Consider the following 144,179-nt stretch of genomic DNA (forward strand, 5'->3'; position numbering starts at 1 on the left):
TTGTGACAAATGGCAAAGATGAGATACTTAGTTTCACTATGAAGACAAATCTGAAAATGCAGAGGGAGTGAACATTTGGATCAGTTGAAGAGCATAAGCTCTCCTCGTCTCTTTTACATGTGGACAAGCTGGCTTTCCCCTCTAAGCCTCCTGAGAGACACCACGGGAAAGTGAAGAGAGAAGGGAGTCCCACAGACTAGGAAGGATCAATAAACAAACTGCTGGACCTAGAGCAGGTTGTTTAACCTCCCATATCTCCTTAGTTTCCTTATCTGTAAAACAAAAGAGGTTGTTGCAGGAGATAAAGATGAGAGGCACAAGGCTCCAAGCAGAGCGCTGAACAAAGGGAAAGCAATTAACAAATGGTTATCATCATCTTCATTATCAAACTCCAAACCAAATGACACAGAGAGGTCTTTCTATAGCCGATGAAAATCTCACCCGATTCTCCCTGTAACAGGGCCCTCAAATGCTACAGGGGCCGCATGGATGGTTGGATAAACCTCATAAGCTTCATTCCTCCAACTGTACGAAGACAAAAAACGCAGTGGTTCTATCTATGGCCTATGACAATCACATGCTTAGCTAATTATTATTAATTAGTTCATCTTTTACAGTAGGAACATTATGTACCCTATCTCCCACCCCCACCCCAAGATCCAGAAGTGAGGTTTTTTGGGGGGGGTTTTCCCAACTGTGTTAAACAGCCGGTTCATTCCCAGGGAGGTGGCCCAACTCAAGACTCTGGGATCACCAATGTATACTTAGCCCAAATCATTTCTAGTATGGAGACTCAACTGACAACAGTAACACAGTTTTACAATTGAATGACTCCAAAGCCAGATGAGATGAGCAAAAACAATTCTTGACCCTGTGGCTGCCTTTTTATTATGACCACCAACCCAAGAGAGAAGGGTCTTTTCATCATTGGCTTTGAAGGATTAGAAGAGACTAATGCTTGGGGCTAATGAAAGAGTAAGGCAAACATTTACAAATCATTTAAGTGTACATACTCCCACCAACATATGAGAGAAGTACTCACAAAACCTCTCTTGGTGGCAATATATCTTTTCTGAAAGGGGGATTGTGGTCTCATGAAATGCCTCACTAACGCTTCTGCTCAAGTGGCTTGATACTCTGGCTAAGCAACAGAAGAGAAGAAAAACACTGGTTTTTGAGGGGGTTTTGTTTGTGTTCTACTTTTTTTTTTTTTTGGCGGTACGCGGGCCTCTCACTGTTGTGGCCTCTCCCGTCGCAGAGCAGAGGCTCTGGACGCGCAGGCTCAGCGGCCACGGCTCACGGGCCCAGCCGCTCCGCGGCACGTGGGATCCTCCCGGACCGGGGCATGAACCCGTGTCCCCTGCATCGGCAGGCGGACTCTCAACCACTGCGCCACCAGGGAAGCCCTGTGTTTTACTTTTTGCAACCTCTAGTACAGAAGCAGGGATTCCTGATAGAACATGTCACTCATCAGCCCCTTGTCTTACACAACAGGCCTCTTTGAGACGGCTCCACGTCTTCCTCCCATGTCGCTGAATGCAGACAAAAAGACCCAGGACTGGTATCGTACCAATTGATCACATTCGCTGCTTTTCCACGTGTATATTCACAGAGTTATGTCATAAAGAATTTTTCACAAACAGAACTGTCATCCTTTAGGTTTTGGTTTTGTATTTATATGTTATTTAAACTTGCCAAGTATTTCCATTTGATTGGCAAATTCCTCAGCTTTATCTAGAGGGCTGGTATTATCCCCATTAACAGAGGGGGAACCTAGAAGTGCAAAACACTCTCCTAAAGTTCAACTAGGTTTGTGCTCCCAATCTCAAGTTTAATTTTGAGACTAAGTGAGAACACCTGCATTTTATGCAAAAGTGGCCTGTTAATAAATTCTTAACTAGCTGACAGAACAGTTTTTTAAAACTTTTTTCTAATGTTAGTAGCGCAGAAGAAAGTTCTGCTTTGACCTCTTTGGCACTATAAATATCCAAACTCTGCCAAACTGATGGGTGAGTGGCATTCTGACACAAGGCATGTAAAATATACTTAATAAGGTTGCTTAACTTTCTTAGGGGATTTTCATATTGTACACGTAACTGTTTATATATTGCTCAGAGAGTCATAGAAGGCAACAGATGCGGAAACTGAGGACAGGGATATGAGTCCTGCTTATGGGCTTGTGGCTAGGTGCCCGCCCCATCCCTGAAAGAGGAATGCAGAGAAGAACGCAAGGAAGAGCTGAGATGAGGGGCAGGAACCCAGGCCCAGGTCACCCCGCTCCTGTAACCTTGCATACCGTAGTGCTAGTGTCCAAGACTTGCCATTTTCAAGACTGCTATTCACCCTATGAGCGTCTCACCTTAATCATATAGTGGTTTTGACACTTGTATTGATGCATTACAAAAATGGGACATTTATTGTTAACATTTCTGAAACAGACTGGTTTACCAATAAATGCTATTCTTTTTCTACACAACTTTGTTATTCCTAAATAAAAGAGTACAAATGTGAAAAACTAACTTCCTTATCATAGCTAAAAGCTTATACTAATGTGTCATAAGGACTGCCTGTGATTGCGTAAGTGATAATCACGACAGGCATGCCTTCTTCAAATCTACTCACAGTCTTCTAAGTTACATGGGATACACTATAAACTTACATGCTTTTAACGTCTAATGACGTTAAGACTCACTATACCATGTAATCCCACATCACAAGAAAGGGAAGACTTCCGGTGGAAGAAACCACTGTCTTTTTACTTAAAAGAAGTTACCTACTGTATACTTATACTTAAAATGCAATAATTCTTATGGACTTATATATACTACCAAATGTAAAATAGATAGCTAGTGGGAAGCAGCCACATAGCACAGGGAGATCAGCTCGGTGCTTTGTGACCACCTAGAGGGGTGGGATAGGGAGGGTGGGAGGGAGACACAAGAGGGAGGAGATATGGGGATATATGTATATGTATAGCTGATTCACTTTGTTATAAAGCAGAAACTAACACACCATTGTAAAGCAATTATACTCCAATAAAGATGTTTAAAAAAATGCAATAATTCTGTATCCAAGAAAGAAAAATAAAGGATTTAAACCATAAACTTATCCTACCAAAGAAAGCAAGCAGTAAACCACAAAATCACACAAAAAATAAGGCAGACTATAAAATAAAATGCTGTGTCTGGTATCTCACTGATAAAAATACAATTTATGAAAGTGTTTTTATTACGTGACAGAATGCATGTAAGTTTAGTTATGATTTTATTGATACATACGCATTTTTACTAATCAGAAATATACTGACCAAAGGTAAACACATGAATGTTCAACAGCTGCACAAGTTATTGACTTAAAAATTCTTCTTTGCACACATCCCTGTAATTTCTTAATGTAGAAAAAGGAGATTTCTGCACCTACTTCCACCGGAAGATGCTACAGGCCAAGGAAGGGTGTTTCATTGGCTCTTCCTCCCTGCCAGAGGCCCCAGCACTGATCATCTCAGAGCACTAAGCCCACACCTCCCCTAGAGCCACTGCACACGTTGCAAGGGCAGCCTGCATGACACACCTCATCAGGGGCTGCAGCAAACTTTCCACATCTCTCATATTGCTTTGTATAGCACCTTGCTTATAACAGAGCCCAATATTTTATTTCCCTAACTTGTTTTATCTCAAGGTACCTCAAGGTCATTGTAAAAAATTGTGTTCAACTGCATATGTACACAGAAAATAAAAACTCCCTCTAATCTCTCCATAGATGACTGAACAATATTTCATGCACGTCTGGCCTTAGGCCAGGTCTGTCAACAGACACGTCTTAACACCTACTTAGCTAAATTTTACACGCTGGAGACAAGCAGATCTGCTCACCAGACAGAGTCATCCTGGCTGGACATCAGTCTTCAAAAAAGCTACTCATTCCCTCTTCCTTGTAATAAGCCTTAACTTCAATACAAACAAAAGTGCAGCAGCTACTCTAAAGAAGGAAAACAAGGAAAAGAAACTATGAAAGTATCAGTAGGGAAATCAACCACATATTTGGAATTCTATGGGAATAAGTTAACAGAAGAAAACAGGCACCTGGCAGGAAAAAATTTTAAGGAAATTATTGAGACGTGATACATTTCCTGTCAAAACAACACATGAGGTGGTGATTCATTTGATTAGTATCTTTTAAGCGCTATGCGACTTTAAATGCTCCATAAACTTAGTGATATTCAATTGTGGCAACAAAGGATTTTATTTTTTAAGTACTAAGCTGTTCAAATGATCCTGTGCCCAAGAATAAAAACAAGCATGTACTCAATGTATTCACAACAGTTTTCTTTAATGTCACTAAGGCAAGATAAGGAACGACTGTTTGCCTTCCCTAGTTTAGTTTTGGCCAAACTGGTGGCCGTGGACGTAATTCAAGTTGTGGAGTCTTTAGTCCTGGACTGGAGAGCTGTCCGCCAACAACAGAAACATTAGAATCAGTTCGCACTTAACTTAAGCAGACACCAAAGCCTTGATCAAACATTCAGAATTCTGTAAAATTGCTTCCATTCTCAAGTGTCTGTAGTTAGAAAAATATATATATATATATGGCTGGGTTTTTCCATACAAATTTAAAATGTAAACTCATTACCAAACTAATGCCAAAATAAATTGAAATAAAAAATAGACATTACTGTTTGATAATATCCAAGTTTCTCCCCTGCTCCCCACCAAATAGTTATCATAAGCCCAAATCTGAAAGGGATTTTTTTAAATTAGCAACAATTATGTAGGTGCATTAAGAGTTTCAAGGCAAGTGCAGGAGTTTCTAGCTGAGTTATGACACCTGAAAGATACTCCGATTATATTTATGAACTAAGTACACAGATTTTCATGAAAATTTCTATTTCTTCACTTCACTTCTGTTTTTATAACATCGCTGATACAGATTTACTATTTAGATTATGCTTAGGAAACTATAGCAAACAACAACAACAACAGTAACACAAAGACTAGACAATACGTTGATTCCCATTATACCAGGTACGGCTGCCAGGCTGCTGAGAGCACCCTGCCCTCGCCACCTCCACATCACAACATACGCGTGTGCTTTCATGGCTGCTGATTTGGCAGCACTGAGATTTCCTGAAAAGCTACCTCTAAGCCTCTTCTCTCTAAGCCTTCAGCACCCATACAGGCCTGCCTCTTAGTAATTACTCGCCAAACTCAACTCAATGATGGCTCAAAACTCTAACAGAACTCTCAAACTCCGAGGTAGAAAAGCTTTGGAAAGAACTCCTGGATAAAGGTTTAGAGCCCCTACACCCAGCAAGTAGAATCCCAAACACCAGTACAATAAGATATCTTTATCTTGAGGTGTCACGCCTTAAAATGCCACCTTTTTATGGGCACAAGTTTATGTTCTGTAATATGACTAGTCAGGAGCTACATTAAATACTAGAGGTTTTAGAAATTTGCTGTACCTTTTGAAAAAAAAGGAGGATTTCACTTGTTCGATTTTACAAGTTTAAAACAAAGTGGAGCGAGGTGGGGAAGGAGGGGGGAGAAAGAGAAAGAACCATTTTAAGTGTTATTTTAGCTAAAAATTGGCATTTATCAAAAATGCCATGAATTTCAGTGCATATTCTCCACCCAGCCTCAATGGAGTTAGGGACATAAAGTCCATCTGCTAAAATGAAATTAATACCTATTTTCAGTCATCTTTGAATTCAATTAAAAATAATTACTAGATTATTACTGGCTGAGTCCACCTCACTGCTCGTGAAGTATTCAGACAACAATAACATGAGCTGCCATCACAGGGAAATCTCAGGGTATAAGCAACCATTTCTCCCTGTAAAGATGCAACCCTGAAGTAGCTTCTTCAAACCCAACTTCCTCAACAGTTCAGATGCTGCCAGTCAAATGTCTGAAAGTGCTCTGAAAACCAAACATTGGCTAGTAATCCAAGGGAGGCTTAAGACACCATCCTTACCTCCAGAGAAACACAGAACTCGAGTTAGGATGTACCATGGAGAAGGGGTTGGCCCAACCCCTCAGGTTTCAAATGAGGTCACTAGGGGGACTTCCCTGGCAGTCCAGTAGTTAATAAGACTCCACGCTTCCACTGCAGGGGGCACGGGTTCAAACCCTGGTCGGGGAACTAATATCCCGCATGCCACATGGCATGGCCAAAAAAAAAAAGAAGCAACCTAAAAATTAAAGGACATGAGAATTTTGCCTCATAATTCCTGTCCCATGGAAACTTGTTTTTCTTTTTTGTTATTATTTTATTTTTTGATTGAAGTATAGTTGATTTATAATGCTGTGCCAATCTCTGCTGTACTGCAAAGTGACTCAGTTATACACATATAGACAGTCTCTTTTTTATATTCTTTTCCATTATGGCTTATCACAGGATACTGAATATAGTTCCCTGTGCTGTACATTAGGACCCTGTTGTTTATCCAGTCTGTATGTAATAGTTTGTATCTACCAACCCCAAACTCCCAGTCCATTCCTCTCCCTCCCCCCTTCCCCTTGGCAATCACAAGTCTGTTCTCTATGTCCATGAGTCTGTTTCTGTGTTGTAGATAGGTTCATTTGTGTCATATTTTAGATTCCACATATAAGTGATATCATATGGTATTTGTCTTTCTCTTTCTGACTTACTTCACTTTGTATGATAATCTCCAGTTGCATCCATGTTGCTATAAATGGCATTATTCGTTCATTTTTATGGCTGAGTAGTATTCCATTGTATATATGTACCACATCTTCTTTATCCATTCATCTGTCAATCGACGGTGAGGTTGTTTCCATGTTTTGGCTATTGTGAACAGTGCTGCTGTGAACATTGGGGTGCATGTATCTGTTTGAATTATAGTTTTCTCTGGGTATATACCCAGGAGTGGGATTCCTGGAGCATATGGTAGTTCTATTTTTAGTTTTCTGAGGAACCTCCATACTGTTTTCCATAGTGGCTGCACCAACTTACATTCCCACCAACAGTATAGTAGGGTTCCGTGGAACCTTTCTAAGTAAAGAACAAGGAACAATTCGAATTCCCACGGCTGACTTTAAAGATTTTAAAGATTCTTGACACTATGTTTTATATTCAATAAGCAAGCTATCAACATTTCTGGTTATTAAATAGGAGAAGAAAAAACACATAAGCGTTTTATATGACAACTTAGTGTAACATGAAACATAACAATTTAAGAGAAATGCTTCTATTTCATTCCCCCTAAGAATCCATCCATTTAAAACTTAATAAAACATTAATAATAGGTTTTGTGTATTGCCCCTGACCACCAAGAATGGTGAGTGGCCAGCAGGAGACTAGCTAAGTCTCTAAGGGCTGTGATAACCGGTATAAAAGCAACTTCCAGAAATTCATCCCTGAGAACTTCTGAGGGAAGTTGCAAAGCTAGCAATTTCACAAAAGGCAACGCTGAAGAGTTAGATGAGCTGTTTCTTATACATAAATATATGTAGTGATACATAGTGGGTGTTCTGTCACTCCATCCCATCCAAATTCCACCTCCAAACGTTATTATCAATCAATGAAATCACTACCTAAAGAAATCATCATGATTCATAGAACTAATAGAAGACCTCCCATCTGGAAAGGATACGGATTCTGTGGAGATGTGGACAGATCATTATATTCAAGGAGCTCCCAATTCCTATAGGTTTGTGCTCTTTTCTACTCAAATGATAAAAAGAATTGTTTTGTTTTTATCCTCTTTCCTGCCTCTTTTCCAGAACAAATAATGAGGATGTCATGCTTTAAGAACTGTGTCAGACATACTAAAGCCCCAAAAAACATGAGGCTGCCAAAAAACTAAGGATAATCAGAAGGTTTTTTTAAATTTTATTTATTTATTTATTTTCGGCCGTGTTGGGTCTTCGTTTCTGTGCGAGGGCTTTCTCTAGTTGTGGCGAGCGGGGGCTACTCTTCATGGTGGCGCGCGGGCCTTTCACTGTCGCGGCCTCTCGTTGCGGAGCACAAGCTCCAGACGCGCAGGCTCAGTAGTTGTGGCTCACGGGCCTAGTTGCTCCGCGGCATGTGGGATCCTCCTAGACCAGGGCTCGAACCCGTGTCCCCTGCATTGGCAGGCAGATTCTCAACCACTGTGCCACCAGGGAAGCCTGATAATCAGATTTTTATTTCAATTTATTTTTTAAGCCAGAACATCAAGGAAGGGATAGATAGGTCTGCTTAGGACTGGTGATGTAGTGTAGATGAATGATAAGGAGAACCCCTCTACAGCGATTGAGATGTTGTCTCCTCTTGGAGAGAGATAACCTTCCAATTGAAAAGGACAGAAAGAACATCTGTAAGTGGGAAAGTCGATCATAAGAGGGCACCTAGAGGCTCTGAATAAGTTACAGGCTGCTGGACATGCCAAGATAGGAAAGAATCCAATGAGATTTTCCAACCATAATCAGTCAGGAACTGTGGACAATGACAGGATTCAAATATAGGAGACACGAACGTATCATGTCAATTTTCAAAAAAGCCAATTCTAAACTATAGACAGAAGGAGCTTCATGTTGATCGTAAGCAAGATTCTAGAACAGATTAAAGGGCTGATGTCTGAGTACCTCAGAGGAAGCAGTGACTACTTGAAGCCAGTGTGGGTTCCCCAAGAATAAGTCACGTCACAATAACCCCATTCCATTATGTGGTTACCAAACTGGTAACTCTATATAGTAGAGGTACAGTAGATTTGGTTGACAAAGCATATATCCTTATGACAGGAGGGAGGACTAAGAATCCGATGCTAGTGCCAATAGGAGTAATTCGCTGAACAACTCTACCCGAAATTGATAAACATCAATCTGAAGTGAAGTTTGTATAGACACATCAAATCGTTCTGCCCTAGACCTCAGCCTAGGCAATAATTTGATTATTTCCTTAAGACATTAAAGAAATGCATGTCAAATCTGTGGACAACTTGGAACAAAAGAGGGTAGTGAATGCTAAATGTATAGATAAACAATCTAAAAGACTTTGAAAGGCTAGAACAGATGGTCATTTACAGGAAAATTCAGATAAATATTAAGTTTTATTTATAGGACTAAGGAGCCAATTGCACACATCCATGAATGAGGAGATGGGGCTCAGCAGCAACAGGTGTAAAAACAAACTGGTTATTTTGAGATGACTGAACATCAAGAGCCAATGGCCTTGTTTAGAAGGACCGTAGTTGGAAAGCCATTGTTTGAGAAATTATTCTGTCCTAGGTTCTGTGCTAAGCATTTTACATAGACTATCTTATTGTGTCCTTTTAACCCTATAAGAGAAATAGGTAAAAACTGAGACTAAAAGTTTAGATGACTTGCCCAACACAAGGTAGAGAGTAGCAGAGCTGAGAGTCCCCCCAACTTTCTAACCTGTAACTGGTAATCTTAACTATGAGGTTTCAGTGCTTCCCTGGGGGACGAGGCGGGTCTCAGCAAGGGTGGGAATGGTTCTACTATACTCTGCACCTTCGGTCAGCATCCAGAAGTACTACACTTTAAGAAGAATATAGCAAATTGGTATATGTTCAGTATTCAGGGTAGTGAGAGGATTCAAAATCATGTCACTTAACAAGAGCTGAAAGAGATTTACCAACTTAAATAAGGCTTAAAGGTAGGGTATGCAATTAATTTTCAAAAATGTAGGGGGCAGGGCTTCCCTGGTGGTGCAGTGGTTGAGAGTTCGCCTGCCGATGCAGGGGGCGTGGGTTCGTGCCCCGGTCCAGGAAGATTCTACATGCCGCAGAGCGGCTGGGCCCGTGAGCCATGGCCGCTGAGCCTGCGCATCCGGAGCCTGTGCTCCGCAACGGGAGAGGCCACAACAGTGAGAGGCCCGCGTACCGTTAAAAAAAAAAAAAAAAAAATGTAGGGGGCTGTCATGTAAAATAACTTGTTCATAATGGCCCCCAAGCAGCAGAACTATCAAATTTAATACAGGGGAGATGGTTTTTTAACAGCCTAAAGGTTTCCAAAGATAGACCACCTACAAACCAATGAAAATAGCCCTGGGAAAGCTCTAAACTACAACAAAGCAGCAGCAGAAACCCTGTGGAGCTCAAAAACTGAGGATGACAGCAGAGAGAAGCATAGGAAGCATTTTACTTGCATCCCTCTAACCCTCAGTCCAGAGCAGCTTGGTGCCAAGAAGGATCCCCATGGAGGGATTTCAGGCCACAAGGAGAAGGACAGTAGTAGAACTCTGGTAGGCCACCTCAACAATTCACAAAGGACAACCGCAAGAGGGGAAGAACAAAGGAACTACAAAACAATCAGAAAGCAATTAACAAAATGTCAATAGTATGTCCTTACCTATCAATAACTAAATTACTCTAAATGTAAATGGTTTAAATTAAAAGACAAAGAGTTGGGGCTCCCCTGGTGGCACAGTGGTTGAGAGTCCACCTGCCGATGCAGGGGACATGGGTTCGTGCCCTGGTCCGGGAAGATCCCACATGCCACAAAGCGGCTGGGCCTGTGAGCCATGGCCGCTGGGCCTGCGTGTCCGGAGCCTGTGCTCCGCAACAGGAGAGGCCACAACAGAGACAGGCCTGCATACTGCAAAAAAAAAAAAAAAAAAAAAAAAAGACAAAGAGTGGCTGAATGGACAAAGATACAAGACCCAAGTATATGCTTCCTACAAGACACTCAACTTTAAGGACACTCATAGGCTAAAAGTGAAAGGATAGGAAAAGATACTCCATACAAATGGAAACTAAAAGAACAGGGATAGCTATACTTATGAGACAAAATAAACTTTAAGTGAAAACTTATAAGAAGACACAAGGTCATTATATAATAATGAGGTCAATTCATCAAGAGGATATAACAATTGTAATTATATGCATGCCAATACTGGAGCACCTAAATATATTGAACAATTATTAACAAATCTGAAGGCAGAAACAGACAGCAATGCAAGAGTAGGGGACTTCAATAACCTACTTTCAACAATGGATAGATCATCCAGACAGAAAATCAATAAGGAAATAATGGACTTGAAGTATACTTTAAGCCAAATGTACCTAACAAACGTACAAAACATTCCACCCAACAGCAGCAGAAAACACATTCTTCTCAAGCACACACAGAACATCCTCCAGGACAGATCATATGCTAGGTCACAAAATTAGTCTTAACAAATTTAAGAAGATGAAAGTCATATAAAATATCTATTTTCAACCACAATGGTATGAAACTAGAAATCAATAACAGAAGGAACACCAGGAAAAAAAAAAACAGATGTGTGTAATTTAAAACACACTCTGAAAAACCAACTGGTCAAAGAAGAAATCAAAAGAGTAATTCAAAAATCTTGAGACAAGAATAGAAACACAACATACCAAAACTTATGGGATGCAGCAAAGGCAGTTCTAAGAGGGAAGTTTTTAGTGATTAACATTTAAATTAATGAAAAAAGAAACATACACAAATCAATAAATGTGTTAATAAATGCAGAAAAAGCATTTAACAAAAATTCAACATCCTTTAATAAGAACTCAACAAATTGGGTACAGAAGGAACACACCTCAACAAAATAAAGGCCATATATGACAAACCCACAGATAATACTATACTCAACAGTGAAAGGTTGAAAGCTTTCCCTCTAAGATCAGGAGCAAGACAAGGATGTCCCCTCTTACCACTCCTATTCAACATAGTACTGGAAGTTCTAGCCACAGCAATTAGGCAAGAAGAATTAAAAGGCATTCAAATAGGAAAAGAAGTAAAAATGTCTGTTTGCAGATGACATGATCTTGTATAGAAAATCCTCAGTACTCCACAAAAAAACTGTTAGACCTAATAAATGAATTCAGTAAAGCTGCAGGATACAGAATCAACATACAAAAATCTGTTGCATTTCTGTACACTAATTAACTATCTGGAGAATAAAGAAAATAATGCCGTTTACAATAGCATCAAAACCAGTAAGATACTTAGGAATAAGTCTAACCCAGGAAGTGAAAGATCTACACACCAAAAACTGTAAGACACTGAAGAAACTGAAGACAAACAAATGGAAAAATATCCGTGTTCATGAATCAGTGGAGTTAATATTGTTTAAATGTCCACACTACCCAAAGCCATTTACAGATTCAAAGTAATCCCTATCAAAATTCCAATGACTTTTCAGAAAAATAGAAAAAAATTGTCCTAAAATCTATATGGAACCACAAAAGTCCCTGAATAACCAAAGCAATATTAAGAACAAGATTGGAGGCATCATACTTCCTGACTTCAGACTATATTACAAAGCTACAATATAACAGTCAAAACAATATGGTACTGGCAGAAAAACAGACATAGCGACCAATGGAACAGAACTGAAAGCCCAGAATAAACCCATGCATATATGGTCAATATTTAACAAGGGTGCCAAAAGTACTTAATGGCAAAAGGATAGTCTCTTCAATAAATGGTGTTGGGAAAACTGGATATCCATATGTGAAAGAATAAAATTGGACCACTATCTTACACCACTCACAAAAATTAACTTGGAATGGATTAAGGACATGTAAGACCTGAAACCATAAGACTCCTAGAAGAAGATAAGGCAGGGGGAGCTCCTTAACATCATCTTAGCAATGATTTTTGGATTTGACACCAAAAGGACAAGGAACAAATGCAAAAAAACCAACAAGTGGCACTACATCAAACTAAAGCTTCTGCACAGCAAAAGAAACCATCAACAAAATGAAAAGGCAACCTACAGAATGGGAGAAAATATCTATAAACATATATCTAATAAGGGGTTAATATCCAAAATATATAAGGAACTCAAACAAATCAATAGCAAAAAAAAAAATCTCATTTTTAAAATGGGTAGAGGACTTACACAGACATTTTAACAAAGACAACATACAGACAGCCAACAAGCACACGATGCTCAACATCACCAATCAGGGAAATGCAAATTAAAACCACAATGAGATGACCTCATACCTGTTACGATGGCTATTATCAAAAAACGAGAAATAAATGCTGGTGAAAATGTAGAAAAAAGGGAACACTGGTGCACTGTTGGTTGGAATGTAAATTGGTGCAGCTACTATGGAAAACTGGATTGCAATTCCTCACAAAATTAAAAGTAAACTACCGTATGATCCAGCAATCCCAATTCTGGGTACATAGCCTAAGGAGATGAAATCATTATCTCAAAAAGATTGCACTCCTGTGTTCACTGCAGCATTATACACACTAACCAAGACATGGAAATAACCTAAGTGTCCATAAAGATGAATGTATAAGGAAAATGTAATATGTGTAACACAGTGGAGTATCATTCAGCCATTAGAAAAGGAAATCTTGCCTTTTGTGACAACATGGATGAAATGGAGGGCATAGTACTAAATGAAATAAGCCGCCATAGAAAGACAAATTCTAGGGACTTCCCTGGTGGTGCAGTGATTAAGAATCCGCCTGCCAGTGCAGGGGGACATGGGTTCAATCCCTGGTCCAGGAAGATCCCACATGCCGCGGAGCAACTAAGCCCATGCACCACAACTACTGACCCTGCGCTCTAGAGCCTGCAAGCCACAACTACTGAGCCCGCATGCCACAACTACTGAAGCCCACGCACCTAGAGTCCGTGCTCCGCAACGAGAAGCCACTGCAGTGAGAAGCCACGCACCGCAACAAAGAGTAGCCCCCGCTCGCCGCAACTAGAGAAAGTCCGCACACAACAATGAAGACCCAGTGCAACCAAAAGTAAACAAATAAAATATAAATTTATAAGGAAAAAAGAGACAAATTCTATATGCTACACAACATCATCAATATGTGGAATCTTATGGAAAAAAAGAGGCCAACTTCATAAAAACAGAATAGAATGGTGACTCATGGGGCTGGGGGAATGAGGAAACAGGGAGATGTAACTGAAAGTCTGTACCTCTTGAAAAGTTCTGAGTATCTAACATACAGCATGGGTGGCTATAGTTAAAAATACTGTATTGTGTACTAGAAAGTTGCTGAGAGTAGATCTTAAGTGTTCTCATCACACAGAAGTTAACTATGTGAGGTGATAGATGTGTTAATTATCCTTGGTAATCATTCCACAATGTACATGTATATCAAATCATATTGCACACTTCGACAAATGTGTGTATCTAAAGTTGCGGGGGGAACAAAGATAGACTGGGGTATCTGTGGTTACTGGTCCCCCATTACTGAAAGTATTCAAGGACAGTATTCAAATGGTCAACCATGTGGAAGTATGCTATACAGGGGGATTGTTCACCTGCTAGAAACTAGAGAAAAACCTTTCAGGTTTGTTTCAGTCCTAAGATTCTAACTCTGAACAAGAATTTCATTCATTTCCCCAGACAGAACATATAATTTCCTAAGAGAGGCCTGTGTAGCCTCTCATTTACATCTGAGAAGGACAGCTATCTAACTTCTTGAGCAACATTCTCCTTTCCTCCCCTGCATCCCAATATTTTCCAATTCAATCCACACCTTATACACAGGAAAACAATCACCATTAGCCTCTATGGGGATGCTGTAAACTAGGACTTGTTGACATGACAGTTAGCAAAATTACTAACCAACCAACCAATATAGGTATATTCTGTGGAGCCCCCTACAGAGTAGCCTAAATCAGGGTCCCTGCCATCAATGGGCCCACAGTCAAGTTGGAAAGTTGGGAAGTTGGTCAAGGGTTTCAGAGAGATGGTGGTTTGAACTTGCTTTGAGGATTGCAACAGATTTTCGCTAGAAAGGAAAGGGAACAAAGGAACAAAGTCAAAGAAGGTAGGAAGTACACTGCACATTCCCAGTCCTGGCTAATGGGAGCAGGGGTGGTGGGACACAAGAGGAAGCAGTAGGAGACAGGTGACTTGCCCATAGCTTAAAAGGGATACCAGGAGAATTACCCTTCCCTGGATTCTTTCAGATGCAGAAAGCCAGAAACACTAAAGGTTAGGCAAGTAGCTAGCAAACCCTTTTATAAATAGCTAGTATCACCTTTTTAAAAAATGATGCCAGGGGACTCCCCTGGTGGTCCAGTGGTTAAGACTTGGCCTTCCAAAGCAAGGGGTGCGGGTTCAATCCCTGGTCGGGGAGCTAAGATCCCACATGACTCCCGGCCAAAAAGCCAAAACATAAAACAGAAGCAATATTGTAACAAATTCAATAAAGACTTTAAAAATGGTCCACATCAAAAACAAACAAAAAAAGATGTCAGGCCCAAGCTGAGTGATTATGAACCCAGGTGATCCCAACGAACAGCCAGGCTCAGAATCCTGGGTTCGGGGCTCAAATAATCCATAATCTCATTAATCACTGGGCACCCCCTAATTTTGAAACTAACACCTGGCCACACAGCAAACCAGGAGGCTGGTGGAGCAAGAAACTGAGGAAAACTGTCGAAAAAGGACCATGCACAGACAATAAACAATGGTCATTAGGGAGAAGAGACAAATTAGCTCCAGAGACTTTGCCTAAACCATCCAGCCCAACGAAAACTTCTTAACCTTCACAAATGGTCAGAAGTCCGTAATGAGACTGCCTTTGCTCCAAGCCCTTCTAGTTTACAGCATCCCTGCAAAGGCCATTGGTGACGTTCTCCTGTGTATCAGGTGTGGAAATACTTTAATCATGAAATTAAGAAATAATCAGTCCACTTGTCTTTCATCTTCTCAGATCTACCCCACCCCTCTTCCACAAGAAGGGGTTCCACAGAAGAAAGGGAGCAGGATGGCCTATGACCCACATGCATGGGATCCAGACTTTCAAGTCTGAAATCTCTCTCGACTAAGTCCAGAAAGATAACTCAGTCATTTCAACCTGATGACTGTCTGGTGATCAAAATGAGGTAAGTTAATAGTATTATTTCATAATCCCTTCAAACGTTTACTGACCGCCCGCTGCAGGCGCAGTACTGACCCTGTGGACAGTACATTCCTGGCTGTGTCACCCAAGACAGCCACGGCTGAACTAACAAACGCCCTCCTCACCTTCAAGTTTCAGGACAGTATAGAATGTTAGAACCAGAGGTCCTTAGAGGCCATCAAGTCTACCCCTTTCCGTTTGACCAGATGAGAAGCTGAGACCCACAGAGGGGTCATACTTGCCCAAGGTAACACAGATGAGAGGCCACAGGCAATAGTCTCCATCCCTGCCTTGGACTCCCAGCCTAGGGCTCTTCCCCTTGAGATCACACGGACATCTCACTGCCTTCTGAAACCTGGAAAACCTGCTCAAGCTCCTTTTTTTTTTAATGTCTATTTTCTATTTGTTATAAATATAACCATCATTTTCTGGCACTTAATCTCTGCCAGGCACTACCAGAGGGGCTCTCTGCAAATTAACTCACTGAATTCTCCCAACAACCCTAGAGGGCAGGTTACAGTGATTATCCCCATTTACAGATGGGAAATCTGAAGTAGAGAGAGGTGGTACAGCCAGGACAGAGCCAGGACCGTCTAATGAGACAGGCTGGCTCCAGAGTCCCCACTCTTAACCACTTGGTTATAGTTTACGAAAGATAATTGCTTTAACGTATAAAATGATGGAAGAAGAGGTGCAAGCCTTAAAAAGGACATGATCACTAGCGTATGATAATGAATTTAAGAGCTAAACCATACATTTCATTAATATATACAATATATTTCATGATTATTTATTAAGGGAATGTCTGTATACTTGAGGGAAATACAGAAAGCATGTTAACATCTTAAGCATTTTTTAAAGGCAAAATGATCGTGCGCACACCAGTCAAACAAAGCCTGCCACTTGAAATAGGCAGAATGCTATCTGAGTGCCGAGTACACATGCTATTATGTAAAGTGAAGGTGTCGTTGCCCATCTCCATCTATGCTGGCCTTCACTCGTCGCTATGAGGCATTTCTTTTACATCAACTTGCTACAGAAATCAAACCTCAAATTAATAAACTGAGGATTAAAATAAGAAAACACACCTCTGAAAATTAAAATACATTTTTTATAAAAGTGTTCAAAACCAAGATCACTGGAACAAATGCCCAATATTCAATTATGTTTTCACTTTCCTTCATACTAAAAATGATGTCAAATCTCATTACCTTGGTTATCCAGGAGAAGAAGTCCAGGAGCAATAATGGTAGAAATAAGCAAATTTCAATTGTGCCAAAGAGCAAATTTCAAGGGAAAACTTGCCGGCAAGTTAAGAAGATGTACTATCACAGAAAAAATTACCTGCCATTTTATCAGCCAAATGTCTTAGTGTTGAGTGTGGAGAGGCCCACTCAAAATGCAACAGATCCTAAAAATTCTAAAATCAGAAAAGGACTGTCTTAGACATGAAATCCACAGTCCAGAGAATTAAAGCAGAGAGCAATGCCAGGCACATAGTAGGTCCTCAAATATTTGTTGAATAAATATAAGAAAATGTTCACAAAAAGAGAGGGGCATGATAGAGACTAGCAAAATGGCAACATAGCAGAGCGACACTGCTTTGAGGTTTTGAGAACTTTTAAATACCAGGAAAATAACAAAAGAACTAAGGATTATAGAGACTGGACAAAAATGGCAGGGTACCATCCAATCAGGGCAAAATGCTCTGTGGTCTAGTACCTGACCTGCACTTTGTAAGAAAAATATCTCTAAGCCCAGCTTTGCCTATGGGAGGGATCTGGACTCAAGCCCTACAGCGTGGCATAATATTTACAGTACAACTCTAACATGGCAAAATTCCCTGAATTTGGTGCACTTCAAGTATAACTCTGTTTTTAATTTAGAACTCTCAGTGGGAGTTGCCCAGCTTGACCCATCTCTTCGTAACAAATTTAAGGTCACAGGAAAATTATCCTATAGCTTCTCTGCTTCACTAAAGCAGCATAAATACAAATGCAATTAGACAAAACCTACATAAACCAGATCTGTCATATCTGATCAGTAAATTAAAGCATAATAAAATTACAGTCAGCCTGGGAGTTTGAGGGTAATTTGGACTCTCTGCAGTACCATTCTAACCATGTGCCAATTGTAAAGGGTTTTCCGACATTTACTGGGTTGGCCAAAAAGTCTGTTCAGGTTTTTCCGTAAGATGTTATGGAAAAACCCGAATGAACTTTTTGGCCAACCCAATATATCATAAACCTTTTTACTGGGGAGTCACACTTGGTCATAAACTCTGGCAGAACTTGCAGGTAGAGCTTAAGTACCAATATAATGGTTACCAACTTTGTACAAAATGCTTAATATAGAAGTAACATTATATTCCTTTATTTGTTTCAATACCTATTTAAAACACATATCTTTTTCTCATTTACCAAAGGAGGTCATGTGTCACAGCTCACCTGAAATTCCTGTGCAACTTAAGTCTTAGCCACAACAGTAGTTTCTTATAAGAGCACAGTGAGAAAATATTCCAAACTCTTCTGCAGTACTCACATGATTAAACAAAAAAAGGTGTGAAACACAAGTGAGGCCCCTGATGAAATTTCATAGAGCCTTAGTTACCAACTACTATTTCCTCTTTACCTTTAAGTATTTCCAAACTGCTCAGAGGACAGCAGAGGTGCTTCAAAGGAAAGTATAACGACATACCTGTTACATAACCTGTTCTTGGTTGGCCAGGCTATGTGGTTTTGATAAGGAAGAAAACACAATCAAAAGCAGGACAAACACTGATTCTCTGTTCTCCATTCTCCCATTAGCCAGGACATTCACCTGAGTCAAACGCCCAATAGCTACCTCTGTGCCTCAGTTTCTCTAACCACTAAATATGAGGTCTGATGCTATCCAAATTCCTATCTGATCAAAGTTAATGAGCACAATAATCACACAAAGTCCACATCAGAACATTACACTGAAATACTATGTTGTATAAGAAAACTCCAAAGGTTTTTGCAGTAGTAATTTCTTTTGCTCCAAATACTACAAAGGAATCAGATTGGCTATTAATCCAGATAAGGCAAATACCTATGTGCTTTAAGTATGTGTATATAAAAACCCAAGACAGATATACTAAAAAGCTTCCCAGGTAATCTGCCTGGATTATCATGTGCAAAGAGCAACCCACAGAACCCAAGAGAACAGGTCTTCGATTTTTTTGTTGTGAAAAAAGGACTTCAATTCCCCTGACATCTTCAGGGCCTAGAACACAAGATGGCAAAGCTTTAGAAAACCAGGGACCCCATGGGACCCCAAATGATCAGTTCCTTCTAAACATCTTACGTTTTCGTATTTCTTACCCAATTGGCGCGGGTCTGGTGGTAAACCTCTTTAACTCTGGGTCTGCGGGGACTTGTCTCGACTCAGGCAGAGGTCAAGAAGGGAGAAGCTGCGCAAACACAGATGTTGCTGCCAGCTACAACCAATGGGGGGGGGGGGGGGGGGGGGCGCTGTGAGCTCCTAGGGAGGAAGATGGATTCTCTCCTGGAAATCTAATTGGTGTCTGGGAAACGAGAGTTGGGTTTCCAAGGCTGCCTGAGCACCCAGCTTCCACAAAGCCCTGCATAGGCGAGGATGCCTCCTTAGCCAACAGGCCGTCATTATGCCCCTGTGGAAACTCCCAGCACGGGAAGGTTAGGGGACCACCAGGCACACCCCAGGTTTCCAAGAGGAAAACAGATCCACGAAATAATCCTAAGGAAGTCCAACGGAATTCTGGCCGCCTCTCCTAACCAAGATAACTATAGATGCCTTTTAAAGCACAATATGTGTTTCCACATGAAAGAAATGTTAGCGCTTGTGTCCTGAGCTTCCGCTTGGTCTGCTGCTCTCTGGGGACCCGGCCCCGCCGAGCACCCTCACCCCGGTGCCAGGCACTGATGGGGAAGGGAAACGCCAGCTTTCGAGGCTCTGCCTTCTCCACCGCAAGAAGACCATTTATTTCCCCGGCGCCCGAAGGACAGCGGCCGGGCTTCCACCCGCCCATCCCCGGTCCCCTGAGCGGGGCCGGCGGGGGCGAGAGGGGCCGCGCGGTCCGGACGACCCAGTGCTCCGCAGCTGCAGCCGCCGCGCCGGCCGCGCCGCCTCTGCACTTGTTGCCGTCCCCGAGGACAGGGAGGTGGCGGCCATCCCCGCGCCGCCGAGCCCGCGGCAGCACCCCCTTTCCACCCCCGCTGACCCTCGCGCCCTCCGGGACCCTGGAGAAAGTAGCTCCGCGAGGGCGAACTCAGGTGAGGCGGCCAAACTTTTCCACCCCGGGCGGCCGGGAGACGCGGGGATGGAGCCCCCAGAGAGCACTTACCCGGAGGTGCTGTCCCGCAGCCTCCGACGCCCGAGCGAGGCGCTGCCCCCGCGCCCTGCCCGAGGGCGCCCGGAACGCGCCGCCGGAGCCGGGGAGGCTCTCCCGAAGCGGCCCACGCCCGGCGGCGGCGCGGCCGGGGCAGCGCGAGGGGGCGGAGCCGAGGCCGCGCTCCGGGGCCGAGCTGGCTGCGCCCGCGGCTGGGGCCGCCCCGCTCGCTCCGCGCCTGCCGGCTGCCGCTGGATCTCCGCCTGCCCGCCTCCCGGCCCCGGCATCACATGGCCGGGCCCGCCCGCCGCCGCGCCCGACACCGGCTCCAGGAGGAAACCTGAAGCTGCCCGACTGCGCGAGCTCCGCCGGCCCCCTCCCAACTCCCGCGGCCGCTTGCCTCGGCCTCGCTCCCCCGGCCCCGAGCCCCGCGACCGGCGGGGGCTCCGAGCCCGGGGAGCTCGAGGTTGCGCCCTGGTGGCGGCGCCCGCTCGCCCCGGACCCCACTGGCCTCGCCTGGGCGCCGCCAGAGCGAGGGGTCGGCTGCCGGCTCCTGAAAGGAGATGTGCCGGGCCCGAGGGAGCCCTAGGCTGTCCTCGGCCAAAAGCCACCACAGTTGTGACTTAACGTGGCCCATTTCTTACCTAAACATCTGCAGACACCCTCTTGTTTCTCGAGGCTCAGGTTCCTCAAGCCGAGAGCTTCGCGAGCTGCGATTCTCTGCGCCTTCACGCCAGCAAGGGGCTCCATTAGAAGTCACCAAAATATGAAAACCCTCTTTCTTACCATGAACAGCAATATGAGAGGGACCCCCTTACCATCAACGCACTTTTCTGGTTAGAACTGATCGCAACCCCAAGCAGAGCAGCCTCTCCATCAGCCAGGCCTTCCTAAAAGAGACTTCAGATAATGATAGCAGCTTTAAAGGCAAAAGTACCGATTTGATTTTTCTAATAGTTACCTTGAGTCTTTGTTTTGGTTTTCCTGTGAAGACCTGGCGTCCGCAGAACCACTAATCCCCGCAGTCCTAACACAGGGCACCGCTGGAGTATTTCATATTTGTTTATTTCAAGTGAAGTAGCCCGAGAGAGCTGGCCACTGAGACACCCCTCCCCAGCTGTCACCAACACCTCTCCTGGGCCTTAGCCATTTTGGCCTCCCTCCTGGCCCTCACTTTGCCCAGCCCACCTTGCCGACAGAGCAGCCTGAGGAAGAAGGCAAGGCTTAAGAAGAGAGCAAGGAAACCCTGCTTTGTGTCCTTCACCCTGTTCCAAGGCAAAGGTCCGGGCTTCTGCCTTGATTAAAAGGACCCCACCCTGGCATTGCTCGCCTGACCCCATGCTGCAATCCCAGCTCCTGCTTCACGGAGCTGGGACCCCAAGGCCTGGCCTCAGGCACTGCCTTAAAGAAAAAGAAGTTCCTGTCCATTTCCAGGATTTCAAAGTACTCAAGACCAAAAAAATAAAAACAGTTTTATATTTTTCAAAACTAAAAAATATTTCCAACCCTAAAATGTGTACTGGAGACTAACTGAACAACACACTTGACAAAAATGGTTTCCAATCCGTGGTGAGCAAAAACATTGCTGAATTTGTGGCCTTTGTTGTTATGCTTCTTTTTACATCACTGGTACTGTGCGTTTTCTTTTCTTTCTTTCTCCCCCCCCCTCCTTTTTTTCATTACTTCTGTCAGATACGTAGATAGAAAAAAAATAAGAAAATGTGGGAGGAGGACCAACTATTATAAGAAGTTACCCCAAATCTCCTTCCCCACTAAAATTAAGAAACAAACAAGCAAAACTAGTACTTGTGGAACCCTCAGCAACTGAGGACATATAATCGTGCTATCTGCAGTTTTCTTGCCCTCTCTCAAGCACTGAGCTTGATCAATATTTAAATATTTAAATATTTAAATAAGTACTTGGCTTTCAACTTCTCTTGGTTCAAATATTAAGCAAAGTGTACTCTAGCAACCTTAAAAGAAGCCCGTGGATGCATGCAGCAGGAAGCTATCAATCCTCTGCATCTGATTGATTTTGCTGCTCCAGATATAGGTCACTCAGGACACTGAGATAGTGCTAGGCTTGGCTGAGATGGCATTCGTTTAGAATTCAAAGACTACGTATTCTCCAGCCCCAGAAGAGGGACATTCAGCCAACAAGAAACCAGGCTGGTAATTCAGTTGGGAAAATTCTTACTTCCCAGTGAATATTAGGCCAGTGTCCCAGCTCAGCTTTGTCTTTTCTAGTTATTCAGTCTCCATTCATCCTTACAGACTTCAGACAGAACTCCTCCGTAAATCCTGTCCAGTTTCTGCCAGCCTCTGAACTTTGGCAAAGCTTAATGACCTTACCACACAATTTAGCACCTGATTCTTTTCACTGTCATATGTCACTAATTCAGGTCCTTAGCCTCTTCACTTGTCATTTCAAGGGCAAAGACTGTTTTTTAATCCCAGTAATCTCCACAGTCCTAACACAGGGCACCTTTGGAGTATTTAATATTTGTTTTTTTCAAGTGAAGTATCGTATCAGTTATGCAGGTTGGAAAATGTATATCACAATTTTCAAACTTTTCTTTAATGGATTAAAACCACTCAAAATTCTGTTAGCTACTTAATTCTTTCCTGGTCTTCCTTCTATTTCCTTTGCCAGTAATTCTCAAAGCCTGAATAATGGTAAATCTAATGTTCGGACATATGAGTTAGGAAATTATCAGTGTTTCCTAAATAAAAGCATGGCACTGGAAGACAATAGTTTTGGGGTGGGGGGGACAAATTTTGGAACTAGAAATTGGATGAGCTTGGGAAGAGCCAGCCTTTCTAAGCCTCCATTTCCTCAGCTGTAAAATGAGCATAAGAATAGTATTTATTATCATGGTGAAGATTAAATGACTGAAGGTGATTATGGGACACATAATAAGGATGTAGGAAATGGTGGCAATTAATTTTTCGGGGTATGTATATATTAGGAGAACACTTCAGAACTTTGAGAATTAATAGAGCATGTCAGACTCCAAGGTAAGAAACTAGTTCTGGACGATACACTTGGTTGCTCAGACTGAGAAGGTTAGGGAATACAGGAGAGGCCAAAATGAGCAAAACCAGGGGGCAAATCTTGTGGGGAAAGGCTCACAGTTCTCATTCTGGCTCCACATTTGCATCACCTTAGAAGCTATAAAATAAGACTTTGATTCCCACAATCCCACCCCAGACCAATTATTTCAGAATCTCTAGGGGATGGGTCCCACACATTGGGTTTTTTTTTTTAAGCTCCCCAGATGATTCCAATGGTCTGCCAAAGTTGGGAAAAGCTGTACTAAAGGAACTGAATTCATTGCCACTGGAGAATGACAGCCAACCCTCAATTAAAGAAGGCTAAGGGAATCAGCTCTTTCATTTCTACTAATGATGAACAATCCTGTTTAAATTGCAGGCCAGTGGTGCTTCAGTGTTATGTCCATGTGAATCACTTGGAGCTCTTGTCAAAATGCGAATTCTGACTCAGTATCAGATGGAGGCTGATACTCTGCATTTCTGACAAGCTCCAGGTAATGCCACTGCTGCTGGTCTGTGGACCATACTCTGAGTAGCCAAATAATAAGTCCAAAATGGACATTAGGAACAAAAAGTATACAAATATTCATATTGTTAGAAGTCTTGACATCTTTGAATATTTTTAATCAATTAATATTTATTGTACACCAACTAAAAATATATTTTGCAATCTTTTAAGAAAAGAACAGGCCATTTCCAGCCAGTTTTTTTAAATTTTTTTTTTTAACATTTATTTGTTTATTTAGGCTGCATTGGGTCTTGATTGCAGCATGCCGGATCTTCCTTGCAGCATGAGGGATCTTTTTGTTGTTGTTGCGACATGCAGGATCTTTAGTTGCGGCATGCAAACTCTTAGTTGCAGCATGCATGTGGGATCTAGTTCCCTGACCAGGGATCGAACTCGGGCCCCCTGCATTGGGAGGACAGAGTCTTAGCCACTGGACTAAGGACTTCCCTAAAGGGAAGGTACAGCCTCTCAAATAGGGCCAACTTCTCCACCAGGCACAGCAGGCTCAGTGCCCAAAGCCCACCATACTTTTAGAAACCAACAAAATGTTTTAATTTCTTTTATAATGGAAGAAAAAAGATGAACTTTTAGGTCAAAGAAAATGTTTTAACATATAATATTACTATATTTGTCTTTATAACAGTGGAGTCATAAGATGTAATTATTTTATTTTACTTTATTTTTTATGGAGGAAGCAGCCCATGAAGGCAAAAGTGCCTAGGGCCCACAAAAGTCATAATGTGACTGTGTGCTCAGTCTAATTTAGTCCCAGGTAGTTTTAGGAAAGCACATGAAGCCTACTGTGGCTAATATTTACATACTGATATTTCCATGAACAGGAAGATATTGGGGAAGATAAAAATTGTCCCTTGAGTGGAGCTGCCCCTTTAACCACACAGAGTTCATCACTTCCTGCATGCATGATTTGAGGAACACTGGGGATGCTCCATTGACAAAACATTGTTCCTCGTCAGCTGGTTCCTGAGGCTCTAAAATTCTACCATTAGAGACTTTTTCCACCTCCAGAGCCAGTCTATAGAGACACACTATCTAGAGACCCTTTCTCTGTAACATTGGCTTTCTTTCAGCACCAATTTTTTTTACCTTCCAGATCCAGGACCCCATCTCAGGAACTTATCAGGGGATTTTCTATGAAAAGAAGAAAACATAATAATGAGATTCCATTTTATAAGAAACACCAATTCTAATCAGCTCCTAAAAATTTAAATGTGGCCATACATGGCTAAGCAACATCACCTTCATCACTATAATTCAATACGGTAACCTCAACAAAAATTACTGATTGTTTTACTGTCCACTATGTTTTACTGTCCACTACTATAGCCATTAGCTAGTAGACTACTTAACCTAATTAAAATGAAATAAAATCTAAAAATCAGTTCCTCATTGCACTGGCCACGTTTTGGGTGCTCAGTATCCACACGTACCTATTGGACAACACAGAGATAGAACATTTCCATCATCACAGAAATTTCCATCAGACAGTGCTGTTTCAAGGGTTTGAGTAGAGAGGGCACCACCCTTCTTGGACCCTCTGAAATGCAAGGCCAGTTGGGGAAGTATGCAGACTCTAGCTCAGGCACAGTTTTTGGTTCCCATTTGTCAACTGATCTACAACTACCCAGATCATCAGTCACTCTGCTCTTTTCTAAACCTTCCGAACCAAAGTTTCTAGAAAACCAACTTTTTGTTGAAATTCCCTTGCCTTTCAAGAAAGCTAGACCTTTTTGACTTGTGAAGGGCATTATATACTATTCATGATCCACCCAAGGAACTTCAAAGGTTTATCCCAGGATCTAGAGCAGTCTTTATCCCAAAAAGTGATTGTTTATGTGCATCACTGGTATGTTTGGGTTTTATCCTTGCGGAATGACTCTAGCTGTCCTCAAGTTGTAGATGACTTCTTAAATTTTAAACCAACTCCAAGGGCCCTTTTTGATCTCCCAGGCATAACTGTACAAGGCAGGCCAGCTGGATAATGCCCCAAATGCATGTGTCTATAAAGAATCTCCCATCATCAGCAATTTTGTTTCCAAGAGCCCTGCTAGAGTGCTCAGGTATGGGGTGTGGGGCAGAACAACTAGTCTCTAGCATTTCTCCAATCCCCTAACACCTGCTAAACATGAACATATTAAATCCCAGCCTGGAGCAAGTCTTCACAGTTATATAATAAAAGCCCTGAAAAAACAGAGTTGAGATACTAACACCATCTTAATTAGGGAGGAGATAACATGGGTGGGAAATAATGTGTGTGCAGCTGTCACATGGGCTGTAATTATGTCTAAGACTTCTGGTGACATGACAGAGGGTGAGAATGCAGCTTCAGTGTTCTGCACATGATGTCATTTGGAAACCTCAGAAAGCACGTATAGCTTTGGGCAGCTATTACTCACTAAGGAGGATCGAGATCCTGTTTTTCCATTTACAAAGGGCAGGCAGAGGAAGGGAAAAGACAGGAAAATCTATAAATAAAATTAGTATGAATCAGTTTCCCCCCCACAAAAAAACCTATATAAATATATTTTAACTCAGCTTTTTCATTCAGACCCATTTGATTGCTCCTAATACATAACCCAAGAGCTAAGTTTGGAATCCTGCTACTAAAGGATCCAAGAATATTTTAATAGCCTCAGTTAAATATCCTGCAATTTCTGAATCCAACTCAAAAGAGCAAGACAGTCAATACCAAGTGCAGTGCACAAGAACTGTTTTGTGGTTGATGTTGTCGTTGTTTTGTTGTTGCTGTTTCCGATTCTGAAAAGACCCCGTTCCCACTCACCCCTGAAGTTGGATATTTTGGCAGAACTTTTTCTTCAGGACTCTAAGGAGGTAGGTGAGGCAGGTAAGCTTACCAAGGGCCCTGAGACTCCAACTCAGATGAGGAAACTTAAGAATCATCCATAATGTACAAAGGAAAATACAAAGACTTGGGAAAAAATGGAGAGTCCAAAAATAACATGTCTTTAACTCCTCTTGGTTTTAAATAATAAAGTGTCCTATCCAGAACCCTGCCATAAAAGGAAGTTAATTCTCTTCTATCAGAGAAAATGTCTTTAAATTAGCACTCTCTGATATTATTTCATAGTGCAAATAATTCATTGTTTTTCATCTTGAAAAATAATTTCAGCCATAGATGATCATGGGAAGCAGCCACAAGAGAAGTGGTGAACAAACTCAGAGCTTACAGATGGCCTCTGCCTGCCTCTAGACCAGGGGCCAGCAAACTTTTTCTGTAAGGGGCCAAATAGTAAATATTTTAGGCTTTGTGGGCTGTATAGTCTCGGTCACAACCACTCAACTATGACACTGTAGTACAAAAATAGTGGTACACAATATGTAAACAAATGAGCTTGTCTGTGTTCCAGAAATTTGTATTTACAAAAATTGGCAGTGGGCCAGATTTGCCCCACAGGCTGTAGTTTGCCTTCCCGCTGTTGTAGACCACTGTAATATCATGGGGAGCTCTAAAAATCACTAAAGCCTGGATATTACCTCAAATATGGACAAATATATTACCATATGGAAATCCATGATATGGCAAAGAGTTCAAAATTCAGCTATAGAATTAAACTATAGAAATTAAAAGTTAAGCTACAGGGAAAAAAATAAAACAGGGAGGGATAGTGAAGGGAAGAAAAGAGAACTTCCATAAATTCTCATTAATATACTCCAGAGGTATAAAAGAAAATAATATATCTATCAAACAAGAACAAGATGCTATGAAAAGGAGACAATCAGAGGACAAGAAAGTATACTCAGACATTAAAAATATAAGGTAGTAAAGTTCAAAAATTCAACAGAAGGTTGAAGATAAAGTTGAGAAAATATCCCAGAAAGTTTAAGAAAAGGCAAATGCTGGAGAAAAGGGAACCCGCCTACACTGTTGGTGGGAATGTAAATTGGTACAGCCACTAGGGAAAACAGTATGGAGGGTCCTTAAAAAACTAAAAATAGAGCTACCATGTGATCCGGCAATCCCACACCTGGGCATATATCTGGAAAAGACAAAAACTCTAATTTGAAAAGATATATAAACCCCAATGTTCATAGCAGCACTATTTACAATAGCCAAGACATGGAAGCAACCCAAGTGTCTATCAACAGATGAATAGATAAAGAAGATGTGGTATATATATACAATGGAATAGTACTTAGCAAGAAAAAAGAATGAAATAATGCCATTTGCAGCAACATGGATGGACCTAGACAATATCATACTAAGTGAAGTCAGACAAAGACAAATATTATATGATATCAGTTATATATGGAATCTAAAAAATAATACAAATGAATCTATTTACAAAACAGAAACAGACTCACAGACATAGAAAACAAACTTATGGTTACCAAAGGGGAATTGGGTGGGGGGATAAATTAGGAGTTTGGGATTAACAGATACACACTACTATATATAAAATAGGTAACCAAAAAGGACCAGCTGTATAGCACAGGGAACTGTGCTATAATATATAATTTATAATATATAAATTATATATTATATATATATATGTAACTGAATCACTTTGCTGTACACCTGAAACTAACACAACATTGTAAATCAACTATACTTCAATTTTTTTTTTTTACTTTAGAGCAAAATCACTTTTATTTCCCTCAACAAAATGTATCTCCAGAAGATATCCTTTTAACCAAAAAAAAAAAAAAATTCCAAAACAAAAAACATATCCAATTTTCCTTGCATACAGAGTTGTTTCTTATTATTTTTAATTGCATATATTAGAATTCTTAACCCTTAGAAACCTTAATCTATAGTGAAAACTTAGTAAGCAGTTATGAACTATTACACTAGCATTCTTTAGATTAGCAAATTTGTGAATACATTTCATAATTTTTAGAAATACATGCTTCTTCATAGTAAAATTATTTTTTTTTTACATCTTTATTGGAGTATAATTGCTTTACAATGGTGTGTTAGTCTCTGCTTTATAACAAAGTGAATCAGTTATACATATACATATGTTCCCATATCTCTTCCCTCTTGCGTCTCCCTCCCTCCCACCCTCCCTATCCCACCCCATACACTTCAATTTTTTTTTTTACTTCACTTCAATTTTTAAAAAAAGAAAGAGAAGGCAAATTCATAGAAAATATGAAATCAAAAGTAAAATTTTTAAGGATTAAGCTCACATATTCAACATACCACTAAAAAGAGGTCCAGGAGAAGAAAAGAGAGTGAAAGAAAGTATCAAAGATACATTCTTTTAAGCTCTGAATTCAGGAAAACGTAAGTCTATTCTAAGAATTTATCCTAAAGATATATGCAAGGGCATGAAGATACATACACAATTGTGCTTAGTGCAACATTTCTGTAAGAGCAAAAATCGGAACTAATTGTTCATGGTTGTTTGGTTACATAAATTACGGAACACCTATACTTATGTAGTTGTTTAAAAAATAATAAACGGTTCTAGATGTACTAACATGGAAATATGTCCAGCTTCTGGCACTAAGTGAGAAAAGTCAGTTGTAGAACAGTATTATTACGGGGAGCCCCTTTATATTTGAAAAATAAAACAAATAAAATGTTTAAAGATCAATATGTTTGCAAATTGCAGCTAAAGAGTTACTAAAGAAACTGTTAATAGGAGTTATCTCTTGGGAGACGAGCAGGATTGGGGGGTTAGCTGAATAGTCCTTCAACTTTGCATTTACATACATCTACATCGTGGCCTTTTTTTTTTTTACAATGTTTATGTTTCTTCTGTAATTTCTAAAAATCAAAAGCAATAAGTAAATTATTTACAACATTATGGAAAGGAAAAAACACTTTTTGCCTTTATAATATTTCTGGGAAGATTATCAGGGGTCAGGAGGAAAAGAAAATGAAATTCCTAATTAGAGAAAGACCCAGATGAAGAACACAAGCAGTAAAAGGCACTGCCAGGCCCTTCAGGAGCTTATGTTAGAGTTAGGAACGTAGACTCATACAGATGGCCAGCGGTGACCAGGGCTCAGCGGTATAGCCTCCTGTCCAATTGTGTAGAATGTCAAAGCCTGGGAGCTTGGAGGGCAGAGACCTATGAAGACTGGAGTAGCCAAAGATGCTTCATGAAGGAAGTAAGACTTGAAGGATCATAAAGGCAGAAAGGAGAACATTACAAGCCAAACAGCCAATAAGAGTAAAGACATGGATCCCAGTGAGCATGCAGAATTCAGGCAAAGGTGAGGAGAGTGGCCCATTGAGATTAGAGGGATCATGTTCGTTAGGACTGGGTTTGGCTGCTCATTTAAGCCACTTATTTAACGGTGGCTTAAATAAGATAGAGGTTTAATTTTCTTTCATGTCAAAGGAGGCCGGAGATACAACGTCCTGGGCTATTTCAAGAGCTTCATCATCATCAGGGCCTCAGACTCCTCCCTTCCTGCCTCACCATCTTCAGCACTGCTTCCAATCTTCAAGGTAGCCTCATAATTGCAAGATGGTCGCTGTAGCGTGAGCCATCATATCTATGCTCTACACAGCGGGAAGAAGGAAGGAGCAAGGAAAAGAGACATACCTCCCAGTCCAGCCAACCTCTTTTGAAGAGTTTCCTGGAATCTGCACCCAACAATGTCTACTTACATCTCATTGGCTACCCCTGTCAATTACAGGAGGCTGGAAACATGTAGGCTTTTTAAGCTGGGCACATTGATGTTCCTATTAATACAAGATTTCTAGGAGTAAAGGACTGTTAACCATCTCTGCCAAGTGATTAGGTTAGACTATAAAGGTTGTTTTTTTTTTGTTTTTGTTGTTTGTTTTTTTGTTTGTTTGTTTTTTGCGGTACGTGGGCCTCTCACTGTTGTGGCCTCTCCCGTTGTGGAGCACAGGCTCCAGACGCGCAGGCTCAGCGGCCATGGCTCAGGGGCCCAGCCGCTCCGCAGCATGTGGGATCTTCCCGGACCAGGGCACGAACCTGTGTCCCCTGCATCGGCAGGCGGACTCTCAACCACTGCGCCACCAGGGAAGCCCGACTATAAAGGTTTTTGAAAACAAGGCAGACAAAAGAATTTACATTGGAAAAGGGGAGAAAGAAATTAGCAAATTACCTATCATCTGTAAAGAAACAGGTAGAAAAATGAATCAACTTAAATGGAGTTTTAAAAGCATAGAAGAAATAAATTTAAAAATAAATGAGAAACACTAATAGCTACTTTTTAAAGTAGCTAATGTATTAGTTACACAATGAAGTGAATATACTTAATATTACTGAACTGTACACCTAAAATGGTTAAGATAGTAAATATTATGTTAGGTATATTTTTCCCCAATTATATTTTTAAAAAATTTTAAGTAGCTAATTTATACTTTTGTAGTTATATACCTGAACTTACAAACGTGCGGCCCTGCTCCATTCAGAAACTTGGAACCTTCTCCTATTTTCTAAAAAGATTTAGTAACACTTATCCATGTACCCCTTATACTACCAATACAGGGTAGACTCCTGGTCTGCATATGATGACAGAAGTCAGCCTTTCTCCCTTCTCACCCATATGCCCATGGTATGTTGAAGACACTACTATAACAACAGTTATCACCTTGTGCTTTAATTGATTGTTTATGGTGCCAGTTAAGAGGGTATGTGACTGAGTAGAAAGAGCAGCATGGGCTTTGTCATCAGAAGGACCTGACTTTCCCCTTGCTAACTATTTTCCTCCAGCAAGTTACTTTAACTTTCAAAGATATGCTTCAGGTACCATTAAAGTGAAGACTGTAACATGAATCTTACACATATTTTTCAGATTGTAGTGAGGACTGGAGCCTAGTACTCAGCAAGAACTCAGTAAAATAGGGCTTCCCTGGTGGCGCAGTGGTTGAGAGTCCGCCTGCCGATGCAGGGGACACGGGTTCGAGCCCTGGTCTGGGAAGATCCCACATGCCGTGGAGCAACTAAGCCCGTGAGCCACAACTACTGAGCCTGCGCATCTGGAGCTTGTGCTCCGCAACAAGGGAGGCCACGACAGTGAGAGGCCCGCGCACCGTGATGAAGAGTGGCCCCCGCTCGCCGCAACTAGAGAAAGCCCTCCACACAGAAACGAAGACCCAACACAGCCAAAAAATAACTAAATAATTAAAATAGCCTTCAGTATTGTTTATGTCTCTCGTTCTGGATTCAAAGGTCTTTAGGGACAGGGCATGTCTTACTTATGTTTTTTGTGAGCCCCTAGTGTCTAACACAGTACTGGATGCCCTGATAAGAGTCATTTGAGCAAACAGAAGGTCAACTGACAGATGTTCATGAAAGCTCTAAAGCCAGCAGTGTACAGCCTGCTCCCGTGGAGTGAATGTCACTGGCTCATCGCAGTACCCCAGAGCCAGTAGGGAAGCCATAGGATCTAAACTTCCCCGGGGACAGTAAGTGACATTGTAGAATTCTCCTTGTGGGACATTTGAAATTCTGAGATTCTAGATGCCTAACAATTGTTGCTTCTTTTCCTTTTCTTATGCTTCATAGTTTAATAAATATGTTTTATATTAACGAAGTTTCCTTTAGGTGCACTGTGTCCGATGGGCTTGTTTTAGTGTGTTTCCTGACAAACTCCCACATGGACAGTCCCTTTCGGAACGTGGAGATGCATTCAAACCTGAAAAGTCCCATCTGTGTCCCCCCCTTTTGGGAATCCACCTACATCAATATCTTCCCTGGATGGTTGTGATATAAGAAGCACAAAGGTTCTGCAAAAGCTCCCCAGACTCTCCCTTGTTTTACCTAAGACAAATTTCTAAAGCACAGGGCACTCTACCCTAATCCCTTGGGTTGCAAAGCTCTTCTGTTGCTCCTATTCTTTTATCTTTTGCCTCTCCCTGTCTCTTGACATTTGCACATGGGAGCATCAAATTGCAGGGTGGAAAGGGAAACGATCTGATTTCTTCTGTGTATTCAGGAAAACTACCCAGCGGCAGAGTGTGCCTGGCATGCATCTACTCTAAATGCATTCCCTTGTCGGGTTGTTGTCCCACAGTTAGGCAGAGCCAGCTGTGCTTTTTTAGGCCAGGGGCCTGAGCAGACGTATCACCTGGAAGACTTTTCCCCATCACTCATGCCTGGGCCCCACCCCTGGAAGTACTGAGTCAGCATATCCTGGGAGCATCCTGGGCATGTGTACTTTGAAAATGCTCCCCAGGTAATTCTATTAGGTTCTTCTCCAACTCTACCCTTGGGAAACACCAATGTTACCTGTGCTTCCCTTCTGAAGAACTACTCTTGGCATTGCTTCCTAAAAAGCTATTTTCTCATTGGCTGGTCTCATCCACCAGTGCTGTAAGGAATTGCACTATGGAACACAGCCTCAGAACCCTGAGAGTGGCAGCTACCGCTTATGCTTAGTACATACCAGAGCTCTTTACTCATCCAAATTTATTTAAGCCTCACAACAACACTCTGAGATACTGGTGGTGTCTCCTATTACCAAGGAAGAAACTATTAAGTGGTAGAGACCAGATTTAAACTCAGCCCATACTAGTAACCGATGCTCTACGTGGCCTCTTGCAGCAAGTTGCAGAAGCCTCAGGAGTCGCATGTTTCTTTATGGTCAAACTAACCCCAGTTGCCTTGCTGACCACTTCCACCCTGGCCCATCTGGCTCCACCACCAGCCCCAGCCTTCCCATCTCTTTGGTCTGCTCAGCCACATAACTTCTAAAAACAATATTGCGGACCTCAGTGTTTTTCTACTGATTTCCTAAGCCTTAGCTCAGGCTCTCCTTCCAGAAAATGTTCTCCACCCTCCACACCAAGCTGGGTTAGGTACCTTATCCACACTTCCCTCTTGCTCTGTGCATTTCTTTTTTTTTTCTTTTTTTTTTCTGGCGGTACGCAGGCCTCTCACTGCTGTGGCCTCTCCCGTTGCGGAGCACAGGCTCCGGACATGCAGGCCCAGCGGCCATGGCTCACGGGCCCAGCCGCTCCACGGCATGTGGGATCTTCCCAGACCAGGGCATGAACCCGTGTCCCCTGCATCGGCAGGCAGACTCTCAACCACTGTGCCACCAGGGAAGCCCTGCTCTGTGCATTTCTTGACCACCAAACTTACTATGTGGCATCATGATAGCTTGTGTTGGCTTCCATCTCCCTCAGTTGAGAGTTCACTAGGGTCAGGTGTATGTTTCAATCATCTCTGATTCTCTGACGCCTAGTACAAAATCTGGCGGAAGCAACATGTAACTATTTGTTGAGTAAACAACATCAGCTTCAGTGATACCTCCACCCCTCATGTTACAAGAAGGGCTTATTAATTCTCCTCTGGAATCTGGGGCAAGAAGGAACATCTTCCATCAGCCCCTTATGAAGATGTTATCTCTAGACACTACAGACATATTCTTTGTATCTTTTCCTATATTCCTCAAACCCCTGCCCCAATATACATATATTCTTTTTCTATAGCTGAGGTGCCAGGGACACAAAAGTCATGCTTAATATGCAAAAGATAAGCTCCCATTCAGACTCCAACTTTTCTAAAAGATAATGTCCCCTTTATCATCCTTAAATCTCTCTTTCCCACCCTGCCTAGACTTGTTGGTGGGGGACCTACTGCAGCAGGTGAAATGGGGCCTTAGGGCTTCTGGATTGAGGCTCCGAAATGCAGACGTATGACAACTTGAAACATCTGACAGTCATGTGCAACCTCAAGGTTGGAGCTACAAACTCTCTTGCCTTCATCTTTTAACATTTGAGGTCTTTGGAATTAGTTGCAGCTTGTGAGTACTAGGAGATGAGCAGGAACTGTCAATGGAACCACCTAGTGGTCAAGGAGATCAATTAGCCAAGTAAGAAGAAACAAAGAACGGCAGGTGCTTTTCACAACTTCTCTGTAAAACTTTGTATTTGGCTTTATAGATAAAAAATATTCTTTTATGATTTCCATTAACAATTTTATAAACAATTTCTATTGACCCCCAGAACACTCATGATATACCCCAGTTTACTAAACATATTATGAACAAATCTCATTTGCCATCACTCTCTCACTGCTCCCCTGCTCCAGTCACACTTGCATAGCTCAGGATATATTTGTTTTGCCAGTCATTTCAGCACTGTTAAAATGCACCCTTAAGATGGCTTTGATGACAACTACAAAATACCGTCATTAAAACATTCCTTAGTAGAAAACATTGCATTCTTCCTTCACAGGTTATGAGCTGTCTTAAGAAACAGGGGAGGAGTGTTTGAGGGAAGAATGCAAATGGTGCTCTGTAAAACTTTTAACATGCTGCAGGTTGACTTTCGCCTTTGATAGTGACTGCATGACAAATTGTATAAACCGTAATAAGCAAACATCACACCGCAAGATTAAAGCCTCAGTGGGAAAGTATCATTAACCACACCAAACATATATTTGCTTTTTTTGTTGGCATCAAAATGTAAGTGTTTCTCTATAAGTCAAACATGCCTCATGGTACAACGCTGATCCTAATCTGTGCGGCGGGCAACATAAAAAGGAAGCTTATCCTCTTTCATCCATTGTGTGAATGTGTTTTCCTCCAACCAAAATGATCAGTTTGAATTAAAGTTTATTCTGTCCTCCTCTATACATGTCGCCAAACCCAGCATATCAAGTTTGAGTAAGTACAAAAGAATGATCTATGTTTGTCCACTAGGTTGGTGAAAGCATACGGCTTCAGGGGGTAGAGGGAATGAGGTCACAGACACATTTGAGAATTTGAAAAAGAGCTCAGATTTTTCACCCCCAAATAATACACATTCGCCAAATTGTGAATTTACCTTTCAGGGGGTCCTTGACTCCACCAAAGCCCCATTCGTGGTCCACAGGTTAAGAACTTACACGTTTGAATGAAAACTTCATAGGGTACAGAAATTAAATCATTTGCATTTCTGGGCAGCAATCATATTACTTAAGACTAAATATGATAGCATTTTGAAGTAGGATTTAGTAATAAACCAGTTTTAGAAAGGAATTTTACAGATCCTTCCCTTACTGACCCCTCACAAGGAGCTTGTCCATAAATATTGACAAAGCATCCATCTGATAAGGGGGTACTATCTAAAATATGTAAAGAACTCATACAACTCAACAGCAAAGAAAAGAATAATCTGACTGAAAATGGATCCGAATAAAATCTGAATAGACATTTTTCCAAAGAAGTCATCCAAATGGCCAGCAGGTACATGAAAATACGCTCAACATCACTAATCATCAGGGAAACGCAAATTGAAACCACTATTAGTGGGAGAAGTTAGTGAAAGCTTAAGCCAAAACAGGATATTTTCATAATCTCAAAGTATCTCCCCTAAATATTTCTCAATTACAAAGGGAAAAATAATAACTTAACGGTGGAGAACCCTGGCCTGAAATGCCTTAACTAAGGGATCAAAGCTAGAGTCACCAGTAATGAAACATATGGACATCAGGAAGACCTGACATGACTCTCTGAGAAAGACACAATATCACTTCTGTGATATTCTTGCCCCAAACTTGTAACGTGTTTCTAATCATGAGAAAACATCAGACAACCCCAAACTGAGGTACATTCTACAAAATAACTGACCAGGATTCATCAAAATTTCAAGGTCATGAAAGACAAGGAAAGACTAAGGAACCATCACAGATTGGAGGAGATTAAGGAGACACAACAACTAAATGCAAGGTAGGATCTTGAACTGGATCCTAGAACAGAAAAAGGACATCGGGGAGAAAACTGGAGGAACTGGCATATTTTCATCAGTAGCATTGCACCAATGTTAATTTCCTGGTTTTGATACTTGTACTGTTGTTAACTTTGGGAGAAGTTGGGGCAAGCGGCACTATTCCTAGAACTTTTCTGTAAGTCTAAAATGATTTCAAAACAAAAAAATAATAAAATAAAAACCATAGGGTTTTGAAGCCTTCTGTCCTCGAAGCTTTCATTTTTATCTAGTTCTCAAGAGAGAACTAGAAGACTCATTTCCTTGTTTAGCCATGAGGGAGCAAGCCACCTCCCACTCTGATAGCCCTGCTCACCTCCATCTCAAGTCTGACATTTGCCTCTCAGAATTCACCCTTCAAGCAGGAAACATTTATTTAGCACCTCCTGTATGCCAAACCCTATACATAAGGCAGGTATGGGCCCTGTTTTCTCACAGCTTACTTCTCTTATCCATTCAACCTTTTGTCAATTACTATTTAAGTGAGTCATCACTCAAATTTTAAATATTGTACTCACCACTGTCCTTCCAGGATGGATCCAGGAAATTCATATTCTTATCTCCTATACTGCTAAGAAGGAAATCCAGAGATGAACTAATCCAGGTTACGATTTAGACTATTAACATAACAGTTTATATTGGTTGAGCTGAACATTAAACACGAGTGTTCTTCTGACTATCAAATGACCTCCATGTCCTGTTTTCTAAGAAAATTTATCATCGATCACATGGCCTGCTTATAGCAGCGGCAGAGATAATGTTTTATTTACAAGGTCAACCAGTTACCTGAGGTTCTTTGCAAGAGCTTGATGTACTCATCTTTTAATGACTTAGAAATCTTCACATCCATTAACACTTAAGAAAAAGCCTGAAGTAAACATTAGAGTATCTTTGCTAGAAACTCACTGACTTGGGCAATGGTAGATTTATTCTTAACAAAATAAGAAAACATCAGCAAGTAAACTGCATCAGGAACTTACTTGGTGATTTGAGGCCAAATTGGAGCTTCCCTGTTAACTACTTCAGTTTCTCCTCTTGAAAAATGGGAGTAATATCCACTTCCTATGCCTTCATAGGGAGCATTGCACCCTGAAATTGTATAAGGCATGAGCCCTAGGAACTTTCATTTAGTATACCCTTCATGCATAGCTCAGCTGAAATATATTTTCCCACTCAAGGGTGTTTTTGCTACCATGAAGCCTTCAAATCCTTAACTCCTTTTTGATACTGACACAATAGATGGGGGGAGAGAGGGGACGAAGCTGCTTACCTATTTTACAAACTAAACCATGTTACCTTTTCTTTAGTTGGGAGCACACACACCTAAAGTGAGAGGTCTCCGAGTCTGCAGTGGGGAACATACTTACCCGTTCAGAGGTCTTAGTTGGAAGTATATTATTCCTACAATGTATGCCTGAAATATTTTTCTTATTAATTGAAGATTTTAACACAGATATTCATAAGTGAATTTATCGTGTTCTTTTGTGGGGGAGAGGAGTGTATCAATCAGGATAGGCTGGGTTATGCTGTGATAACAAGCAATCCCCAAATCTCAGTAGCTTAGAGTATCACAGGTTTAATTCTTACTCATGTATCTACTGTGTCTCTCCTCCACGTCGTCTTCCCTCTGGGATGAGGTAGATAAAGCAGTTGATCTGGCACGATGCTGGTCTTCATTGCAAGAGAAGAGATATCTAGTGAACCATGAACTGGATTTGAAAGCTTCTGCTTATAAGTGGCTTGATGTCACTTCTGCCCTTATTTTATAGGCCAAGGCAAGTTGCATTTGCATGACCACACCTGACTTCCACAGGGTGGGGATATGTCATCCTACCACAGGAGGCCCTCAAGTCCTAGAGGCAAGGCAGATGCCTGTGGTCCTAAGAACTGCAACCTGTCCCCCAGGAGGGGCAGCAATACTTTGAACAATAGTACAACCTACCAAAAAGAGGTTTGTCAGGTCTATGTTTGTGTTGTGCTGGCTTCAGAAAATGGCGTTGGAAGTTTTCTTCTCTAAGTTTTAGATCAGTTTAAATACATTAGAATTTTCTGCTCCTTGAAATCTTGAAAGAATTTACTAATACATTTGAGTCCAGAGCTCCTCAGATTACCTTCTCAATTACTTCCCTATTCAGTGTTGCTTTAATCTCCAGTCTCTTTGGGACCTATTTTGTTCATTTATATTTTCAAGAAAAGCACCCATGTAATCCAGCTTTTAAAATATATTTGAATAAAGTTTTGTCAAATACTCTTCTAAGTTGTTTAAATTTCAGCATCTGTGGTTACTTCTTGTTTTTTGTTTCTTTTTACTTTTTAAAGTGGCTTATTCTTTTTTCCAGCTTTATTGAGGTAAAATTGACAAATATGAGTGTACATGTTTAAGGTCTACAGTGTGATGATTTGATGTACAGTGATTACTAAAACCAAGCTAATTAACATACCCATGATCTCACATAGTTACATTGTTTCTCATTGTGTTTAATTTGTATTAACTTCACACACTTTAGAAATACATATTTGCAAAAACAGTTAATTTTGATACAGTACCAACTCCAGAGTTATTGTAAAGATTAAATAAATTAGTATATGTACATTGGTGAGAACAGTGACTTAGTAAGTATATTATTAGTATCAACCATTATTATTATTCTTGTCCATAATTTTCCAGTTTTGATTACCCTTATACTTATTGTTAAAGCAGAATTATACAAGGTCCCCTTTAAAAGTTGACCAGAGAGTTTCCTACCATTAATAATGCACTGACTTGCACTATCTTAAATAACTTGTAATGCACTCACAAGATAAGTAAATAAAACCACTAGGTTACGTGTAGGTTTATGGGTAATAATGTCATGGTAGAAAATCATGTATATGAGCTCATAATATTCTCCTAGAAATTACAGAATAAGGAAGTTCATATATGCTACTATCAACAAATTTCACTGCAACTGGCTGTTTCATTTTCTCAATTCTTTATCACTTAGATAATTTCCCATTGAAAGATAAGAATGAGTTAGGCACGTAGACCTCAAAGTCTTTTATTCTAAGGGGACAACAGTAAAAGAAAAAATCTGACTACTGCTTCCCACTTGTTTCCTATGAGGAAACTGCTTTTGACTTGAGTTGTTTTGGTTTTTTTTTAAATTGGTAACACTTTGTCAAGCCTCTATCTGTTAGTGCACCTGAAACTAATATAATGTCAATTATATCTCAGTTAAGAAAAAACTTTGAAAAAAATCTTATATGAGAGGAACTTCCCTGGTGGCACAGTAGTTAAGAATCCGCCTGCCAATATCGGGGACACGGGTTCGAGCCCTGGTCTGGGAAGATCCCACGTGCCTTGGAGCAACTAAGCCTGTGTGCCACAACTACTGAGCCTGCGCTCTAGAGCCCATGAGCCACGCTACTGAGCCTGCGTGCCACAACTACTGAAGCCTGTGGACTCTAGAGCCCATGCTCCACAACAAGAGAAGCCACCACAATGAGAAGCCCACATACCGCAATGAAGAGTAAGCCCTGCTCGACACAACTAGAGAAAGTCTGCACGCAGCAATGAAGACCCAATGCAACCAAAAATAAATAAAAAAATTTTTAAAAATCTTATGAGTTCAGTGTTTTATAGTAATGTTTATAGAAAAATTGCCAACCCTCATTAGATTAACACAGTTCATATTTTCAACCTTTTGGTCAATACAGCCATCACAGTCACAGCTAATATAGTTAGTTTTAATAAAGGAAAGTTTGCATTAATATATGTTTAAAGACATAATTCTGCTTAAAATTTCTACTATAACACTAATCCAATGGGAACTCACATCTTGTTTTCATGAATAAGGGGTTACTGTCTTATTTGTACCTAATGCAAATCATACCATTTACTTTCAAAATGTTTGTAAGCAGTCTCTCTCAAATCAGTTACACCCCTTATTTAATAGTGTATGCAATTAATTTATTTTAAAAACATCCTTTATACTAGTATAATAGAAAACTTCAACCCAACCCTTAAATGATCCAAATGATGTTAATCATCAGAAAAGCTAAGAAAAAGTTCCCAAATAGTGCAGGGCAAGTAGATTTTCCATAGTCAGAAACATGTGAAAAACACAGGAAAGCAGGTAAGACACTTTCGTATTTGTATTTATCCTCACAACAATCCTGCAAGGGAAGTGATATTAGCCCCATTTAACAGATATGGAAGCTAAGGCCCAGGGCAGCTGGGACTTACCCAAGAACACATAGCTCATGTTCTTTCCATTATTCTACAATGTTGAAAAGTTTAATCTTTAATTCAAAATGGTTGTTGGTTAGATTTTATTTCCGTATTTCTGGCTAGCATCTAATAATAATTATCAATGACTTTTGAACCCACTGTGTCAACATTACAATAACCAAATACCTTGGTTGTTTTGTGAGAGAACTCACCTTATGACTCAGCAACACCAAACTGATTCAGAGAAAGGGCTGTGGAAAAAGTGGGTTTCTCATGGTTTTTGAAGTAATACTGCCACCTCGTGGACTAATGGTGAGCTACAGTCCACTTTAAGTCCATGGCATTAACCTCATGTGGGGCTTAGTGCTGCCGGTAATGCTACTTCCTTTTTCTAGTCCATCCATTCCCCCAACAATAGTGAACAACAGAAATATTCTAGGTTACTTTTACAGGTATCAACTCAATTCTCACAAGCACTTTTTGTGATTTTGTTTGTCTGATTAACAGATGAAGAAAATGAAATACAAAATGGTAAAATAACTTGACTACAGGCACACAGCTAGTGAGTGGCTGAGCCAAGATTCAAACCCAGGCAGAGGGCTGCAGAGTATGAGCCCTTGACCTCCCTGGAAGTACTCATTTTCTGTTCTCTCCTCAAACTTTCTAACCTCTGAACTCCTCCTTCTCCAACCTGTTTCTGTTGGTGGTTTTTTCCCCATAAAGGAACTTAGTAAAGAACTTCCACAAACCCCCAGCACCACAGCTATACACCTAATTACATCTGTGCCGTTATCTTCTGCCTTCCCTCTTGAACTATGCCCAAACTATTCATTTGCTGTCGAAGCCGACCATTCCATTTGGGCGCGCAGTCCCATGCCCCCTTCCAAGCACACCGCTCCAGCAATTGGTCCCCTCTCTCTACTCTAATCATCAGTTTCCCTCTCTCTCTAGAGGGATTATCCCCACCAGCATACAGTCTGTCATTTCATTCAAAACACTACTATATTTTAATAATCATTTTAAATGGGGCTTTTAATTAATGTTTGATAGTTGATTTAAGTTGAACAGACTAAATTTCTTTAAACAATCCCATTTACAACCCAAAGTCCTTTAAACAGTTTAATAGCATTTACACTTTTAAGATATTTTCTTGTAAATAGCACTTCAAATGCTTGACCCAACAAGCAAAACCTTCCCAAGTACTTAACTCTTATAAATATAATAAATTAAATGTACAGTGACTAAGTTCTCTAACATATTTCAGTATTTCTGCAGGCTTTCTAAGATCTTAAAATACATTTCAACTAAAATTTACAAGTCTAAAAATCTGTTAGGCATTTTAAGTTGGAAATGAAGGCCAGTGTTACATACTGTAATATGCCAGGTATGTTCCAATACTACTTCAAATAGCAAATACTACAGTTTGTCCCAATGACTATAAAAAACTATTCCTGAACTTAACACTGAAGTATTGATGGCTATGGGAATTGTTTCCTAATCTTTTTGAAAATTTGTAATCGTTACATATTTCATCTAAAAACGGCAGCACTCTGTGAAGTTTTGTCAAAGGGAATGAGTGGTTTGGGCCCCAGCAGGCAGGCCAGTTCAGGGTGCTGGCATGAGGGACTCAAGCTTGGGGGAATTCAAGGGTGAATTAACTACTGTAGTAAATTCAATGATAAATGAGAATACCAACTTTGGATGGTTGCGGTGAGAATCAAGTAAAATAATGTACGGGAAAACCCTTATCACATGTGAGTTCATGGCAGTTTTTTGGTAGAATTTTAACCTTTCATTCTTACTATTGATAGTATCCAATCTATCAGCATATTTATGAAGTTACATTTTTTAAAAAGCTTTAAATTTATTTAAAAAAATTAACCCTTCTTAACATGAAGACACAGTTTCTAACCTTGACTAATCTCATAATTACTCAGGGAAGCAAACTCCTGGTTTCTTACAAGCCACTGGGCTTCATGATTACTTAAATCAATTGATGAGGGGGAAACCAGACCCTCTGTTTGAGCATATGTCCTCATCAGAACACAGGAATATTTTTTTCTGCTTTAAAAAAATGTATCTGAGGGCTTCCCTGGTGGCGCAGTGGTCGAGAGTCAGCCTGCCGATGCAGCGGACACGGGTTCGTGCCCCAGTCCGGGAGGATCCCACATGCCGCTGAGCGGCTGGTCCCGTGAGCCATGGCCGCTGAGCCTGCGCGTCCGGAGCCTGTGCTCCGCAACAGCAGAGGCCACAACAGTGAGAGGCCCGTGTACCGAAAAAAAAAAAAAATATATATATATATATATATATATATATATATGAATTCACAGAACTGAAATTTTAAGAGGAGACTGCAATTACAAAATCTTCCTTTAAGAATTCTTCTGGCCTGACATTTCCTTACAGATAATTAACTACTTAAGGAACTGGGGGAAGGTGGAAAAGGTAGCAAGTGTAAAATCAGTGTGCTAGGAATCAGTAACCAGTGACTATCCATCAGGAATTGAAACATCTCAGAAAGCCAAGAAGAAAATATGAATTTCTTTATAAAAAAATGTGAATTACATTGAACTTTTTTTTAAAAACACAAGTATTTTCCAAAACAAGCTACTCTGGCTTGGGGTTCTGAAACACAAAATGATGTTAAGAATAGAGGGAAAAAAAAAAAACCTAAACACAGATCAAATGGTTTTCAGAGGTAGGTAGCTTCAAAATAAGCTCCAAATATATCAATATGTATAAAAAACGCTGAAAGGCTATTAATCACGAGACATGGCAGATTTTATCATTCTGCTGACCTGAAGCAAGTTGAAAAGCTGGTAGAAAGGCTGCATATTTGGGGAAGAGGAAAAACATGGTCTGTAAGGCCTACCTGCAGACCTTGCTCTGAGAAGCACAGTCAAGATTACAGAAAGAAAAAGAACCATGGGCTGCTGAGCACAATTTTTAGTATTCAAATCTGCCTCATCACACTCTCTGAATACAGGTCAAACTAGGGTCAATCATTCAGAGTTGGCCACTAATTTGCCACACTTGGAACAGATACAGCCCAATTACCAGCTAGGTGGAACACGTGGCCTGGGATAAGGGATGGCATCAAGGAGAGGGAGGCAAACTCGGCTGGGGCTTGGGAATCCCAAGTGCCCCGATTAGAGTGAAGAAAGAATTTATTTGTTGTTGCCATTTGTTTTGTTGTTGTTGTTTTTCCAGGATAGAAGGGAAAAGTAAAGCCCTGTTCCTTTGGCAGTATTCCTAGTTGAAACCCTCTCCAGAGTTCTGAATGCCTACTCAAATGCTGAAACAGAACTCTGCTGTAGTAAAATTAATGTCGGGCTTCCCTGGTGGCGCAGTGGTTGAGAGTCCGCCTGCCAATGCAGGGGACACGGGTTCGTGCCCCAGTCTGGGAAGATCCCACATGCCGCGGAGAGGCTGGGCCCGTGAGCCATGGCCGCTAAGCCTGCATGTCTGGAGCCTGTGCTCTGCAACGGGAGAGGCCACAACAGTGAGAGGCCCGCATACCAAAGAAAAAAAAAAAAAATTAATGTCAATTTGTCCAAGATGGACATACACTATGACCAAAACATCTTCCAGCTAAAGATGCCAGGAGATAATTCAAAATAGCACATGGAAAACCATGATTAAAAACAGGTTCTTATTTTCCAAGCACAGTTATTCCAGTCTCTTCCAAAAAATTGCTTCTGTAAATAGTTTTTTTTAATGTATCAAACAGAGTCTCCTCCCAGTAGTCAACCGCATCAAATCTATTCCAAGTTAGGAGTTCTTATGTGTCCTGTTAAGCACACACTATGATTCAATCTTCTTGTTCTCTAGAAATCCATCAGATGTATTATGCTGCAACAAAGAAGTGCTTTCTTTCCTTGTCATGGTAGCAAAAAGCATATCCATCATCCCCAAGGTTTCTAGTAGTTCTCTTTGGTAATCAATCTCTTTTTCTACAAGTCCTTGAAGTAACAAAAACTTTTTATCAACTACAGGTGACTGACCAATCACAGGTAGATATATATCTAGAAAGAGAGAGAGGAAACACATTTACTAGAAACATCTTTCTAAACAATACATGAACAACAATATTTAGAAAAAGTACAAAAATATTAAATATAAGACATTGAAAAATCTGTACTTATTTTACAACTTATGTTTTACATAAAGTAAACAATCCATCTGAAAAACGTATTTCAAAAAGAAATAATTAAAGAAAGTACAGTGTTAAGGTTCTGACTTATTTTCATTTTCCCATTAAAAATTAGTCGTGGGGGCTTCCCTGGTGGCGCAGTGGTTGAGAGTCCACCTGCCGATGCAGGGGACACGGGTTCGTGCCCCGGTCCGGGAAGATCCCACATGCCATGGAGTGGCTGGACCCGTGAGCCATGGCCGCTGAGCCTGCGTGTCCGGAGCCTGTGCTCCGCAACGGCAGAGGCCACAACAGTGAGAGGGCTGCTTTTTATTATATTTTTCAGCACTAGAGATTTTTTTCTGTTCTTGAAAATACAGTTTGTTCTCTTTGAAAAAAAAAAAAATTAGTCATGGTCATTGGAGGTATTTAAGGAAAAAACTTTTTTAAATTATAATAACCCTGGTGCCAGCAACTGAAAGCCAATCCATTATAAACATTTTACTCCCACTTTAAAATGCACTGATTTACTACTATTGTTTGTTTTCTCCATGAAGTCTTCACTGGAGAACTGATAAAGACAAGGTATATCAATCTATTTGATTTCATTATTTGACATCTCTACTTCTGCAAGTATGCTACAATTTTTCAGGTTTTAACAGCTACTTACCAATAATTATTTCAGCAGCATTAATCAAAACAGGGGCAAATCTTGGCTGGGACAGATTCCTACAAAGCAAAAATTCTGTTTACTGAAACCTGGAAACTTAAAGAAAAAAAATCTTTAAAATAGATTTACTAAACTGTTCTGTCAGTTCTTTACAAAGCTCAAACTAAAAGTAAATTTGGAGATAAAATTTCAGATGCGAAATACATGCGCTTCATAGACATAAAACATACCTTATCAAAAAATTAAGAACACGACTGATTTCCTTTTCATCTCGACCTGCAAGGGCATTTGCAAGGACTCCTCTTCGGTTTAGCTCCTTTATGATGGAAACTGTAATCTCAGGCGTCTTTATTGCACAACTGGGCTAGAAAATTTTTCAGAGTCAACATGAGCAGACAAGACAGTACAAGAAAAAAATCATAGTCTTGGAACTCACTAACAATTACCAAATTTAAACAGGTTTTTTTCTTCCCAGTTTTGAGTCATGGTAATGACAAGGCAAGAAACAAAATGATTCTTTTAAAAATAAGCTCCTTGTAGATACGTCAATTGTAACAAATGCACCACTCTGGTGGGGATGTTGATAAGGGGGGAGGCTATGCATGTGTGGGGCAGGTAGTATATGGGAAATCTCTGTACCTTCCCCTCAACTGTGCTGTGAACCTAGAACTGCTCTAAAAAAAAGTCTTAATAAAAAATTCACACACAATCTGTAGTGAGGTGGATGGACCCAGAGTCTGTCATACAGAGTGAAGAAAGTCAGAAAGAGAAAAACAAATACCGTATGCTAACACCTATATATGGAATCTAAAAAAAGATAGTTCTGAAGAACCTAGGGGCAGGATAGGAATAAAGACGCAGACACAGAGAATGGACTTGAGGACACAGGTAGGGGGAAGGGTAAGCTGGGACAAAGTGAGAGAGTGGCATGGACATATATACACTACCAAATGTAAAACAGATAGCTAGTGGGAAGCAACCGCATAGCATAGGGAGATCAGCTCGGTGCTTTGTGACCACCTAGAGGGGTGGGATAGGGAGGGTGGGAGGGAGGGAGACACAAGAGGAAAGAGATACGGGGATATATGTATATGTATAGCTGATTCACTTTGTTATAAAGCAGAAACTAACACACCATTGTAAAGCAATTATACTCCAATAAAGATGTTAAAAAAATAAATTAATAAAATAAAATTGATCACCATCCAGCCCTTATTAAAACTCAGTTGACACAACTGGTATTTGAGAGAAGAAATCTATGGACCAAGTTAACCATCATTGCTCTAAATTGGTTTTTAGCTATATTCTATTATAAGTGAATTCTTACTTGAATTGTATTTGGTTACCTATTTGTTGAAATGACACTACAGAAGTTGCGGGTATTTATTATTATGTCTTTGGCTTTTACAGAGGGTTAATACATAATCCTATGCTTGAGAATATTTCTGCATCTTCTAACGACATAAAGACTATCACATGATTCCTATATTTTTCTTCGTGTTCCAACTAAAAACAACTCATGATAAATTTCTCTGTACTATAGTGTGAAAAAAAACGTGTATTTTTTCTAAAATATAGATATATATGTTTCATTTATCTGATAATAGCAATTATGAAATTCAATCCATTATCCTTTTTACCTTGCTTCTAGGAAACTGGAATATACATTTATATTCAACTCTAGTATATATTCATAGCCTAAGTTTCTGCATCTTTCTATATATGGGTATTCATATTCAATATGATTTTAGCAACCTATTTATATGTGTGTGTCACAAATTACATCCACTTTTTTGAAGTAGAAAGAATATAAATAAAATTAAAAAAAAATACACACACACACACACACACACATTCCTCATTCACCTCAAGGACTCTGTCAAGTGCCTTAGAGATCCGGAAGTTTTTCAGATCCCTGTCATACAATTCTAGGTGTTTCTTTGATGGTCTGTTGATCAAAATGTCATCCTGCATTGAAAAGTAAATTTACAGAGAAAAATCAAATATCCTTTTAGAGCTTCATTCAAAATAAACTTCTTCGTAGTGGTATTTTTTCATAGTTCTGTGGTGTCCTTGAACTGTATCATAAAAAATGGTCATATGCCCATATTGTCGATTAAATGAAAATGGAATAATCTGCCACATCACTGTGTTCTTAGTGTCCTATGACTTTAACTTACGATACATACATGATACCTCCGTTCTGGGCAAACATTACTCACTGCAATTCTCTTTACATAGCAAGCAGTGATTCAGCAGAAAGAGAAAACAAGAATCAGAGAAACTGCCATCTAGTCCCAGTAAAGAAATCCTGGATCAACACAACTTCCTTATATCTCCATCTTCTCCATCTTCAGATGCCAAATGGAGATATTATTGGCTCTACGCTTTTTCAGGGTTGTTTACAAGATCAAATCAGATAGCATGGGAAAGACACTGTTCTGAGCACCACAGCATTGTTATGATTCAGGGCATTAAGAAGTACAGTTCTTACTTCCCATTACTTATTAATTTAATGTCCCCAATCTAGCAATGTGGAGATAAATGAGGTAGAGAAAAGCAAAATGAAGCTAAATGCCATGTGAACTACACTTTCCAGTAATGCGCAGGGATGAGGCTGGATACTCTAACAAATTTCACCTTTAAAACAAATTACACAAAATATATAAATACCTGTTGTTTCATATAATTTTTTCCTTTAATAAAAGTTCGATATGCAGGCCTTCTTCTCCTGGGAAGAGAATCCTTCTTTGCTTCAGATTTCCGATGTTTAACACTCAGTATTCCATTGGTCATTCCTACAACTATTGCCTCATCTTCATGCTAACAGCAATTAGAAAAATAAGTTAGTATATTCCTAACTCATAATTCATCTTACTTTTTCTTCAAAATACCATTTATAATGTGTTTGCCACTTATCCATACTTTCAACAGGAGTTCCATTCAGATATAGATACTCCAACAAAAAGTTAGAATAAAATCATTTTTTTCCTCCAAGATACTATTATATTGACAGCACTTTTAATTATACTTGGAAATTATCACTGGCAGTTTGTATAATAATACAGTTAATGACATCGTAAGAAACTTCCAAAATAATTTTTTTCCCACATCCTCTTCCTAGAAACAGAATGATGTGGTAGCATGACTTTCCACAATCTTGTCAAGAAAATATTTTATAATAACTTTTCCCCTCCCAATTTCTATATAATGTATTCAAATCTATTCCTCCTCAATGGCTCATGAAACTTGACAATGAACATTCCAGAAGGAGCAGTTAACAAAGAAAAGGAGACATCATTTCATTGTGTTGCCCCCTATTCTCCTTTTTTTTTTTGCTCAGAGAGCCAACTTGACTTTCTGGAGTATTTAACCCTTGGGGTAAATATACTGAAGAGAGATTTATCTGCTTTCCAGGTCCTGTCCTTAGTGTTAACAATGCCTACAACAGTGTAGTTAGTTTCAAGCTATGCAGTGAGTGGGACCTAAATCTGAATTCATGCCTAGTTACTGAGACAAGTTACATGTTCTAGCAATTATCTAATGGGGTGAGAAGAAAATAATACTTGTACAAATACAAAGATAAACCCTAATATTCCATTTTAGTTTCATTTAACAGGCAAGGTTAGTGAAAGCTTTAAAAAGAGCTAAAAGTACTTACTGCAAGTGCAAGACTCAAAATTGAAGCTGCATAATCAAAACTGTGGACTACTTTATAGGAACTTGTGCTATATACTTTCACCTTCCTAATGAAAAAGAAAGCTTTGTCACAAATCATCTTGGAAATGAGCATAAAAGGTAAAATTTCTATTTTTGAAACTCAATATATGAATATTAAAACTTATACAACAATGAAGAAAAACAATTAATAATATTAGTTACAAACTAATTCATCACTGGATCTCTTTTAAAAATGAACTATTTATTGTTATGCTTGCATAAAGACTTCAACCAGCCACCAGAAGGATAGACCACTGTCTCCTGAAAATGAAACTTGAAAGTAAAGAAAAAGCAACATGAATGTTCACTGGAAAGAGCAGGGTTTCTCAGCTTCATTCAGCATTATCGACATTTCGGGCAGGATAATTCTTTGAAATGGTGGCTGTTCTGTGCACCGCAAAATGTTTAGCAGCATCCTTGGCCTCTACTCACTGCATACCAACAGCACTACACCCCCAAGTTGTGACAACAACCAAAAATGTCCGCAGATAGTGCCAAATAGCCCGCTGGAGGACAAAAATCACTCTGGGTTGAGAACTACTATGAATAGAGCCAACTTACACCTAGCTTTGGAGGGACACATCTAAAAATCAAGTCCCAAATTGCCTAGTAACACCATTGCAGAGAATCTGCTATATATTTACATAGTAAGTTCCTCTGTATTAGAAATATTTTCTAGCTTTTAAAATATGTATACTTTTTAATAAACATGCTGAAAAACCAAGGCTTTCCATATCAGTGAAAAAGGGAAATATGGAAATAAAATGACCAACAATAGATAAATATAAGGAAATTCTAGAACTGGGCCATCATTCTAGCCACATGTGGCTAATGAGCACTTAAAATGTGGTCAGTGAAAAAGAAGGGAATTTTTTATTTTACTTAATTTTACTCAACTTAAATTTTAAAACTGAGGCAGTATAAAATATTTTTCTGTTAAACACAAGTATATTTTACTTTAACTGTAAAGTATTACTACTGTATTAAGGGCATGTATTCGATGCTGAACTTGCTTCTAGTCTATCATTAATAATTTTTACATTGAATACATACTGAAATAATATTTTAGAGTAAATAACTTATTAAATTAATTTTACCTAGTACCTTTTAGCTTTTAAACATGACTGGTGAAACACTTAAGATTACATATGTAGCTCACATTATATTTCTATTGTACAGCACTGTTCTAGAACATTAATTAATGAAACACTAATACCTACTGAAAATAGTAATATTTAGAAATATGTATTTCTATACATTAATGTATAGAAATTTTTACATGAAGTTTTAAATTTTAAAGAATACAAGCTAGAATATATATACACATACTCATTATAAATATTTCAAAATATACAAACATACAATGATTTTAAAAGAAAACTACAGAATAATAGAAATTATTTTAAAAGATTAACGTTCACATGGTTCAATAAAATTCCTCAAGTATATAAATCAATAAATTACCTCAAGGGAGAAAATAAGTTTGCTATATGTAAATGAAATGTCAAAACTATTTTCAGCTCAGTAGATTTTTTTTCATGGAAATCATTTGGTAGAATATTTATTCTATCACAAATACTGCAGAAATAACTCATTTCCTCAAGCAGTAAACATGTGTACATTAAGAATGATCCAAAAAGAAAATTAAAATGCTAACCTATCCAGTGAGCCAGAAAGTAACCTCTGTCCAGAGCTGCTCAGACATAAGCACGTCACAGTTTTATGATGATTTTTCAAAGACACTAGCAACTGTCCTCCTTTTAGCATGTCCCAGACTTTAACATAACGACCTCCTATAAAAAGAAATAATCATTAGTTTGATTATGAAAGGATCTGAAAAGCACTCTTCACTGGACACTCCACAGCATGGAGTGGAGGGATTCCAGAGCCAGACTGCCTGGTTTCAGTGCTGGGTCTACTATTTACTGGGTACGTGGCTGATAATAATTACAGTTCCTACCTCACAAAAACCTGTTATGATGATTAAATAATTTCATATTTGTAAAGTACACAGAACTGCCTGGCAAAATAAGAAGTATAATCAAGAAAGATTTTATTTTAACAAGATTAAAATAAAATAATTCTACAAAAGGAATTCTGTATAACCATGGAAAAGAATAACATAGATTTCATTTCCTAAAAATTCTGTGAATCCCAACAAAACTGAAAAACTCTATAACTTTTACTCTAAGAATTGGAAGCATCTTTAAAGGCAATTTAATCCAGGGGTTTAAAAAGAATTTTTTTATTATGGCGTCTTTTCTTTCAATGAAATATTAAGCAAAAGTCTAGTAGGTAAAATGGAAAACGAGGCTGGGGGGCTGGGGGTGGGAGGGGATGAAGTTCTTACTTATCCTGACTATGTAGAAGCGCCTGGAACCCAATTTGCAGTCCCTATCTCCCTACATGTAGCAGCTCATGAGAGAGATCACAGTTTGAAACCACTGATCTGGCCCAACCTCTCATTTTCAAGGTCTATATTGGTTAAAGGATTGCCCAAGGCCACACAATTAGCTACTGACACGACGGAGATTAGCATATAGGCATCCACTCTCCCTGTTCAACTTGTATGTACTTCCATTTCTCAAAATAACAGCAAGAAAAACAGGTAACTCTGACAATATTATCAACTTACTTTGAAATCAAATAGGTACTGGGGAAAAGAGTATAAAACAGGATAACTTCTATTTGGATTTTAGAATTAAGCAAAAAACAAAACAAAACAAAGCTACACACTACCTACGTATTCTTCTAATGTCAACACATTAATTTTGACTTAACAAATGGAAAAAGACAATTTACTTCTTCCATTATAATTTTTTAAATGCACCTCAGTTCCAACTTGAAAAAAAATGTATCAAGGCCCCTTTGACTCCACGTTATCTTCTCCTCCAGCACTATCAGCTATTTGCTGGGTAAGGCCACTTCAATCAAGAGTCACATAAAAAGAGATAAGCCTGATTCTAGATCTGAAAGAACCTGTGTTTTCAAAAGCTGCCGCAGATCTCTTATGTAAGAACAACAGCAGGAGTACGACCTGGATTTTTAGATTAAGTACACAATGAAGGCTCTCAAGTTCTGAGATTTCAGATCTGCCACTTACCACTTTGTCTTGGACAAATTACTTAAAACTTTTATTTATTTTCTTTTGCAAAATAGAGGGAAAACTATCTTGTAGGCTCACCTAGGGGACTGGAGGTAATACGTTTATAATAGCATAGTGCCTGGCTCATATTAGCTACTCAATAAATGAAAATTGCTTGCCTGTGCCACTTATCAACTGAGCAAAAACTGAGACATGCATTTCAAGTGCACACTGATAAATTATAAAGAGTAACTAATAAAGAAATAGCTGACTCAAGACAAACAATATTGGTGAAAGCAATTTTTAAAAGAAATACCTGCTGATACCAGAAGACCTCCAGAGGGAAAAAGCAGGACACTCTCCACTGGCTGCCCATGATCAACAGAGATAACACTCTGGTTTGTTCGTGCATCAAACATCTTCACAGTGTGATCATATGACCCTAAAATGTCAATTTTTGTACTATGTGAGTTTCACTACTCAAAATAACAAAAATTATACGTGTGTGTGTGCATAATCAAACATAAACTTTAAAGGAAGAAGAAGCATAGATGAAATTTTAAAAAGACATATGTATACTCATGAAGACACAGTACTTCCAAACCCTCTGGTACCACTGACTGTTTCTGAAGCACTAACCTACATAGAATCTTAAATGATTCCTATCTTCAGACTACTGTCACTACTGAGTCACCTGGGAATCTTTGCACAGGCACCCATTAAGACTGAACTGCACTATCTCTGTTTCTTGGCTGCTGGAGAACCTGTGAAAACCAGAGTACAGATGTTTCCAAACACATCTGAAGGATGATAAGAACAATCCCCAGGGACTTCCCTGGTGGCGCAGTGGTTAAGAATCCCCCTGCCAATGCAGGGGACACGGGTTCAACCCCTGGTCTGGGAAGATCCCACATGCCGTGGAGCAACTAAGCCCATGCACCACAACTACTGTGCCTGCACTCTAGAGCCCGCAAGCCACTACCGAGCCTGTGTGCCACAACTACTGAAGCCCACATGCCTAGTGCCTGTGCTCTGCAACAATAGAGGCCACCGCAGTGAGAAACCCGCACACCGCAACGAAGGGTAGCCCCCACTCGCCGCAACTAGAGAAAGCTGGCCCACAGCAACGAAGACACAACGCAGCCATAAAACAAAACAAAAAAAAACCTTGCCTTAAGTCTGAGCAATAAACTTAAAATAAAAAAGCTGACTTCATAAAAAAAAAAAAAATCCCCAGAAGAAAAAGAAAATAAAACAATTGGATAAACAAAGACATATTTTTTTATAAAACTTTTTAAAACTCCTCTATCCCAGGGTAAGCTGGGACGAAATAAGAGTAGCATGGACATATATACACTACCAAATGTAAAATAGATAGCTAGTGGGAAGCAGCTGCATAGCATAGGGAGATCAGCTCCGTGTTTTGTGTCCACCTAGAGGGGTGGGATAGGGAGGGTGGCAGGGAGACGCAAGAGGGAGGAGAAATGGGAATATACGAATATGTATAGCTGATTCACTTTGTTATACAGCAGAAGCTAACACACCATTATAAAGCAATTATACTCCCATAAATATGTTTAAAAAACAAAAAACAAAACTCCTCTACCTCAAAAGAGTCCCAAAGCAATATTAAAGTATATCAATAAAATTACCAACTTCAGGAGGGAAGAAAAAGATTTCACCAACCTGTTACAAAGAGATCTGGGTTCAGTTTGCTAGCACATCCACACCTCACATAATCAGAATGTTCTTTGAATGTCAGAATTTCTTTGGAGTTTGGAATATCCCATAATTTAACTGTATAATCATCAGCCCCAGAGACCACATGATATTTGTCAGCTGTAAAATCTACTGTATGAACTGCTCTGAAAGATCAAGGATCAGTATATTAAAAAGCAAGGAAAAATTATTTCTGGCACCTTCTGACATCAAACACCCTTCTTCCCAAAATAACGAAAAAAAAGCAGCTCAGTTTCAGTAATTGTAGGGAGAAATCATGAGAGAATAAGAAAATCTTTAAAACAGGTATTTGTCCCCAAGCCAATTTAAAATTTATATACCCCTAGTACTATGAAGTTAATAAGAATATTAAACAGTAGCCTTAAAATTATATTTTCTAATAAGTTAACATTTCTACTTAGCACATCAACAGAAAGTAAATGTTCTAAATGTTGGCACAAAGGTACTTTAATCTGAAAAATTTCAAAATGGGTAGTTCTTAAAAAATTCTAAGGACACTTGTCACTAAGTAGGATCATATTAAGTGAACTTGTTATATTTAAAATGTTTCACTGATGGACTAAGACTATCCTGATAATATAAAAAACACTTTTGAGATTTAAAATCAACAGCAAATTTCAGTGACGACATTGGTAATCCTGAAAGATATAAAACTGTCCCTAGCCATTTAATTTATAAAGGGGCAAAACACCAAATCCAAGTAGAAAAAAATCCAACTTGATTTCAAAATAACAACCTCTAATATAGTCCAAGCCTTTAGAGTTCTCATTAATAGTTGTGAGGTTGCCTTTAGATCAGCAGTTTATAACCTCAACGGCATCACAGAACTCACTGAGAAGTTAACGAAAGCTACAGGACATCTTCATAGATAACCACACATTTCCTGAAATGTCACATACAATTCTAGGAAATTCATGAGCCCCATCAAACTGGACCATAGGACTGAACCAAGTTAAGCACTGTCTTAGAACAACCAGAAAATAAAGTCCGTGACGGTACATAATCTTCACAGAACTCTGTTTTTTTCAAAGCCTGTAAAACCAGTAGAGCTTACAATAATACAAAACAAAAACATAAAAACCAACTATCTGTAACTGTATGGTGACAGATGTTAACTCAATTTATCGTGATCGTTTCACAATATATACATATAGTGAATCATTATGCTGTACCCCTGAAACTAATATAACATATGTTAATTATAGCTCAATAAAAAAAAATTAAAACAACTGTCTCTTACTTAGTATGGCCTTCAAACTGCCTGAGGGGAGCCCTGCCACTTATATCAAAAAGCTGAATGCCACCATCTTCACTGCCAGCCACAAGCAGTCTACCATCCTGCCGAAAAGTAGCACAGTATGCTGTGTCTTTAAATCGTGAAAAGGTTTTTATAGGTTCTTGGGAGTATCGGCCATAAATGTGAATCTACAAGAAGATAAAAAACACAGTATTAAAAAAAAAAAAACACACAGTATTTTACTAGATGGCTCAAGACCAGTAGTAAATATAAACTACATAAAAGAAAAACAAAAATTATATTTACCCTTGAAGAAGCTGTGACAGCATAATTATACGGAGGCTGTGGAGAAAAGTCTACTTTTGACACTGCACCAAACTCCTTGATCTGAACAGGGGTCTTAATGAAAAATAATAGTGTATTAACAAAGTTACAACTGGTAAGACATATTTAAGCATATAATTTCTTATTGACAATTTCTTTTTGTTCTTAGTAACTAGGTTGTATTTAATAGAGAAGTATGAAGAAAGCAAAAAAGATCCAAATCCCATCATCCAGACAATCTCTGTGGCCATTAAAGTGAATAAATATATGGTTGAAAAGCCACACCCCACTTTTTCTCTTTAGCTGTGAAGTTTTCTGTGATTATTACCAGGAAAAAGTTATGCCTAAACCAGCACATATTTAACCATGTATTTTTTAACTGGCACAAAGATCATACCACACAGGCTGTTCTGCACCTTGCCTTTTTTTCACTTATTAACACCTTAGCTAATAACTTTGCATAAGAGCAACAGCTTTATCATCCATTATAAGATTCATCATAATTTAATTTACCAGTTCACTACTAACAAACAGGTTTTTCTGAGACTTCTTTTTTTTAAAATAAATTTATTTATTTATTTTTGGCTGCGTTGGGTCTTTGTTGCTGCGTGCGGGCCTTCTCTAGTTGCGGCAAGCGGGGGCTACTCTTCGTTGCAGTGCGTGGGCTTCTCATTGCGGTGGCCTCTCTTGTTGCGGAGCATGGGCTCTAGGTGTGCGGGCTTCAGTAGTTGTGGCTCACGGGCTCTAGAGCATAGCCTCAGTAGTTGTAGCGCACGGGCTTAGCTGCTCCGCGGCATGTGGGATCTTCCCGGACCAGGGCTCGAACCCGTGTCCCCTGCATTGGCAGGCGGATTTTTAACCACTGCGCCACCAGGAAGTCCCTGAGATTTCTAATATTACAAATAACACTTCAATGAACATCTTTCTACATAAAGATAACATACTTTACACACAAATTCTGGAGAGTATATTCATTGAGTAAGTTCCAAGCTGTGGAACTTACAAGACCAAAAGGTATTTTTATCATAATAGATAATGCCAGAATTGCCCTCCAGAAAGTCTGCACCAATGTCCCTCCCTCAAGTAGCAACGATGATCAAAATTTTTCATTTGTGCCGATATAAGATGAAAAAGTATCCAAATTATTATCCAATAATTTTATTATCCAATAAATTATTATCTAAAATCCAATTATTGTTTTAATTTGCACTTCTTCAATTATGAGTGAAGCTGAAGCTCTTTTAATATATTTATTGGCCACTTAAACTTCTTTTTCTATAACCTTCCCAATCCCAATCTTTTCCCATTTTTCTGTTTAGTTGTTCAGCTTTTTTAAAAAAATCATTTGTTAGCCTTTACATATAGTCTAGAAGAATTAATTTTGCATCACTTCCTCCTTAGATTAAGAAAAATGAAAAAAAAACCCTTCCTTCATGAGATTCAAATTCTAAAATTTATTTAATTCATTTGGCATTGATTAATCATCCATTCTGTGCTAGATAACTTCTATGATTAAACTGATTAAGGAATATGGATTTTTATTTTTATATAACTCTAAGAAAAAAATATCAGATATCAAATTTTCCACCCAAACTATAAGCTGCTGATAGATTATTTTTAGTTATTAGTTCTCTATTAGCATATCCAAAGTATAAAATATGCTGAAGAAATTGACATAAATGTAAAACACCTCCCTCCCTTAATTTTGTCTATACTTACCTTATAGTTGTTCCAGTACAGTGTATCTTGGGTGATTTTTTCACCAAGTACAGGATGTGCCTGGATCGCTACAGGCTTATAACCAGCCATACTTTCATAGAATTGCACTGTTATCCAAGGGTAAATAGTTTGAAATTGGTGTTAGAAATAAAGCGACTCTGCCTCACGTCTGAAAAAGAAAACATTTTATAAACACATTATTATTCATAAACCTGTATATAGTTATGATTTTCACTCTGCATCTTTTCAGAAAGCTGTATGGTAGCTTATAGATTAGTGATCAGTAACCACTTAATTTCAATACAGAAGGGACAATCTAAAGGAAGCAGGAAGAATACAGATAGGGCTACCATAGTGTACTATCTACTCAGCTATAGGCAGAGGCTATACACAAATGTTCCCACACCTAACTGACCAATTTACAACACCTGGGAATAAATCTGGTTCGGCCACCCAGTAGCCAAAGCATTTAGAAACACACTGGCTTAGAATGTTCACTTACTGACAACAGAAAATGTTAGGGTGAAACTGCAAATACAAATGTTCCCTGAAATTAACCTAAAATGACATTTAATCTATAAGAACATAATCTAGGGACCTGACTTCCTGAAAGCCTAAAATTGCCAAGAAGGAAACAAAGCTAATATTCTAATGCAGAAGATTAAAATTAAATTTAAAAGCTTAAAATAAAAATCTAATATTCTGATGTAGAAGCTTAAAATTAAGTTAATTTTAAAATGTTTAAACAGTAAGAAAGAAAACAAGAACAAAGCAATTCTGAAATTAAATTCTAAATTAAAGTGACACAATAAAAATTAATTAAAACTTTAACTGACATGTAATTAGGCCGAAATGTCTTTCCAGAACCATTCAGTTGCAACAGAGATTCAATTATATCAGAGGAATGATTCAGTGGTGCAACTCATCTTTCCCAAAAGCCTGAAAACACCGTATCAGTAACACCAAAATAAACAGGTGTGACATATTTTAAAGGCTTTGATGAAACACGGCAATCAATGATTTTAAAAGTTTTCTGTTCACTGAAGTACCCATAATGTGTAGGACACACTGTTTTAGGCACTGGGGTGCAATGGTGAGTGAAACAGACATGGTCAGTGCCTTCATGTACTCCAATATTCCTCATTTCAGCTGGTAACTGGCATCTGGAATCAGCCTTGACTTGTCCTTCCTTCTCACTTCTAACATCCAAATAGTTAACAAGAGCTCATTTTACCTCCCAAATCTTTCTAAACTCCATCATGTCCACTCCACCTAGTTCCACTGCTCTAATTCACATCTTCTCTTCTAAAGGTCTCCCTGACTCCCTTACCTACCTTCCAAATAGCCATCAGAGTTACCTAACTACCATGCAAATCTGGCTTTTGCTACAAAGCCCAACACTGCCCAGAAAAGAAGGTGCAAGCTCCTTTACATGGCATGTAAGGCCCTCTATGATCTTGCCCTTGCTTACCTTTCCAGCTTCCCTCGTTATTCCCTTAACACACCATGCTCTTTCTTGTCTCAATGTTGTTCTTCATTTGTCCTCTCTGGCGGGAATGACCTCTTTCTACCTACCTCCTATTTATCATTTAAAGTTCAACTCAAGGATCACATCCTCCAAGAAACCTCTCACCTTCTAAGCTGGGTCAGGGGCTTGTCTTCTATAATCCTACATGACTCTGTATTTCTGTCAATGCACATAATCACACTGCATTTGTAATGACCTCTTTTTCCCATTGAATTGAACATTTCATATCTGAAAGATTAAAAACAAGTGCTCAAAGAATGTTTGTGGAAGGAAAGGAAGCACTGTGCTGGGTTATATGGGAAACAAAATTAAAGTCACAGGTGGTATCTATTGTATGAACACTGCTATAGAGCACAAGTCCACGAAGTTTTTCTGTAAAAGGACAAATAATAAATATTTTAGGCTTCACAGGCCAACAGGCAAAATGGAGGATATTACGTAGTTATTTATATAGCATGAAAGAAAAACGTCCCAATTTTTTACTAAGGAAACCGCCCCAAATAATTGTTAAGTTCAATATTTTGTTTATGAATGAAAGGAATGGGACTTTTTGGAGGAGGGGGAAAACATTTCACTTACTCTGGTTCAAAGTTAGTGTTTCCTATCATCAAATAGATTGCAAATATTCATCTATAAAAATCATTCTTGGCTCACTGAATACCCCAAAACAGACACTGGGCCAGATCTAGCCTGTGGGCCTTCGCCCCTTACTACCGCAGAGCTGACCCTTGAACAACATGGGTTTGAACCGCGTGGGTCCGCTTAGAGGCAGATTTTTTCCAATAAATACTACAGTACTACAGAATTCCCGTGTTTTTGAATGCACAAGCAGAATCCAACATGTGGAGGAACCTGGATAAAGAGGAACCGCGCATATGGAGGGCCCACTGTAAGTTATCCTTCAGGGGAAGGTTGGGGCCCATAAACCTACCCCTCCCCCGCAGTGTTCAAGGGTCAGCTGTATAGGCAAAGAAGTACATAACTCTGCCTTGAAAGAAATCGTTTAAAGCTTTAGAAGGAAAAAGCGAGGCACAGGAACAGTGGTTTGCCAGATTAAAGTGAGGAACAGCATTAGAGGCAGGGGAGGGTAAGCAAGACAGACAGAGCACAGGCACGGATGCAAGTGATGTGAAAATGAATAGGAAGAAAATGATCAGGGAGAGGTTAGAGGCTGAGAAACTGGGACTAAATGAAAAACAGGTACTACTACATCACAATGCAGAATACCAAATGTATGCTATAAGTAACGTACAGAACACGGAGCGCTCAGAAGCGATTTTTAACTGTAACTGGGCAGCTGCCAGAAAGATTCAAAGTGTGCAATTCAGCTGGGCCTTTAAGTTTAACATTAAAACGAATTAACCATTTAACGTGGGTGGGCACTGCAAACTGCGGGAACCTCACAAGCAAAGACAGAGATGGAAATCAGCCTAAAGTAGTGTGGCTTACTCCGGGGACTAATGACGGTGGACAGTAGGTGTGGACGTGACGTGACTGTAGAGGAGGAAAATCTAGGTCGAAACTAAATTGCGGGGATCCTGAGAGGCTGGTTAAGGAGTTTAGCTATTCCGCGGAGACTGGGAAACCCCAGAGGAGCATGCTAGATACTAAGGAAGGCCCGATGTGAGTCTGGGCCACCCGCATTGGGAGCCCCCTTCACCTACCTCCGATGGGCCCGGAGGGTCCGCCGAGACTCCCCGGCCTCAAGGAGAAGTTCTTGGACTCCGCCAGCCCCCTCCACGGACTGTGCGGTAGAACATGCGGAAGGTCACGCGGATCCTGGAAGGAGCTGCCGAAACACGCCACGAACAGAACGGCGAGACGTGTCGCACGAAGGTGACGTGATGGCGCACGTGATGGCGTACGTGATGGCGTCCCGAGACGCACGCAGCCCTGGTGCGCAGGGGCCAGCCCGGTGGGCGGGACGATGGGGAGGAGGAGGCGTGGCCGGAGGGAGAGACCGAGGCCTGGCGCTAGTGAACCAGAGCTGTAGCCGAAGGGACACTGTCTCTGTAGTACTGGAGCAGTAAGGATCTAGCAGCGGCGGGAAAATACCTGAAAGTCCCTCCCTGCAACAGCTTCACCGGTGCGGCACGTTTTTTGGCCGGAAACCGAAAAAATAAATCGGAAGTGACGTCGCGGTCAAAACAAGCCGGGGGGTGGGGCCCTGCAGTGAATCTGGCAGCAGATGGGAAGTCCCGACTCGCTGTGGGCTGTCGAAGGCGGTCGCCAGGCCTTTCGCTCCCACACGGTCGGCCTCCGACCCCTATCCCCGGGACCAGCCCGCCGCGGTTGAGCCAGAGTTTCCGCGCTCCCTACCCGAGCCGCGCTGGGATTTTTCGGGCAGAGTTGGCGGGAGGCGACAGAGCGGACTTCCCTCCCTGCAACAGTCTCCCCTCCAACGGGTTCCTGTCCTGGGACGCCGGGACACCTGTGGGCTGTGAGGCATCATTCATTTTCATAGCACCTTCCTGTCCTTGTAGAACAACTCCAGGATGAGGAAGAACCGGGGGGCTCCTGTTACTAGCACCCACTGTGGATTAACCCAGTTGCCCGTTTTATTTCGTTAGGGTCTCTCTCCCCTTATCCCTGGGCTCTGACAGATTGAGGTGATCCTAGCTCTCCTTGGCCTTACCTCTTTTTCTCACCGCCTCCTCTTCTCGATCATCTTTTTTTTTTCCCCCTTCCTCTCTTATACTTCAAAATTATGGCTTAACCAGTCAGTGTTGCTTCTCCTCTCTGGAGTGGTGCCAAGATAAGCGTTCTGTTTCCACTCCCTCCTCCCCCGAGTACATTTGCTCTTCTTCCCTCAGAGACTGGTAATTCCATTTCTAAACCCTGATTTGTAACATGGAAGATGTTTAGAATTGGAAAGAATATTAGAGATACCTATTTCAACCATCTTCATCTTATCTGAATAAAATGAGTCTTAGGAAACGTGTATGATTTCTCTGTCCAGGGTTGCACAGCTAGTTGGTAGTGATGTTGGGAAAGCCAGATCTAATCAGCAGATGTTTGTTGAGCATCTTGCAGGCTCATTTCAGGGTAGAAAAGAATACGAACCTTTGTTAAGGTTCAGATCAGAAAATATTTATGGAGTACGTGATAGAACCAAGCACTGTTTGTGTGCGAAAATTAGTAAGAGTGCCCCCCCCATCCTAGAGGAGTTTTCAATTTATTAGGAGTTTAAATGGAAATTTTCAAGAGAGTGATAAATGCTAAAATAAAGATATATGCGGGTGCTGAGCGAGGTCAGGGGAGTTGCACTTCGCCCAACTCTGGGTAGGAGTCTGTGTGAGATGGCTCTTCCCTCAGGAAACACAGTTCGTATCTTGTAATATACTTTAAAGACCTCTGCATTGCCCCTCCACCTCCATTTGAATCACAACTCATTTTCTGTTTTAGTCTCCTTCTTACCGTTTGCTGAAGTGTGTTGACTTTGTTACTTGTTAACATTATTATTAGCGTTTATTATTTCTTCAACTCTTTCTCCCTTGGAAGTTTTGGATTAGTTTAGTGCTGCTTTTTCTTTTAACGAACAGGGTGATGGAGTCGTGAGCTCCTCTTTTCTCTTCTCTGGAGTGAACATAATGATTACCTGCCCTGACTACTCAAAGGATTGTTATAAAGATCAATCTTGGAAGATGTTTTAAAACTGTAAAAGTGATTATCTATAAATGTATGATTTGCCAACCTTTGCTCCACTGTGGTCCTAATGCACTTTTCTCTGTTAGTTCCAATTAATTACAATTTTAAAACACCCTGCACCCTCAAAATTTCTGAGGCAGTAAGCCCTAACATGAAAAAATTAACTGGATGCTATTAATTTTCCTCTTGTCTCAGTGACTATGTGTAAGACAATTATATGCCTTGGAGTTCTTCCTTTTTTTAGAAGCAATTTTAGGTACAATAATGAAATTTCTCTTGAAATTTTATTAAGGTCCATAGGAAAGTGCCAGTGATTACCTTACGGAAAACTCATTTTAAAACAATAGTAAATGATTCAGTAACAGGTGTGCTTCTAACCTCTGTTTTGAGAGTTCGCGTTTATTAAGTTCATGTATTGACAATCTATATTTGGAAAAAAATGAATAATTCTAATTTCTTAATACTTATTACAAAGATTGGGACCAAAAATTATACTTAGATTATAATGTCCTAGAGATGCTAAAGCAAAGGAAGCCAGTCCATAATCTGTACACTTTATTTTTCATAAAAACCTGTATTAAGTTGCTAACACTTGATCTGAACAAAAACTGATTAATGTGTTTTCAGTTCATCATAACCAAAACTTTGTAAAGCCTTTCACTATCCAGGAATCATGGATATTGTAGATGCTGATAGACTTGGGTACAACATGAGTTCTATCTTTTCTTAAATTCAAATTTTAACAGCATGTTAAAAAATAAACCTCAGATTAGAGGTTAAAGTTTTTACATGAAAGTTTATTTTTGTTGTTAGCCTGATTTTTAAAAAATCCATTTGGCAATATTCAGGAATAGGAAAGGGGAGAAAAGGATAAGTAAAATTTGTTGGGACCTAGTGATGGCGGTGAGAATGTTACTGTATTTCATTTGGTCTTTGCCAGGGTCCTGTGAGGTTACTGGTGTATACCCATTTTACAAGTGAGACTGAGGCTTAGAGAGGTTGAGGAGCTTGTACAGATTCACACAGCTAATAAATGGTGAAGCTTGGATTCAGACCCAGGTTTTTCTACCTCTGGAGATTGTATTCTTTCTATTATGTATAGGTGCTAATAAGAGCACTGTTTGCATACGTGATTGAAAATGATTATTTTGTATACATTAAGTTGATATAATACTTTTAATTTTTTTCTTTCAGATGTTTTAATACCCAAATTTGAAGAATACACTGTATGCCATTCTTATAAAACCAAGGGGAAATCATGAAGAAATGTTTTAATTATTGAAACTACAGTTGAAATCATGGCTACATCAGCAAATTTGGATATTGGAGCCCAGCTGATAGTAGAAGAGTGCCCCAGCAGTTACAGTCTAACTGGCATGCCAGACATTAAAATAGAACATCAGCTGGACTCAAATGCAGAAGAAGGATCAGCTCAGGGTGTTTCCATGGGGATGAAATTCATACTGCCTAACAGATTTGATATGAATGTCTGTTCTCGGTTTGTGAAGTCCTTAAATGAAGAAGATAGTAAAAATATTCAAGATCAAGTTAACTCTGACCTGGAGGTGGCATCTGTCCTATTTAAAGGTTGAAAGTTATGGTATAAATATCTGCATTTGTTTTGTTTTTGTTTATTTATTTATTTATTTTTTCCCTTTCTGATCATGAGATTTTGAGTTTGCGAAGTTTGGAAGTCATCTTTACTTATGATTTTCTAGAATCTCATAGAAACCAAAATTAAATAATTTCATGTTATATAATGTCCATAAGTACATGTTGATTTTTACTTCTTCCTTGACCTTTGTTTATTTACAAATTCTCTAATAAAGTTTATTATTGTACCTTTTAAAATTATAGGAGAAAAAAATTTTGTGCCTTTTGTAAATGAATTAACTCCATGAATATGTGATTGGCATTAGCTTCCAATGCTTTAATACAGTGAAATCTGTCATCATATTGTAGATTTACTTTTATAACAATCTATCGAATAAAAAAAACTAATCTCTGGATAAAATTGCTCAAGATTAATATTGATTTTTTTTTCTGGAACTTCTACTAGTACAGATTTTTTTGTGTGTGTGTGTGTGGTACGTGGGCCTCTCACTGTTGTGGCCTCTCCCGTTGCGGAGCACAGGCTCCGGACGCACAGGCTCAGCAGCCCTGGCTCACGGGCCTAGCCACTCCGCGGCATGTGGGATCTTCCCTGACCGGGGCACAAACCCGTGTCCCCTGCATCGGCAGGCGGACTCTCAACCACTGCGCCTCCAGGGAAGCCCACTAGTACAGATTTTTTATGGCAAAAAAATAGTATCACTTGAGAACCAGTTAAAGATATTATACATCTTGTATTTCTTTTTTAATGTAAACATTGACATAGAACTTTGAAATGCTTTGTTATTAAAATATTGTTTTAATGTGTTTAAATTAATTTTACTTAGCTGAATGCAGTATCCATACATCTCCTTCTCCGGGAATTCAAGTAAGGCATGTCTACACTCCCTCTACAACAAAGCACTTCTCACCCATAAAACAGTCAACTACTTTAACCAACAAACACAGAGGAAATGAGGTCTCAACCACACCTCTGTTAGCAAATTGTAAGTATTTCCCACTGATGTATTAGAATATTGTTATTACTAATGTAATGATTTCAAGAGTTTGGCTTTGAAACATTATTTTCATTAAATGCATATTCTGTTTTGGAAAGCTTAAGTGATGTCCTGATACTTTTAGTAATTTAAAACTCTTTCACATATTATTGCATATTCAAATATTTCATGTTTTATGTTTCTCTGTTGAGAACAAATACAGATTGAAATATTAATTCTTAAAACCTTCATAATTTTACTATAAAAACAATGAGTTATTCTGAACTTTGTGCAAAGCAAGACATTGTGTTTTTGTGTTCTTGGAGTGCATTTTATAAACTAGATCACTGATCAACAAATGATTTGTAGTAAAAGCTGAGCGATGTCTACTATAATTTCGAATTTGAATATAATATGAATATGAAATCACCTCTTTAAAAACTTTGAATTTACAATTTTTTAATGTAGAATTATTCTAGAAGAAATAAAATGAAGGGTTTTCTCTGTAAACTAGAAAATATTCTATATAGTACGGGTTTCTTAATGAGAGGAAGCCAGTTAGCAATTTGATGTTAGGAATTATATTTGAAAATATAACATAAATGCATCTGTATTCTAAAGCATGGTGAAATATATGTTTTTACTTTGGAAACACTGTGTCCCTCCTGATTTTGAATTGTATGCTGTAGCAGGTAAGCCAGAACGAGTTCATGACTCTAACTCTACCTAAGAGCCATTTCTGTTTTATTTATGTAAATTTGCATATGCCTCCCAATTGCTTTCCTTTCTGTATTAAGGCCACCCAGTCATATCATCCTAAATCAAGGATCAAGTGATACCGATTTTTAAGATGAACTGTCATAGAACAGTACCTGTTTGGCTTTGTTTTAAAATAAAGAGATTGTCTTAAAATATTCCAACCATAGCATTTTTTTTTTTTTTGGCCACGCCAAGAGTCTTAATGGGATCCTAGTTCCCTGACCAGGGACTGAACCCCGGGGCCCCACAGTGAAAGCGCCGAGTCCTAACCACTGGACCACCAGGGAATTCCCCAACCATAGAATTTTTGGAAAAAAAACTAGGGATCATGTGGTTCACATACTTCATGTTAGACAAAAATGTTTAATCAGGTCTCCAGGGTCACACAGCTAATTAGCCACAAATAGGTCTGTACTCAAGAATTTCCTGTCAGCTAGTTTTTAATTTACTATCTTAGTCCTCCAAAAGTTAAGAAATACCCATGGCCTCTTGAAATAATGATATTTGGGACTTAAATGAATACAGTCAATTAAAAAACAAGAGTCTTTTAGACCCAACTTCCTTATACTTCCTTATAAGTTTGGATAAAGAGATACCATGTTAAAAATTAAGTACCTAAACCATTTCTTTAATTCATAAGATCAGTAACAATTTGCATTGTTAATAATCAAACAATTTGCACATTCACTGATAATAACACTTTGCAGATGTCAGAATTACCTTAAACATATATGAGTCAATTCTCAGACTCTTAGATATTTAAGGTAATTCTGACATCTGCAAATGTTAGGCTATATTTTAAGTTAGATTTTTTTAAACAATAAAATGATAGTTCGTGTTTTGGAAAGGAAAATTGCTACACAGGCATGAACAATTAGATGATGAAAGTGTACCTACAGATATACATGAAACTTTTTATGGTATTGTTTCAGCTTTGTCTGTTCACCAGTTGGCTGCTCAGGGAGAGATGCTCTACCTGGCTGCTCGTATTGAACAAGGTACTAGCCTATTTTTTTAGATGTATTTAGAACAAATTTAATAGGATTTATCAGATTTGTTATTGTTTTCTTTTTATACAAGAAAGTATAAAGACAAAAAAAATAGTTGCATAACCTCACCAGGCAGATAACCCAATAGATACTTTTAAAAAAATAGTAATATAAGGTATAGAAGTTAAAGCTTCCCTTACCACCCTCGCCTTTTCTGCAGAAGCAAACATTATAAGTTTCTTATATTTTCAGAAGACTTTTCTGGAAAATATTTATACTTGGGGCTATATGTGAGAGTATAGTATATATGTGCTTTTTTTTATTTACACAAGAGGGAAAATATACACACTGCATTGCGCTTTACTTTTTTCACTTAAATTTTGAGATCTTTCCATATAAGCACATAAAGATCTATTTCATTCTTTTTAATAGGTCTGTGATTTTGCATTGTATTGCATATGCGTATACTATGTTTTTTATTTTTAACTAGTTCCCCTGGTGGTAGTTGATTCCAGTTTGTTTCTATTAAATAACAATATTGTTGGCATTCTTTTAAAGTATATCCATAGGGTAAATTCCTACAAGTATATTTGCTGGGTCAAAAGGTATATGAATTTTTATTTTTATATACATTGCCAGATGTTTGCCCTGTCATCACACCAGAGTTAGTGTTTCTACTTCCCCATACCCTCACTGACACAGAATATTATCAGACTTTAATCTTTGCTAATCTTATGGGTGAAAAATGGTATTTCATACTGGTTTTGTTTGCCTTTTTAAAATTATGATCTATTTGAACTTCTTTTTGTGTGAACTGCCTGTTTTATATTGATTTATATGAACTCTTACCTAAATTAAAGAAGTTCACTTTTTGTTTATGTTGAATCTAGTTTTTTCCCAGTTTGCCATTTTTCCTTTGACTTTATGATGTTTTCAAACACAGGCTTAACATTTTTAAGTGGTAAATTTATTTTTTTCTTTGTGACTTCTGAGTTTTATATCTTGCTTAGAAAAGATTTCCTATTCCAAGATTATAAATAAATTCACTCATACCTTATTCTAGAACTTCTGTGGTTTCTTGTTTACATTTCAATCTTTGACCCATGTGGAATATGTTTTGGTGTAATGAGGTAAAGGTGGAGCTTAACTTTTATTTTCATTTTTCAAAAAGTTAGCCAATTGTCCCAACATTATCAGTTGAATGCAGGGCATATGATTAAAGAGTGGCTTTTTTTAATCATGTCATTCTTTTATAAGAAAGACTTCATCATTATATTCCTATTTGTTTATAAACATTTGAAGGTTTTATTCTCAATCTACTAAATAAATTTAGGGAAAAAACTGTGGACTTTATACCTGGTAGGCTGAATCTAGGGAACAAAATGGGTTTTGAGGTAGAATTGCATAGAAATGTGTTTCAGATTATTCAGTCTTCATTCATATTATATTATGTTAGCAAACCACCAAAAATTTTAAGAGACTCAAAGGCAGCAGTATTGGCTAGAGAGTAAAAATAGCTTTACTAATTTGGGGCTTTTTATAATATGTATTTATGTAATGCTAAGGGCTGTCGTATAACCTCATTTTTATTGTGATCCTCCCAGCTAACTACTGAGATAAGCAAGGTATTATTCTGGATATTAGAGGAATTAAATAACATGCCCAGAATCACACTGCTAGAAAGTGACAGTCAGGATTCAAACTCTGGTCTCCTGATTCTGAGTCCAGTGTTCTGTGGACTGCCCTGTACCTAGCATTATGTTGTGTCTGGTAGTTTATACTTTAAATAATATGCTATTTGAACTCAGCTACGTACCTTGAGGCACAGTTTAATGCATTGAGACTGCAAATTGCAAACACACACAGCACTTCAGTGAACACAAGTCAGCACAAACGTGAACCTCATTGGGTAATATAGTTACCTTTTTAGAATGCCAGTATTTTCATAGAGATATTAATATGTGGTTGTTAAATTAGATCACAAAAATTGCTTTTCTTTTAAATAGAAAATGTTATCAATCACACGGACGACGAAGGATTTACTCCTCTGATGTGGGCTGCAGCACACGGGCAAATAGCTGTGGTAGAGTTTCTACTTCAGAATGTAAGGAAAATGCCTCAGAAAATGTATATGTACAGTTACTTAAGTTCAGTTAAGTATTTAGTAAAGTTTTTACATCTCCAGCCAGCTAGACGTAATGGTAGAGGATACAAAAAATGTTTACATGCTCTTCATATTCTTGTGGAGCTTACATCTGGTTGAGCAGGCAAGTGTTAGTCGTCCATGAAGCTGGAGAGAGAAGTGAGTGCCCAGCCCCGCTAAGCACGATGGGAACAAAAGTCCTGTCAGCCCTGTAGGAGAAGCTTCTTGGAGAAGATACAATTTGACTCCAAAGTGACAAGATAGTTAGGATTGAGGTAGAGGGAGGAAAGCAGGCCTTCAGACAACCTTGATAACAGAACGTCCAGGAGTAGAAGTTTGTGTTCTTTCTTTATTAACCCCAGAACATTACCTGACCTAAGTGTTGAACTGTAATTATTATTGACAGAAATAACAATATTCTTGTTTTCATAAACTGAAAAGTCTTTTATCTCTATTTCCCACTGCAGGGTGCTGATCCCCAGCTTTTAGGAAAAGGTCGAGAAAGTGCACTGTCATTAGCCTGTAGTAAGGGCTACACAGATATTGTCAAAATGCTGCTGGATTGTGGAGTTGATGTAAATGAATATGACTGGGTGAGTCTGTAATACTGATTTTTAAATTACTGGAACAAACTCTAGGATTTATTTGGTTTGGGGAGACATGATAAGCTTTATTAAACCCTTGGAAGAATAATTAATTACCTTAGTTAATTAAACAGCTGGGAGAAAAAGTCAATGTCCTAAACTCAATTATTAGTTCTGATTAAGTATTCTTCACAAAATATTAAAATTACCTTAAAGTACTTTTACATGCCCAATTCACAGGAGCATTAAATTATTTGAATCTTGCTCACCTTGAAAAACTAAATCACCTTTCCTTTTGCAGAATGGAGGGACGCCTTTGCTTTACGCTGTACATGGAAATCATGTGAAATGTGTAAAAATGCTCTTAGGTAAGCAGATAAAAGTGGAAATATTTAGAAAACGCCACATGAAGACATTATTTTTTACAAGCTAGCCTCAAGAGAATCCTGAACTATCATTAAATACGTTATTCACCCCTGGCGCACCTGCTGCCCTAAGGTTCCCATGTAAGCCGTAGCTCCATCACACAGCACGCCTGCAATCGCAGTATCTGTCCTTATTGCTTTCCTTTTAGGGATCACATGTGAATCCTCGGCTCTTTTCTCTGTCCACAGTGTCTTTAAGCCTGAGTGCTGTCTGTAGTGGTGTATTAGTTTCAGTTGCTCTAGAGGATGCCTGTATGTTTGAAGTGTCTTCCCTCCGACCCACCAGAGTGAATTCTATGCCCTCTGTGTACTCTGTACTTTGTCAGACCATCCTGAAAATACCTTCCAAATTTGCAGAAAATCTGTCCCGCTAATTGCGCATGAGCCAGTGATAGACAAACATATCCATATTTTCATTTTATTTATTTAGATTTTTCTGTTTTGGTATAGAAAATGGAGCTGACCCAACAATTGAAACCGACTCTGGATACAATTCTATGGATCTAGCTGTAGCCTTGGGCTATAGAAGTGGTAAGTGGTTTAGAACTCTCAGGTTTCATTTTAGTAAAGTTATATAATAATACAAACCAGTGGTCCAAACTATTCTCATCACTTGCAGTTATAGAACATGCATGTTATCCTAACCCCTGACATACTTTCAACTGTGGGCAAAATCAATAGATTCCTACAAAGTCTAGAAATGAGTTTGTTACTATTACTTTTCACCATCCCAAATAATTAGTTGCTGGAGGATACGTGTACACCTATTTACAAGATGTGTTTAACATTTCATAGCAAACTATTTATAAAATGCTTTATAGTTGCCCTTTCTCTGTTCCTTAGAACAACCTTGTATTCTGGACTCTCCTTCAGTTTCAAAATTTAGAAACCAAGAACAGAAAACCCAGTAACTTGGACAATTACTAAAGTCAGTGACAGACTTAAGTTTGAAGTATTGCATTGTAATCTTATTGCCCTCAGACTATGATTATTTCCTAATTAGAAATTATTTTAGGAAAATGTTGGTGATGTTAAGTTGAATTTGATAATTTTTAAAAATTTTGTAATCAACATGCTGTTGTCTTGATCACATGTGTGTTCTAGTTCAACAGGTTATTGAGTCACATTTACTGAAACTGCTTCAGAACATCAAGGAGTAGACATAGTCATCAGAAAGTGTTGTCTGCCCTTCCGTTTACTTTTGGCCCTTATAAATGATAGTTTTGTTTACTTATAAATTTTTACCTCAGTTGCAATATTGACTGATTTTTAGTAAGTTTTAATAAATATTCCTCTGAGTAATTCACTGGTTTATAATAAAATTAATGTTGATGCTTTTTTATAAATGTGTTTTACCACATATTTAAAATTATAAATGAGTGTTTTGTGGCATGTAAATTTTTATGGTACAGATAGTTATCTGTGTTTGTATCAAGTGCTGTAATTTAACATTTTTGGAAATTATTCTGCACTATTCATCTTCACTCTTGTATTAACTCATTGACTTTATATAGAGTTTGCTATAAATCCATAGGAAAAAAATCTGTTATTATTGAATTTAAAAATGCACAGTGTGGTTGTTTACAAAATGATATTATAAATGAATAAAGTACTTTTCTTCTGTTAGTTTGCATGCAGGTTGTTCTTTTTCCATTGCATAAGATTATTAAGGTATCTCTTTGGGATTTTTAGTTTAACCCTTCTGTCCTGCCAGGATACTCCATTAGATCAAACAATATAATTAAAATAAACCAAATGTTAGTCAACAAAGACTTATTGATTGTCATTTCTAGAAGTATATTGAGAATATTTTAACCTTGTGAATAAGTTTTCAGTAGGAAAAGCCCTCTGTGAAAGAGAACTCATTTCTTCAATAAAAGTCAGATGCTCTTTAATTCCACTAAAGGAGCATTATAAACTCGTGCTACACCAACATCTGGAAGAGAGCCATGAGCTAGAAGTTGACATGACCACTGAACGTGGGACTTGGGTTAAATCACTTCATCTGGAAAATAGGTGTGATGTCAGTTATGACAGTTGGGTTGTAAGCCACATAAACTTGATCTAGCTAATTTAAGCAAAAAGGAATTAATGGAAAGACACAGAATGGAAGGAAAAGCTGAAGAAGCAGGCAATACCAAAGGGATGAAACTAGGCCAGGGATCTCAATCAGGAAGTCATGGCCAGTCATTTTGGATGCCGCTTTGGTAATGCTTAAATCCCCTCGTTTATCATTCTGCTCAGGATTAAATTTTCCAGGAGGCAGAAATCTATTTAGCATGGGATATAAATGCACCACTGTATGGAGTTGAGGGGAGAAGGGGATGACTGGTTAACAACCCACCATTGCCCCCAGACCACCTAGAAAGCAGGAGGCCTAAAGGAAAACGACAGGAAAAAAAAAATGATAGATGTTCACTCCAAAGGCAAGCTAAATCATACGTGAAAATAGTACTAATGCTTCCCCCCTTGTCAGGCATATGCTTTAAATCGATTTTTCCTAAAACCATTCACCCTTCCATTTGGTTCCTTTTCTTATTGATTGCACATTATCCATGAAGTGTTTGTTACTTCCTGTTCATATTATAAAGTAACAAAATCCAATGATCCCTTTGGGCACATCACTCAGTATTGTTTGCAAGTGCTCTCCGCAACTGAACAGCAACCAAACAACCTATGCTGGGATTGACTCTAAAATAACCACTCCTAATCGGACTCAGGTCAACAGCCAACAGATCTCAGAGAATATCTTGAACAAAATTCCCCTTTCCTATTTTATCACCTTTTAGCCTCGGGGTCCCTGATAACAAACCCCAGAAAAATCCCTTAAGAAATAGACACAGTTAATTAAAACAACAGGAATGATACTTATGGGCCAGTTCTGAAATTCCTCTTTTAAAAATCAAGTACCTTGGACTTCCCTAGTGGTGCAGTAGTTAAAGAATCCACCTGCCAATGCAGGGGACACGGGTTTGAGCCCTGGTCTGGGAAGATCCCACATGCCGCGGAGCAGCTAAGCCTATGCGCCACGACTACTGAAGCCCGCGCACCTAGAGCCCGTGCTCCGCAACAAGAGAAGCCACCGCAATGAGAAGCCCTCGCACCACAACAGAAGAGTAGCCCCTGCTCGCCACAACTAGAGAAAGCCCATGCACGGCAGCGAAGACCCAATGCAGCCAAAAATAAATAAATTTATTTTTTAAAAAATCAAATACCTTTTAGGTAGTGTTTATTGATTGCACAAAAACTTATTTAGAGCTTATGTACCAGACACTGTGCTTCATGTGAGGATAAAATACTGAGCAAAAATAGACACAGTCGTGCTGTCAAGGCGCTCACTGCCTAGTACAGTACTAGGGCCCATTACTGCCACAGAGTGAAATACACTAACAATAATTTTCAAAAAGTTTAAAAACATTATTCTATGTAAATATAAATTAAACACCTGTCAAAGATTTTATTCAACTAATTAACTGGTAAGGAAACCAGTTAGATGTTGAAACTAATTCCAAGAGCTAGATATTTTAGGCAATGTTAGCATAAGCTTGCTGAGTTAGACACAAATCTGATGAACATCCAACAAGGCCATAAACCGTAACCTTTGAGGCTATCTTTTCCACTGGACAGAAATTACTGGCATCTCTGTAGTATAGAAATCTACAAACTAACATGTGACTTCACTAAATCCGGTACTTTTAGTCAATAGTAAGCAGAGAGTTGAACTAAGTAGTTTTCCCCAGATTAGTGGTTCTCAAATTTTAGTGTATATCAGAACGATCTGAGGGCTTGTTGAAAATATAGATTGCTGAGTCCCACCCACAGAGTTTCTGATTCAGTCAGTCTGGATTGGGACTCAAGAATTTTAATTTCTAACAAGTTTCCAGGTGATGCTGGAAATGGACTATCCTTATGTGAACTTGAATTCTTAAAATGTTTCCTAGCTAATGATTTCTGTAAGAAAAATATTTTTCTTAATACTCTAGCACACAAAATACCAGAGGAGGTTCAGTTTCTTTATCTTCTTGGATTTGAGGGAATATTTGATTCATGTAAGTGACTATCTTTATAAACCAATCTAGCCTTTTAATACCCTCCAGTGTTAGGAAGATATTTCTCTTACACAACGAGAGGTAAAGGTCTTTCTTAATTATAAACATGCAGACACACAAACAGAGGGAGAGCGTCTAGCTTTGTCTATTAGCTACAAATCAGAAGTGAACCAGAAACAAAAGCTTAGAGTTATTTTTCTTCCAGTGAGCACATAGTTCTTAATTGATTTAAGGTTGCAAATAGAAAAATAGATTTTTTAAAAAAGAGCAAAAAGAAAGAAGACTACTAAGTGGATTCTCTGTCATCTTCCACCCAACAGAGAACAGGTCTTCATTATACACCCATCAGAGATCACCAAATAGTCAGACCATAAGAGCAAATCCCCAATCATTGCTGACACCAATTCAGACTAACTTACTGAAGGTGTACAAGCCAGACATAAAAACAAATACATAATATCAGTAGAAAAAGAAAAAAAGAACTAGAGAGTCAGAAAATTTAAAGTTCTGTTGCCACCCAGGATTCACTTCAGAAGCCAAGAAAAGATGTGCAAGCAAATAGATTTAATTTGTCTCCGTTGGGTTAATCCCCTCAAACATCTCAGTGGATGACCTTCAAAACTGATCAAATATAATTTTCTAAAGGTTACATGACTCATGCGAATAAAATGAACACATGACAAAGATTTAATTCAATTTATTAACTGATGATGTAACCGAAAGTGGGGTCCAACTGCTCACCGCTCAATAAAGAGGCAAGGTTGGTGGAAAGGAAAGTGTGCTTTATTTTGGATGTCAGCATCCGGGGTGGGGGGTGGGGGGTGCAGACTCCTGTCCAAAGGCCGAATCCCACCACCTACAACCAGGGAGCAAGAGCTTTTATAGACGGAGGGAGGGAGGGGGCTACATGCAGAAACAGCACCAACAGTCTGACAGGCATCTTGAAATTGGTCATCGGTGGTCTGACCAGCGTCATCTTAAGTACAATTAATCTTCAGTTCCAGGGTCGGTTTGTTCCCATTTTCTTGAGGCCAATTCTTGGAATTGTGGCAGCTTATGTCATGGCTACAGTCTGGTCATCATGTAGTTAACTTCTTCCACCTGATGGGGGTTTCAGTCTCTATAAGACAGCTCACAGGATATGGCTCAGAATATTATCTATATTGCCCTTGAGGAGGAACTAAAGTCCTTGACTATGCTTAATGACTAAACTATTATTATTGGTCTCCTTTTTTTTTTAACATCTTTTTTGGAGTATAATTGCTTTACAATGGTGTTTCTGCTTTATAACAAAGTGAATCAGCTATACATATTATTGGTCTCCTTTGACTGTTTTCCTTTGTTTCTGCATTTTCTCACTTCTCTGATTAAACTTATTCTTTGGCTAAAGTTTTTTCACAGACAAAAGGCAGGCTGTGGACACGGGGCGGTGGGGGCGGCGGGGGGCGGGGGGAAGGACCATAGTGTCCTGCTTCGTTTCAATGAGGAAACCAGTAAGATATGAAAACTGGCTCTAAGAGCATTTGAGAATGAGCATTTTTAGCAATGTTAAGATAAGAGTGCTGGGTTATAGACAAATCTGACTGTTGTCCAACAGGGACAGAATTTATCATTTGGGCGATTTTTTCCACAAGACAGAAATTATTTGCTTCTCTACCAGACAGAAATATCCAAATTAACATGTAACTTCACTAAGTCTGGGACCTTGAATAAATAGTAAATGGTGAATCAAATTACATTTCTCTAGGTAATCCTTGGGTGGCCTTCATCTCATATGACATTGAAAAAGGATGTGTGGCCATGACCCTTTTTAGTACTTCAGTGAAAGCCAGCCTGGGAGTAAGGTAATCACCTTTGTAATGGCTCTTCTGTCATCAGCTGACAGGTAAACTAATATAAGCCTCCTAGTGTTGGTGACAACGCCTCTCTCACATTCTCCTCCCGACTAGACCATATAATTCATTTTCACTTTCACTTTTTCCATGGTGAAAGAAGCTGTGAACCAGAGAGCTCAATGAAAAAGGTTAATCATTTTAATATTCTTGAACTTCCAAAAAATATTGCCAATAGCTTGAAAAAAATGTTTGTTTTTATGGAGGATGTAATGGAGGATGTTAATCACTAAACTATTAAAGATTTTTAAGGTTTATATTTGAATTTTCTCTAAAATCCAGTTAGCCTACTGATTTTAGAAAACACTATGATTTCATTACCATTTCCTGTCTCTTTATCCATACCTAAAGTTAAAACTTTAAATTCTTTTGTTAGAACAAACTGGTTGTATATTAATACACTATATATTTACGTTTCATGCAAGTTATATCATTGAATATATTTCCAGTAGGTGGCATTGAATGTACTTCTATCTGTTAGGTGGTTTCCTGTGTGATAGATAAAATGTTTACAAATCTGATAGTTGTAAAGAGAAAAAAAATAGAATGAAAGGCAGGACAAACTCTGGCTATTATAAAATCCTTAAAGTAAGTGTCCTTTCTCTTTAATATTCAGATTTTTTTCTGTGACAGTCCTTCTCAGATTTACATACCTAATAACAGCTTCAAAAGTTCACCACCTTACTCCTTTGTAGTGGATACTCTTGATAAAACTCGGGATGGCAAGAGTAAGTTTTCACATTTTTTTGTTGCTTAGAAATGTTTACAATACGTATAAATTGGTTTTAAAATAACAATAAAGATATGAAAAAGGACTGTAACATGATTGAAACTTTTTTAGGTGTGTGTTTAGACAGGAGATGCAACCATTTAAGAAAAGGGGTACAGCCCACAGATATTTGTGTAACTGTTTTTTGATTAAAGTAAACTTGAAAGGTTTATGGTCTGCTGTGTAGATTTTCCTCTTCAGACAGTAAAGCCTTTTCTGAGCTGTGTAATTGGAGCTGGTGCACAAAAACACGATCCACCTGCATTATTATCATGTCAGTGATGGGAAGCATGAAATTATTATTGGTGATTTTATGCTCTGTGGGATTGAAACTACAATTGGATACGTAATTATTACACTGAGAACAGACCCTCCCAAACTCACTGCCTGCTGAATTTTCCTCTCTGTGAAATGGAGTACAGACCACTATGATACATTTGCCCCACGTTTTATTTTTTATTCATAAATTCAGTGAAATTGTTCATTCAGATTCACTCATGTTAGTTTATGAACCTGGGAAGTATCTTAAACTTGTAGATGTTTCTGTTCTTTTCCTTCTTCACATTCCCTGAGAATAGTTGGATATATTACATATCCCAGAATCAATTTGTGGAAAGTATCTTGAATACCTTCTTGGTGCTTAATTGATTTTATGTTCACCATCTCTCCTCCAAAAGGTTAAATGTTGGAAACAAGAAATTTCCTCTAACAGTTATTCAATCCTTCGACACACATTTATTGAGCCCATACTCTGTGCTGATTTGGACTGGGTCCCAGGGATGCAGTGGAGACCCACACAGACCCAGTGCCCTGCCCTGCCCTGCAGATCTTACATAGTGATCTGCATACCGAGCGAGTGTGGCTCTGCTAAAAATCATCTCCCCTCATCCCATACATCCTGAGGACAAGTTAAAAATGTCATGTACTCAGATAAATGGATAAAGAAGATGTGGTACATAGAGACAATGGATGCAACTAGAGATGATCATACTTAGTGAAGTCAAAAAGAGAAAGACAAACACCATATGATATCACTTATATGTGGAATCTAAAATATGACACAAATGAACCTATCTATAAAACAGAAACAGAATCATGGCCATAGAGAACAGACTTGTGTTTGCCAAGGGGGAGAGGGTTGGGGGAGGGGTGGAGTGGGAGTTTGGGATTAGCAGATGCAAAGTATTATATATAGGATGGGTAAACAACAAGGTCCTACTATACAGCACAGGGAACTATATTCAATATCGTATGATAAACCATAATGGAAAAGAATATAAAGAATGTATACATATGTATAACTGAATCACTTTGCTGTATAGCAGAAATTAACACAACATTCTGAATCAACTATGCTTCAATTTAAAAAAATGTCATGTACTAACTGAAGTATGTTCAAGGCTCAAATATGTCTATTACTGGGTTTCCCATATACCACTTGTTCTGCTGTGTCAAAACATCAGTGCTCTTATTGACACAACAGAAACTCCTATGTCCTGAGGGGAACCAGAGGGCCCAGAAATTTAGAGTGATGGAAGAAAGGTCCATTCCAAGGGTAGCTGGTTCTCAATTGCCACGGTGGAATTATCTGGAGAGGTTTAGAAAACACTGAGGCTTGGGCTTCCCTGGTGGCGCAGTGGTTAAGAATCCGCCTGCCAATGCAGGGGACACAAGTTTGATCCCTGGTCCGGGAAGATCCGACATGCCTCAGAGCAACTAAGCCGGTGCGCCACAGCTACTGAGCCTGTGCTCTAGAGCCTGCGAGCCACAGCTACTGAAGCCCGTATGCCTTGAGCCCGTGCTCCTCAGCAAGAGAAGCCACCGCAATGAGAAGCTCGTGAACTGCAACGAAGAGTAGCTCCCGCTCGCCGCTAGAGAAAAGCCTAGCTGCAGCAACGAAGACCCAACGCAGCCAAAAATAAAATTAATTAACTAACTAAACAACAACAAAAAAAGAAAACACTGAGGTCTGCCCTCTGCCCTCCACCCCAGAGAGTCTGATTTATCAATCTAGGATGCCATATGAGGACATATAATAGATTTCCACGTGATTCTAATGTACAGTCAAGGCTGAGAACCCCTACTCTAGGGGCGATTAGCTCCTGGCTGGTGGAACCAGCATATTCCAAACCACATCCTAACATTTGCCTCTCACACTGCCATCTTGTCTACAAAGAACCTTATGAAAGAACCTAGTTTATCCTTTCTCTCTGGCCTGTTGGTACCTGCTCTGATTTTTTTGGTAAAGATAAACATGTACCCTTTTAAGCCTATGTGACAAAATAAAGAATTTTGAAACCCTAATCTTACCTTTTGTAATTCACCTTGTTGTTCAGCAAGTTGTTAGCTGTGACTCAACATCCTTTATTAACCTGCATTTCTTAAAGACAGAGCCCACATGTGATGCCGTGTGACTGTTTATCTGGCTTACCTTTTGGATAAAAAGGAGGCCTGAACGTCCAGGACAGCAATTTGCACCCACAAATACCAAAGAGCTTATCTTGTTATTCCTTTGTTCTAGGATTTCCTTGGAGACATGGGCGTTGACTGAAGCACTGGCCTCCAGAACCCATGCCAGCTCACGGGGGTCACAAGGCCAGGTAACACCTCCTCCATCATGCATGCCTGTTATGAAAACCTTTTCCTCTTAGTTGGCTGTCCTGGTGTTTGCCTCTCTTCCAAGGAGACTGTCAACAAGAATTAAGTCAATTGCATGTACCCCTGTCTCAGTGAGCCCCTTCCTCAGAGGCCCCCTCAGCTGAGTCAGGAACAGCATGTCAGCATTTAAGGAAGAGCCCATCCACCTAACCAAGCCAGAGTTTGGCCTGTTCAGAAGATAAACCACTCTCTCTGCGCCATTCCAGATTCTTCTTTTAAAGATAATGTTGCCTTGCCTATGTTGATGAGATGTTATAGGGCCCTTCCCGAGAGAGCACTGTGTACTCGGTCAGCTTTCACGTAGCCTCCTACTTGGGGAGAAATCAAATATATCAACCACTATTGTCTGCGAGAAAGAGCCTAGCACAAATGTCAAGCTTTGTGCTGGCTGCTGGGGTCACGGTCACTGTGCCTCAATGCGATACAGATTAACTAACAACAAAGCACTATGAGATAACAGATAACAAAAACCATTGTCAAGCAGGAATAGACCGGAGGAAGAAAATTATTTCTGTGGCTTTAGGAAGCAAATGTCAAATCACTAGTACTTAGGCATTTTAAAACATTGATCTTTATTACTTTTCTGAATATAAAAGTAATGTGTACTTCTTGTATCTGTTGTTAGGATGCTTTTAGCTATCAAATAAGACCCACCTAAGATGGCTTAAATAAATAAGTGAATGTATTTGTTCACATGAAGACGTAGGTACACTTCAAGGTTGGTTCATAGATAGCAGCTTAACAATGCCAAGTAAGACCTGGATTCCTTCAGGCTCTGCACTCTGCTGGCCACAATTCAGCTTCATCCTAAGTCTGGTTGCCCTGCGGGTCATAGTGTGACTTCCAATAGCAGGGGCCATATGCTTCCTCGTTTCTGTCCAGTCCACTGAGAGAAAAAGTTGTCCCATACCCCCTTCCAATAGTGAGGAAGAACTTCCCCAGAAGCTTCCAGAAAATCTCTCTCCTAGTTTTATTTCCTGCAATTGGGTCACATGCTCATTTCTGAACCAGTCATGGAGATTGAGATTACCCTAGTACCCACCAGTCATGCCCATTCAACTGAGAGTCAGCATCTTGTGTATGTAGCACCTGGGCTGAGTGGGGAGAAGCATTGGGCTTCCATTAAGAAGGAGAAAGAGGAACAAATACAATACACATGAAATTCACTTTGGAGAGCCCTGACCAGTCACCTTAAGTAGATAAGCAAAAGAATAATACAGAACTAGAAAGCTAACAGAGAAGATTAAATGGAATGATAAAAAAAATACTTGATTGATTCAAAAGAGGGCAGGAAATAAGAAATATGGGAACAAATGGGGAACAAAGAATAGATGGTAGACTTAAATTCAACATTAAATGTATGAGGACTAAACATTCCGAGAGACTGGACTAAGGAAACCAAGCAAGAATCACCTATTACTATTTGAAAGAAACATACTTTAAGTATAAAGATGCAGATAGATTGAAAGTAAAAAGATAGGAAAAGACACCATCAAACATCAACCAAAAGAATGTTGGTGTGGCCACATTAATGTCGGCACAAGGAACTTCAGGGACCTAGGCTGGCCAAAACTTAAAGAACAATGTAGAAAAATTAAATTACCAGATATCAAGACTCACTGTAAAACTACAACAATTAAGCCAGGTGTTGACAAAACAAATAAACCCATGGAACAGAAGGGAGAATCTAGAAACAGATGTGTACATATATATCACTGATTACACAAAGGCACTACTGCAACTCAGTGGAGAAAATAGTATTTTTTTTTTCAACCAACAGTGCTGGGTCATTATATATCACTGTGAGAAAAAATTAAGTTTCAGCTTTCACATCTTACTACAAAATTAACTAGAGATGGATTATAGATCTAGTTAATTTTGGAGGAAAACGTAGGAGAATACCTTCATGATCTTTGAGTAGGGGAAGATTGTTCATCAGCCCTCCATGGTTTCTAACTTTTTAATCTTCTTCATTCTAATGATTTAAAATAGTAGCTTGTTTCCATTTTAATTTACAATTTTTCAATCACAAGCAAGGTTGGATACCTTTTCACAAGCTAAGCCACTGGTTTTTCTTTTAAGTGTTCACTTGTCCCACTTTTCTGTTACGTTTTGTTTTTTTCCTATTAATTTTTAAAGTTCTGTATATACTAAGGAATACTTCTTAATTTTTAAAGACTTTATTTTTAGAGCAGTTTTAGGCTGACAGCAAAATTGAGCAAAGCTACAGAGATTTCCCATATACCATTGTCCCCACACATGCACAGCCTCTCCCCTTGTCAACATCCCCACTGGAGTGGAACGTTTGTTACACTTGATGAACTTACATGGACCCATTATAATCACTCAAAGTCCATAGTTTACACTAGGGTACACTCTTGGTGTTGTACATTCTATGGGTTTGGACAAGTGTGTAATGACATATGTCCATCATTATGCTATCATACACAGTATTTTCACTGCCCTAAAAATCTTCTATGTTCCGCCTATTCATCCCTCCATCTCCCCTAACCCCTGGTAACCTAGCAAATGGAATTCTATTCCTTGAAAAATGAAGCCCTACTACTTGCAAATAATAAAGAAGAGAGCTACTGATACCAGAAGAAAAGATGAAATACTAAGCAACAATTTAAAAATTTTTATTTTTAAAATATTTGTTTGTTTGTTTGTTTGTTTATCTGGGGGCACAGATGCACAGCTTGCAGGATCTTAATTCTCCTACCAGGGATCGAACCTGCACCCCAGCAGTGAAAGTGCCGAGTCCTAACCACTGGACTGCCGGGGAATTTCCTAAAAAATAATTTTAGATGCATTTGGAGGCTGAAATTTTTAGAATGAAACCCTGTCTTATATTTAGTAATCAATAAAATTTTCCTCATGAGGTGGTCTGTAAAAAGTTCTTTTCTGAGATATCTGGCTTTCAAAGTTTGATGCTGTTCCTTAAAAATGCAGCTTTTAATCTCTAAAAATCTTGTATGCTGACTGGAAGTCATGGATAACTGGATTCACACTGAGATTTGTAACTCTAGAAGGTATCAACTACCATTCTTCTATGTTAAAAACAAATAGTCTCAGAACTTTTCCTTTCTCTCCTCTCCTTTTGTACATAAAGGTACGTACAAAGTAAGATGACTAGTTGATTCATCTTAAAACAAGGTGTTCCAGGAAGTTTATTCTGACAATCAGGTTGTCATTGTCTTTTGGCTTTATGCTGATTTTTCCAGAGCAGGCATAGTTTCTTTTCTTTTCTTAATAAATTTATTTATTTATTTATTTAATTTTGGCTGCACATGAGCTTTCTCTAGTTGCGGTGAGCAGGGGCTACTCTTTGTTGTGGTGTGCGGACTTCTAATTGCAGTGGCTTCTCTTGTTGTGGAGCTCGGGCTCTAAGTGCACAGGCTTCAGTAGTTGTGGCACACGGGCTCGGTAGTTGTGGCTTGTGGACTCTAGAGCACAGGCTCAGTGGTTGTGGTGCACGGGCTTAGCTGCTCCACGGCATGTGGGACCTTCCTGGACCAAAGCTCGAACCCGTGTCCCCTGCACCAGCAGGCGGATTCTTAACCACTGTGCCACCAGGGAAGTCCAGGCATAGTTTATTTTCTGTGTAGTTAAATTCACCGGTTCCCTGGTGCTCCTAAAACAATGTCTCAAATCACTTCCCTTCAAAGAAGCCAAAAAGCCCAGGTGCTCCCTTTCCTAGCTTCTCCTTTATCCAGCCTCCCTTGCAGCTAGAATGCAAGTATGTGATGAAGGTTTAACCAATCAGATGCTCCCACCCCAGATTTTTGAATTGGTGGCTACTGATGCAAAGCACTAAGAACAGTGGAGTCCACAGCAATACCCAGTTTCTGGGAACAGCACATACTGTACAAAATGTCACAGCCATGTCCTCACTGGTAAGATGTTGGCTGTGGCCCCGCAGCTGCCTGGTCTCCCATGTTTCCTGCCTTCCTCCAGCCTGCTTCTCAAGGCTTCTTGGTACTTTTGTGAACCAACTGCTTTTCAGTCCATTCCTTTTCTGTTTAACTAGAGTTGGTTTCTGATGCTAAAGTTTTTTGCCAGTTATAAGGAAACAAGGAGAAAATCCCTTTCCCACACTCTGTGTCCCTCTTTGCCATCTGAGCACTAAGAATCCTTCATGAAAACAGCTCCTTATATACAAACAGCTCATACAGTTCAATATCAAAACAAAAAAACAAAAACAACCCAAACAGCCCGATCCAAAAAAAAAAAGGCAGAAGACCTAAATAGACATTTCTCCAAAGAAGACATACAGATGGTCAATAGGCATATGGAAGGCACATTGCTAGTTATTAGAGAAATGCAAATCAAAACCACAATGAGGTATCACCTCACATCAGTTGGAATGGCCATCATCAAAAAGTCTACAAATGATAAATACTGGAGAGGGTGTGGAGAAAAGGGAACCCTCCTACACTGTTGGTGGGAATGTAAACTGGTGCAGCCACTATGGAGAAAAGTGTGGAGGTTCCTTAAAAAACTAAAAATAGAGTTGCCATGTGACCCAGCAATCCAATTCCTTGGCATATATCCGGAAAAGATGAGAACTGTAACTCAAAAAGATACATGCACCCCAATGTTCATAGCAGCACTATTTACAATGGCTAAGACATGGAAGCAACCTAAATGTCCATTGACAGATGAATGGATAAAGAAGATGTGGTATATATACAGATACAATGGAATATTAGCCATACAAAAGAATGAAATAATGCCATTTTCAGCAACATGGATGGACCTAGAGATTCTAATACTAAGTGAAGTAAGTCAGAGAAAGATAAATATCGTATAGTTTCACCTATATGTAGAATCTAAAAAATAATACAAATGAATCTATATACAGAACAAAAATAGACTCACAGACATAGAAAATAAACATATGGTTACTAGCAGGGGACGTGGGGAAGAGATAAATTAAAAGTTTGGGATTGGGCTTCCTGGTGGCGCAGTGGTTGAGAGTCCACCTGCCGATGCAGGGAACACGGGTTCATGCCCCAGTCTGGGAGGATCCCACATGCCGCGGAGCGGCTGGGCCCGTGAGCCATGACTGCTGAGCCTGCGTGTCCGGAGCCTGTGCTCCGCAACGGGAGAGGCCACAACAGTGAGGGGCCCGCGTACCGCAAAAGAAAAAAAAAAAAAAAGTTTGGCATTAACATATATACACTACTATATAAAAAATAGATGAACAACAAGGACCTACAGTATAGCACAGGGAAATATATTCAGTATCTTGTAATAACCTATAATGGAAAAGAATCTGAAAAAGAATATAGATAGATAAACTGAATCACTCTGCTGTACACCTGAAACTAAAAAAACATTGTAAATCGACTATACTTCAATTAAAACAAAAAAACCCAGCTCCTTTAGTCCTGGCTGTGTGTTTGCTCACCCTCCCCGCCCCCTTCTCTCATCTCTCCAGGCCTCAGGTATGATTTCAGGTTCCAGAGCACCAGCCAGCAGCAGAGACGTTCAGCTTGCTCTCTCTCCATCCCTCGCTGTCTCAACCTCCTCCAGGACAAGAGCCCCACCCTGTACAGCAGGGCTCCTATAAGTACCCTCCTGGAGCCACCGTTCCATTCATTCATCCATTTGCCCAGACAAGTCCGGCTGCCTGGCGAGCACACAATTGGGGCCTGGTTTAGAACCCCTACATATTGAGAAACTGGATACTTTGGGAAATAAATTGTCCTTTTTCTAAAAAGATCCTTCTAGATTATCTTTAGCAGGACTAAATGATTCCTGTTGAACGTGACACCTGCTTCCTAAAGGCTTGTTCCCTCCATCTTACCTCCCTCTCTTCCACCAGCATTCACAGAGCACATTTTAATGAGACAAGATGGCAGAGCCTCAGCTCAGCCCTCCCTCAGAGAAGTCTCACTTCACTCCAGTATGCTGTGTAACCCAAAATAAGTTCCTGTGCATCAGAATAGTCAAGACTGTTCCTTCTCTTGTAGGTGACAGAAGTCTCTCCTCTTTCCACTGCAAAGGAAATGCCTTCAGATCAGAAGGCGTTTACTTTCTTCAAAAGTAAATAAAATGGGACTTCCCTGGTGGCACAGTGGTTAAGAATCCACCTGCCAGTGCAGGGGAGACAGGTTCAAGCCCTGGTTCAGTAAGATCCCACATGCCTCAGAGCAACTAAGCCCGCGAGCCACAACTACTGAGCCCGCATGCCTAGAGCCCGTGCTCCACAACAAGAGAAGCCACTGCAATGAGAAGCTGGTGCACCACAACAAAGAGTAGTCCCCGCTCACCACAACTAGAGGAGCCCCGCGCGCAGCAACGAAGACCCAACACAGCCGTAAATAAATAAATAAAATGGCTCTGCAAAACAAGAATCATTCGGTCATGTCCCAGGAGCCACTCAGTGATACCTTCTCTGTGTTTCAGCCAATGGCTTCAAGGCACCTAAAGTAGCAGTAGGTGTTTCCCAGACTCTGGCTCCTAGGAAACTTTACCTGGAGGGTGGTTGCAGGTATATTCTGAGTAACCAAGCTGGTTGGGGTTAAATCCCACTTAGTCCCTCAGGGTCCCCAGGGACTAAAGATTATGCACAAGAATGGCTCAGATACATCCACTGCCAGTCACTTGCAGTAACCAACTTTCCATAAATGTCGATACGCGGGCTTCCCTGATGGCTCAGGGGTTAAGAATCTGCCTGCCATTGCAGGGGACACGGGTTCAAGCCCTGGTCCAGGAAGATCCCACATGCCGCGGAGCAATTAAGCCCGTGTGCCACAACTACTGAGCCTGCGCTCTGCAGCCCACGAGCCAAAACTACTGAGCTGCATGCCGCAACTACTGAAGCCAACTGCACCTAGAGCCCGTGCTCCGCAACAAGAGAAGCCACCACAGTGAGAAGCCCGTGCACCGCAAAGAAGAGTAGCCCCCGCTCGCGACAACTAGAGGAAGCCTGTACACAGCATGAAGACCAAACACGGCCAAAAATAAAATAAATAAAATATAAATTTTTTTAAAAAGCCAATATGCTTATATTGACATATGAATATGACACACATATATAATAGTTTCATTATAAAGGTGTATTTTAATAAAGTTAACTATATACATAAACACACATAGTCTCAATTAAAATAAATATATAGGTTAAGTTTTTTGCCCTAAAAGTTATAAGCAGGCTAAATTATTTACAAAATAATAAAAACCAGCCATAATTTTCATCCTGCTGAAGATGACTTTCCATGATCATGACCTAAGCAGATTTTTCAGGCCACAGGACCCGGAGGTCTTTCTGCATCTCCAGGTGCCAGGGGCACACACACTTATAATCCTCTGTCAGAGACTTAGTCAGGACCTGGGAAGGATTATTCCAAATCAGGGCCATCAAGAGGAGAAGGAGAGGGGGATCCCCAAGTGACAAAGCCACAGAAGAGCTCAGGAAAGCCTCTGTCTTCACCTGCTTTGAGGAGGGCTGGCTCTATTCCCCACAGTGTCCCTAAGTCACAAGCTTCCCTACCGCTTCAAGGGCTCATTTTGGAAACTATCTTTGGCTGCCTAAAGAGAGGGGTTCATGCTCCAGCTCAGGTAGTCCCCACATACCTGCCACATAAACGTACACCTGGGAGAAAGTTGAGGCTGCTCTTGGGTGGGCTTCCCAGCAACCTGTGCACCAAACTCGTGTCCCCCCACTGAGTAGGACTTGAATGCCATTGCTAATGGCTTAATGGCCATCCCATAAGATAATAATTTGTCATCGTTTTTAAACTTTAAAATTGGCCAAATTCTTTACAGCACACAGACTTATATCCAATACTTTGATTTTGTTCCAAATTATTTTAAAAATCAAAAAGATTTTAAATTGAAAAGTTTTGTTTCGACTACCTCGGGCACTTGCCAAAACACTCTCCAAGTACTTTTTTCAGCGATTCTCATTATACATTTGCAGAAAGCTTTTAATAGTTACCAAAATGCATCTAACCATTGCCTCATTGGATTCACTCAGGAGTCCCTAGGAGCTGGAAGGATTGGTGAGTGTATCCATTTGACAATCAAGGAAACCGACACCCAAAGAGGCATGAGACTTGCACAGCTAGCTAGTAAATAGTAAAGAAGCCAGACCTCCCAAGATTGTGCTCTGTACATGCTCATAATAGAAATACACAGAGGACTGTCCCTTGGCATTTTCCAGGCTGAAACGCTGAGGCACAAAAAAAACCCCCAAGAAACCCACTACCTATCTTATGAGGTCTGTTATTAACTTTTTTATTTAAAAGAGAAGAAGTTGACTGTGAATAATTTTCTATCTATATTTTCCAAAAGCAAAGAGAGAGAAAATAAAGGAAGATGATCAGGACTAATGATGTACTGATGTAAGAGCCTTTTCTCTCAGCAGGTGAAAGGCAGGCAACAAGCACAGGTTCTGTGAGGCTGCACTGCCGGCTGTCACCTCCTCTGTGCAATAGTGACATTTCATCAACATTGTGTATTAATGCTGGGATTTAGTAAATCAAACTGTATTTTTTTAAAAAACAGAGTCATTAAGGAGCTAATATGAACATTTTATGTAAAACGAATAATTAGTCCTTAATATTTTTATGCAAATACACCCTATACACGATTCTAAAGTGCACTCGATTTTTTTCTTTTTAACCTCTAAAATCAGCACGCATCTGTGAAAGTAGGATGCAGTCAATGTGTCATACAATAATTGTCCACCAGGTGGCAGTCATGATGTAGTAATAGGAAATTTTCCATTGACGCATTCCAATAGGATGGAGAAATCCTCAATCTCAAAAGCACCTTAGATTTGATGAAATACGTAATGGCTTCTTTGGAGCAAGATACAACTACAACAAGTGTTTATTTTATTTTATTTTATTTTTTGCGGTATGCGGGCCTTTCACTGTTGTAGCCTCTCCCGTTGCAGAGCACAGGCTCCGGACGCGCAGGCTCAGCGGCCATGGCTCACGGGCCTAGCCGCTCCGCGGCATGTGGGATCCTCCCGGACCGGGGCACGAACCCGTGTCCCCTGCATCGGCAGGCGGACTCTCAACCATTGCGCCACCAGAGAAGCCCAACAAGTGTTTATTTTAAATAATACTAGGACCTAGGTTATATTCTAATCCTAGTTTTAGAATTCACCAACAGAGTGAACCCATGAAACCCTAAGCACTCCAACTTCCACCCCAATAAAGGCATAACCCCAGGTTCTGTCGACCCACACCACAACCTCTCTGTGTGACCCCAGGTGTGCTATGCACCCTCTAGGACTTTTGAGTAATAAACCTTGTCTTTTCAAAGTTCTCTGATACAACCAGTTGTTGTTGAGGTACGATTTGCAACTATAATAGGAACCACAAGGGCAGGTCCAGCCACGACATTGGTTGGGGAATATCTGTGGGGGGCCTCACCACAAGTAGTACCTGCTGGGGTGAGTGCCCCCAGGCATTCCTCCCTGATAGCATCACTCTTCACAGGCTGAGACCAGACACAAAACAACTGTGTTCTCTTAAACAGCTCACACCACTATTTCATGACCTTTTATAGTTGGTGGCTTCCATAGAAAATTTCAAGTACATATTTTGCGCTAGGCAGATAATTATTTCCTTCTTCTCCACTCCAGCCTTCCATCAATCTGTCCTCACTATACATTTCATAAGCACACCAGTCAGTATGATTAAAATGTCCCTAAAAAGGCAGCCAATCTTCAAAGAAGCCAATAAGACATAACCCATTTCAGGAAAAGAAAGAAAAAAAAAGTTGGTTCAGAAACAACTAAAATGTCAACGTGGTTTGAAAGAAACCAATCAGTAATACAGACATAAAGATGCTACGCTTGTGATTAGCTTGATTAACAAAATAATAAAGCCTGTTAGAAAAATATTAATAAAACATTCTGGTGATGAAAGCTTAGCTCTGATGAGTTGGAAAAGCAAAGAAAAATAATCCCGAGCCATTTCCCAATTTAGAAAGATTTTGTTTATCCTTCTTTGCTGGAGTTGGAGCCAACCATTCTGATGGTTTGGATTAGCTCTTAATATTTCTAGCCATTTGAGTAATCACATCAACGGTGCATTTCTGGGAACAGGCTATATCACCACAGACAGCAGGCTGTGGAACGAAGCTTCTCCACACCTAGGTCACAAGCCTCCTCTCTCCTTTCACCACTTTGACCAGTGGCCTTTAGTCGAAAATGGGCAAGAAGAAGTCAGTGACCCCAGGACATCAATGCACCCAGGCGGTCCACGTGGTGCCCATTGGTCCTCCTCCATCCCCAGGGTTTCCAAGAGCTCAGCTGCCCACTAAGTACCCAGGCTTGCAGCCGACTAACCCTCCCTGTTAGGCATCTTAGTCACTTGTTTTTTTAACAACATTATCGAAGTTGAGGCAGTGAAACCATGACAGAGGGAGAGGAGAAGTTAGTGTAAGTAAGAGGCTCGTACAATTCTTGAGACTTGCAAGAGACGAGTTCTTTTATCAGGATACCTATTTTAGGCTTGAATAGAATTGATGTGTTCATTTATTCATTCACTTTACAAATCCATTCTCTCTCCAAACGGCTATATATAAGATTCATGCCATGGCGGAAATAATTAGTTTTAGAATCAGAGGGACCTGGATTCAACTCCTGACTTAACATTTTTTCTGAGCCTGTTTCCTCACCTGTAAAGTTAAAATAATCATACCATCTTTGAGGGTTTTTCTAAGGATTTCAAATAATATATATAACATTACTGGCACATAGCAAATAATAAATCAGAGCTATAGTTATTACTATTTTATTATTATTAACGTTGCTGCTGCTAAGCAATACAAACCCCCAGTTCAATCCTCCATATTTACCTGAGGATGATTCTTCTTCTTAGTCAACTTCTTCAGTCTGACAGAGAGAAATTCAGATTTCCACCAGCTTTTTGTTAACTCAGCTCAACCATGGCAGTTCTCAGCCTCTAACAAAGACTTCTTCCCTGGGCTTCCCTGGTGGCGCAGTGGTTGGGGGTCCGCCTGCCGATGCGGGGGACATGGGTTCATGCCCCGGTCCGGGGGGGTCCCGCTGCCGCGGAGCGTCTGGGCCCGTGAGCCATGGCCGCTGGGCCTGCACATCCGGAGCCTGTGCTCTGCAGCGGGAGAGGCCGCAGCAAGACTTCTTCCCTGACCAAACCTTAATCAGGCTCCTCCTGTTACTGAGCAAGGGCTCATTGCCCGACGCACGTAGAAGCCAATACCATGGTACCGGCTTTTGAGAAGAGAAAAAGCTTTATTGTGAGGTCAACTGACAAGGAGGCTGAAAGCCTAACTCAAATCCGCCTCTCTGATCCAGGGTTCGGGAGAAATTTAAGCGGTTAGGGGAATTTCAAACTTGGAAGCTGATTGGCTAGTCTCAAATCAGTCCTCATAAGCTACTGGTGCTGCTGGAAGCCAGATTTTCTCTACTGAAGGACTTCTCACTTCACATAAAGGGCTCCGGTGGAAACATTTCTATTCTTTGGTCCTGGGGTCATCCTGGAGACCTGGCTTCTTGTCTTGCACATGTGCCATGCTGTGTCTAAAATAACTCGTCTGATTAGTCAATCAACCTATTTCAGGAGGCAAAGTCAGTTTAAGCCGGTCAATATTTTACATGCTGTTTCACTCTCAGCCCTCTTCTTAACTTGACCTTGGGCTGCTTCCTTTGACCTTGGCCTGCTGCCCTTGACCTTGGCCTGCTGGGCCCAGTCTTGGCACAATTCTTCCTAAGCCAATTTATTGAGAAGCCCCCACCCTTGATAGGTAATCACCGTGGCCTGCTTTAGCAAGAATCCCGTTCATCAAGAATCCCCCTGCACTTGATGTCTGATCAAGTTCCTCCTGGTGACTTCTGTCCACTGGCCCCCCTCACTCTGCTTGTTGGCCATAAATCTCCAGTTTGCCTTTGCTGTATTTGGAGTTGAGTTTAGTCTTCCCCTCTTGCAATGGGCTTGAAAAGAAGTCTCCCTACCATCCTAACAAGTGTTAGAATAATTTTTCTTTTACACCCCTCATCACTGCACGTCATTTCTGACTAGAGGGTGTCACTGCCCATTAAGACAGAAAATGGCACTTGGCCTCCTCTAGAGTCAGGACGAGTCACCATGGGGCCCAGCTGATTCCTCTGGCATGGGGCCATCACTCATCCACATGCAATAGTGGACACTCATCTGCTGAAACAGAACCACAGAGCTGGTTCCACTCAGAGCCCTGGAGGAAGTGAGATGGCTCCACTCCAGGCTCAGGCCTCCCCAGTGTGTTGAACCCTAGACCCGCGGAGAACCACACTGTTGCTCTACACAATTGCCTTTGCCTCCCCTTGAAGGCCTGCCCTTGCCCTCTCTCAGTTAATTTCTGATTCAAATTCACGCATCCTGTTTCTCCAGTCCCTCAGAGCCTTACTGAGCGACTCACTGACAATACTCTTAGGAGTGAACCGCTGATACTGACTCCAGGTTCTTCCTCTCAGAGCCACTCTTGCAGTGTATCCAGGGCCTTTGATGACTCAGAATTTAAGAGCTGGCAGAGGCCTCAGTGCTCAACAAGTCCTGTGTTTTCCTGATGATAGCATTGAGCTGAGGCCCTTGTTAAATACAAGTTACCAGGCATCTGCCCCTGGATATTCCAAATCTGGGCTGGGGCCCAGGAATGTGGCGGGGGGGGGGGGGTTGTTTCGTTTTTGGGTTTTTTTTGCGGTATGCGGGGCTCTCACTGCTGTGGCCTCTCCCGTTGCGGAGCACAGGCTCCGGACGCGCAGGCTCATTGGGCCCAGCCGCTCCGCGGCATGTGGGATCCTCCCGGACCGGGGCACGAACCCATGTCCCCTGCATCGGCAGGCGGACTCTCAACCACTGCGCCACCAGGGAAGCCCAGGAATGTGGGTTTTTAAGAAACACTCCGAGGGGTGCTCACCTTCAGGGAAGACTGGGAGACACTGAAATTCTACCATAACCCTGATTATTTTACAGAAGGGGAAGCTGAGGCCTGTATAGGTGTAAAGGCTCACCCAAGGCTGCCTGCTCCTCCTTGGCAGATCCAAGTCCAGGGTCAGGTTGCTGACTCCCGGTACAATGACTGTGCCCTTCAGTCTGTAGCCTTGGCTCAGGGAAGCAGGAGGCTCAGGCTGGGAGTTTGGACACCATGTTGGCCAGTGGGTGAGGAGTCCACTGCACCCATAATGACCCCTCTCCTAATGCCCTGTGTCATGCCTGCGGTCGAGTCGGCCTCCCATTTAAAACAGGAAATGAGCAGGCCTGTGCGAATAATGACTGCTGCTCCCTGCCCTCTTTCTCTGGATCTGTTGCCTGTGCTAAGGGTCAGGAGAGCCAACTACAGTCTCTAGTGACCTTGAATTAGAGACACTTTATCCATCTAGGCCCCAGTTTCTTCATATATAAAATAAGGTAACTGAAACGAGATTAGGGTCTCAAAACTTTTCCCAAAAAGGAGAGTCCCCTGATGGGCTCAGGAGCTCAGTGTGGAGTTACAGTAAGAGTTGGGGCTGATGTTAGGGAAGAAGAAAGAGGAAGAAATGGAATCTGTGGGCAGCGCTCAGAGGTGAGCTGTCCTGGAGTGTAAGTTCCTCAAACCAGGTAATGAATGGACCCCTTCACATTCTTGGGAAATTATTGCAGACCCCCAACTATCGTTTTAATTTTTATTATAGTGTTATTTCCATATGTACAGCCATAAAAATGTATAAACTCCATGTTTATAGGTTACCATATCATTGCAGAACAAAAGTGAAATCAAATGCCACAAAGCTAATGAAATTCAAATCTGTGATATTAATTTAATGTGATAGGTAAGTGGATGATATTGTCTTGCAGAAACTAAATTGCCAATTTGCGGTTAATAGTAGAAAAATGTTAGCTCAGGTCTGCTCATATATTTGGTCTTTTTCTATATTGTGAGTTTGAAAATACAACTCCCAAGGACATCTGTTTGCACACAAAACAGAAGTATTAATGCATCCCAGCCTTTGTTTGTAATTCAGGAGGAGGAAACCTTCCACTTAACCAACACGCTGTAAGTGAGCAATGCAGATGTTACTTGATAACTCTGTAAAGTTTTCTCTTTGATTTGAAGATATTCGTCTGCATTCAATGGGCGACTAATCCAATTATTGTTGCCCTCCAGAACAGACCATTCTTCAAGACATACAGACTACTAAAATTATTGTTAATTGAATGGTTGAAAATTGATATTTTCAAAGACCGAGACCACAGTGCACATCTATTGAAAACATGAACACGGACGTTATGAGGTAAGTTCCTTTTTAGTCTGACATGCCTGTATTCTGTGTATCCTGAGATGATTCAATTCTCCCACATTTCTGTGTTCAGCCTGCTGCAAAAAGTCTCAGTGATAGAGTATACCAAGAAGGCAACTGGATTGCACTTGGTATAAACTCAAAGATAAACACAAATCAAAAGAGAAAAACAAGGATTCTGATGATACATGCCACTACTCAAGTGTGGTCATCCATATGATTCAGAATCTGCTTATAATAACTGTTACAGATGATCATCACCATGAAAACAAAAATTTAAATTTCTCATAGAGAATTTACAGATCCTTGAGAAACTGACGAACTCTGGGAAAGAAGAGTTGAGCGGGAAAAGTCAAACAGTTTGCCTTTGGGAGACTAAAGTCCAAGTCCAACTGTGTCACTAACTGACTCTGGAAGGTTGGGCAAGTGTTTACATCTTTAGGTATGTTTCCTCATCTATGAAACAGTCCTATAATCCCCCTTACGTCACAGGTCCACTATGACGGTGAATCAGACAGCTTACGTGCAGGTGCTTAAACAACCCTCATCCTGCTTACAAATGGAAAACAATCACAATGGCAGGGGCAAGTGGCTAGAGGTTGACTTCTATACGCTTTGAAATGCCCTGGCCACTTATTCCTGAGTAGCAGGGGACAGATGTGAATACCTCCTGGCCCTTCTGGTCCTTCCTGTCCAGGCCTCTCCTGAGCAAGTAAGGGTGGTGGTTATTGGTCAGCTTTCTGAAAGCATTTAAGAGTGAGGGCCCATTCCTTGCTCTCTGCTGCCCTCTTCAGTATGAAAATTGGCCTTGCATCGGACGGGGTCTCCGCAGCAAGTCAGGAAGTACCGTCCAAGCCCAAGCCTTATTGCCCTCTGGGCACCTCAGCTCAACAGTCCAGCTCCAGCCCCTACTCAGGATCCCACAGCTCCAGGCTGGCCCTGGTTCACTGCAGGCTTCAGGCCCTAGGCCTTGTGCAAGCTCCTCTGTTCATTTCTCAGTCTGCACACTTTCTTTCTTGTTAGGGCTTAGTTAAGATGATTTTAGGGCCCAGAGACCCTATAAAGTTTCCTCATGTTTGTTGACCTGCAATGAAATGATTTCCAATTACACATTAGCCCCTGAGGTAAAAAGATATGCTCTGTTGTTCTAATTCCATTTTAATGTTTGAGGTCTATTTGAATGTCTAATTCTATTTTAATGATAAGTATTTGCATTAGCCTTTTGAACACCCTTGAGGCGTGGCACTAAATAAGCAATGAGTTCTTAAAAGCAGCTTTTTTGTTTGCCACTCACAGCCCCATTATTCTTTAGACTAAGGAAGTCATTTCCAAATGAACCACACAGGACTCACAAGAGGCTCCGGTGGGTTCAGGGAAGAAAATATTAGAACTTTTATTTTCATATAGTATATTTAATTTCATTCTTCTAAAGTTTCAGTCTTGGACAATATTTTACAATATACATGACATAATAGTGGACTAGCGCAGGCACAGAATTTATACATAATTTTTTGAGAATATTACTTTGTTTTCTTAATTATTTTATTGAAGTATAGTTGACTTACAATGTTAGTTTCTGCTATACAGCAGTGATTCAGTTATATATATATATATATATATATATATATATACACATTCTTTTTTTATATATTATTTTCCATTACAGTTTATCATAGGATATTGAATATAGTTCTCTGTGCTATACAGTAGAACCTTGTTGTTTATATACATAAATATTTATATATTGTAGGGAAGTGCTAATTTTATTTGATTTATTTGTTTTGTTCCTGAAGGGATATACGATGATAAAAGGTTGGAGACCTCTATTCTAGAAGAGTATTTATCATCCTGGCTGGGTTTCAGAATCACTAAGGGAGCTTTTTAAAAAAGTATATTATGCTCTAACCCCATCCCAGACTTAGTAAACCACCATCTTCAGCAGTGAAGCTTGTGATATATGATTATTTTTTAATTTTTTAATTTTCTTTTTTTATACAGCAGGTTCTTATTAGTCATCCATTTTATACACATCAGTGTATACATGTCAATTCCAATCTCCCAATTCATCACACCACCCCCGCCCCCCCGCCACTTTCCCCCCTTGGTGTCCATACGTTTGTTCTCTACATCTGTGTCTCAATTTCTGCCCTGCAAACCGGTTCATCTGTACCATTTTTCTAGGTTCCACATACATGCGTTAATATACGATATTTGTTTTTCTATTTCTGACTTACTTCACTCTGTATGACAGTCTCTACATCCATCCACGTCTCAACAAACGACCCAACTTCGTTCCTTTTTACGGCTGAGTAATATTCCATTGTATATATGTACCACATCTTCTTTATCCATTTGTCTGTCAATGGGTATTTAGGTTGCTTCCATGACCTGGCTATAGTAAATAGTGCTGCAATGAATATTGGGGTGCATGTGTCTTTTTGAATTATGGTTTTCTCTAGGTATATGCCCAGTAGTGGGATTGCTGGATCATATGGTCATTCTATTTTTAGTTTTTTAAGGAACCTCCATACTGTTCTCCATAGTGGCTGTATCAATTTACATTCCCACCAACAGTGCAAGAGGGTTCCCTTTTCTCCACACCCTCTCCAGCATTGGTTGTTTGTAGATTTTCTGATGATGCCCAGTCTAACCGGTGTGAGGTGATACCTCATTGTAGTTTTGATTTGCATTTCTCTAATAATTAGTGATGTTGAGCAGCTTTTCATGTGCTTCTTGGCCATCTGTATGTCTTCTTTGGAGAAATGTCTATTTAGGTCTTCTGCCCATTTTTGGATTGGGTTGTTTCTTTAATATTGAGCTGCATGAGCTCTTTATATATTTTGGAGATTAACCTTTTGTCCGTTGATTCGTTTGCAAATATTTTCTCCCATTCTGAGGGTTGTCTTTTCGTCTTGTTTATGGTTTCCTTTTCTGTGCAAAAGCTTTGAAGTTTCATTAGGTCCCATTCGTTTATTTTTGTTTTTATTTCCATTACTCTAGGAGGTGGATCAAAAAATATCTTGCTGTGATTTATGTCAAAGAGTGTTCTTCCTATGTTTTCCTCTAAGAGTTTGATAGTGTCCAGTCTTACATTTAGGTCTCGAATCCATTTTGAGTTTATTTTTGTGTGTGGTGTTCGGGAGTGTTCTAATTTCATTCTTTTATATGTAGCTGTCCAATTTTCCCAACACCACTTTTTGAAGAGACTATCTTTTCTCCATTGTATATCCTTGCCTCCTTTGTCATAGTTGACCATAGGTGCGTGTGTTTATCTCTGGGCTTTCTATCCTGTTCCATTGATGTGTGTCTCTGTTTTTGTGCCACTACCATATTGTCTTGATTACTGTAGCTTTGTAGTATAGTCTGAAGTCAGGGAGTCTGATTCCTCCAGCTCCGTTTTTTTCCCTCAAGACTGCTTTGGCTATTTGGGGTCTTTTGTGTCTCCATACAGATTTTAAGATTTTTTGCTCTAGTTTCGTAAAAAATGCCATTGGTAATTTGATAGGGATTGCATTGAATCTGTAGATTGCTTTGGGTAGTATAGTCATTTTCACAATATTGATTCTTCCAATCCAAGAACATGGTATATGTCTCCATCTGTTGGTATCATTTAATTTCTTTCATCTGTGTCTTCTAGTTTTCTGCATACAGGTCTTTTGTCTCCCTAGATAGGTTTACTCCTAGGTATTTTATTCTTTTTGTTGCAATGGTAAATGGGAGTGTTTCCTTAATTTCGCTTTCAGATTTTTCATCATTAGTGTATAGGAATGCAAAAGATTTCTGTGCATTAATTTTGTATCCTGCAACTTTACCAAATTCATTGATTCGCTCTAGTAGTTTTCTGGTGGCGTTTTTACGATTCTCTATGTATAGTATCATGTCATCTGCAAACAGTGACAGTTTTACTTCTTCTTTTCCAGTTGGTATTCCTTTTATTTCTTTTTCTTCTCTGACTGCCGTGGCTAGGGCTTCCAAAACTATGTTGAATAACAGTGGTGAGAGTGGACATCCTTGTCTTGTTCCTGATCTTAGAGGAAATGTTTTCAGTTTTTCACCATTGAGAATGATGTTTGCTGTGGGTTTGTCATATATGGCCTTTATTTTGTTGAGGTAAGTTCCCTCTACGCCCACTTTCTGGAGAGTTTTTATCATAAATGGGTGTTGAATTTTGTCAAAAGCGTTCTCTGCATCTATTGAGATGATCATATGGTTTTTATTCTTCAATTTGCTAATATGGTGTATCACATTGCTTGATTTGCATATATTGAAGAATCCTTGCATCCCTGGGATAAATCCCATTTGATCATGGTGTATGATCCTTTTAATGTGTTGTTGGATTCTGTTTGCTAATATTTTGTCGAGGACTTTTGAATCTATATTCATCAGTGATATTGGTCTGTAATTTTCTTTTTTTGTAGTATCTTTGTCTGGTTTGGATATCAGGGTGATGGTGGCCTCATAGCATGTGTTTGGGAGTGTTCCTTCCTCTGCAATTTTTTGGAAGATTTTGAGAAGGATGGGTGTTAGCTCTTCTCTAAATGTTTGATAGAATTCACCTGTGAAGCCATCTGGTCTTGGAGTTTTGTTTGCTGGAAGATTTTTAATCACAGTTTCAATTTCATTACTTGTGATTGGTCTGTTCATATTTTCTATTTCTTCCTGGTTCAGTCTTGGAAGGTTATACCTTTCTAAGAATTTGTCCATTTCTTCCAGGTTGTCCATTTGATTGGCTTAGAGTTGCTTGTAGTAGTCTCTTAGGATGCTTTGTATTTCTGCGGTGTCTGTTGTAACTTCTCCTTTTTCATTTCTAATTTTATTGATTTGAGTCCTCTCCCTCTTTTTCTTGATGAGTCTGGCTGATGGTTTATCAATTTTGTTTATCCTCTCAAAGAACCAGTTTTTAGTTTTATTGATCTTTGCTATTGTTTACTTTGTTTCTATTTCATTTATTTCTGCTCTGATCTTTATGATTTCTTTCCTTCTGCTAACTTCGGATTTTGTTTGTTCTTCTTTCTCTAGTTTAGGTGTAAGGTTAGATTGTTTGAGATTTTTCTTGTGTCTTGAGGTAGGCTTGTATAGCTATAAACTTCCCTCTTAGAACTGGTTTTACTGCATCCCATAGGTTTTGGACCGTCGTGTTTTCATTGTCATTTGTGTCTAGGTATTTTTTGATTTCCTCTTTGATTTTTTCAGTGATCTCTTGCTTATTTAGTAACATATTGTTTAGCTTCCATGTGTTTGTGTTTCTTACGTTGCTTTCCCTGTAATTCATTTCTAATCTCATAGCGTTGTGGTCAGAAAAGATGCTTGATATGATTTCAATTTTCCGAAATTTACTGAAGCTTGATTTGTGACCTGGGGAATGTTCCGTGCGCACCTGAGAAGAAAGTGTAACCTGCTGTTTTTGGATGGAATGTCCTATAAATATCAAGTAAATCTATCTGGTCTATTGTGTCATTTAAAGCTTCTGTTTCCTTATTTATTTTCATTTTGGATGATCTGCCCATTGGTGTAAGTGAGGTGTTAAAGTCCCCCATTATTATTGTGTTACCATCGATTTCCTCTTTTATAGCTGTTAGCAGTTGCCTTATGTATTGAGGTGCTCCTATGTTGGGTGCATATATAATTGTTATATCTTCTTCTTGGATTGATCCCTTGATCATCATGTAGTGTCCTTCCTTGTCTCTTGTAACATTCTTTATTTTAAAGTCTATTTTATCTGATATGAGTATTGCTACTCCAGCTTTCTTTTGATTTCCATTTGCATGGAATATCTTTTTCCATCCTCTCACTTTCATATGTATGTGTCTGTATGTGTCCCTAGGTCTGAACTGGGTCTCTTGTAGACAGCATATATATGGGTCTTGTTTTTGTATCCATTCAGCAAGCCTGTGTCTTTTGGTTGGAGCATTTAATCCATTCACATTTAAGGTAATTATCAATATGTATGTTCCTGTTACCATTTTCTTAATTGTTTTGGGTTTGTTTTTGTAGGTCCTTTTCTTCTCTTGTGTTTCCTACTTGGAGAATTTCCTTTGGCATTTGTTGTAGAGGTGGTTTGGTGGTGCTGAATTCTCTTAGCTTTTGCTTGTCTGTAAAGCTTCTGATTTCTCCATTGAATCTGTATGAGACCCTTGCTGGGTAGAGTAATTTTGGTTGTAGGTTCTTCCCTTTCATCACTTTAAGTATATCATGCCACTCCCTTTTGGCTTGTAGAGTTTCTGCTGAGAAATCAGCTGTTAACCTTTTGGGAGTTCCCTTGTATGTTATTTGTTATTTTTCCCTTGCTGCTTTCAATAATTTTTCTTTGTGTTTAATTTTTGCCAATTTGGTTACTATGTGTCTTGGCGTGTTTCTCCTTGGGTTTATCCTGTTTGGGACTCACTGCGCTTCCTGGACTTGTGTGGCTATTTCCTTTCCCATATTAGGGAAGTTTTCAACTATAATCTCTTCAAATACTTTCTCTGGTCCTTTCTCTCTCTCTTCTTCTGGGACCCCTATCATGCAAATGTTGCGTTTAACGTTGTCCCAGAGGTCTCTTAGGCTGTCTTCATTTTTTTCCATTCTTTTTTCTTTATTCTGTTCCGCAGCAGTGATTTCCATGATTCTGTCTTCCAGGTCACTTATCTGTTCTTCTGCCTCAGTTATTCTGCTATTGATTCCTTCTAGTGTAGTTCTCATTTCAGTTAGTGTATTGTTCATCTCTGTTTGTTTGTTCTTTAATTCTTCTATGTCTTTGTTAAACATTTCTTGCATCTTCTCGATCTTTGCCTCCATTCTTTTTCCGAGGTCCTGGATCATCTTCACTATCATTATCCTGAATTCTTTTTCTGGAAGGTTGTCTATCTCCACTTCATTTAGTTGTTTTTCTGGGGTTTTATCTTGTTCCTTCATCTGGTACAGCCCTCTGCCTTTTCATCTTGTCTATCTTTCTGTGAATGTGGTTTTTGTTCCACAGGCTGCAGGATTGTAGTTCTTCTTGCTTCTCTTTTATAGTCTTTTTGGGTTTGTATCTTTTGAGGAAAGGGATTGCATGACAAGAAGTTTGAAAACCACTTGGGCAGGAGATCTCTGAAGTGCTTTCAGCTCTAAAAAGAATTTTAGACAGCTTCTTCCATATCAGTTCTTCATTTGCAAAATGGTATTCAGCACATATTTCAGAGAACTGCTAGTGTTGGAGGGTCTCCTGCAGAGGCGGGGGGTGGCTGTGGCTCACCACGGGGACAAGGACACTGGCAGCAGAAGTTCTGGGAAGTACTCCTTGGCATGAGCCCTCCCAGAGTCTGTTATTAGCCCCACCAAAGAACCCAGGTAGGCTCCAGTGTTGGGTTGCCTGAGGCCAACCAACCAACGATATATGAATTTTTAAAAAGCAGCCCCTTGTGTTTCTGACACAAACCCTCTCTGCTAAAAATCATATAGTACTCTAGACTGTCAGCTCACCGAGGGCAGACAATATCCATCTGTCTTGTTCACCATTGTATCTATGGAGCCTAGCACACTGCCCAACACAGATGTTCCATAAATATTTGCTGAAGGAATGAATGATGAACAAATGAACCACAATCCAGAGACAGCCACTGGTAGCTCTCCTGGCCTTTGTTTTAATGCTTAGTGTTTCTATATGACTGTTTTGCACAGTTGAGAACCAATCACATATAAAAGTGAGTAGCTTATTTGATCACTTTTAGTAAACAGATTTGTTGTTGTCTTTGTTGGCCACGCTGCATGTGGGATCTTGATTCCCAGACCAGGAATCGAACCTGTGCCCCCTGCAGTAGACTTACAGAGACTTAACCACTGGACCACCAAGGAAGTCCAGTAAATGGATGTTTCAATATTGAAAGTGTTTTAGCATTGTTTAGCATTTAGCATCTCCTATTACAAATTTGACTACATAAAAAATCTTTTTACGTAAAGCTTTCTTCTATATACCCAATTATAGGCAGAGGATAGAGTCCCAGAGGGGGATTTTCAAAGAGTGAGAGCATTTTAAAAGGCTGTAGCTGCTGTGGGAAGGACAAAGTAACACTGACCCCACAGGAGCAGAAGACTTTGGTTTCAGGGGCAAGAGCTTCCTGGTGTTTGTGACCCAGCTGAGGGAGGATCTTCAGTGGAGCTCTGTGAAGTGGCAAAAAGCCTTGGCGTGTCTGATTGCGTCCCAGCACTTGCTTCTACCACTTACTGGCTGTGACCCTAAGATTCTTTAAGCCTATGTTTCTTCACCAGTAATGTGAATGTTCACAGCTACGTGACAGGGCTGTTGACTCTGAAGCACTATTAGGTGTTGGAGATAATGTTTATACTTGTCAGAGGGACAAAAAAAGCCTTGGAGTCTAGGACTGGTTCCCATGAAAAGATGCCATCCTGTCTCTCTTCTATTACAATGTACTGTTTACACACAAAGGGGTTTGACTGCAGACTCAGGCCCCAGAAGAAGGCTCAGAGATATCAGGAACTCTGGCCAATGGGTCACTGCAGAAATATCAAGGGTGAGTCTCACTGTTTGCAAAAGGCAGTGCTGCTGAACTCTAAGGAAAGATCAAGAGTAGTCTGAGCAGTGTTTCTCTTCGTGGTGTGCCAGTAAAACCAGTCAGGCAGCTGCCTCTCCTGTTCTTCCAGGACTGCTCACTCCAGAACCAGCAAGCAATGTCCTTTGGAATGCTCGGAACCCAAGACCAAAGTCTGCATTTCATCTTTGGCACAGGGCTGTGTTCCCAAACTGTGGTGTGTCTAAGAGTGACCTGAGGTGCTCAAAAAATATTCAGATTCACCCCACCCCACCCCCTAGAGATTCTGTATGTCTGGGGGGAGCCCAGGAATCTGCATTTCCTTCCGTGATTCTCAGGTAGGTAGCCTGAAAGCCAGGTTTTGGGAAACACTGGCATAGTAGCCACAGCCCTGGATAGGGAACCAGGAGACCTGAGTGTGAGGTGAGACAGTTCCCCTTATCTCAGCATAAACCTCAGAAGTCACTCCATCTCACTGGCCCTGTTCCTTCATTTTAAAGCTTCATTTACAACCGACGGACCAACACCCATTCATCAAAAGGCCTGTTGCTCAGAAACTGAATTAGATACTAGACAGGAAAAGCACCACTACAACTCAAAGCACACATTTAAAGTCCTGAATGTTGTCTCCTGCCTTTCACACCGAGATAAACATGGACAACAGCTGGCTAATTTACACCATACCCCCAGCCCGAGCCTCTGCCCCAAGATGACTTGTCCTCCTCTGTGTCTGTGTGTTTTGTTGTGATAGAGCAATGCTGGCCTCCCACGAGGCAGTGTCTCTGGATTTCCTGCATGGCTTTTCTTGTGCTCAGAGTGATGGCTGCTGTGATCAGTCTTGGGATCACCTTTGGGATACCTGTAAAACCTGCAAGTATGTCTCTTCCCTAGGTGATGGATCTGTCAATAATTCACTCAACCAGCAAGAGTATATTTATCCACCATGTATTTCCAAAATGAGTGAGTCTCCTGATATGGGTGATACGGAGTGAGTCCACTGATAATTGATGGTTGGCACGTGCTATGTGCCAACCATTGCTCTGGACACCTAACACATCTCATCTTTACTCCATTCTTTTCAACAACCTTGAGAGGCAGTGGTTGTCATAACCATTAAGAACAGAGACTCAGGGAAGTTAGGTGACTTGCCCAGGATCATACAGCTGGAAAATCGACAAGCCAGGGGTTCCATTCCAGGTCTACCCAACTCTGAAGCTTACACAGGATATGGTTTCTATCTGCAAGGAGTTTCTGCCATATTTAGGGAGACCAGAGATACAGTGGTGAACAATACAGGAGAGCATATCGTTCAGTGTTAAATGAGGTTGAGTGGGGTAATAAATACTGTTAGCAATTTGAGTGAAACCAGCCACAATCACAGTCCAAGCACCTCATGGATTAAGGGATACATACACACAGTAGTGTTACCTATAAAACTATATAAACCTCATGGATTAAGGGATACACACAGTAGTGTTACCTGTAAAACTATATAAACTTTTAACTTTATTCCAACTATAAAACTTTAAGATGCAAAACGCACCTTTATTCCAACTATAAAACTTTCAAGATACAAAACGCACCTTCCCCAAGCCCTCACCAACTCTAACCCAGGTATTTAAAATATTTCCTGTTTACCACTACACACACCAAACCAGAATTTTCTGGCGATACGTTATTTCAGGTGTAAATACGTGTAAATATTTGAGATATGTGTTACCAATCTGCTATTTACCTCTTAACTTCCATCAAAATTTTACAGTACTTACATGTCCTTAAAAATATCATCACATTATTCTGGTAAACTCCCACACATTTTTTAGTAGATTCATTGCACTTAAACATGTTTCAATTTAGCCCACAGTGTCCCCTTGAGGTTGGTGTAGCAATTTATCTTTGCTCTCATTTCTAGCTAAGAAAAGCACAGAGAGAAAATCACAGATACACAGAACCAATGTGTGGAGAAGCTCAAAGCAGATACCAGGCTTGTTGCCCCCTCCTGGCCACCTTCCTTCTCAGGCAGGAGTGAGTACATACTTGTTTACCCAAAGGCCACTGGCATTGCAAGAAATGCAAGCTAAGTCGGCCTAGAGAGTTTGGGAGCACAGGGGAGAAAAAGAAAGAAAGGGAGGAGAGGAAATCATGGGAAAAAGAACAACAGAAAGAAGCAAAAGGGGGAAGAAGAAAGTGGATTATTAAAAGCAGGTTATTCTATTATTAGGGCTTGATGTTCATAGTCACAGGTGCATAGGTCAACATCCAGTATTTGTCTTATAAATCTTCCAATTTGTCATATCGACTGTTTAAAACAGCTTCACAGCGACTGGGCTTCTTGTGTGAGGACCGCTCTACTTGCTTGCCACCCTCCCTGCTCTGTAACGGCAGGCTGGACTGCAGTCACGGTGAAGATGAGTCTGCTACATATTGTGCTGAGGTGGACAAACAATCCAAATTAAAAAGCAGTCACCAGCAACTAATATCTAAAATTCAGAATTATAATTAAAACATTATCAATGAACGAATGTTTCTATGAGAAATAATGCCGTTGTCTATACAGGCCAAATGCCCAGCAGCCTCTCACAAAACTTGATATTCAAGTGTCCCAACCAGAAGACTTGGACATACGTGGACAAGGTGTGTGACACAAGAAACGACTGTGGGGATTGTTCAGATGAATCAGGTAAAGATGAAAATATGTAATTAATGTTTTAATGGGTTCTTGGAGTTGCTACCCTTACATTTCAGCCACATAAATTAACTCATGCTTAGAAACCTTCCTAAGGATATTTTCATTCACAGTTAAGCAATTCTATCACTTCCAATAGTTTGCATATTTAAAGTAGGTGAGTTCTCTAGCTAAGAAGCAAATAAAGCCAGATTTGCAAAGATTAACAAAGATTAACCTTGACGAACAATTTTTGTCTCTTACCAAAATTGTTTGATTTCTTTGGAAATTTTAGTAAAGATCAAAAAAAAGTCTGTTGAATGCTTTGACTTTCAAAGACTTTTTGTTGTTGTTATTTAACCTTTTGCCCTTTCTCCTCCACTCTCCTCTCTGCCTTTCACAGTGTTCTCTATGGTGCTTTAACACTGTGCAGCACCCCGATCACTTTACAGTCTGGTAAACTGGATTATTCTAAAACCATGGTGGTAGATACGATTCCAATACCGCATGGCCCCAATCAACAATGTAAATGACCCATTGGAAATAAAGTACACTAAATAGATCATATCCTGCCTTTTGTCTAGTCCTCATGGAAGGTAGAAATAGAAATGCTTCCTACGAGTTGCATGTTATCTAACAATGTGTTGACAAGAAAAGACTAGAAGTATAAACAGATCTTTCTTGCTAGCTGCCAATTACCAAATACTGATTCTCTTCCTTGCTTATTGAACGTATAAACTCATACGGACCTTTCCTTGTTTATGTAGTGTGTCAGTATGTTTATTCTCAGGCTGATGGAGAGAGACAGTACTCTTCTTGGTTTTTCAGAGTACAAATTCTTTCACCCAAATATGTAGAATCTTTAATAAACATCTGCAATATTCCTCTTGGACAGTCTTCCCTATTTTAAAAATCCAAATGGCTATTTTTTTTCCAATAGTATCTTTTCCAGTTCACCTTGACATTTTAACAGTTATGGTTTTAAAAATAAATAAAATTGTCTAGTTTCACAGTGCCCAAAGTGTTCAGGCTACAGATGTGATACTGTTTTCTTTGCCGACTGTGCCTGCATTCCCAGAACTCGCTGCAAAGATGGCAGTCAAGACTGTGCTGATTGGAGTCATGAAAATTTATGTGAATAGAAGACTTTTCTAACTATTGTTTTGGAAAGGCTAAAAACTGTTATTAGTCCCCTTAAGATTTCTCTCCCAACAACATATGTATCTTAAAGGGGTGGGGTGGGGTAGGGAGAGCTACCAAAGCACAAATCCAGTGTTATGGAATAGAGAAAAAAATGATTGGTAGAATTCAGACCTGTCAGTGACCTCTGACCCATTTTTTTTTTAAACTTGTTTCCAAATTTTAGAATGTAGCTTTCTGCCCTTACAACACAGGGTTATAATGCGGATGACACAAGTGTACTCCAGGTGGGTTAGTTCAACAAATAAAGAGTATTAATCCTTAGAATCCTCAGTTCATAATCGATGTCCATCTCTTCATTAGGGTAACCCTGGTTCAGATCCAGCTGAAAGTAAGTTGGGGGCTAGTCTTAAAAGCAGTGGACAACAGCCAGCAAATTGGGACAACAGCCAAAAGATCAACCAGACTAGAATCATCTGCCCCTCCAGCCTGCCAGGACCTGAAATTCTTTCCAGTAGGTACTGAGATCAAAACAGCAGACCTGGGTTTGAATCTCGCTCTACCACTTAAGGGGTATGTTTTAAGGGTTTCCTTATCTGCATAATGTGGCTCTTTGGGGGAGATTGTTATGACAATCAGTAAGATGATATAAAATGAGTTATACAGTGCTTAATAAACACAGGAATTGTGGGCAATTTAAGAAAAATTATAAGGATATGGTAGATTATATTATTGTTTTAAAAAAAATCTGCTATCTTGCTCCGGGGGAGGATTATACTTCCCCAATCCTCATGGCCATCAGACTTGACTACGTATGTGACTTGCTCTGGCTGCCGAAATTTAATGATGTGTATCACTTCCCAGCGTAAGTCTGAAGAGCCAGCTGACTGTTTGCCATCTCTTTTCCTTGTCCTGAGACTGGAAATGTTCTGATTAGAGGCTGTCCTTGAAGTAAAGTGGAGCCCAGCCACAGGCAAACCACAAACATCAAGCCTGACGAACAAATCTCTGTAGCAACTAAAGTTTCTAGTCATTTCTAACTGTAGCATAACCCTGCCTATCTTGATACTGAAAATGTTACAGGAAAAACCTTTCTTACCAGTCTATTGCCACCAACACACACCACCAGATCCTTTAAATAATGGACCAAAGAAATATTTTTAGAGGTTGTTGGGAGAAAAAAAAGTCTCTAAGCACAGGCAAAACAGGACTAACCTTAGCCAGCAGCCTAGAAATCTATTGCACTTCTCTATTTAGTCCCTTTCCTATACAGATCTAAGGCAAATAACTATAAGGATATTCAGACAGCGGCCATCTTCACATGCTCAAGTCAGCCTCTGTCACTGCAATCTGTTGGGATGAGTTGAGAACATCTCTAATTGTGCTGCTCAAAGGAAGCATCACCAGTGGAAATGCACTAGCATCACCTGGGAGCTTATCAGATATGCAAATCCTCAGGCCCTACTCCAAGCCTTCCAAACCCCCTGCCCTCCAGGTAAGCCACTCCACTTGCCTTGGCCAGTTACATACAAGAAGTGATACTTGTATCACTTTAAGAGCCAGCAGGTGACCCACCATCTTCTCACTCTGCCAGGAAACTGAGTGTCCCAAATAGTGGTTGCTCCATCAGTCTGGGACCTGGAGTGAGTATGTAGCACAGCCCAACCTAACCCACAGTAGTCTGGAGACATGTACTTGTTTCCTAATTTTGTAAACCCACTGAGACTTTAGTCCTGCTTACTGTAGCAGTATACCTTAACAGAACTGATATACATCCTTCGAAGAAAATAATACAATGTTAAGATGTGCAAATATTTTTTGCACAGCATCTCATTTTTGAGTTAACAGTTGACTTTTAGATATAGCTGTATAGTACCTTCAAAAGGTACTCTCTAATTAGTATGAAAACTTAAATGAATTCTTATTATTGCAAGCAGAAACTAAGGCATTATGATTGCTAATAAAATTTTTTAAAAGTAACCCTACATTGAGAAAATTTTCTGGGGTAATGGAACTGTTCAGTATTCTGACTCTGGTGGCAGTCATATTACGTGTTAAAATTCTTACAATTGTATACACGCACGTCAATATTACTGTTAACTTAAAAAGTAACAAAAACAATTTTAAAGAAAAAAGTAGTCCTATTCATTTAAAGTGTTATCACTTAAGGAAGATAAGGTGACATTCCTAACACAAACACTACATTTTTTCAGGTATCTTAGAGAATACACTACACAGAATGGAGTTAAGAGATTAATAACTACTTTAACTTTTTTGATGTAACCTCGGTTATATCTACAAAATGGAGTTACTAGTCCCTACTTCATAGATTGAGAATTAAATGAGAGAAAATTACGTGCTATAATACATAAACGGCACTCAGTGTATGTTTACAATATAGACAATATTAAGAGAAAAAAACTCCTTGCTTACCCACGAAGGAATATACTAGTCTCATAATTACACCCATCACAAACTATGGAAGCTCTGAGGCCTGCTGGAGAAAGAAGTTTTCAGACATAAGAACTTTAAACCACCTTTGATACTTATACTGTCATTTTAAATCTTTAATCAGATTCCATCCATGATTACCAGTCATATTACATGCCATGATTAGCTTTCTATAAACGATTTTGCTTTCTGTGTAGAAATCAGTATTAATGAAATAAAATATAAAACCGTATACTAAGCAAAGAACTTTATTAATCTTTGTTTCAAACTTTATTCCCAGGCTTCCTCAGCTTAATTAGCTGCAAAGAATGAATTGTATATAAGCAAAAACTGAAAAGAGCTGCAGTGTCCAGGGGCTTGGCTTAAAAATATTAGAGATCTAGATTTTATCAGATCCATAAACAAAATTTTAAAAAGCAGTCATAATATAAAATAGCAGCTCCCAGTAACTTCTTCAAGATTTATCTTCTTCAGAAGTTGACTCAATTCAGTTTGCTTCATTTTTGGAAGCCTCATCAAAATTCTCCACAAGATCTAGGAAAAGGAAAAAAAAAAAAAAAAAAAAAAAAAAAAAAAAAAAAAGTAAAAACTCAGAAAAAAAAGCCAAGTCTATAAAAATAATCATCAGGTCTTAAAAAGAAGATAGGGAAATGCTCTCAAAATATATCCTACAGTTAAATTAGGATATAAATTTAGACACCTGTTTTTATTTCTAATGAGACCACTACTCATTTGGCGTATTTTGAAGTGTATATTTTGGCATATAATTAATACAAGGGAAAGAGGAAAATTATTAACTTGCCAATGACATAAATATAATGCTTAAAGAATATGTATATGTCCCACCCATTCCTGCCCCATTCCAAGAATTACAGTTAAGTAATATTAGTTATATGGGGGACAGAATCAAAGAATACCATGACACACAATTTGAAGTTTTCCTGGATTCCTGAGGATACCTGTCTATGCAATGTGGAAATATTTCTGAGTCTAGGGAGTCTACTGCCCAATATCTGTTTTACAACAAAATAAATTATCCAGTAACAGAAAAATGCCTCATGATTGCCAAAGGAGTTTTTCTGCTGATTTCAGAATGATTATATAGAAGATATTTCTACAACTTCTCCATGCCTTCTCATACATTTATGGATCTCAAAGTAGGAAACGAGGGTCATTTGTGATCTGCAAGTACCTATTATATTTAGGTTACTACACACGTATCTATTTACACAATATTTAAGGTTAGATACCTTCTTGGGATCCCAAACAGAGAAAAACCAAGCCTACAAACCTAAATCCCAGGTGACTAACACCGCATTATTTTTCTCATTCTCCCTTTGTCCCACTTTACCCTATTTCACATACCTCCCCAGCCCCTGGCCTAAGGTAATCTTTCCTATAGTACAAAGATTCTTCATTCTCCCTTGCTAAGATTCTCTAGTTTAACCACAAGTGAAAGTTCCTACCTGGAACTTCATCATCATCATCCTCTCCAGTAGCAAGTGGTGCTTTTCCATCCACAGCTGTGAAAGGAAATGTAAATGTTCAATGAACGCTAACCAAAAGAACAACAGGTGAATGGTCAAGTGTTGTTACAACTTATGCTTATGGTGACATTTGGGATTTCTTTTACAGTACTAGCAATAGCATGATAGTCTGACGTCTACAAATGAGCTAGAATACTAGTACCAGCCAACACACCAAATTCCAAACCCATTCTCCTTTCAATCCCTTTCACCTACAACATGGTACAGGTAAACCCACATACCAAAAAACCTTTACTGAAGTGAAAATAAAATAATCAAAAAATTAAAAGTACCTTTGGTAAGCCTCCACTTTCCTTTTATTACACAAGAAAGTGAACTACACTTGACAGCTGAGACCTCACAGTACTAGCACTGTACAATTTTCAGTGGAATCCTTCAAAAGCCTACCTCTGAAAGCCTAAGACTTTCTAGAACCTCTTAGGCCTTTCGGCATGACAAAACAAACAAACAAAAAACAGCAACACACACAAATTGATTAAAGCAGATGGAGCAAACCTCAAGAAAAACATGGATGACTAAACAGCAGACCATATAATAAACCCGTCTCACTTCTACATTTCCATTTCTCAAAATTTTAATCAGAGAGCTTCAGCATAAAGTAGCTATACCCTGATATACACCTATTCAACCACACAATCTTCTGCCCCGAACAAAATCCTTATTACAGTATAATTAAAAACACCAGAATAGCAGGAGGCCAATTCTTAAAGACTATTGGTAATACCAGCTGAATTTGTACAACTGAAGAAGTTTAATAATTTGTAATGTATTTAAATATATTTCAATTAACTGTCAGTTATTTTTTAAAAAAAGGCGCAAATTAACATTTTCATCATTTCCAGCTAATAAAGGTACAATTTTTAGTCTCTGATCCGAAACAGAAAGCTAGTAGAAAGCAAACATTTCACTTAAGCAAGTATAATGATCAAAGCATATTATAACACACTAAAAACACCTGCTTAAAATCAGTATAAAAATTGATGTTTCTTAGAGGAAAATCAGCATTTCCAAATTTAAAAATATTCATATCCACCGTGCACCCTAAATCTTAGAAATCTACTGACAACTCAGTAACCCTGGGCAAAACTGCTACTAGGAAACTCACATTGTTTGGGCAGAGCTTCAGCCAGTCTCCTTAAACTGGTCAGACTGTCTGCGCCAAGCTGGTTTAAGATGCTGGGGAGCATTTCTGTCAGCTGCTTTGTCTCAGCATGGCCTGTAATGGTGAAAGTGTTTGCTGCCAGAGATGCCTGAACTTTAGGGTTGTTAAAGTGGATCACTGTCCCTTGGTTTGTGAACATATTCACCTAAAAAGAAAAAAAAAATTGTTAAATTAGCAACACTCACCAAAATCCCTTTAAAACCAAACACTGTATTAAGCAAAAGCTGAAGTCTGGCTAAGTAACCTAGTATGTCACCATAATGCACAAGCAAAATTCTGCCTGAAATGGAAAGTGCAATCTAATCCCTTTTACACTTAGCAATCTCCCTGATACTAGAATAGAAACATATTTTAGAGAGAGATGAAATTCTCTGTTGGCAGTAGTCAAAAAAATCATTTAACGCACAAACATTAAAGTTTTCAATCAAATCTTATTTTTGTAAAGAAATAAAATCTGACACTTACCTCTTCAATACCAGAGATATTGTTTACCCCTAACTTCTTTAAAGAGAACTGAAGTTTTTTGTCGTCTGCTGTGGCTGTTCTATGAACCACCTTCTTCTTTCTGCGAGCAGTTCCCTAAAGTGGGGAGAAAAGGAAAGAACACAGCATATGTTTATACCACAAGAGTCATTTTCAATTGGACAGTTTCTAATTCCTTTCTGACCTCTCAATCTGTGTAAGAAAATTACCATAACCACAAACTTTTATGCAGTGAGTAGGCATATTAAGGCACCGATGGAAGCCAAAAGAAGACAATGAAAGGAATTGTCTAAAAATCCTTCATAGGGCTTCCCTGGTGGCGCAGTGGTTGAGAGTCTGCCTGCCGATGCAGGGGACACGGGTTCATGCCGAGTCCGGGAAGATCTCACATGCCGTGGAGCGGCTAGGCCCCTGAGCCATGGCCGCTGAGCCTGCGCGTCCGGAGCCTGTGCTCTGCAACGGGAGAGGCCACAGCAGTGAGAGGCCCGCATACCACAAAAAATAAATAAATAAATAAATAAAAATCCTTCATAACTTCTAAGCTTCTAGTTTTGTCAGATATAAAGAAATGATCTTTTCAGAGTTCTACTTTTTACGTTATCTGCTCTATACGTGAGCATGTGCCAACCTAAATTAAGCCTCATTTAGAAACTCCATATCCAGAACCATTAACCTTTTCTGTTTCGATATTAAAGAAAAATCAACATCCATTAATATTCACAGACAAGATACCATAAGACACAAATATGTCTATATATAGACTTCTACAGCATCCAATAGTAAAATCTGAAGTAAAATCTATCTTACCTAGCAGGTCCCTACACTATCTGCCCTGCCCCTCTATGCCACTCTTGACACTCCACCTTCTATCACACATGTAAACTCATCTTCAGACAAATAAACCTCTTTGCTGTTCCTTAAAAAGGCCAAACAGAGGGGCTTCCCTGGTGGCGCAGCAATTGAGAGTCTGCCTGCTAATGCAGGGGACACGGGTTCGAGCCCTGGTCTGGGAGGATCCCACATGCCGCAGAGCAACTAGGCCCGTGAGCCACAACTACTGAGCCTGCATGTTTGGAGCCTGTGCTCCGCAACAAGAGAGGCCGCGATAGTGAGAGGCCTGCGCACCGCGATGAAGAGTGGCCCCCACTTGCCGCAACTAGAGAAAGCCCTTGCACAGAAACGAAGACCCAACACAGCAAAAATAAATATATTAATTAATAAACTCCTACCCCCAACATCTTCTTAAAAAAAAAAAAAAAATGGCCAAACAGGAGCCTTCGCATATACTGCTCCCTTCTTCCCCTAACATCTGCATGGCTCCCTACCTCACTACAGATCTCCGTTGTTATGTCACCATATTGGAGTGGCCTTCCCCAACTACCCAATGAAAAATAGTAATTCCCACATTCATTTTCTATCTATCCAGGTTTATTTTTCTTCATAACACTTGTAAGAAATATATTTTATTGTCTTTCCTCACTAGAACGTAAGGTCCTCGAGGGCTTCGATTCTGTTTATTGCTACAGACCTAGTATTGAGTACGGTATCTGATTCATTGAAAGCACACGTCTTAATGAATGAACAGAATACAGGCTTCAGGAAAACTTGTCTCTTGTACATATATGCCAAATCTCCAATCTCCCTCTTCTCAAAACTCTTTAATGACACTCTCATGGACTCTCTCATACAGACTAATCCATTCATGCAGCACATAAGGCTCTTCATGGAAAGGTTATCACCCACTGACTTCACCTTCCCCCAACCTCCACACCAATTCCTATTCATCCTTTTAAAATCCTGCTAAAGCCATCATCTCTTCGGTGCCTTCCCTAAACTGCCATTAACACCCCCAAACCAAATCATTCCCATCTCTGTATTTTGAAAATGCTTCTGTTCCACTATGTATATTACACTGTGAAAAGGGGTTTTTGTTTCATTTTGTTTTTTTTTAAGATGCCTATCTCCCCTACTAGCATTAAAGTCCCCCTCTAACGACTTTAAACTTCTTAAATTTTATACTCTCAGGATCCAGCAATAGTAAAGGCTTAAACAAATCATAGTTTAACTGAAAAAAATATCAATAGCTACAAAAAATACTGGTTACCAAACACCCCCAAAAACCTTTAATAAAGATCATCTTGAAGCGATGTAGATACCGGGTTTCCAAAGAATCCTCTCTAAAACACATTCCAAAGAACTACTATAAGATTCTAAAAACAAAACCAGCCCACATTCTACAGGTTTCATACACTTTACACTCAATTTTTACTGAAATAAAGGGCTTTCATAGCATTTACCTAAAAAGTACCTAACGCTTTCAGATTTCTCTAAGGCAACACTAACTCATCTAATTTCACATTCCACAGTAAGTAGGTTTCTTAAAACGTGAAGAAAATGTTTCTGTATTACAATGACAGAAATAGTTCCTACATTAACTAAACAAAGTTTAATCCTTCATCAGCCTTAAGAATCCTAGAAAACCTTGACTTTCCTTTACCCTAGAATGATGTCACTCACAAGTTAAAGACTAATGATCAGCGTAACAACAAAAAGAAGGCACACAAGCACATTATTCAAATGACTCCTTCTGAAACCTGCACTGAAAGGAATGATAGTTAAAAATACCAATATAAGCGCACCCAAACACTGACCCACAAGGAATATGAGTTTTCCTGGCACCTGAAGGCCACACCTAGCTTATAACAGTTGCTAAAAAGGACAAGAAACACCTACTGCTGTTAATGGGTAGGTGTAGATCTTGAAAACCAGCTTGGGGGCATGGGGGGAATCAGGATACTTTCACTTCTGGCAAAATCCAGTAACTAACACATATACATCTTATTACTTAAGTCTAAGTGCAAGTTTTGGCTATTTTGCAGTAGACTGTACTTGAAGGTAAACGCTTGAAGTGAGAAAAACTAATAGATAATAAACTTGAAGCATGGAAGCTTTACAAGTTTTACCAAGTAAAGACACGCTCTGTTTCAACACGCTACCACACCTTGTTAAATACTAGGAATGTGCTAACACAAGATAAAATACAACTAGGTAGACCTCTGCTAGAGTGCACATCTGACTTAAGCAAATTAGAGAACCTAAAACTTACCAAGTTCAAAAAAGAATCCCCTTGAAGGGGACCAACAGCCACCAGGAAAGATCAATTAAACAAAAACCGATCATGTAAAAACCCACCCGTCAATCACTCTCATTCCCTCAGTTTCAGTGTAATTACAAAGCAAAAATGGAATGGTATCTGCTTAGGTAATATTTCCAAATCCACAGTCATTGCTCTTAAATTTAAAAAATGTACCTATAAGAATGACATCTTCAAACATCCTAGAAAATACACAACTACCCTGGGTTGTATTTAGCGAAGAAAGGATTACAAAAGGTCTTAATTTACAGGAGGCATGAACTTCTAACTTACAAGAGGCATGAACTTCCAACTATTAAGTACCACAATTATCCACAACCATAAACTAAAGTTGAAAAGATAGTTGAAACTTGGATCCAGTTAGCTTAGTTATTAAAAAAATAAATAAAACAAAAATCAAGCACTGACTGTATACAACTTAGATTATAAAGCCAATGACAAGACAAGTCAAGGGTATTAAGGGTCACGTGATGATCTAACCAAAATGACACTTTCTTTCTAATTAAATTAGGAAACACTTCTGTTCTACTTAAAATACTGTAACACTGAAAACATCTACATAAAAGCAGTTTGCAGTTTAAGTGCTCTCTTTGTCTCTTCGCTTGCATTTTTTTCTTCTAATTTACAACCTACACGGCTCACTGATACACTACACTGTACACCTAATTTAATCCCTTGCCACTCCCTTCATAACGATTTGCAAGCTCTGTGAAATGCCCTCTAGAGACAAAGTGACAAGCCAATTCTATTAAAAATACAAAGGAGAAAAAAACCTAAACCATAAAACTTCAAAAAAAAAAAAAAACCCCAAACCCAAAACCCCCAACGCTAGTAAAACTTACTTTCCCACCAATGCGCACTTGTGCCTGCAGTTTGGCGAGTTTCTCCTGGTTCATGATAGTTTCTTTCATCTAGAAAAACAGGAAACCCTCAGCGAGGAAAGATCTAGTTCACTCTAGCATTCCACGCTCGTTATTTCCCAAGACACCAGCGGAATAAACGTCCTACACAGGCCGAGGCCTGGATCCCGAATCCACCCCGCCAAGCTCCCGAACTTCAGTTCTGAGGGAGCCCAAAGAGCACCCGCTTTCCTACCCCTCCCCCGCTCTTTAAAGGCCCAGAAAAAGGGCTCTAACCCACAGCTGGTCAGCGCCTCCCACCCCCCGGCCCCGGCCTGGCCTTGCCTCGGCCTAGCCAGGGCCTGCCCGGCCCGGCCACTTTCCGCAAGCCTCGCGGTACCTGAGGCTCCTGTCCTCGGGTTCCGCCGCGAGGTGGAGGAAGAGACGGCGTCGCCTCGCCCCCAGGGCAGCCGCCCCTGGCCCGACCTCGACCCCGAGAGTCAGCCTGAGTGGGTGCGCCTGTCCGTCGCATCGCCTTCCTCTCCTCAGCCCTGTCCCTCCCTGTCTCGCTCCTTCCGGGCACTTCCCGCCCCCGTTCCCGTCCTCCTCCCACGCCGGCGTCCAAAGCCTTTTTGTACCTTGTTGGAGCGGAAATGGGGCCGCGCGGGGGACTAGGGTTGGCGCTCAGGGGGGTCTCGGGCAGACCAGCTGAGATAAGGCGCACACACGCGGGGACGCAAGATGGCAGCTAGAGGGAAGCCGGAAGTGACGCAACGCCACTTCCTCTAAAAGTCAGGAAACGGACTTCGCCGCGAGCTCAGCGGCTGGCTGCGCACGCGCGGCCTCCGGTCGCCGCGTTTGTGACAGTCTCCCGTCCTCTCGTGGTCCAGCGCTGGCAGGGTGGAGACTGAACGAAAGACTGGGCTGGAAGCACCGCGAGTGACCCTGGGAAAGGCTGTGGAAGGGTCAGAGAGCACGGTTCTTTGCACAGTTAGGGTTGAGTAAGTCGGTCCTGTCTCAGGGCCCCTATCCCCAAGTTCTTCATCCTCAGAAGAAAGGGCCTGTTCACGTTTGCGGAAACGATCGGGGAGCCTAGAGTGTGCTCACCCCTCCATTCGCTGGGAGGTGTAGATTGTAGCGATCATCGGAATGTTTTCGAATTTTCCCTTTGGCCCGAATGAGCCTTTACCAAGACGTTTTGTAAAAAACGAAGCTAATTTAGCTTTCACAGATTAGGTGGTTTGGTTGGTTGCGGGACCATGGTTCAGAATTTCTGGGGAGCGTGTTCAGAATGCAGACCTGAGCCCCACCTCTCAGCGATTCAGTCTGACTGGAGATGGGACCAGGTAGTCTGCATTTTAGCAGGTGGCTAACCACCTTAGACCCGTGACCGTGATTACCTTATTTCTTTTGTGTCTTAGACAAAAAGTGGACTCCTTGATACCAGTTGGTATGGATTTGACAATTAGCGATTCACAGTTGAACAAACTTTACCTCTTAGCTGAGTAATTCAATCAAAGGAGAATTTGTGTCCGGTGTGTTTGGGGAGGCTAAACTGATGTGAGTTAAAATTTTCTAAACACTAGGACAAGCTTTAAGACAATCTTAAAACAACCGATATTAAAAATGGCAATTTAAATCAGAATGCTTCCTGATCAGCCTTTTTGTGTCTTAGCTATGAAAAGCGTTTGCATATTAAAAAGTGAGTCGGAAATCTAAGCTAGAGACAATACAGTTTACATAAAGCAAGAAAACTTGTCTAGGTGCAGATTTCTCCCCAATTAAGATTAATGTTTTTGTTTTTGAATATTATCTAATGTGAATTTGTTAGGATTGTGACCTCTTTAGGAAAATAACTGATGAGGACCGCTGTGTTGCTTTTTAGGATACTTGTAATAGTTGATACTTTCTCAAAAAACAATGTTGCTTCTATTATTAAATATGAGTCAAGTTTATTACAGAAGAGGGAGTTTGTACTATTAGGCTCTGGGGGTCACTGTTTTAACAATAAGGGTCAAAATGACTGTGCTGTAGGAATATTACAAAATATATAGAAATACCCCTCTTTTTGAAAGTATATCTTTGTTCAGGAACAATTTTCCCCCCTTCCTCCATGTTATACTGATGGCATTTGAAACTTCCTAGTCCTGTGAGGTTTTCTGAGTATTTGCATAAACACAGGTTTCTACTTAAGTAACCGGTCACCTGTTTTCAGGAAATGTTCCAGGTTTTAACTTTCCTTTGGTTTCACTTTACTCTTGTTCTTTTGTAATTTTTAAAACTTTCATTGTGTTGAAATCATGAGAGATTCCCTAATAGTACGAAAAGAAAATTTTGATTCTGACTCCTGGTTATTTTGTGAGTGGTCAGGAAATTCTGATTCTGCTAATATTTACATACCAGTCTTTTAAAAGAAATAACTGAAGGGATTCCTCCCCCACCCCCTGAGAAAATAGCTACAAAGTTGCCATCTTAGCTCAGTGATGGCAAAAGAGTAACTCACATTACCATTTCCTATGTGCTCCCAATGTCTATGACAAATATGGTTAGCTGGCTCCCACACTTTACTACTGAGCTTGAACAAACCTAAGAATCATTTACTCAGCACTCAACCTGGCCTTTGTCAATAGAGCGAGTAGGCAAGAAAGGGGAAATGTGCAGTCCTCCTTGGTTTATGGTTTATGGTCTAATTAACGTCCATGAATTGTTTTCACCTCTCAGTTGGACTTGATTCTGCTTCAGTAAGAGCTAAAATATATATTTTATATTATGTTTATTTCTTAAGAGCCCCATTCTGACCCACACAAGAGGTATTGGAGATCACTGAGTATAAATGTTCCTGTACTTTTTTTTTCCGGTACGCGGGCCTCTTACTGTCGTGGCCTCTCCGGTTGCGGAGCACAGGCTCCGGACGCACAGGCTCAGCGGCCATGGCTCACAGGCCTAGGCGCTCCGCGGCATGTGGGATCTTCCCGGACTGGGGCACGAACTCGTGTCCCCTGCATCAGCAGGCGGACTCTCAACCACTGTGCCACCAGGGAAGCCCTCCTGTGCTTTTAGTTGCTTCATTTTCTGGCCCCTTGACTGATAGCCACAATGGATTTTTTTTTTCTTTTATGTTTCTAAACCTTCTTAAACTCTTCTTCTAGCATCCCCACCTTTATAAAGTTAACATCTATACTTCATCTAGCTCTTAGTTTAAGTGTCTAAGGAAAGCTTTCTCTGACATCCCCAACACCATTAAGTTACATCCATCATACTCATTTCTTTTAAAGGAATGAGCTATTTTTTTTAATCAATTTTATTTTACTATAAATTTATTTATTTTTGGCTGTGTTAGATCTTCATTGCCGCACGCGTGCTTTCTGTAGTTGCAGTGAGCGGGAGCTACTCTTAGTTGTGGTGCGCTGGCTTCTCATTGCGGTGGCTTCTCTTGTTGCGGGGCACAGTCTGTAGGCACGCAGGCTTCAGTAGTTGTGGCTCCTGGGCTCTAGAGAGCAGGCTCAGTAGCTGTGGCGCACAGGCTTAGTTGCTCCACAGCATGTGGGATCTCCCTGGATCAGGGCTCAAACCCATGTCCCCTTCATTGGTAGGCAGATTCTTAACCACAGCGCCACTAGGGAAGTCCCCATCATACTCATTTTAGTTGTGGTATTTTATTAAATGGAAAAGGAGAGGTTGATAATTTTGTTGAGTTGATGGAGAATTGAGAATTGTTGAACTAGGAGTCTTCATAACAATTTTCTACTGGGTTAATATTGAGTGTTGGCTCCTTGATTGTTGAATTCTCACAGAAATCTTATGAGATAGGTACTTTCCATATTAGTGGTGAGGGAACTGAGGCTTAGAGAGTTAAAGGTGTGAAAATAGACACACTCAATCTCATCTTCCCTCCACCAAGTCTATCCATCTATATGCATCTGAACCTATAGATATTGCCTTCCCTCCTGTTACACATGAAAGAAATAGTCTCTCTACTTGTTTATTTCATTCAGGACCTTGGTTCTTCTGTTATTGTTTCCCTCCTATATCTCTTTTCCCCTTTTCAACTAGATCATTCTGCCAGTGCACTGAATATGCCTTAGTATCAGGTATCTTAAAAGAGAGCAAAACAAAAAAAATTTTGACTTCTATTCCCCTCCAGCCACTACTTAATTTTTGCACTCCTCTTTATAGCAAAATTTCTCCCCAAATTGTCTAAACCTCCATCTTGGCAAATCCAGAGACAAATTCTTAGTTCTCATTTTAGGCAGTATTTGACATACTTGGCCCTTCCACATTTTTGAAACATTTTCTTCTCTAAGTTTCCAGAATATCTCACCTCCTGGTTTCCTTTTACTTTACTGGCATCTCTTCAGTCTACTTTGCTTTATCTTCTTCCTCCAACTTCTAAATATTAGAGATGCTCACATCTTAGTCCTATGTTCTTTTCTATCTGTATTCTCCCTAAATGGTTTCATCCTATCCCATGACTGTAAATATTATCTTCATTTTGATAAGTCCCCAAATTATAATTCCAACTTTTTTTTTTTTTTTTTTTTTGGTGGTACGCGGGCCTCTCACTGCCGTGGCCTCTCCTGCTGCGGAGCACAGGCTCCAGACGCGCAGGCTCAGCGGCCGTGGCTCACGGGCCCAGCCGCTCCGTGGCATGTGGGATCCTCCCGGACCGGGGCACGAACCCATATCCCCTGCATCGGCAGGCGGACTCTCAACCACTGCGCCACCAGGGAAGCCCTATAATTCCAACTTTTTGAACATCAGACTGAATATTCTTTTTACATTATTACAGAAAACTTCAGGTACATAAAAATAAAAATAATATAACGAACCTCCATAGGTCCGTCACCCAAGCATCAACAATTATTAATATGTAGACTCATTATTCTTAATATGGTAGGGTGATTATTTTTCATTTTTGATGTTGACATATTTGCAGACCTTTATTCCATATATACTTTAGATTTTGTTCAATTATTTAAAATTTTTAAATTGGGATTGATTGTGTAGATTAATTTGGGAAGCTTATTTATCTTTACTCATTATTGTATGAGTCTGCATTCAGTTGCTGGAAATAGATCTGGCTATTTTAAATATATAGGGATTTAATATGGGGAATTGGTGTTTAGAAACTTGTTTAAAGGGCTGGAGGAGTGGGCTGTCAGAAATGAGTCCCAGGATAATACTGCCAAACTGGGCAGTTAAGGGAGCTACTACCACTGTCTCCACCCATCAGGATGATGGAGAATCAAGACCCCACAACTGGAGTTATTGATGTTAAGAACACACTACGGTAGCTACAATTCAAGAATAAACAAGTACTCAAAGCAAATGACTGCTTTAGAAAGCTGTTGCAAAAAAAAAAAGAAAGTTGTTGCAGAAAATAGTAAATATTATCTTCATCTCCATGATGCCTACCAACCAAAAAACAAAGTAGCAGGAAGAAGGCTTTTGCCTTACTTCTACCTTCCAAATTTTACTTAAATGTACCTATCTAATTGGCAGAAATCATTTACCTCTAGAACCCTAACTGCATGTCTGGAAATGTATTGATAGTATTTAACTTTTTAAGATTTATAGGATAAGGAAGCAAGCTTGAAAGAAGTTTGAATGAATGCTGAATCTTCACATTCATGAATGTAGTGCAAAATATTTTTCAACTGTTTTACATATTTCAATAGAGAAAACTTTCTGAAGATCTTGTACATTCTTTGTTAGCTGGATTCCCAGATATATTATACTTTTTTTTTTAATCTCTCCTATTTCAGATATTGCAAATATCTTCTCCTGGTCTGTTAAATTTGTCTGTAGTACCCTGGTTGAACTAAATCATTAATTTTTGACCCCAAGGTGATCAGCCATCAAGTTACAGAAAACATGAGCAACAGAAAAAACATGTTAAATTATTCCACAGAAGGCAGTCAACAAAATTCAGGTTACAGGAAATGACAGCACAATTAATCTGGTATCAACAAATAAATTTTAAGGGAGCAAAAAGGAGAAAGGGGCTTCTTTAGTTAAAAAGAGGCCTAAGAGACATAGCCAAAAAAAAAAAAAAAAAGAAAAACCAGGCAGAGCTAGAGCGTTTAGGGATGCACACGCTTAGGTGATGAAAAGGAGATTGTCAGAAACATCAGGATAGTAGCTATTCTTGGGAGGAGAAGAAGGGTTGTAATTGGGAGGAGACACATGGAACATTGCTAGGGTGGTGAGCAAGGGTCTCTCTATTCTGACCTGTTAGTGGTATGCAGTTTTCTGTATTTTCTATACTTAACAATAAAAGTTTTTTAAAAGGACATAACACAACATATATAATACAAAGTTATGTGCATATTTAAGGTCATATTTCAACACTAGAGTGGTGTGGTGTAAAGAGAAATGTATATTTGGGCTTTGTCCCAGGTTTCTGGGCCACAGCTCCTAACACCCTTAGAGTGTTAAAAGTGTCTTCTGTATGCTAATGAGATGACTAGTGTGCTGTGGCCCCTGAAGATAGCTTCAGGTTGGGTCAGGTTGCCACAAAAGATCAAGACAGGATTAAAGGGTTGAGGGTTGTAACTTTCAGTCCCATCCCTCCCCCTTCCCCACCCCTCCCCCTGCCCCCAAACCTCCAAGGAGGGGAGAGGGCATAGAGGTTGAGTTTAATCACCGATGGCCTGGCCGATATTTTACTCAATCATGCGTATGTAATGAAACCTCTATAAAAACTCCTAAACAAGAGGGTTTGGAGAGCTTCCAGGCTGGTGAACACATCCAGGTGCTGGGAGGGTAACACAGCTAAGAGAGAGCATAGAGACTCCAGAAATCACCCTTCCGCATACCATGCCCTATGCATCTCTTACATTCGGCTGTTCCTGGGTAGTATCCTTTATAATAAACCAGCAATCATAGGTAAAGTATTTTCCTGAGTTGTGTGAACCACTCTAGCAAATTTCTGGATTTGAGGGTCATGGGAACCCCCGAATTATAGCCAGTTGGTCAGAAGTAAGGGTGGCCAAGGACTTGGGACTGGCCTCTGAAGTGGGGGCAGTTTTGTGGGACTGATCCCCTTTAACCAGTGGCATTTAATGCTAACTCCAGGTAGATAGTGTCTTCATCAAATTGAATTATTGGACACCCAGTTGGTATCCAGAGAATCGGAGAATTGGATATTGGTGTAAAAAACAAAACAAAACCAACCACTCGAACAGGTACCTTTTTGGGGGAGGAGAATAGGAGTGAAGATAAGAGAAGAAGAATACATGAGATGCCTGGCATGGATTGAAGATGACTGTGCTAACAGTGGCTAATGTCTATATAGCTTTTACCATTAGACATTGTTCTTAGTGCTTTATGTATATTAATCCATTGGATCCTATGAAGTAGGTACTATTACTCCCATTTTACAGAAACAGAAAACTGAGACACAGAAAATGTTAAGTAATTTACCTAAGGCCACAGTGCCGTAAGTGGCAAGGGTGAAATATGAACACAGGCAGGCAGCTCCACAATCTGTGCCCATATCTATTATACCGTGCTACTGACTACTAGGGAATATGATTATCTCAACTCTGTACCTGATACCCAACAAAAGTATATTCAATTGCACACTCATTATCTCTACCTAGATGACTAATAGACTTCCCAAATATACCACATCTAAGCCAGAACAATATTTCCCATCCACTATTAAATCAACACTAAGAGTCAACTCTTTCCTTTTTTTCCTATAACCTCCCATATCAAATCCATCAGCAAATGTTATCGGTCCTACCTCCAAAATATATCCCAACTTTGACCACAGACCATATTTACTGTTTCCAGCCTAATCCAAGCCACCATCACTCTCCTGGGCTACTACTATAACAGCCTCCCAACTTGCCTCGCTGTCCCCACTTTGCCACCTGCAGCTCATGCTCCACACAGCAGACAGTTTTTTTACAAAGTAGATATTATTCCCCTGCTTATAGCATTCTGATGGCTGCCCATTGCATTCAGAAGAAAATCTAGACTCTACTATGACCTTCAAAACCACACATAACCTGCCCTTAACTACTTCTCATATTTTATATCCTATTACTCTTCTTAAAGCATCTTCCATATTTAGGCTACTCAGAGTACACAACAACAACAAAAAGTTTCCTTGACCTTCATTTTTATTTTGGAAAATAAAATAATAGGGTCAAAATATTAGGAATGATGAGTTTATCTCAGTCTCGGGGAAGTAGTCATATAAAGTAACATTTGAACTGACCACTCCCCAACCTCAGTTGTCATCAACTTCCTTAGTCGTAAGTTTGAGGTAGTTTGTTATATAGTATTATTGTGGCACTAGTGGACAAATACAATGGCAACAATTAGTGCTCTATGCTGTTGTGATATTGTGGTTTATAATAAATGTAAATTTGGTCTCAGTCGTCAATTCTGGCACAGAGCTCCTAAAACCCTTGGATTTTCCTAAGTGATAAGAGCAATTAGTGTGTCTTTTGATTTTCATAACAAACCCCTTTCAACCATACCTGAGTTTATGTTAATGAGATAACTTTTGGAAGAAGTTCATTGGGGGGGTGAGGGGTTATTGCCAGGGGAACCAACCTTGATTAGAGGGTTGTAATTTAGCCCCACCCTCTGAGGAGGGGAGGGGCTGGAGATTGAGTTCAGTCACCAGTGGCTGATGATGTAACCAATCATGCCTATGTAATAAAGCCTCTATAAAAAACCCAAAAGGAGAGTTTGGAGAGCTTCCCGGTTGGTGAATACATGGAGGTGTGGGGAGAGTGGCACACCCAGAGAGGGCATGGATGCTCCACACCCCTTCCCACATACCTTGCCCTATACATCTCTTCCACCTGGCTGTTCCTGTTTGTATGTCCTTTTATAATAAACCGGTGATCTAGTAAGTACATTATTCTCCTAAGTTCTGTGAGTTACTCTAGCAAATTAATCAAACCTGGTAGCCTCCAATCAATAGCCAGTAGCTCAGAAGAGCAGGTAACAACTTGGACTTGTGATTGGCATCTAAAAGGGGCGGGCAGTCTTGGAGGACTGAGCTCTTAACCAGTGGGATCTGACAGTAGTGTCAGAATTGAGTTACATTGTAGGACACCTGATCATTGTCCGCTGAGAATTGAGGAATTGCTTGGTAGTGATGGAAAACACACTGGAGCTGTCCATCCTGTTCCCTTACTGTTAGCTCTCAGTTTGGCCACATGTAATCCATTTTGAGTTTATTTGTGTGTATGGTATTAGGGAGTGTTCTAATTTCATTCTTTTACATGTAGCTGTCCAATTTTCCCAGCACCACTTATTGAAGAGACTGTCTTTTTCTCCATTGTATATCCTTGCCTCCTTTGTCATAGACTAGTTGATCATAGGTGCATGGGTTTATCTCTGGGCTTTCTATCCTGTTCCATTGATCGATGTTTCTGTTTTTGTGCCAGTACCATATTGTCTTGATTACTATAGCTTTGTAGTATAGTCTGAAGTCAGGGAGTCTGATTCCTCCAGCTCCATTTTTTTTCCCTCAAGACTGCTTTGGCTATTCGGGGTCTTTTGTGTCTCCATACAAATTTTAAGATTTTTTGTTCTAGTTCTATAAAAAATGCCATTGGTAATTTGATAGGGACGGCATTGAATCTGTAGATTGCTTTGGGTAGTATAGTCATTTTCACAATATTGATTCTTCCAATCCAAGAACATGGTATATCTCTCCATCTGTTTGTTTCATCTTTAATTTCTTTCAACAGTGTCTTATAGTTTTCTGCATACAGGTCTTTTGTCTCCCTAGGTAGGTTTATTCCTAGGTATTTTATTCCTTTTGTTGCAGTGGTAAATGGGAGTGTTTCCTTAATTTCTCTTTCAGATTTTCATCATTAGTGTATAGGAATGCAAGAGATTTCTGCGCATTAATTTTTGTATCCTGCAACTTTACCAAATTCATTGATTCACTCTAGTAATTTTCTGGTGGCATTTTTAGGATTCTCTATGTATAGTATCATGTCATCTGCAAACAGTGACAGTTTTACTTCTTCTTTTCCAATTTGTATTCCTTTTATTTCTTTTTCTTCTCTGATTGCTGTGGCTAGGACTTCCAAAACTATGTTGAATAGTAGTGACGAGAGTGGACATCCTTGTCTTGTTCCTGATCTTAGAGGAAATGCTTTCTGTTTTTCACCATTGAGAATGATGTTTGCTGTGGGTTTGTCATATATGGTCTTTATTTTGTTGAGGTAGGTTCCCTCTATGCCCACTTTCTGGAGTGTTTTTATCATAAATGGGTGTTGAATTTTGTCAAAAGCTTTTTCTGCATCTACTGAGATCATATGGTTTTTATTCTTCAGTTTGTTAATATAGTGTATCACATTGATTGATTTGTGTATATCGAAGAATCCTTGCATCCCTGGGATAAATCCCACTTGATCATGGTGGATGATCCTTTTAATGTGTTGTTGGATTCTGTTTGCTAGTGTTTTGTTGAAGATTTTTGCGTCTATATTCATGCATGATGTTGGTCTGTAATTTTCTTTTTTTGTAGTATCTTTGTATGGTTTGGATATCAGGGTGATGGTGGCTTCATAGCATGTGTTTGGGAGTGTTCCTTCCTCTGCAATTTTTTGGAAGGCTTGAGAAGGATGGGTGTTAGCTCTTCTCTAAATGTTTGATAGAATTCACCTGTGAAGCCATCTGGTCCTGGACTTTTGTTTGTTGGAAGATTTTTAATCACAGTTTCAATTTCATTACTTGTGATTGGTCTGTTCATATTTTCTATTTCTTCCTGGTTCAGTCTTGGAAGGTTATACCTTTCTAAGAATTTGTCCATTTCTTCCAGGTTGTCCATTTTATTGGCATAGAGCTGCTTGTAGTAGTTTCTTAGGATACTTTGTATTTCTGCAGTGTCTGTTGTAACTTCTTTTTCATTTCTAATTTTATTGATTTGAATCCTCTCCCTCTTTTTCTTGATGAGTCTGGCTAATGGTTGATCAATTTTATCTTCTCAAAGAACCAGCTTTTAGTTTTATTGATCTTTGCTATTGTTTTCTTTGTTTCTATTTCACTTATTTCTGCTCTGATCTTTATGATTTCTTTCCTTCTGCTAACTTTGGGTTTTGTTTGCTCTTCTTTCTCCAGTTCCTTTAGGTGTAAGGTTAGATTATTTATTTGAGACTTTTCTTGTTTCTTGAGATAGGCTTGTATAGCTATAAACTTCCCTCTTAGAACTGCTTTTGCTGCCTCCCATAAGTTTTGGATCGTCGTGTTTTCATTATCATTTGTCTCTAGGTATTTTTTGATTTCCTCTTTGATTTTTTCAGTGATCTCTTGGTTATTTAGTAACGTATTGTTTAGCCTCCATGTGTTTGTGTTTTTTACATTTTTTTCCCTGTAATTCATTTCTAATCTCATAGCATTGTGGTCGGAAAAGATGCTTGATATGATTTCAATTTTCTTCAATTCCTGAGGCTTGATTTGTGATTTATTTATTTTTAAATTTATTTTAAATATATTAAGTTATTTTTAATTTATGGTTAGTACTTTTTTCTTCCTAAGAATTTTACTCACCCCATACTCTCCTTTGTTTCTTGCAGTTTTTGCTTTCACAGTTAGCTCTATGACCCATCTCTAATTTTTAGCTATGATGTAAGATAGAGATCAAGGTTGAGGTTGGGTTTTTTTTGTCTGTTTTTTTCCTCACGTGGATTCTAGAAAGACCCTTGGTAAAAGACCAGAAAGAAAAGTTTTGAATTGGACTCTGGGCCTAGCTCAGCAGAAACAAGTAGTTGAGGTCTCTCTGCATAAGGATTATATAACGTAAATTAGTAAAATAAAGTGGATCATTATACCTTAGAAGGTTCTACTAAACCTGACACAGTGGTATTAAAATGGTAGGCGGAGCAGTCATAATTCTTTTGGCTTTTCTAGATCCTCTCTCTCATAGGATTTTATTGATTCATTTGCAAAAATAAGATCATTAAATCAAAATCTAAAATAATACCAAGGTCTAGCCTGTAGCACTGCTTTAGGAAAAAGAAAAAGCACCTATAGAATAATATATATATTTTATGCTATAAAATGTAACTCAGGAGGTAGAGAGTAATAGTTTTCAGTCTCCTGTAGTTTTACAGAATTCAAAATTTAAATGTTAAACTCCCTCATTATTTTCTTTCGGCATACAGTCTGTTTTGAGCTGAGATCTGCTGAACACATGAAGAGAATGACATTTGCATTAAAATCTAGTTAAATTATAACCATGGTCTGTGCTTTTAAGTATAATGGCTGATTTTCAGACTTGGTACATCACTGTTGTTTCAAACAAAACAACAAAACTAGGATCAAAATGAAGCCCTACCCACTAGATGACTTAACGTATAAGATGTAACCTAAACAAAAATTGCCCTGTTGCCTGTTTAGCAAAATCTCAATTATGAGACTTCTTCCCACCTTCTCAACAGCTGTTGAAGATACAGGCACTTGCAATATGGTCATATGGCCTTTTGTTCTTTTGTCTTTTTTTCTTCTTCTGATGCTGTACTGGCTTATTTTTTCAAATACCTTTTTAGGCTCTCCTTCTCTCCTGGTCCTTAGACTTTCTACAGGACTACCTGCTTTTTCTGTCTCTTCTCCAGAGAGTCCAGTCATTTTCTGAGCCTCCACAATCGAGTCTCTGCTGACTTTTGAATTTGTATCACACACCCTGGCCCCTTGTTCCCAAGTCCATATCTTCAGATGTCTCCTGAATCCATTTGGATGTCCTCAAGGGCAGTGTATCTCAACGTAAATCATCCTAGTGAATTAAATCTCTTTAACCATCCTGTTTTTTTACTACCAGTTACTAAGGCTGATAAAATGATATACTACAGGCTGTGGCTTCACCTTTTATTAGCTGGTCTGCTGTTCCATGATTTCTGTCCACAGAGAAATGGACAATGTTAACTGATTGTGCACCCAGAGAATTTTAAACCATCTTTTGTTGTATCTTTGCCTTATGAATTTCAATGTATTTATTTTATTTTTTAATTTTTAAAAACTTTTTGAGAGGAAAGCATTTGGAAGTAAGGTTGTTGAAAATCAAGAATCCACTAAAGTTCAGATTACTGAGTACAGGACTATTAACTGGAATACTCATGAGGAATATGGAACGGCTTTAGTACTAGTGAATGCACTGATTAGAACCTTACAAGCAAATTCCAAAATATATTAGCCAATATACTATAGTCCAATTAAAATATATATTTGTATTTGCATACTTTGTAATAAAATTGTCAAAATCAGTTTCACCTTCTGTTTATCTGTCATAAATTAGCAATAGACATTTGTCATGGAGGTCAGAGTAGTATTTCATAAGTATAGATTCATGTTTATTGCTTTTCAGTGTGTAGTACCTTAATGATACATACTTCATCATAAGTGAGCTGATAATAACAGAATGTCACCTAATTAATTTATGAATATTTACATATATGGCAAACATTGTGAAGGTGCCAGCATAAAGGAAATAAAATACATTCTTTCAGATAAATAATAATTCACAATTTAACCAAGAAATTGCAAGTGGCACCAAAAATACTGCTTCAGGATTAGTGTCTGATATTCAAAACAGTACCCAGCAAGAACTGTAACAGTTTCTCTGAGAGTGGAGTTTAAGAAACAGGTGATGGGTCAAGGCCCCAGGCAGGGAAAGCAGATTTGTATGAGGAACTGAAGAAGGATTCCTGGTCTCTGGACAGTCATTGAATGAGGGAACAGGGCAGAATTGGGTTAGTAAATGAAAAAAAAACCTTCTGATTGCTAGTGACAGAGACTTGACTCCAGTTGGCCTAAGCCACAAAAGACACTTGAAGGTCCAGGGGCTCAGATAGCTTCAGGCATGACTGGATTAAGTTCTCAGTGATATCACTGAATGCTGTCTGTCTCCTTTGGTTCTCTGGCTCTGCTTTCTGCTGGGTTGGTTTTATCCTCAGCTAGGCTTTCCCCAGGTATGGCAAAGAGAGACCCCAGCAGCTTCGAGCTTACAACCTGACATATGTAACCCCTACAGAGAAATATCTCCTCAGTTCCAGCAAAAGTCCCAGAATTAACTCTGGCTTTGTTGAAGTGACATGTTCACTGCTGGCCAGGCCTGGGTCACCTACCACCACTAGAATCAGGGAATGGGATTATGGCTCCAAAAGGAAGAGAGTGATTCTGTTAAAAAAAAAAGATGTACAGTAACTTGAGGTGGGGAAAAAACAAGAGGGGACAGGAGGACAAGATAAGAATGTGAATAAACCCATTCTTTTTTTCAAATTTTGGCTACAATTCATCTTGGCAAACCAACAGCAAAATGTTTTCGTGCCAAAATGTTTAGGTGGCTTTAATTCAGAGTTTCACAACTTTTAAAAAATTATCATTCACTAAAGAACTTTAAAGGCATTGTTTTGCCTACTCACTTCCCTATGAAATTTTAATACCACAGGTATACTGTATATCTGTTTATGTAGTATATGTATATCTGTGCTTTATATATAGGAAGAGTAAGTATAAAGCCTCCTCTTTTTATCCAGTGCAGTATGAACAACAAAATTTTAAGTTAAAATTTTAGTTAAATTGAAAATCAAAGCCATTAACCTTTATAACTGTAATTGCTGTCTAACTTTTAATATAATTTATTTGCTTATGTACTGTAATGTATCAAATTATACATAGATATTGGCAATTTTTAGAAGTACATGGTAATAATAACAGTGTAATCAATTTAAAAACAAATCATTCAAAATGGTTTTTTTTTCAGCGAAAGAAAAACAATTGAAAAAAATTAAGTTTCCTAAACATTAACTTTTGCTTAATATGAGAAAATGGCTTTTAACCTAGTTGGATGTTAGATATTTATTCAACTGTTGTTGACAGTTTTTCTTTTCAGCACTTGATATAGTTAATGGGTTGACTAACTTTTGTAGAATTAAATAGTAAAAAGAAACCATTTTTATTTACTTCTCAAAGTTCAAGTCACACACAAAGCCCACACAGGCCGTATGCCCAAGGAAGCCAATGGCAGTCAATAGCACATGCAGGCCACCTCTTACTATGTGACTTCGAGACTGAGCTATCAATCAAGAGAAAGTCCTCCAATCACAGCCATCTATTTGGCATAATTTTGCAGTACGGATATAGCATACATTTACGTACCTTCCATGCCAACAGCAATGCTGCTCGTGTGATGCCCGAGAAAGGTCAAAAAGAGAAATAAAATACTAAGGAATACGATTTTGCTGGGTAGGGTTGAATTTTGGAGGGTCAGAAATCATTGTACAGTAATATTATTTTTCACCCACCCCCACCCTTTCTTGAATCAGTTTTCACCCCCTTGATGGCACTATCACTCCCTCTGAGCGTGAGTACTAACAGGTAGCTTAAAGAGCAACTTTTCCTCCTCACAAGGAGCTGAACTCTGTCTTCTAGTAAAGTTTACGTATTGGTTCTAATTTTCCCATACCAAACAGATTTAATCTCTCTTTCATATGAGAGATCCTCAAATATTTGGAAACAGAAATTATATTCCCAACATACTGAAAGGCTCCTCTAAGCATTTCCTTTCTGAGGCTAAACTGAACCACAGGTTCCTTGAACTGGCACTCATTTGACTCAGTTCCCCTGTTGCATTAGGTATCCTTTAGGGGCAGACGCTATGCCTTGTTTCCCAAGCTGGTTGCTCTGTTGGGATCCACTCCAATCTCTTCTTAAAATGAGGTATCTATATCTGAACACAGTATCTGATAGAGTTAAGGAAGGCTATCTCTTCCCCTGTTTTGGGTGGTACTCCTCTATAGACTAAGATTATACCAGGGCAACCTGGCTGATGCCTACCAAGTCATGAACTGAAATCCTGAAGCCTTTCTGCACAGGTGCTGCTGATATGCTGAATTCCTCCTCCATTTAGTTCTAGTTTTCTGAGAACTATGTGTGCTTTGCGTTCACACCTGCTGCATTTAATTATGTTAGACTCTTCCCTATACTCAATCATGTTGAGACATTTGAAGATTCCAATTTGGTTATCCAACTCATTGTCCTTAATTAGTTATACTTGCTTTTCTAAATAGGTTTTTCATAAAGGTTAATAAGAACAGAAAGTCAGTATGAGGAAGAAAAAAGAAGCACATTTTCTAGTCCCTAGAGCTACTGTATGTGCTGAGACTGAGCACATGAAGTTTGTATCTAGGCTTCTTCCTGAAGGGGAGGTTTGCATTCCTCCTTCACGCATCTCCCACTTCAGGGAGGGAAGAGGATCTAAAAGGGCCATCTCAGGAGTTCCCACATACTGACTTTTCCAAAGTAAAATATACTTAGCACCTAAGATCTAATGACCTAATATCAGTCAATGTCTGTTGTAAATTGTAAACATTATTGGAGTAACAGAATCTTATAAAAATACAAAATATGGTCCTTTTCAAGCCCATAATACATGAAATATTTTATCATTTTGGCCATATTAACATATGTTAACAATGTGACATCAAACACCGAGTCAATCAACGGCATAATTTTGGAGGAAAAAAGACCTTGCTACTGATACTCTCTATAGTGAAGGCAAAAGAGTGTTTCTGACTTGAATTATTTGGAGATTTGGCCCAATCCTTGGCTCAGCAAGAGTAGACCTGGCTTATGAGAGTTAATTCATACCATTTGGAGGCTAAAACAGTTATAAAGCTGCTTTGGAATGTCCTAAATTGTGCCTAAGAGACCTGTTTTTGACAGATGTGTTCATGTAGTTCAGTCAATTGGCATATGGAATTTTTATGTACAAGCTAGTGCAAAAGTTTCAACATGTAACTTTTATTAGTGCTTCCACTGGCATGGGGAGACAGATGGTATACACATTGCTGGCAGAAGCAAGCTTTGCAGTTGGCCTTACAAGCCTGACTTTTCTTGGTTACTTAGGTCACTTACCTTCACTCCCCCCCACCGCCGCCGCATGCACCTCCTGCCCGGAGTCCTCTGTAGGAATTCTCGCCCAATTGCTTGACTTAAGATTTCCCTTCTTCCCACCCATTCCTTGGCCCAGATCCCCACCTCCTCTGTCTGTTTGCCCCCTCCAGCTGGTCCAGGGTGAGATCTGGAGGCTGAGGTAGGGAAGAACACACCCCCACTGTTGTTCTCAGCCCCCATCAACCCCTAACGTTAGTCTTGGCAGTATCCAGCCCATTTCCCCCACGTTGACCCCAAACTCCCCCTCTCTTTAAGTCTCAGCACCAGCAATGAAATGCCCAGTTGAGCAAGAGCTACAGATTAATCTGTCCCAGATATTCCTAAAGAAAAACTGGCGTTAGGGGAAATGTCTTCCCTTCTACTCTGAAGTACCTACATGAAATAGCACCAGAGGGGCACTCAGGATGGAGCCTTTTTCCTTTTTCAGTCCCTACCATCTTCTCCACTGCTAGTAAGTATACAAACCCTCAAAAAATCCTTAAAGGTATGTGTATTTTTAAAAGGTATATCTGAGGAGGTGAAAAGCTGATTCTGAATTCTGTTCTTCAGTTGCCCAAGGAGGAAAGATTCTGTTCAGAAGCTACTAATGGTGGCAGTGGAAGAGGAAGTAGGTGTGTTGGAGTGCCTGGGGATCCAGTCTTTGGAGATGCATTAGCGCAAAAACCCAACAGCCACAGTGCCTCAAACTCCTGTCCCACAGAGGCCCATTTCCCCTCTGCTCCACTTGTTTGGCCTCCATCTAGATGCTCACTCCAGCCTTGTCCTAGCCTCTTTCCTCCTCTCCCAGCCCCATGGTTTGGCTGGAGAAGTATAAAGAAAGAGGACCCACCATTTCATTACAGTGGTGGTAGGTGAAGGGCAGAGGAGAGATATAATGAAGTTCTAGACATATCTTCCTGTAAGTTGAATAGTACTGTTAGAACCACCTTATACAGAAAGTTTGGGCTTACTCAGTAGGCCATAGGGTGTGACTGATAGAGAATTGGCCTAGCAATCCGAACTTTCCTCCTAGGCTTTGTTCTGTCACCCAGTACTTTAGACAAATCAGTCAACTCATGTGCTTTGCGAAACATCCATTTATATATCTTTCAAGCAGAAATTATATCTGCCCACCTCGCAAGACTGTGAGGGATTTTAGATTATATAAAATGGGCAAATAGTGCTTTGAAAGACAGCCATACAATTGAGGAGGGTGCTGCACTATTGCCAGCATGTGAGACATAATCTGAGAGGAGGCTTTAGCGTGTGGTGGGCACAATGGACAATGCTAAGATGGAATGTAGACTTTTAAGTCCCCAAAACGCATCTTTGGAATCTTAGGGCTCTAATGTTGCACAGTAAGCATGGACCCTTCTTGAGTCCACTCACCAGGCCCAGTGGTGAAGTATTGGTGACCTCTTGCTATTTTCATTTCCACCCCTTCTCCAGGAGCTATATCAAAGCCTCCACAGAACTCAACCCTTTTCAGTCTTCCCCTACAGCAGAAATCATGAGTTAATGCACCTATGCGTTGATTTTCCTTTCCTATATGTGATTTTAAGCCCCTTGAGGTCAGGGATTGGGTCAAATTCATTTTTATAACTCCAGTGCCTAGCACAGTGCCAGGTTAACTGTAGGTGCAGGTAACAATTATCGAATACTGGAAAAAATAGCTGCTAGAGAGATGGACCCAGGTGTTTCTAGAACAGTTAGTGGAAAAGTCAAGCTTTGAGAAAATACTTCCAAAATTCACTTGGAAGAATAAATGTTCAACAGTAGTCAGGAAGTATTTGAAAAGTGTTAATGAAAAAGGATTGAACTAGCTCTAACAGATATTAAAACGTATTATGAAATTAAACCAGTGTGCTACTGTCACAAGGATAGATCAATGAAAAGACTACAGAATCTAGAAAGAAACTAAAGTGCATGCAAAAATTTAGTGTATAATAAAGGTGGTACTTTAAATCAGCGGGGAAAGTATGTATCATTCAATAAATGGTGTTAGAACAACTGGCTATCCATTTGAGAGGGAGCATTAACTTTAGAGCCTTATCCCATAACTTACAAGAAAATAAATTTCAGATGGATTAAATTTAAAAAGTGAGATATAAAAATTATATATAATAAGGTATGGGTAAATATTTTTAAAATCTGAGTATGGGGAAAGTCTTTCTAAGAATGACCCTGAAGGAAGAAAGCATAGATTTGACCAAATACAACTCCTGTTTTAAAAACAACCAAAGTCAAAAGACAAATTGGAAAACAGCCGTTGCTTATATACGACAGAAGATCAATATCCTTAGTAAATAAAGAGTTCTGATGTATCAATAAGAACCACTCTCCAAAAGAAGGTGGGTAAGGAACATGAAAGGGTAATTCAACAAGAAAAAAACATTCAAATATATATGTGTGCAACCTCAACCTCAATTAAGGACATGCCAATTAAAAGAATGAGATTTTTATTTTTACTATTTTAATGGCGAAGATTTTAAAAGAATATAGTGCTCAATACTGGCAAGGCTGTGGAAAAGCAGGGGCTCTTATCTCAGAGGGATTGTTTACACACAGTTGGGAATTAGGATGGAGTGAGGGAGAGAGGGGTGGAACAGTCAGGGGTGGAGAGCACCAATACTCACAAAAGAGGCTCAGTGTTCTGAGCCCTAGTCCACTCATCTGAGATTTGCTGAAAGCTCTTGATGGGATAGAAAGTTAGACAGCAGGATAGCAAAGGAGAAACAGATCCAAGAGGGTACTAGGAATAAGGGTGATTTCTGATGCCATTACATCTATGTTTCCCTTCATAAATTCTTCCTTGGTCATGCTTTTGATTTTTATAGAGCATCCCAAGACTCAGCTCTTAAAACTCAGTGCACATTTATACTGGTTTCTTTTAAAAATTGTATACGTTTTCAAACATTTATATTCAGGAAGTACAATGAGGTGGTAGAAACAAACTAGGACTGGCATTTATGCATGCTGCGTGGTGTGGATGGAAAAGTCACCCCCAGATGGGCAGGGTAGGGTAAGAGTGAGAGCATGAATCTCAGTTTACTAACTGGGGGGTTTCAGGCACATTGTTCAATTTGTTTCCTATATGTTTGTAGTTTTGTAAGTTGGAATAATACTACTAACCTCACAATGTTGTTGTGGGGATTAAGTAAAATTGTGAATGTAAAATCCTGAGAATTAGTACATGCTCAATAAGTTAGGTTCCCTTCCTTGCCGAGAGCACCAGCACAGGGATTCCTTATTTTACGGGAGTCACCACACGTTTCATCTGTGGTCTGGTTCCCTTCCAAACAGGTCCTGAGACCTCACACTGTCTGAGGGTCTTGCTAACCCTTGATAAAGGGTTCTTGGCAAAAAATTGAGCTGTCTCCTATTTTGCTGACCTCCAGGCTGAGAGGAAGGCTCTGGATTCTGGTAAAATACTGATGGGTTCAATCTAGCAGGGCCTCCACCCAGCTCCCTGCCTGCGCAGGCTCATGTGTTGTGGCTTGTATAAAGATTAGAGAAGATGTGACCCCATCTGGTGAGGAAATGGAGAACAGAAGATGGGCATCAGGAGCCCCACAGAGCTTCCTAAGATACTTTAATCACATTGGGGTTGCCGTGCCATCACGGAGCATCTACTAAGTGCAGATGTCTATCAGAATTTGGGAGTTACCTGTGGCCATCGTATCAATGACACAAACCCACCTGTTAAGGCCCAACAAAGAGGTCAGGGATGGAAGCCCATACCCAGAATGGGGATGGTGGATGTTTGACTGCTCTACCTCCCTCTGAGACACATGGCATTAAGTCAGGTAGCTTCTGGCATTGCAGCTGCTATTGTTTCTAGAGACTTCCTTTTGAGAAATAGTGTGGTGAGAGTGTGTTTTTAAAAAAATTAAAGAGATGAATCTATGTAAGAAACAGAAGATCGAGGTCTTAATTTCCCCACTGCTATCTTCCTGGTCATTGGTCCTCAAACCTTAACATGTATCAAAATTACCTGGAAGGCTTGTTGAAACAGATTCAAGAGCCCCAACCTTGAATTTTGGTGTAGGCCCTGAGAATATGCATTTCTAAAAGCTCCCAGGTGATGCTGATGCTGCAGGTCCAAGGATGGCTCTGAGAAGTGCTGCTCTAGGTAATTTTTTAGAGGTCTGGCCCTATTGCTAGGGGATCCACCTTGAAGACAGATTTATTCCCCTGCTCCCACCCTTACCCAGATTATTCAGACCAGTGCCCTCTGGTTTTCAAGAAATAAAAATTTCCCCAATCTCTTTTGTTCAAAATAAGAAGCGATTACTCAACTGGAGCAGAAATGACAGTTTATAATAGGGGTACACTGAAGTCCAGATTAGTAATCCCCAACACTGGTTAAACTTTAGAAAAACCTAGGAAACAAGGAAGGAAGGAAGGCCAGCCCCCGCCCAGGCCTCCTACCCAGATATTCTGATTTAATTGGTTCAGGGTTGGGTCCTGACAGGAATATGTTTTAAAAGCTCCCCATGTGACTCTCGTTTGCAAACAGGGTTGAGAACTGCTGGTCTTGATCACTGGTTCTCAAGTTTGCCTACATATTGGAGATACTTGGGAAATTTTAAAATACTGAGACCTTGCTCCTACTTTCAAGATTCTGATTTATAAGGGGATGCAGCCTGGGCATCCAGAGTTGGTAAATCTCCCCCAGGTGATTCTAATATGTTTAATATGCAGGTAAGTTTGAGAACCACTATTCTAGGTTTAATGAGTCAGGTTGTAGCTTGGTCCGCCCCTCTCCAGATACTTTCTACCACAGTGGTTCTCAAAGTATGGTCCCTGGACCAACATAAGCACCACCTGCGAACTTTTTAGAACTGTCCTTTTTAGGCCATACCTCAGACCCACTGAATCAGCAATTGTGGGGTGGGGAGCAGCTGTCTGTCTTGTAACAAGCCCCCCAGGTGACTTGGATGCACCCTAAAGTCAGAGAACCACTGCCGTATTATCATCGTTATAACTTGAGGGTCCTGATCGCCATTCCCCTAGAGACCAGCCAGAGCAAGAAGCAAGAACTTCAGACTTCTGAATTTGGGGCGATACCAAATCCTCAGTTTCCAGATGAGTGATGCCAAAATTCCTAGTGTGACTGAGTTTCTATATAATCTGTGAAGCTTTTGTTAACTAGAAACTGGCGGCATTAAATTGGAGAGTCAGTTACGGGCTGCAGCTGCAATCTTGGTCAAAATTAAAAGCAAGGGAGAGGTAACAGAAGGAAGGCAATGTAAAGCAAACATCAGCCCCTCTTGTTTGGACTGTGAAACAGGAGCATGAAATAGGGGAAGGAGGAAAGGCAAGTGTCCGTGCCGAGTGAGACCAGAGCACCTTGGTCTGGGAGATTTCCTTGGGTGCTAATGCCCTTCAAGTTTGTTATACCTGCAGGTGAAATCTATTTTCCTTTTTATAGGAACCTGCTTTCTTGCTGAGGGAAAGAGCTAGTGTGTACTGGGTTAGATGCTGAAAGATAATCTCCCTGATCACTTCAGGGCCAGGCAGAGTGACAAAACATACAAGCAGTGACAAAACACACAAAGAAGGAGACTTAACCTGCTTGACAAAGGACTCCTTTGTTCACCCCCATAAAACCAGTTTACACTAATTCATTTCATCCTGGGGTTAGATGTTGTGAATACTAAGATGAACATGGCATAAAACCTGCCTTCAAGCAGATTGCACTCTAGCAGGGGAGAGAGGTGAGCAAGTATATTTCTGCACTGTGTGCTGATGGCTCTGTGAATGAAGTACAGTCGGAATACAGAGGGAAGGATTAATTCTGGATGGGGGTGGAGGTGAGGTAGTCAGGGAAGACTTCATGGAAGCAGACCCTGGAGCTGGATTTTGGAGGGAGAATAGGTTGGCAGTCAAGGTGGGCAGAGGATTTTCATCCAGGACAAGGGCCCAGCAGGGTGAAGCAGTGTACTGAGTATTGTGAGCTATCGGTATTCAGGATTGTTTTGGGTAAATCATGAGATGGGAAGTGACAGGGGATGCCACTGTAGGGTTGGGCAGGGATGAGGGCCTTTTTAGGCTAAGCTTAAGGAACTTGAATTTGATCACACTGACCTGTAGTTGGCAAACCTAGCTGATCACCAGAATTACCTGGGCAACTTCCAAAAAAGTTCCTGGGCCCCACTTCTAGAGGTTCAAATTCAGTAGGTCTGGGTGTCTCCCCAGGTGAGCAGGAAGGGAAAGACTGACGAGTAGAAAAGAGGCTGGGAAAAGGAAAATGGCAGGAGTGAGCAGTACTGAAAAGCAGTTTGGAGAATTAGTCCAGTGGATCGTGGGGTAACTAGGTTTCTACCCCACTTTTTTCCCTACCCCACTTTTAAAAGGAATGTTTGGATTTTCGAGACTGGCTTTTGTGCAATCTTTATTCAATGGTTGGTGGTGCAGAACATCTGCTGTTGTGCATTCGGGCAATGAGTGTGTTACCAATACTGATCTGGGTTTAGCAGGAGCCCCGCCTGTGTGTAAAGTTTATTTGGCACTGTACGAGTCATCTCAAGAAGTAACAATAATGGTAACAAATGAGGCATGATAGGATTTACTGTTACAGTACATACTTATTAATATTTGTTTTACCAAAAATTGATAATAATACATGTTTAAATTTACTTTGCACGTAAAATAAAACTAACAGGGATGAATTCCTCTGAGTGAAGACAAGATTAGTCAAGACTGAACTACAGGCACTAATAGTGAGTGTCTACTACAAATAAGCAAATCAGCAAAGGAACTTAAAGTAGAGTGAATCCTTGGGCCAGAAATAATAATTTGTTGGAAGTTCTGTTAGGAAGCACTAGCTGTTGAAGCACAGCTTTTCATTGCCTTGGGGATGAGTCGGTCATAGAGGTTCCAGGTGTCTTGTTTGGAACCAAACAGTTGATATTTGAGCTCTCTGACCGCTATAAAAATATGAAACATATGATAGTAGTTCCCCCCAAATTACGTTTTATATGTTGTGAGCTGACTTATGAAACGAATAATATAAGTTGTAATAGGTGGTCATTATTAAACTTTTTAATATTGTGATGTGGTAGATTATATCTTCCAGTGATGGCAAGTGACAGTATCTCCCACATGCACTTTTTAAAATTTATTTATTTTTATTTTTTATTTTTTTACTATTTTTTAAATAGATCTTTATTGGAGTATAATTGCTTCACAATACTGCATTAGTTTCTGTTGCACAACAAAGCGAATCAGCCATATGCATACACATGTCCCCATATCCCCTCCCTCTTGAGCCTCCCTCCCACCCTCCCTATCCCACCCCTCTTGGTCATTGCAAAGCTCCGAGCTGATCTCCCTGTGTTACGCTGCTGCTTCCCACCAGCCAACTATTTTACATTTGGTAGTGTATATATGTTGATGCTACTCTTACTTCGCCCCAGCTTCACCCTCCCACCCCATGTCATCAAGTCCATTCTCTCTGTCTACCTCTTTATTCCTGCCCTGCCCCTAGGTTCATCAGTACCTTTTTTTTTTTTTTTTTAGATTCCATATATATGTGTTAGCATATGGTATTTGTTTTTCTCTTTCTGACTTACTTCATTCTGTTTGACAGACTCTAGGTCCATCTACCTCACTACAAATAACTCAATTTCATTTCTTTTTATGGCTGAGTAATATTCCATTGTATATATGTGCCACATCTTCTTTATCCATTCATCTGTCATCCCACATGCACTCTTTACATGGTGACTTTGACACTCTGCTCATTGAAAGTTGGGGTCTATGTTCACCTTATGGATTAAATTGTTTCCTTCAAAATTCATTTGTTGAGGTCCTAACTCACAGTATCTCAGAACATGGCCTTATTTGGAGATAGGGTCTTTACAGAGGTAATCAAGTTAAAATGAAGTCATTAGGGTGAACCCTAATCCAATATGACTAGTGTTATAAAGGGGGGGAAATTTGGACACAGAGGCACACAGAGGGACAGTGATGTGAAGAGACATAGGGAGAAAATGGCTACCTAGAAGCCAAGGAGAGAGGCCTGGAACAGATCCTTCTCTCACAACCCTCAGAACGAACCAGTCCTGCCAACAACGTGACTTTGGACATCTAGCTTCCAGAATGGTGAGACAGTTTTTAAGCCACTCAGTCTGTGGAACTTCATTGTGGCAGCCTAACAAACTAATACAGTCCCCTCCCCTTGAATCTGGGGGAGGAAATAACATATGTGACCTACTAGGCTAAGTTATAAAAGGCATTACAGCTTCCATTGGTTCTTTAGGGAGACTGGTCAGCCATGCTGTGAGGAAGCCCAGGCCTCCTGAAAAGGTCACATGTTAGTGATGTAGCTGACAATCCCAGCTGACAGCTGTCATCAACTGCTAGAGGTGTAAATAAAAACACCTCCCGATGATTCCTGTCCACAACCCTGGGTCACCCCAGCCTTCAAATCCTCCTAGCTGAGTCCCCACGTACTGCAGATATATCAACCCCTTTGTGGTCCTTGTGAATTCCTGACTCAGAGAAGTTGTGAGCATAATAAAAAGTTGTTTCAAGCCACTAAATTTGGAAATAATTTGTTACTTAGTAGTTGGCAACATGTCATTGTTCACAAATTTTTATTTTACGTGACTCGTGTTTTTGTTGAAATCATCAGGTACCTTAGGTCCTAGACAACGGTCCTCACTTCTCTCAGCCCTTTGTGACATTAGGCCCAGACGTTAGTCAAGAACAATCAGTGACTCTGCCTCAAGTCAACTTAATAGACCTAATGAATGAATTTCAGACAAAATGAACAGGACAGGGAGCAGTGGCTCAAGGGTGAGGGTAGGAATTTCAGAACAACTTCTGAGATAGTTACAAACTTTAGCAAGGTTACCACAATTTTCCTGGAGCAGGGGAGGAATCTCGGAGCCCCGTAAGGCAGTACTTTCCTCATCTGGGACACAGTCCAGGAAAAAAAAAAGCAGAAGTGCCAACCTGTCAGGGGGTGATAAGTATTGGCTGTTCTGGAAGAAGAACTGGGAAGCAGATTGTGGCAGGATCTAAAATTTCAACCAAACTAGGCAGCACTGCCAACCTGACTGCCCCACAAGTTCAAGTTCAGTGTCTGAATCCCTAACGAGCAGAGGTAGGAAAGAAGACATTGACACATCTGCACCGAGGAGCTGTGTTCATCAGACTCTTAAGTATCAAACATAAGGAGAATGTAATCCGTAAATCTGCCCCCAGTTATTTCCTAGCTCACTGTTCTTTTTGGTTTTTGGTTTGCCTTTCCTTGCTTTTTAACAAAATTCATTTTGAAAAATTTCAAATTTTGTCAGGCATGGGGGAATTAAAAAAAAAAGTTTTATTGAGGAATAATCAACATACAATACACATATTTGAAGTGACAACCTAAGTCTTGACATAGGTATATACTGGTGGAACCATCACCATAGTCAAGATAGTGAACATATTCTTCAGTCCCAAAAGTTTCCTTGGCCTTTTAAACCCCTCTCTGTCCTTTCCCATCCCGCCAAGGGATGAGGGAGTTTTGACCTACACACGTCCGCCTTGCTTGGGAGGCATATTGCCCCTAGTGGCAGAGTATGGTAATGACTATCATGCTTGCTGGAAAAGTCGGCTGAGTAAGGAGAAAAGTGGAAAATCAGATCCTGTGTAAGTGGAATGAGGGTGTGTGTGTGTGTGTGTGTGTGTGTGTGTGTGTGTGTGTGTGTGTTTCTTACAGGCCCTTTCTTGACTACCCTGTAAAGACCTTATGAGACTGTGGTTCTGTTATCTGAGAACTTCTTGAGTATAGTTTCTTTTTCAAGCACATGCTTGTTCACACTCATGAGTATTGTGCAGAAGGTAAGAGGGATGCTTTCCAAGCTCACTAGTGGTGTTAAGAAGTGAGAAGAACCACTTCATACCCGTTAGGATGACTACTATAAAAAATGAATAAACAGAAAATAACACGTGTTGTGATCATGTGGAAAAATTGGAACACTTGTGCACTGTTTTTGGGAATATACAATCGTGCAGCCACTATGGAACACAGTATGGCAAGTCCTTAAAAATAGAATTCCCATATAATCCAGCAAGCCCACTTCTGAGTATATGCTCCAAAGAATTGAAAGCAGAGACTCAAAAATATACTGTGTACCCACATTCATAGCAGCATTATTCATAATATCCAAAAAGTGAAAGCAACCCAAGTGTCCGTCCATGGATGAGTGGATAAACAAAATGTGGTATATACGGACAATGGAATATTTTTTCAGCCTTGAAAAGGAAGGAAATTCTGGTACATGTTACAAATGGATGAACCTTGAAGACATGCTAAGTGAAAAAAGACATAAAGGACAAATATTGTATGATTCCACTTACTTGAGGTACCTAGAGTAGTCAAATACAGAGAAAGTAGAATGGTGGTTACTGGGAGGGGGCGGCAGGGGGCAGGGAGGAATGGGATCTACTGTTTAATGGGTACAGAATCTCAGTTTTGCAAGACGAAAAGAGTTCTGTAGATGGATGGCGGCACAACAATGTGAAGATACTTAGTGCCACCGAGCAGGAGCAGTACAGTTAAAAATTGTTAGGATGGTAAATTTTGTGTTATGTGTATTTTACCATAATAATAAAAAAAAGTGAGAGAAAAGAGAAAATTCTGTGTGGAATTTTTGGCCTGATCAAAAGGTTAAAGTGAACATGCTTTACACTTTTTTTTCTCATTTTAAAATTATTGGGCTTTCCTGGTGGCGCAGTGGTTGAGAATCTGCCTGCCAATGCAGGGGACACGGGTTCGAGCCCTGGTCTGGGAAGATCCCACATGCCACGGAGCAACTAGGCCCGTGAGCCACAACTACTGAGCCTGCGCGTCTGGAGCCTGTGCTCCGCAACAAGAGAGGCCGCGACAGTGAGAGGCCCGCGCACCGCGATGAAGAGTGGCCCCCACCTGCCGCAACTAGAGAAAGCCCTCGCACAGAAACGAAGACCCAACACAGCCAAAAATAAATTTAAAGAAAATTATTATATGCAACAGGGAACTTTAGCCATATTAATATTTCTTAAAGCAGTAGTACTTGGGTGTTTTATATTTTTAAAAAATTATGTCTTTTCATGTATCTAAAATATGTAACAATACAAAACTCAGAAAGTAAACATATTCATTCAACAAATACTTCGGAGGCACTTAGTCTATGCCTGACCCTGTTTGATTTACTGGGGTTACAGCAGTAAACAAAACTGATATAATTCCTCCCTTCATGGAGCTCACATTCCTGTGGGAGGATTGTTTGGATGAAGTACTTTTTTTTCGATGAAGCACTTTTTATATAAATGATTATTTCTCTGGGATTGATGCCTAGAAGTAGAATCACTGGGCCAAACAATATAAACATTTTAAGGCTTTTACTACATCCTGCCAAATGCCTTCCAGTCTCATCAGCAAGCCATAGGAGTGTCTGTTTTCTCATACCTTACCAGCCTTAGGTATCTTTTCCCCCCTTTGGGGGAAAAATAGCATCAGTCTAATGTGCATTTCTCTGACTAGCGGTTAATGTAATTATAAACAAGGTGTGACTGGCGGTTAATGTAACTATAAACAAGGTGGAACAGTTTTCAAACATTCATTGTCCATTTTTCAAGTACCATTATTTTTATTAAAAATCAATTTGGAGGACTTCCCCGGTGGCGCAGTGGTTAAGAATCCGCCTGCCAATGCAGGGGACACGGGTTCAAGCCCTGGTCTGGGAAGATCCCACGTGCCTCGGAGCAACTAAGCCCGTGTGCCACAACTACTGAGCCTGCACTCTGGAGCCTACGAGC

General features: G+C 39.9%; 4 protein-coding genes and 1 long non-coding RNA gene across 16 annotated transcripts in view; 2 read left to right on the top strand and 3 right to left on the bottom strand.

Moving 5' to 3' along the window:
* The window catches only part of ARHGEF28 (Rho guanine nucleotide exchange factor 28), a 311,929-nt gene extending 291,479 nt beyond the window's left edge, over positions 1 to 20,450 (bottom strand). The window contains exon 1 of the mRNA XM_027100839.1: positions 20,179 to 20,450. The gene's annotated coding sequence lies outside the window, so the exon portion shown is untranslated. The remainder of the gene's footprint in view (positions 1 to 20,178) is intronic.
* A 23,782-nt stretch (positions 20,451 to 44,232) lies between these two features.
* On the bottom strand, positions 44,233 to 60,546 carry UTP15 (UTP15 small subunit processome component). Of its 3 annotated transcripts, XM_027100845.1 has the most exons (14): positions 60,419 to 60,546; positions 58,860 to 58,982; positions 57,227 to 57,395; positions 55,490 to 55,582; positions 55,187 to 55,371; positions 53,893 to 54,071; positions 52,523 to 52,648; positions 50,779 to 50,914; positions 49,063 to 49,147; positions 48,075 to 48,224; positions 47,268 to 47,369; positions 45,632 to 45,765; positions 45,402 to 45,460; positions 44,233 to 44,624 (listed from the first exon to the last, which is right to left on the bottom strand). In XM_027100845.1, the coding sequence occupies exons 3-14, from the start codon at positions 57,314 to 57,316 to the stop codon at positions 44,404 to 44,406; spliced, it is 1,560 nt and encodes a 519-aa protein (XP_026956646.1). In that variant the 5' UTR covers positions 57,317 to 57,395; positions 58,860 to 58,982; positions 60,419 to 60,546; the 3' UTR covers positions 44,233 to 44,403. The 3 variants fall into 3 exon arrangements, with proteins under 3 accessions (XP_026956646.1, XP_026956648.1, XP_026956649.1); XM_027100847.1 differs by lacking the exon at positions 58,860 to 58,982; XM_027100848.1 differs by lacking the exon at positions 45,402 to 45,460 and having other exon boundaries at positions 44,471 to 44,624.
* Positions 60,547 to 60,809: 263 nt separating this feature from the next.
* ANKRA2 (ankyrin repeat family A member 2) lies at positions 60,810 to 82,140 on the top strand. 5 transcript variants are annotated; one of them, XM_027100849.1, is made up of 11 exons: positions 60,810 to 61,194; positions 63,597 to 63,989; positions 64,841 to 64,999; positions 66,682 to 66,747; positions 68,745 to 68,842; positions 69,349 to 69,474; positions 69,767 to 69,833; positions 70,341 to 70,421; positions 75,687 to 75,783; positions 79,122 to 79,200; positions 81,949 to 82,140. In XM_027100849.1, exons 2-11 carry the CDS (start codon positions 63,701 to 63,703, stop codon positions 82,057 to 82,059), a joined length of 1,173 nt encoding a protein of 390 aa, XP_026956650.1. In that variant the 5' UTR covers positions 60,810 to 61,194; positions 63,597 to 63,700; the 3' UTR covers positions 82,060 to 82,140. The 5 variants fall into 5 exon arrangements, with proteins under 5 accessions (XP_026956650.1, XP_026956654.1, XP_026956652.1 ...); XM_027100850.1 differs by lacking the exon at positions 60,810 to 61,194 and having other exon boundaries at positions 63,801 to 64,002; XM_027100853.1 differs by lacking the exons at positions 75,687 to 75,783; positions 81,949 to 82,140 and having other exon boundaries at positions 79,122 to 79,203.
* An 11,029-nt stretch (positions 82,141 to 93,169) lies between these two features.
* On the top strand, positions 93,170 to 106,682 carry LOC113617433 (uncharacterized). 2 transcript variants are annotated; one of them, XR_003431639.1, is made up of 3 exons: positions 93,170 to 93,277; positions 93,389 to 93,963; positions 104,589 to 104,804. It is a non-coding gene; the product is annotated as an uncharacterized LOC113617433 (long non-coding RNA). The 2 variants fall into 2 exon arrangements; XR_003431640.1 differs by adding an exon at positions 106,200 to 106,682 and having other exon boundaries at positions 93,274 to 93,963; positions 104,589 to 104,711.
* On the bottom strand, positions 103,518 to 116,245 carry BTF3 (basic transcription factor 3). 5 transcript variants are annotated; one of them, XM_027100854.1, is made up of 7 exons: positions 115,873 to 116,104; positions 115,476 to 115,544; positions 111,462 to 111,575; positions 110,940 to 111,141; positions 109,754 to 109,810; positions 108,270 to 108,333; positions 103,518 to 104,460 (listed from the first exon to the last, which is right to left on the bottom strand). In XM_027100854.1, the coding sequence occupies exons 1-7, from the start codon at positions 116,002 to 116,004 to the stop codon at positions 104,346 to 104,348; spliced, it is 753 nt and encodes a 250-aa protein (XP_026956655.1). In that variant the 5' UTR covers positions 116,005 to 116,104; the 3' UTR covers positions 103,518 to 104,345. The 5 variants fall into 5 exon arrangements, with proteins under 5 accessions (XP_026956655.1, XP_026956659.1, XP_026956656.1 ...); XM_027100858.1 differs by lacking the exon at positions 115,873 to 116,104 and adding an exon at positions 116,111 to 116,237 and having other exon boundaries at positions 103,561 to 104,460; XM_027100855.1 differs by lacking the exon at positions 103,518 to 104,460 and adding an exon at positions 106,197 to 106,221.
* Positions 116,246 to 144,179: the final 27,934 nt, after the last annotated feature.

This window comes from Aethalodelphis obliquidens, unplaced genomic scaffold, assembly GCF_003676395.1.
Source record: "Aethalodelphis obliquidens isolate GAN/ISIS:26980383/991018 unplaced genomic scaffold, ASM367639v1 scaffold4, whole genome shotgun sequence".
In the NCBI taxonomy this organism is placed as follows: Eukaryota; Metazoa; Chordata; class Mammalia; order Artiodactyla; family Delphinidae; genus Aethalodelphis; species Aethalodelphis obliquidens.

Excerpts from the sequence above, each read along its gene's own strand:
- BTF3 (XM_027100854.1), bottom strand. The coding sequence starts at position 116,004 with ATGCGACGGACAGGCGCACCCACTCAGGCTGACTCTCGGGGTCGAGGT. Across the intron at positions 115,545-115,872 it reads CCCGAGGACAGGAGCCTCAG|ATGAAAGAAACTATCATGAA; the intron begins GTACCGCGAGGC and ends CTGTTTTTCTAG. Across the intron at positions 111,142-111,461 it reads ATATCTCTGGTATTGAAGAG|GTGAATATGTTCACAAACCA; the intron begins GTAAGTGTCAGA and ends TTTTCTTTTTAG.
- ANKRA2 (XM_027100849.1), top strand. The coding sequence starts at position 63,701 with ATGGCTACATCAGCAAATTTGGATATTGGAGCCCAGCTGATAGTAGAA. Across the intron at positions 65,000-66,681 it reads CACACCTCTGTTAGCAAATT|CTTTGTCTGTTCACCAGTTG; the intron begins GTAAGTATTTCC and ends GTATTGTTTCAG. Across the intron at positions 79,201-81,948 it reads CACGGGGGTCACAAGGCCAG|ATGCACAGCTTGCAGGATCT; the intron begins GTAACACCTCCT and ends CTGGGGGCACAG.
- UTP15 (XM_027100847.1), bottom strand. The coding sequence starts at position 57,316 with ATGGCTGGTTATAAGCCTGTAGCGATCCAGGCACATCCTGTACTTGGT. Across the intron at positions 49,148-50,778 it reads CTTTCTGGCTCACTGGATAG|GAAGGTGAAAGTATATAGCA; the intron begins GTTAGCATTTTA and ends CTTTTTCATTAG. Across the intron at positions 44,625-45,401 it reads TGCTGCTGAAATAATTATTG|ATATATATCTACCTGTGATT; the intron begins GTAAGTAGCTGT and ends CTCTCTTTCTAG.